The sequence below is a fragment of the Pristiophorus japonicus genome, chromosome 22, assembly GCF_044704955.1.
Source record: "Pristiophorus japonicus isolate sPriJap1 chromosome 22, sPriJap1.hap1, whole genome shotgun sequence".
Classification (NCBI taxonomy): Eukaryota; Metazoa; Chordata; class Chondrichthyes; family Pristiophoridae; genus Pristiophorus; species Pristiophorus japonicus.
Window position 1 is genome coordinate 56,877,404 of NC_091998.1, and position 144,179 is coordinate 57,021,582.

The window sequence follows — 144,179 nt, forward strand, 5'->3', positions numbered from 1 at the left end:
CGATTGCGGCGTTCCAAACCTCCAGCTGGCATAGTTCATCTGAGAGACGATGTCACTGAGCTGGGCAAGCGGGCAGTACGGTGGCAAATGGAATTCAATCCCGAGAAGTGTGAGGTAATGCATTTGGGGAGGGCCAACAAGGCAAGGGAATACTCAATAAATGGTAGGATACTGAGAAGTGTAGAGGAACAAAGGGACCTTGGAGTGCAGGTCCACGGATCCGTGAAGGTAGCCGGCCGGGTAGATAAGGTGGTTAAGAAGGCATTCGGAATGTTTGTCTTTATTAGCCGAGGCATAGAATACAAGAGCAGGGGGGGTTATGCTTGAAAAGTATAAAACACTGGTTAAGCCACAGCTAGAGTACTGCGTGCAGTTCTGATCACCGCACTACAGGAAAGGTGCGATTGCACTCATCATCATAGGCAGTCTCTCGGAACCGAGGAAGACTTGCTTCCACTCTTAGCATCAGTTCTTCGGTGGCTGAACAGTCCAATACGAGAGCCACAGTCCCTGTCACAGGTGGGACAGACAGTGGTTGAGGGAAGGGGTGGGTGGGACTGGTTTGCCGCACGCTCCTTCCGCTGCCTGCGCTTGATTTCTGCATGCTCTCGGCGACGAGACTCGAGGTGCTCAGCGCCCTCCCGGATGCACTTCCTCCACTTAGGGCGGTCTTGGGCCAGGGACTCCCAGATGTCGGTGGGGATGTCGCACTTTATCAGGGAGGCTTTGAGGGTGTGCTTTTTACGTTTCCTCTGCCCACCTTTGGCTCGTTTGCCGTGGACGAGTTCCGAGTAGAGCGCTTGCAACGAACTATGTGGCCTGCCCAGCGGAGCTGATCGAGTGTGGTCAGCGCTTCAATGCTGGGGATGTTGGTCTGGACGAGGATGCTAACGTTGGTGCGTCTGTCCCTGGAGAGGGTACAGAGGAGATTTACGAGGATGTTGCCTGAACTGGAGAATTTTAGCCATGAGGAAAGATTGGATAGGCTAGGTTGTTTTCTTTGGAACAGAGAAGGCTGAGGGGAAATTGAATTGACGCATATGAAATTATGAGGGGCCGAAATAGGTATCATAGAATCATAGAGGTTTACAGCACGGAAGGAGGCTATTTTGGCTCATCGTGTCCGTGCCGGCCAACAAGAGGCCATCCAGCCTAATCCCACTTTCCAGATCTAGGTCCGTAACCCTGTAGGTTACGACACTTCAGGTGCACATCCAAGTACTTTTTAAATATGATGAGGGTTTCTGCCTCTACCACCCTTTCAGGCAGTGAGTTCCAGACCCCCACCACCCTCTGGGTGAAAAAATTTCCCCTCAAATCCCTCTAAACCTCCTACCAATTACTAATAATCTATGGCCCCTGGTTGTTGACTCTTCTGCTAAGGGAAATAGGTTCTTCCTGAACTGGAGAGGTGATCTCATTGAAACATATTAAATTCTTACAGAGCTCGACAGGGTAGATGCAGGGAGGATGTTTCCCCCGGGCTGGGGAGTCTAGAACCAGGGGTCACAGTCTCAGAATAAGGGGTCGGCCATTTAGGACTGAGATGAGGAGAAATTTCTTCACTCAGAGGGTGGTGAATCTTTCGAATTCTCAGCCCCAGAGGGCTGTGGAGGCTGGGTCGTTGAGTAAATTCAAGGCTGAGATCGATAGATTTTTGGGAACTAAGGGAATTCCGGGAGATGGGAATCGTGCGAGAAGGTGGAGTTGAGATCGAAGATCAGCCATGATTGTATTGAATGGCGGAGCAGGCTCGAGGGGCCGTATGGCCGACTCCTGCTCCTAATTCTTATATATTTATGTTCTTAAATGAAAGTGTTTGCAGTTTGCACGAAGTTTGAGCATGGTGATATTCCACGGCCTTTTCATCACTCTGTGTGTATGTGTATCTTTCTCTTGCAACTTAGAAACATAGAAACATAGCAAATAGGTGCAGGAGTAGGCCATTTGGCCCTTCGAGCCTGCACCACCATTCAATATGATCATGGCTGATCATGCAACTTCAGTACTCCATTCCTGCTTTCTCTCCACACCCCTTGATCCTTTTAGCCATAAGGGCCACATCTAACTCCCTTTTGAATATATCTAACGTCCATTTAGTCTATTAAACGTTCCCGTCGAGAGTGTAATGTATGCACACTGTGAGCATGCTCACAGGTTTGTCGGGCTGTTGAGTTGAGAGTGGCTTAGCCAGTCATGTGATGTTCACACAACTCAATAAAACCCCAGCCAGTTGGGTTCGGGGGGATCCACGATGAGGCAGGTGGTTGTGAGTCTGGTGGATGAACCGGTAATGTGTCGTGTGATTGTTAAACCTTTTGCTAATAAACCAACTAGTTCTTAAAAACAATGTGTTGCTATGAATTCTTAAGCAAAAAAACCATGAAGCAAATACATTACAATATTCTGACCTGATTTTGCTCAGAGACACAGTGTCCACTGGGATGAATCACTCGAGAAGGATCGCAGTATTTTGAGCGATGAAGAAGGCAAATGTGAGGCAGCCCATTTATTGTGAAGCGAGGTTGGCGATTCAGCTCGTGTGATCTCGATGCAATAAACCTTTCATAATCTTCTTGGCAGCTGTTCTTTCAGTCCCGTACACCATTCGTTGCCTTGCCCACGATGCCATTTCTCATGCGGGACCAGACAGCAGATCTCCGATGTTAACCCACCCGAGCTCGGGTCCGGCCCCTGCTTCACTGCCCGCCCACTTTTAACAAACAAACTTGCATTTCTACAACACCTTTCGCCACCTCAGAACGTCCCAAAGGGATTTACAGCCAATGAAGTACTTGGTTTTCTTTCAAGTTCAACGTTTCATCCGAAAGACGGCAGCTCCGACAGTGCAGCGCTCTGGGAAAACCCGAGACCTAAAGAACAGGTGGTGGATGGAGAAAGCACAGGAGATACAGCAGCTGGCCGACAGCCATGATGTGCGAGGAGTCTTCATCGCAGTCAAGGCCACCAATGTCCAAACTCCCAAGGCCCCACCCCACTGCTGGCCAAGAACGGGGAAACACTCATCAAGGACACAGTCAGGAACCGCTGGAAGGAGCACTTCGAAGATCTCCTCAATCGAGACTCTGTCTTTGACTCGAGTGTTCTCGACTCCATCCCGCAGCATGCGACCTGCCACCACCTCAGTGAGACCCCAACACTGTACGAGGTAGAAAAAGCCGTAAGACAGCTTAAGAACAACAAGGCTATGGGGGCGGATGGAATCCCCGCTGATGCACTGAAGTATGGCGGAGGGGCACTGTTTGCGCAGATACACGACCTCATCTCTCGCATCTGGAGGGAGGAGAGCATGCTGGGGGATCTCAGAGATACAGTGATCGTGACCATCTTTAAAAAGGGGACAAGTCCGACTGCGGCAACTACAGAGGAATCTCCCTGTTATCAGCCACTGGGAAAGTTGTTGCTAGAGTCCTCCTCAACCGTCTTCTCCCTGTGGCTGAGGAGCCCCTCCCGGAGTCACAGTGCGGATTTCGTCCCCTACGGGGCACAACGGACATGATTTTTACAGTGCGACAGCTGCAGGAAAAATGTAGGGAGCAGCGCCAGCCCTTATACATGGCCTTCTTCGACCTTACAAAGGCCTTTGACACTGTCAACCGCGAGGGTCTATGGAGCGTCCTCCTCCATTTCGGATGACCCCAAAAGTTCGTCACCATCCTCCGCCTGTTCCACGCTGACATGCAGGCCGTGATCCTTACTAACGGATCCATCACAGACCCAATCCACGTCTGGACCGGGGTCAAACAGGGCTGCGTCATCGCCCCAACCCTCTTCTCAGTCTTCCTCGCTGTCATGCTCCACCTCACAGTCAACAAGCTCCCCGCTGGAGTGGAACTAAACTACAGAACCCGTGGGAACCTGTTTAACCTTCGCCATCTCCAAGCCAGGTCCAAGACCACCCCAACGTCTGTCGTCGAGCTACAGTACGCGGACAACACCTGCGTCTGCGCACATACAGAGGCTGAACTCTGAAAGCATGGGTCTTATGCTAAACATCCGTAAGATAAAGGTCCTCCACCAGCCTGTCCTCGCCGCACAGCACTGCCCCCCAGTCATCAAAGTCCACGGCGCAGCCCTGGACAACGTGGACCATTTCCCATACCTCGGGAGCCTCTTATCAACAAGAGCAGACATTGACGATGAGATTCAACACCGCCTCCAGTGTACCAGTGCAGCCTTTGGCCGCCTGAGGAAAAGAGTGTTTGAAGACCAGGCCCTCAAATCTACCACCAAGCTCATGGTCTACAGGGCTGTAGTAATACCTGTCCTCCTGTATGGCCCAGAGACATGGACCATGTACAGTAGACAGCTCAAGTCGCTGGAGAAATACCACCAACAATGTCTCCGCAAGATCCTACAAAAATCCCCTGGGAGGACAGACACACCAACATTAGCGTCCTCAACCAGGCCAACATCCCCAGCATTGAAGCACTGACCACACTCGATCAGCTCCGCTGGGCAGGCCACATCGTTCACATGCCAGATACAAGACTCCCAAAGCAAGCGGTCTACTCGAAACTCCTTCACGACAAACGAGCCAAAGGTGGGCAGAGGAAACATTGCAAGGACACCCTCAAAGCATCCCTGATAAAGTGCAACATCCCCACCGACACCTGGGAGTCTCTGGCCAAAGACTGCCCTAAGTGGAGGAAGTGCATCTGGGAGGGCGCTGAGCACCTCAAGTCTCGTCGCGAAAGCATGCAGAAATCAAGCACAGGCAGCAGAAGGAGCGTGCGGCAAACCTGTCCCACCCACCCCTTCCCTCAACGACTATCTGTCCCACCTGTGACAGGGACTGTGGTTCTCATATTGGACTGTTCAGCCACCTAAGGACTCATTTTAAGAGGGAAGCAAGTCTTCCTCGATTCTGAGGGACTGCCTATGATGATGATGATTGTTATGTATGTAAACATTACCAATGTGTAAGACTTGCCACCAGCGGGCGCACCTGTGGGAGACCCAAGGGTCACCTGCACACCCTGGGCAAGCAAGTATAAAAGGCAGTCTACCACGCTACTTCCTCACTCTGGTGCTACATTAAAGAGACCAAGGTCACAACAGTTTGAGCTTACAATATACAGTCTTGTGGAGTTATTCTGAACATAACAATTGGCGACGAGTAACAGATCACGAACTTTCACGCGGTTATGGCTGCCATTGGTATTCTTGAGAGATTTGTTGAGGGTGTTGATTGGGAAGCCTTCGTTGAATGTTTTGACCAGTACTCCATGACCAACGAGCTGGATAAGGAAGAAACCGCAGTCAAGCGCAGGGCGATTCTCCTCACTGTTTGTGGGCCCACGATATATGGCCTCATCAAAAATCTGCTAGCACCGACGAAACCAATGGAGAAGACATATGCAGAGTTGTGCACGCTGATTCGGGAACACCTCAAGCCGAAGGAGAGCATCTTAATGGCCAGATATCGCTTCTATACGCACCATCGCTCCGACGGCCAGGACATGGCGAGCTATGTCGCTGATCTAAGACATCTTGCAGGACCGTGTGTATTTGCTGGATTTTGGGGGGAAATGTTGCGGGACTTTTTCGTGCTTGGAATTGGCCACGAGATCATTCTTTGCAAACTGCTGTCTGTCGAATCCCTAGATCTGAGCAAGGCCATCACGATAGCCCAGGCTTTCATGTCTACGAACGATAACACTAAACCGATATCATTGCAGCATCGAAGCTCACCGGCAAGTACTGTGCATAAAATAATGCTTTCAGCAGGCAGAACTGTACATGGCAGGGCCTGCACGCCTGCAGAGGCCAGACCTAGGTTGACTCAGAGTCCGCCGTGGGGCGTGAATGCGAATCCATTAACACCATGTTAGCGCTGTAGGGGTAATCATAGAGCCCATCAATGTCAATTCAAGCATTACATGTGCAAAGGCTGTGGAATAATGGGGCACCTCCAGCGAATGTGCAAACGTGCTGTGACTCACCACGTGGCAGTCGGCAGAAGATGACCGACCCGGCGCGGATCACGCTGAACGAGCAGGAGAGGCAACTCAACCCGAGGCTGAAGAGAAGTGTATGGGGTATACACCTTCACCACCAAATGCCCTCCGATAATGTTAAAAGTCAAATTAAACGGCATTCCAGTTTCCATTGAATTGCACACGGGGGCGAGTCAATCAATAATGAGCCAGATGGCTTTTGAGAAACTGTGGGGCAACAAGGCACAAAGGCCAAAACTAAGCCCGACCCACACAAAGCTGCGCACTTACACCAAAGAGCTCATACCAGTCATTGGCAGTGCGGCAGTGAAGGTATCGTACATGGGAGTTGTGCATGATTTATCACTGTGGATTGTACCAGGCAATGGCCCAATGCTGTTCGGCAGAAGCTGGCTAGGAAAGATCCGATGGAACTGGGACGACATCAAAGCACTGTCTTCGGTGGATGACTCCTCGTGCGCCCAAGTGCTAAACAAATTTCCGTCGTTATTCAAGCCAGGCATCGGCAACTTCACAGGTGCCAAAGTGCAGATCCATCTAGTCCCTGATGCACGACCCATTCAGCACCAGGCCCGTGCGGTTCCATACATGATGCGAGAGAAAGTCGAGATCGAGCTCGACAGACTTCAACGCGAGAGGATCATATCGCCAGTCGAGTTCAATGAGTGGGCCAGTCCAATTGTTGAAAAGCAATGGCACATTCATAATCTGCGGGGACTACAAGATAACGATCAACCGAGTCTCGTTACAGGACCAATACCCACTACCCAAAGCGGATGATCTGTTCGCAATGCTAGCAGGGGGAAGTCAGTCAAGCTGGATCTAACCTCTGCTTACATGATACAGGAGCTGGCTGAACCTACGAAAAAATTGCCGTGCATCAACACACACAAAGGACTGTTCAAATACTCACAGATGCCCCTTTGGGATTCGCTCGGCTGCTGCCATCTTCCAGAGAACATGGAGAGTCTGCTGAAATCAGTTCCGCACACCGTGGTGTTTCAAGACGACATGTTGATCACTGGCTGCAACATTTACTATGTGATTTCTGTAACACTGTTCTGCCACTCTGAATGTACCCTTACACTGTACACACCTTGCCTGCACATCAGAGGGTGCTGCTGCTGGAGACCTAAGGGTTACCTGCACACTGCAGGTAACCCAGTATAAAAAGGAACACACAGCTTGTTGTCTGCACTCAGGAGCTGCAAATAAAGGACGACAGGTCTACTCAATTTAAGTATCATACCCTGCCTCGTGGAGTCATTATTAAAGGTGCCTACATACACTACAACTGGTGACGGGAATACGAGGTCACGAACCACACGCTCAGCATGTCGAATCTCAGCAACTTTCAGCAATTTACCGATGGGGAAGATTGGGACACTTAAGGAGACTGGCTGCACCGTGCGACTTTGGCGACCACCTAAGTGAAGCACTAAGGGACTCTAAACCGACGAGAGCAGTGCACCGCATTGATACTTCTAAAGGCAGAAACGCTGCCCCGAGTCCCGCAACCCTGAGTCCGCCACATGGGGCAAACCGGCTAGCCCCGCGCTGGCGCTGTGGAGGAAACCACAGGGCCCACCAGTGCCGCTACAAAGACTATGCATGCAAAGAGAAAAGGCACCTTCAAAGGATGTGCAGAAAAAGCTTTACTCACCACGTCTCTGATGAGTTGGCTGATCACCGGGGCTCCGACACAGAGGAAGGTGAAGTTGCTCAACCCCTGGAAGAAGAGTATGGAACTCATACCTGCTCCACCGAAAGTTCTCTGTGGGCGATGAAAGCAGACATCGACGGGGTCCCAGTTTCTATGGAGAGCGACACAGGGACGAGTCAATCTGTGATGAGCCAAGCGACCTTTGAAGAACTTTGGATGAATCCCGCCAATCGACCACACCGGCAGCCTGTCCAAGCGAAGCTGCTCCCAGGCCTCTGGGCTCCGGCAATTGACCTCAAACATGGATCCATCGCAGCATCCGGAGGTTCCACTGTCCAGCTCGACTGCCCACAGCACCCCGGCAAAATCTACGGGACCGAGGATCCAAACTCCACTTTCCGGGCTGGGGCAGCATTCCAAGAGGTGAACATCGACGAAGGAAATGGATTCCCAACATCCAGGATTGAACCTGTGGAAGAAAAGAGCACCACAGCCTACCTGCAGCAAGACCAGAGAATGGCTGCAGCACCACAAGCAGCAGAACCTGTAATCAAAATGGCCTCCGCCATGCCACGAGTGAGCATGGAGGAGCATCACGTAACACCGCGCAGCCAATCGGATTTGAAGGCTCCCTTAAAGGAGACCGGTAACCAAAAAAATTTAAAGGGGAAGTTTCAACTATTTGAGTACACAGACTTTAAAGCTAAAGATGCAATTAAAGGATGCAAATATGAAAATGTATGCAATGTAACCATGAATTGTGATGCTGGTTTAACTAATGTGACTAATGAGATGAAAGCGGGTGTCAGTAAGGTTAAGAACTAGTTTATTATGCTTAACAATAATGATAAAGAATGTGAAATGCCTAATGTAACCATGTCTGTTGAAACCAGGACACCCAAAAGTGGTGCAAATGCTAGAATGTATAATGCAGGCTCAACTAAGTGTGATCAGAGCCAAGGTGTCCCTATAGGACATTGGGTCCTATAGAGACCATGCTAATGCCAATGGAATCCCCCTGTGGGAGACCCCCAGGTCCAGCAGGCCATGTAGCCTGGACCTTTGGAATGAATGTGATGCCCCTTGCAGGACACACACACAGGCAGTGGGAGCAGACCCACTACAGGGACAGTGGTCAATGGGCAGCCCATCCACCGCCAATGGCAACCTGCACCAGACCAGCCCAACACCAGGAGCATGAGGCCAATACCCTCCAGCTTCCCTGGCAAACCCTGGGGTGACCTGATCCTCATCCCACTTGGTGGACAAGGAGCCCACCCAGTCTTATGGCCCTGCCTACAACTACCCACATCACAGTGTATACACACCACCCACTGCTGCCATGGCTACACCGCCCCCCCCCCCTGAGGGATTCCACAACAGTGACACCCACATGGTCTGTGTGTGAGGGGGTGAGGGAGGGGAAACGTACGAGGCCAGCCTCAAGCACAGGGCTCACACCTGGCAACCACACAACCCTCACCACAACCTCCCATAGCCCACCACTGATCACCTCCCCTGGGCATGACAATAAGGATATGAAAAATGCTTAGGGGGGGAGTATTGTTGTGTATGCATGCCTGTTTACTGTGTGATGTCTGGAACACTGTTATGCCACTCTGAATGTACCCTTAGACTGTACACACCTTGCCTGTAAACCAGAGGGTGCTGCTGCTGGGGACCTAAGGGTTACCTCCACACAGCAGGTAACCCAGTATAAAAAGGAGCTCACAGCTTGTTGTCCTCACTAAGGAGCTGCAAATAAAGGACTGCAGGTCTGCACAGTTTAAGTATCATACCCTGCCTCGTGGAGTCATTACTAAAGGTGCCTACATATACCACAACTTGCACAACCTGGAAGAGGTTCTAAAGCGACTGGACAGAGTGGGACTCAGGCTGAAACGCTCCAAGTGTGTTTTCCTGGCGCCAGAGGTCGAATTTCTGGGGAGAAAGATTGCGGCGGACGGCATCAGACCCGCGGACTCCAAGCCAGAGGCCATGCCATCAAGAGTGCACCCAGACCACAGAATGTGACGGAGCTGTGTTCGTTCCTGGGACTCCTCAACTATTTTGGCAACTTTCTACCGGGTTTGAGCACTTTGCTGGAACCTTTACATTTATTGCTACGCAAAGGTGACGATTGGGTTTGGGGTAAATCTCAATAGACAGCCTTTAACAAGGCCAGAAACCTGCTATGTTCTAACAAGTTACTTGTATTGTATGACCCGTGTAAACATTTAGTGCGAGCTTGTGATGCATCTTCGTACCGGGTTGATTGTGTGTTACAGCAAGCCCATGTGTCAAGCAAACTGCAACCGGTTGCATATGCGTCTAGAAGCTTATCTAAGGCTGAAAGAGCCGACAATATGGTTGAGAAAGAAGCATTAGCATGCGTATACGGGGTTAAGAAAATGCACCAATACCTATTTGGACTCCGGTTCGAGCTCGAAACTGACCACAAGCCGCTCATTTCGCTGTTCTCAAAAAGCAAATGTATTAACACCAATGTTTCGTCTCGCATCCAAAGATGGGCACTAACGTTATCTGCGTATGACTATGTTATCCGCCACAGACCAGGCACTGAGAACTGTGCTGATGCCCTCAGTCGGCTACCATTGCCCACCACCGGGGTGGAAATGGCGCAACCCGCAGACTTGCTTCTTGTAATGGATGTTTTTGTGAGCAAGGGGTCACCCGTCACGGCTCGCCAGATCAGGACCTGGACTAGCCAGGACCCTGTGCTAGCACTAGTAAAAAGCTGCGTCCGCAATGGGAGCTGGTCGGCGGTTCCCAGGGAAATGCAAGATGAAATTAAGCCATTCCACCGACACAAGGATGAAATGTCCATCCATTCGGACTGTCTCCTATGGGGGAATCGTGTAGTTTTGCCAAAAAAAGGCAGGGAAACGTTTATACGCGACCTTCACAGTACCCACCCAGGCATAGTCATGATGAAGGCACATTTGGTGGCCCGGCATTGACTCGGAATTGAAGTCATGCGTACACCAATGTAACACTTGCTCACAGTTGAGCAATACACCAAGGGAGGCCCTACTGAGTCTGTGGTCATGGCCCTCCAAACCGTGGTCCAGGGTCCACGTAGATTTCGCTGGCCCCTTTCTAGGAAAGATGTTCCTAGTAGCAGTGGACGCGTACTCTAAATGGATTGAATGTATAATAATGTCGTCATGTACATCCATTGCCACCATTGAAAGCCTCCAGGCCATGTTCGCTACCCATGGCTTGCCCGACATCCTTGTTAGTGATAATGGACCATGTTTCATCAGCTTGGAATTCAACGAGTTCATGATCCATAATGGCATCAAGCGTGTCAGGTCTGAGCCATTTAAGCCTGCATCCAATGGTCAAGAGGAACGGCTAGTCCAAACCATCAAACAGAGCATGAAACATGTGACAGACGGTTCCCTGCAGACCCGGTTATCTCGGATTCTGCTCAGCTACCGTACGCGACCCCACTCGCTTACCGCGGTTCCCCCGGCAGAATTGCTAATGAAGAGAGCACTCAAAAGCAGGCTCTCCTCAGTCCACCCGGATCTCAATGATCACGTAGAAACCTGGCGTCATCTTCATAACGTGTACCACGACCGCGCGGCTGTATCGCGTGACATTGAGGTTAATGACCCTGTGTTTGTGTTTAATTACGGTCATGGTCCCAAATGGGTTGCTGGCACTGTATTAGCCAAGGAGTGGAATAGAGTGTTTGTTGTCAAACTTTTGAATGGACAAACGTGCGGAAAGCATTTGGATCAGACCAAACTGCGGTTCACTGACAACCAAGAACAGTTTGAAGGGGACATTACTATCAATGATCCACCCACATACACCCAAACAGCAATCGACCTCGCGGTCAACCACGAGGATGAACCCACCATGCCCGACAGTCCGATCAGACCAGCCACACCGCAGTGCAGCAATGATCTGACCAACTCACCCATGCCAGGACTTCAACTCAGGCGATCAACCCGGGAACGCAGAGCCCTGGATCGCCTCAACTTGTAAATGACTTGTATCTAAGATTTTGGGGGGTAAGTGATGTTATGTATGTAAACATTACCAATGTGTAGGACTTGCCACCAGGGGGCGCACCTGTGGGAGACCCAAGGGTGACCTGCACACCCTGGGCAAGCAGGTATAAAAGGCAGTCTACCATGCTGCTTCCTCACTCTGAAGTTACAATAAAAAGACCAAGGTCACAACAATTTGAGCTTAAGATATACAGTCTTGTGGAGTTATTCTGAACATAACAATAATGATGATGATGCTCCCTCAGTACTGCCCCTCCGACAGTGCAGCGCTCCCTCAGTACTGCCCCTCCGACAGTGCGGCACTCCCTCAGTACTGCCCCTCCGACAGTGCGGCACTCCCTCAGTACTGCCCCTCCGACAGTGCGGCACTCCCTCAGTACTGCCCCTCCGACAGTACGGCACTCCCTCAGTACTGCCCCTCCGACAGTGCGGCACTCCCTCAGTACTGCCCCTCCGACAGTGCGGCACTCCCTCAGTACTGCCCCTCCGACAGTGCAGCAGTCCCTCAGTACTGCCCCTCCGACAGTGCGGCGCTCCCTCAGTACTGCCCCTCCGACATTGCAGCGCTCCCTCAGTACTGCCCCTCCGACAGTGCGGCACTCCCTCAGTACCGCATTGGGAGTGTCAGCCTGGATTTATTTGCTCAGTGCTGTGAAGTGGGACTTGAACCCACAACCTTCGGACCCAGAAGCGATGGTCCTGCCGCTGAAACAGGTTATCTGCTCATTATCACATGTACGTGGGAGCTTGCTGTGTGCAAATATGCTGCCCCGTTTCCTACATTAAAATGGTGACTGCACTCCGAACAGTACTTCATTGTGTGTTCCTTGTTTTTATGTGTGCGATGTTCATTGCAAAACTGCAGTAATGTGTATTGTTTCAAAGTGAGTTAAGGTGCAGTGACAAAGATGGCAGTCTTTGTTAGCAAGTAGAATCTAGTGTAGAAATAGCAATTTGACAGAGCTATCACATTTATATTTAAAGGACATTTATATCCTTTCTGCTGACACGCCATTTATTTACGATCGGCCTATGGTCCTCACGAGCCGCGCTATATAATCGACGCAGCCCCAAATCACTTTCAAATGACAAGAACAGTGAGCCTGTCAGCACGGGCCTTCACTTGTCCCCAGTTATCACAATCTAAATTCTTTAAAGCCGTGCAGAGGATGTGGAATTCATTTCCTTACATATTGTCTTCATTGACTGCCTCGCCCACTTGCCTATGACAGTGAGGGTTATCTCCATGGTTACTGCATTACAGTTAACCATTCCATCCAGACAAATTCCCACCTGCGCGCCAATCTCCGTGACCAAAAACCATCGCGTACAAGTCACAGGGCGGCGTGTTCTAACCGTGCGGCCTCTGATCCCACCCCACTTTGAGTACCGAAGAGGGGGAAAAAGAGGAAGTGCTCTCTCCATCCTCCCCCCCCCCCCACCCCTCTTGCCCCCGCCCCCCCACCGCCCCACCCCACACATCAGTGGCCGTGCCTTCAGCTGCCTGGGCCCCAAGCTCTGGAACTCCCTCCCTAAACCTCTCCTTCCCTCTCCCTCTCCCTCTCTCCTCGGAGATGAGGGGGTTACCTTATGATGATCGATTGAGCAGACTGGGTCTTTACTCGTTGGAGTTCAGAAGGATGAGGGGTGATCTTATAGAAACATTTAAAATAATGAAAGGGATAGACAAGATAGAGGCAGAGAGGTTGTTTCCATTGGTGGGGGAGACTAGAACTAGGGGGCACAGCCTCAAAATACGGGGGAGCCAATTTAAAACTGAGTTGAGAAGGAATTTCTTCTCCCAGAGGGTTGTGAATCTGTGGAATTCTCTACCCAAGGAAGCAGTTGAGGCTAGCTCATTGAATGTATTCAAGTCACAGATAGATAGATTTTTAACCAATAAGGGAATTAAGGGTTACGGGGAGAGGGCGGGTAAGTGGAGCTGAGTCCACGGCCAGATCAGCCATGATCTTGTTGAATGGCGGAGCAGGCTCGAGGGGCTAGATGGCCTGCTCCTGTTCCTAATTCTTATGTTCTCATGTTCTCCTTTAAGACGCTCCTTAAAACTGACCTCTTTGAACGAGCTTTTAGTCACCTGTCCTAATATCTCCTTATACGGCTCATTGTCGATTCGTATCTGATAACACTCCAGTGAGGCACCTTGCGATGTTTTTTTTTTGCATTACATTGAGTGTACAGCACAGAAACAGGCCATTCGGCCCATCGGCTCCGTGCCAGTGTTTATGCTCCACACCAGCCCCCTCCCACCCCTCTCCATTTCACCCCCCCCCTCCCCACCCCCCCCCCCATCACCACAGCCTTCCATTCCTCTCTCCCTCAGGTTTATCCAGCCTCCACTTTCACCTCAGCCACTCCTTGTGGTAGCAAGTTCCCCTACAAGTGAAAACATCTCTCCGTCTACTTTATCGAGCCCCTTCATCATTTTAAAGACCTCCATCAGGTTACCTCTCAGCCTCCTCTTCTCGACTGAAACGAGTCCCAGCCAGTTCAATCCTCCATGATAGTTAACCTGCTCAGTTCTGGCATCCTTGTGAATCTTTTTTGAACCTTTTCCAGTGCCTCTATATCCTTCTTTTTAACTTCCCTTGTATTAATAATACATTTTCACTAAAGGTGCTATATAAGTGTTGTGATTTGTGCAATTATATAGCACCTTTCACATCCTCAGGACCTCCCAACGCACTTCACAGCCAATGAGCGGGTTTGGGGCATGGAGTCACTCTTGTAATGTCGGGAAACCAAGAGCTGGAAAGTGGGATTAGGCTGGATTGCTCGTTGTCGGCCCTCGCGGACACGATGGGCCGAATGGCCTCCTTCTGTGTGGTAAACTTTGATGATTCTATGAAAAACGGCAGTCAATTTGCTCAACTGTGTCCAGTTCCAGTCACCAAGAAACCAGGGAGAGATTGAGACCCTGGAGGGAGAGCAGCGAGGAGCCATGAGTCTAACTCCCAGTATGAGTGGGGGGTGTTCAGAGTTACGGAGAAAGACTGGGGAGACTCGGCCTGTTCGATGTGGTGGTACAGCAGTGTCGGAGATAGCTGCAGAATGCTAACAGTAAATCTGGAATATCGCTGCAAATTACACTCTGCGAGGATGACATGGAGCACAGGTTCAAACCAATAAGTAATAAATTTAAGACTGCAATCAGGAAATTATTCTGCAAACTGCGAGACCGACGCATGGAACGGCTCCCACATCGAGTAGTGGAGGCAAGGAGCCGAAAATCAGTTGAGAACATAACAACAACTTGTATTTGGATAGCGCCTTTAATGTGGTGAAACATCCCAAGGTGCTTCACAGGAGTATTATGAGACAAAAAATTTGACACCGAGCCACATAAGGAGACATTAGCGCAGGTGACCAAAAGCTTGGTCAAAGAGGTCGGTTTTAAGGAGCATCTTGAAAGAGAGGTAGAGAGGTGGAGAGGTTTAGGCAGGGAGTTCCAGAGCTTGGGGCCCAGGCAACAGAAGGCACGGCCACCAATGGTGGAGTGATTATAATCAGGGATGCTCAGGAGGGCAGAATTAGAGGAGCGCAGACATCTTGGGGGGATTGTGGGGCTGGAGGAGATTACAGAGATAGGGAGGGGCGAGGCCACGGAGGAACTTGTAAACAAGGATGGGAATTTTGAAATCGAGGTGTTGCTTAACCAGGAGCCAATGTAGGTCAGCGAGCACAGTGGGTGATGGGTGAGCGGGACTGGGTGCGAGTTAGGACACGGGCAGCCGAATTTTGATCCTAGTTTTCGTAGGGTAGAATGTGAGAGGCTGGCCAGGAGTGCGTTGGAATAGTCAAGTCTTGCGGTAACCTTAAAGCCAGAGCCAGGCCATTCAGGAGAGTGAAAGAAAAAAGAAAGACTAGTATTTCTACAGCGCCTTTCATGATCACCGGGTGCCCCAATGCGCTTTACAGCCAATGAAGTATTTTTGGAGTGCAGTCACTGTTGTACTGTGGGAAACTCAGCAGCCAATTTCGCGCACAGCAAGCTCCCACAAACAGTGACCAGATAATCTGATTTTGTGATGTTGATAGGAAACACAAAGGATGGTAGAAGTGGGGAACTTGCACTCCCCCAAAAAGCAGTAGCGGCTAGCTGAATTCATCATCAAATCTGAGACCGATGGATTTTTGCTAGCCAAAAGGGGTATAAAGGGATATGGAGCCTAGGCAGGTGGATGGGGGTTAGGATACAGAACCTCGCTCTCATCGAATGGGAGGAGGAGCGAACAGACTTGAGGGGCTGAATGGCCTCCTATGGGGGAATAGACTCGAGGGGCTGAATGGGCCTCCTATGGGGGAATAGACTCGAGGGACTGAATGGCCTCCTCCTGTGGGGGGATGGGAAAAGACTCGAGGGGCTGAATGGCCTTCTCCTGTGGGGGGATGGGAACAGACTCGAGGGGCTGAATGGTCTCCTATGGGGGAATAGACTCGAAGGGCTGAATGGTCTCCTCCTGCGGGGGGATGGGATCAGACTCGAGGGGCTGAATGGTCTCCTCCTGCGGGGGGGTGGGATCAGACTCGAGGGGCTGAATGGTCTCCTCCTATGAGGGAGGAACAGACCCGAGGGGCTGAATGGCCTCCTCCGGTGGGGGGGATGGGAACAGACTCGAGGGGCTGAATGGCCTCCTATGGGGGAACAGACTCGAGGGGCTGAATGGTCTCCTCCTATGAGGGGGGAGTGTAGGATTGTTCTGGAGGGATGAGTTAAGTTGGGCAGAATGGCCTTCCTCGTGTGTAATTATCTGCTGAGTTTGCAATCTTAATGCACTCACTTGTTTCAACCCAGGTTGCAGCTGCTTTGTGAGACCGGAACGCAATGTGGATGTGATAACCAGTGCACCATAAAAGCCCCCGAGCACTTTCGTCTCCTTCCTCTGTTGTTCAATCCCTACCTGCTCTAATTTGAGTACACAGGTTTGGGTTAACCAGGAAGCTAAAAATAGAGCGGAGAGGAAGTTAAAACCAAAGTCAGCTGTTTGGTCTTTCAGTTTTCATTTCCCACCGCCCTTTGCTCAAGTCCTCTCTTGCTGGCCTGGGTTTTACAGTCTAACTCAGCAAACGGCGCTCACATTTCACTCGACAACAGCCTGCCTCTAAATGACTTGCAAGTTGCACGTTATGACAGTGCTGGCCCATGCTGAGTCACTTCTGCATCGTTAGAATTACCCCGTCCACCACCTTCAACACTCACTCCCTCCACCACCGGCGCACCGTGGCTGCAGTGTGCACCATCTACAAGATGCACTGCAGCAACTCGCCAAGGCTTCTTCGGCAGCACCTCCCAAACCCGTGACCTCTACCGCCTAGAGGGACAAGGGCAGCAGGTGCATGGGAACACCACCACCTCCACGTTCCCCTCCCGGTCACACACCATCCCGACTTGGAAATATATCGGCCGTTCCTTCATCGTCACAATCCTGGAACTCCCTCCCTAACAGCACTGTGGGAGCACCTTCACCACACGGACTGCAGCGGTTCAAGAAGGCGGCTCACCACCACCTTCTCAAGGGGCAATTAGGGACGGGCAATAAATGCCGGCCTTGCCAGCGACACCCACATCCCAGGAATGAATTCAAAATATATGTTTGAAGTATGCATGTGGTGGAGGGAGTGAGTGTTGAAGGTGGTGGATGGGGTGCCGATCAAATGGGCTGCTTTGTCCTGGATGGCGTCGAGCTTCTTGAGTGTTGTTGGAGCCGCACTCATCCAGGCAAGTGGAGAGTATTCCATCGCACTCCTGACTTGTGCCTTGTAGATGGTGGAAAGGCTTTGGGGAGTCAGGGGGTGAGACACCTGCCGCAGAATACCCAGCCTCTGATCTGCTCTTATAGCCACAGTATTTATATGGTTGGTCCGGTTAAGTTTCTGGTCAATGGTGGCCTACAAGATGTTGATGGTGATGCCGTTGAATGTCAAGGGGTGGTGATTAGACTCTCGCTTGTTGGAGATGGTCATTGCCTGACACTTGTGTGGCGCGAATGTTACTTGCCACTTATCAGCCCAAGTCTGAATGTCGTCCAGGTCTTGCTGCATGCGGGCATAGACTGCTCCATTATCTGAGGAGTTGCGAATGGAATTGAACACTGTGCAGTCATCAGCGAACATCACCACCTCTGACCTTATGACGGAGGGAAGGCCATTGATGAAGCAGCTGAAGATGGTTGGGCCAAGGTCACTGCCCTGAGGAACCCCTGCAGCGATGTCCTGGGGCTGTGATGATCGGCCTCCAACCACCACAACCATCTTCCTTTGTGCTAGGTATGACTCCAGCCAGTGAAGAGCTTTCCCCCTGATTCCCTTTGACCTCAGTTTTTACTAGGGCTTCTTGACACTACGCTCGGTCAAATGTTGCCTTAATGTCAAGGGCAGTCATTCTCACCTCTGGAATTCAGCTCTTTTGTCCATGTTTGGACCAAGGCTGTAATGAGGTCGAGAGCCAAATGATCTTGTCAGAACCTGTAATGTATGTATGTCTGGATTTACCTGCCACCAGGGGGAGCCACCGTCGGAGGTCATTGGGCCACAGACACACACATACAGCCTTTGTATATAAAGAAAGCCTCCATGTTTAATGCTCACTTTGAGAGCTAATAGAGTCAGGTCACACCTGATTGAGTTCACGGTACCAAGGCTATTGAGTTATTGCATACGCAACATTTGGCAACGAGGCACAACACGAACTTTCACACACAAAACGAAAAAATGAGCACCATTGGAATCCTGGAGCGATTCATGGAAGGAGAAGACTGGGAGGATTTTGCAGATCGCCTCGACCAGTACTTCGTGGCCAACAAGATGGATGAAGATGCTGACGCAGTCGGACGCAGGGCGGTTTTCCTCACGGTTTGTGGTCCAAAAATCTATGGCCTCATAAAAAATGTGCTCTCACCTGCACGCCCAACGGAAAAGACCTATGAGGAATTGCAGATCCACCTGGACTCGGATACAAGGCCCGTCCATCACAAAGCCCGGGCAATCCCGTACATGATGAGGGAGAAGGTCGAAATCGAAATGGACAGATTCCAACGTGAAGGGGTCATTTCACCGGTTGAATTTAACGAATGGGCTAGTCCCATTGTTCCTGTGCTAAAGAGTGATGGCACTGTCAGGATTTGTGGAGACTATAAGGTTACAATCAACCGAGTTTCGAAACAGGATCAGTGCCCGTTACCAAAGGCTGATGACCTGTTTGCAACGCTAGCCGGGGGAAAGTCGTTCACCAAATTGGATCTGACGTTGGCCTATATGACACAGGAGCTTGTCGAATTGTCGAAGAAACTTACGTGCATCAATACGCATAAAGGGCTGTTCATTTACAACAGGTGTCCTTTCGGAATTCGCTCGGCTGCAGCCATATTTCAGAGAAACATAGAAGTCCATCCCTAGAACCGTGGTGTTCCAAGATGACGTTCTGGTCACAGGTTGTGACACTGCCGAACACCTGCACAACCTGGAAGAGATTCTACGTCGTCTGGACAAAGTGGGACTCAGGCTGAAACGTTCGAAGTGCGTCTTTATAGCATTGGAAGTCGAATTCCTGGGAAGGAAGATTGCTGCAGACAGCATCAGGCCTACGGACTCGAAAACAGAGTCCATCAAAAATGCAACCAATCCCCAGAATGTGACGGAGCTGCTTTCGTTCCTTGGTCTTCTCAACTACTTCGGTAACTTCTTACCTAAATTGAGCACATTATTAGAGCCACTGCACATGCTGCTCTGAAAAGGTGACAACTGGGTATCTCAAGACAGGGCCTTCGAGAAGGCTAGAAACCTGCTTTGTTCCAACAAATTGCTGGTACATTATGACCCGTGCAAGCGTTTAGTATTGTCCTGTGACTCTTCATCACATGGGGTTGGTTGCGTGCTCCAACAATCCAATGAGTCGGGCAAACTACAACCCATTGCGTATGCGGAAAGAGCCTATGGCATGGTAGAGAAAGATGCTTTAGCCTGCATATAAAAAGATGCACTAATATCTATTTGGGCTTCGTTTCGAGCTTGAAACCAATCACAAGCCGCTCATATCTTTGTTTTCAGAGCATAGAGGTATCAATACCAATGCATCGTCCCGCATCCAGAGATGGGCGCTGACATTATCTGCCTATGATTATGTCATTCACCATAGAGAATTGTGCCGATGCATTGAGTCGTTTACCGTTGCCCACTCCGGAGATGGAAACGCCATTGCCCGCAGACCTACTGTTGGTCATGGATGCCTTTGAGAGTGAAGGGTCGCCTGTCACTGCTCAACAAGTTAGGACCTAGACCAGCCAGGATCCGATCTTATCGGTTGTAAAATGTTGTGTCCTAAGTGGTGATTGGTCGGCCATTCCCAGCGAAGTGTGTGATGAGACCAAACCTTACAACCATTGCAAAGACGAACTATCCATTCAATCTGATTGTGTGATATGGAGTAATCGTGTTGTTATGCCCAAGAAAGGCAGTGTCGAAATCTCGACCTCCGATAAACGACTCAGACACCTTCAGCTCCGGCAGAAGTTTCTTTATTTTACTTGCTAGCAAGAGAAAGGTCACACTCAGTCAATGGCTAAGTGAACACCTCTGAAATGGTACAATTTCACGAGATATTTATACAGTAAAACCCAAGTTATGGCCTCTCCCTGTGTATTGGCTCTGTCTCGCAGTCAGTGAATACAGATAAAGAGTTAATTACTACATCCTTGTCCTGACAGGGTTTCCAGATATTTCCTTTTGTCAGGGTTATTAGTTGGCCAGCCGGCCATTACTCGATGAGAGTGTGGTAATGAGCTATTACCTGTCTTGCATTGTGTCAGGATTGTCCAGTTTCCTGGTCAGTTATCTTTTTGCATCAAATGGATGAGGTCTCTACAAGAGATAATGGCTGGTGGTTTGAGTACTTCGAAAAGGGTGGGTTGGAGTGGAACTGGTGTCGTATCGACAATAGGAGAGCACCATGGGGGGGTACTTGTCTCAGCAGGACTTGCCTCCCAGCTGTCTGGTGGCTATCAGCCATTTCAAGCCAGGTTTAGCTGTTTATGCAAACCGACTGCTTGTTGCAGAAATTTCTGGAAGGACCAGGATTTTGTTATATATTGCAAAGGGCACAAAAATACCGTGTGGTATCAGCTCAGATAAAAATACATTTCCACAGCAGGGAGAGATTTGTACGGGATTTACACAGTACCCATCCCGGTATTGTGATGATGAAGGCCATTGCCAGGTCTCGCGTTTGGTGGCCTGGCATTGTCTCTGATTTGGAGTCATGTGTGCATCAGTGCAACACTTGCATGCAATTAAGCAATGCACCAGTGGAATCTCCACTAAGTCTGTGGTCGAAGCCATTCAAACCATGGTCGAGGATCCAGATCGACTATGCAGGTCCTTTCCTGGGCAAAATGTTTCTGGTGGTGGGTGCGTATTCTAAATGGATAGAATGTGTAATCGTGTCATCCAGCACATCCACAGCCACCATTGAGAGCCTTTGTGCCATGTTCGCCACTCATGGTCTGCCCGACATCATTGTGAGCGACAACGGATCGTGCTTCACGAGTTTGGAGTTTCAAGAGTTTATGAGACTCAGTGGTATCAAACACGCAAGGTCAGCACCATTGAAACCCGCATCCAATGGTCAAGCGGAGCGGCCCATCCAAACCATCAAGCAGAGCCTGAAACGCATAACTCACGGTTCTTTGCAGAGTCGCTTGTCACGCATACTGCTTAGTTACAGGACGAGACCCCACACATTTACTGGGGTCCCCTCTGCTGAACTGTCGATGAACAGAGGTCTCAAGACCAGGCTCTCGCTTGTCCACCTGATCTTAACGGTCACGTAGAAAACAGACGTCAACATCAGTAGTGCTGCCGTGTCATGCGACATCTCTATTAATGATCCTGTGTATGTGCTAACTTATGGTCAAGGCCCCAAGTGGGTCACTGGCACTGTTACGGCCAAGGAGGGTAACAGGGTGCTTATTGTCAGGCTCACTATTGGGCAAACATGCAGGAGGCACATTGATCAGACAAGTAGATTGGTGAGTACAAGGTCAAGTAGGTTTTTCCCTCGTGTTGGTTCTCTCACCACCTGCCACAGGCCCAGTCTGGCAGATGTGCCGTTCAGGACTCGGCCAGCTCGGTCAGTAGTGGTGCTACCGAGCCACTCGTGGTGATGGACATTGAAGTCCCCCACCCAGAGAACATTCTGTGCGCTTGCTACCCTCAGTGCTTCTTCCAAGTGGTGTTCAACATGGAGGAGTACTGATTCACCAGCTGAGGGAGGGCGGTACGTGGTCATCAGTAGGAGGTTTCCTTGTCCATGCTTGACCTGAAGCCATGAGACTTCATGGAGTCCGGAGTCAGTGTTGAGGACTCCCAGGGCCACTCCTTCCCGACTGTATACCACTGTGCCACAACCCCTGGTGGGTCTGTCCTGCCGGTGGGACAGGACATATCCAGGGATGGTGATGGAGGAGTCTGGGACATTGGCTGAAAGGTATGACTGTGTGAGTGTGACTATGTCAGTCTGTTGCTTGACTAGTCTGTGGCATAGCTCTCCCAACTCTGGCACAAGTTCCCAGATGCTATTGAGGAGGACTTTGCTGGGTCGACTGGGCTGGGTGTGTCATTGGCGTGTCCGGAGCCGGTACCGAGGTCGATGACGGGTGGTCCGTCCAGTTTTATTCTGATTATTGTTTCTTGTAGCGGTTTGTCACAACTGAGTGTCTCGCTGGGCCATTTCAGAGGGCAGTTAAGAGCCAACCACATTGCTGTGGGTCTGGAGTCACATATAGGCCAGACCGGGTAAGGACGGCAGATTTCCTTCCTGAAAGGACATCAGTGAACCAGATGGGTTGTTACGACAATCCAGTAGTTTCATGCTCACCATTACTGATACCAGCTTTCTATTCCAGATTTATTTAATTAACTGAATTTAAATTTCCCGGCTGCCGTGGTGGGATTTGAACTCGGGTCTGTGGATCATTAGTCCAAGCCCCTGGATTACTGGTCCAGTAACATACATTCAAAAGCAGGGAGGTCCTGCTGCAACTGTACAGGGTATTGGTGAGGCCGCACCTGGAGTACTGCGTGCAGTTTTGGTCACCTTACTTAAGGAAGGATATACTAGCTTTGGAGGGGGTACAGAGACGATTCACTAGGCTGATTCCGGAGATGAGGGGGTTACCTTATGATGATAGATTGAGTAGACTGGGTCTTTACTCCTTGGAGTTCAGAAGGATGAGGGGTGATCTTATAGAAACATTTAAAATAATGAAAGGGATAGACAAGATAGAGGCAGAGAGGTTGTTTCCACTGGTCGGGGAGACTAGAACTAGGGGGCACAGCCTCAAAATACGGGGGAGCCAATTTAAAACCGAGTTGAGAAGGAATTTCTTCTCCCAGAGGGTTGTGAATCTGTGGAATTCTCTACCCAAGGAAGCAGTTGAGGCTAGCTCATTGAATGTATTCAAGTCAAGATAAATAGATTTTTAACTAATAAGGGAATTAAGGGTTATGGGGAGCGGGCGGGTAAGTGGAGCTGAGTCCACGGCCAGATCAGCCATAATCTTGTTGAATGGCGGAGCAGGCTCGAGGGGCTAGATGGCCTACTCCTGTTCCTAATTCTTATGTTCTTATACATAAATACTTTACACACACAAATGTAGATTAGTGAGCATAGGGGTGACGGGTGAGCAGGACTTGGTTTCGGATGGGATACCATCAGAGTTTGGATGAGATGAAGTTTATGGAGGGTGGAGGATGAGAGGTTGGTCAGTAACATCTGAGTAATTAAGTATGGAAGTGACAAAGGCAGCAATGTGGGTTTTGGTCCCAGATGGGCTGAGGCAGGGGTAAAATGAACAATGTGACAGAAGTTAAAGTGAAGTGTCCTGTGATGGACAGGATATGGTGTTGGAAGCTCAGCTTAGGGTCAAATAGAATGCTGAAGTTGCGAACAATCTGGTTTAATTTGAGACGGTGGCTGGGAAGGGAGATGGAATTGGTGGCAGGAGCTGAAGACAGCAAGTTCAGTATTTCCCATGTTTGACAGGAGGACCTGCTCTCTCCCTGATGAAAGATTCTTTTTTCTTTCTTTTGAGTTTGTCATAGTAAGGGAAGCCACTGTTGAGGGATGGAACAAATTCTATTTCAGTCACCCAACATCGGCCATCAGTCTGATTATTATAGTACAGGCAAATGCCGAGCACAAGTCCCTCCACTCCAGCCGAACAATGAGCCGCAGCCCCTTTCTCTACTGGTATTGCATTTGTTCGGTCTCCCACAACAAACATCCTTAGGCCTGTAAATGAGTGCTGAACTAGGAGCAGTTTTGTGCTCTTGGTCTATGCCAAATAAAAACTGGACTGAGACTGTGCAATCTCACTTCACACGATACCATTACAGCCAGCCAGCAGTGGACAGTTTGACTTTGGGCTGGAATTAAACCTGGGGCCCAGAAGCAAAAGGCTAATGTCGAACTCACTATACATCCAGCTCCCCCTGCAGATTACTGGACTCTTGCCTGCATTTGCAGTGCTTCTACCCCCTTTGGTGAGTAAAGGCGCATTAAAAATAAATGTCATTGTTGCTGCTTTCCATCCTCTGAAATTGTTCCTGAACCCACTGAGTTTGGAAGATTATAACTTATCCCCAATTTCTTCAACGATTCTAACTAATGCATTCCCAATTAGTGCCTATTTTTCATGACCTTGATTTTAAAAACCATGTGGCCTCAGGATTAGTTAGACGTCAGGGCCATTGTTTTCACTATTCCAATTTTTCTGTTTTTACTGATTCCGGTAAATTAATGCTTAAGATTAATATCTAGTCGTCCCTGGATCTCTGCTATTATACCATCCTTCTCCATTGCAGGGAGGAAAACAAAATATTAATTTCGCATTTTCACTACATCCATCCCCTCTTGGTCATATAAATAATTCTAAATGACCCACCGCTTTCTTCCGTTTTTTAAGATGTTTCAGTATTGATGTTGCTTACGTGATCTCCCCTTCCGAGACTCTAAAAATTAATCTGGGATAACCAGTCAGTTATTTTACTGCTGTTCCCACTGGCCTATTTTATGTTTCCGATGTTTCATCGTGGGCCGCCGCGACCTGCGAGAGGACACCATCGCAGGTCGGGAGGATAAAGGAGCATACCACTGCAGCTTCCAGCGCGAGCTGCTACAATTGTGCGACGGCTTCAAGGAGGGCGACTGGATGGCCTCACTTCCAGGAACGGTGCAGTGGCTCTAGGCCTTTTGGCTAAGAGCATTGGCGCAGAGTGATCCTTGGCGTGTGCAAGGTGACCTCTGGCGTTTGTGATTTGACAAAGAATTGGAACGATTGGCTACGAATTTCAAAGAAAAAAAAAAAAAAAAAACTGGATGGCCTCATCCAAACCCAGGTCGCCGTTTGAAGCGTGGGCAGGATCATCGGCGGGGCCCAGGTACAGCGGAGGAGCAGGAAGGTCGGGGCGGACGAGCGGCGAGAGATCGTGGCGGAGGTGCATCAAGTGATTGAGGCGGAGGAGCAATAAGGGATCATGGCTGAGATTCGGCAATTGTGGCGGAGGTTCGGCGAATGTTTGGTGAGGAGGTGCGGTGGGAGATCGTGACGGAGGTTCGGCGAGTGTTTGTAGGGGAGGTACGGCAAATGAGGGTACGGGGCCCAGAAGAGCCCAGGGGCAGCACGGGGCCAGCCCACACTGCGATATGTGCGCGCACTAGGCCCGTGCAGCAGAGCAGGTCTCCAGTCGTCCTGGTTAACCCTTGCCACTGGACCAAGACCTCGCTCTGTCAAGCCCGTGTGGTGGCTGGTGTGCAACGGTCACCCCACGTTAAAAAAATCCACCCACAGGCACCTTCTACCCCTGGAGTTCAGGACTGGAATATCGGGTCCTTCATTGAAACATCTGTTAACTCATCCCTTTTGGTGTGGAAGCAAGTCATCCTCATTCGACGGACTGCCTATGATGATGACAGACACAATTCAAACATAGCTAAAAGGTCAGTTACTCCAACGGATATTTGAATTTTACCAACTTGGCATTAAGTTCTGAAAATATAACTTAGAGACAGACACAAGTGACCAAGAGAGGGAGCTGTCACATTTGAGGGACGATAGGCTTGGTCAGCATGCGATGGGACGGGAAAGGCCTTGGGTTTTAATAACCAGGAGTTTATTTTCGGAAAGGAGACTCTCCTTTCGGCCCATTCAGAATCCCAGACTTCACACACGACCCACACACACACACACTGACACGTACACACACTGACACACACGACCCACACACACACACTGACACACACACACACACACACACACACGACCCACACAGGCACACACTGACACACACACACACACACACACACACACACACGACCCACACAGGCACACACTGACACACACACACACACAACTCACACAGGCACACACACACACACTGACACACACAACCCACACAGGCACACACTGGCACACACACACACACACAGGCACACACACACACACACACACTGACACACACGACCCACACAGGCACACACAACCCACACAGGCACACACTGACACACACACACACACACACACGACCCACAGAGGCACACACTGACACACACACACGCACACACGACCCACACAGGCACACACGACCCACACATACACACAGACACGACCCACACGCACACACACTGACACACACGACCCACACACACACACTGACACACACACATATACACGACCCACACAGGCACACACTGACACACACACACACACACACACACAACTCACACAGGCACACACACACACACACACTGACACACACGACCCACACAGGCACACACAACCCACACAGGCACACACTGACACACACACACACACGACCCACACACACACACACACACACACATGACCCACACAGGCACACACTGACACACACACACACACACACACACACTAACACACACATCACATCACATCAAACATTGTAATTCAAACACTGCTTCTCAGACATCGCACTTTGTTACTGAAGCGGATGCAGAATTAGCTTTTATTTAATGAAAGCTGGTCCATAGCGTGCTGAATTTTCTGATTGGGGTAGAATTTAGAAATCGTCTCTGGTCCCGAGAAGGTGCCCAGGAAGGATTGGCCTGTGATTGACCTCTAGTTATTGATTATTTATTGCAATTAAAAGGGCACACTTGCCCAGCTTCAGTGGAATATTATGTTGAGCGTTCTATGGTGTATGGCTGTAAATGTACTTATGCCCGAGCTGACCACCTGTGGCATTGCTCACAGATAGCCTGGGGTCCGAGCACTGATGTGATGTTGAACCTGGCCTGTCCCCCCATACACAGCTCAAGAACCTTCTGTGGCCAAGTGCCCTAAGCAGACTTGTCCTGAGATAGTTAGAGGCCAGATGCTGTTTGCGGGCTCGGCACTTTGAGGAAAGCCTGCTGTAATGTATTTGCTTCATGGATTCTTTGCTGAAGAAATCATAGCAACACATTGCTATTAAGAACTAGTTGGTTTATTAGCAAAAGGTTTAACAATCACACGACACATTACCAGTTCATCCACCAGGCTCACAACCAGCTGCCCCATCGTGGATCCTCCGGACCCAACGGGCTGGGGTTTTATTGAGTCTTGTGAACATCACGTGACTGGCTGAGCCTCTCATAACGCAACAGCTCTACAAACCTGTGAGCATCCTCGCAGGGGTATACATTACACCTTGTTTCACACAAGGTCAGAAAATAACTGTGCTCCTTTTCTATTTCGGGCTCCCAGGAGACATTTTCCCTACATTCCACGTGGAAACTTTCACTTATTATTCAATAATTGTGTTGGAAGAAGTTTACGCAGGAGCCAATCAGCTGCAAGAAGTTTGCAGAGAATCATGAAGTGTGACACAGGATGTGTGACATAACGGAGGGCCCGTCGCCACACTGATAGTTGTGTTTCTCGCTCAACCCTCAACTCCCCTTTGGCCCAGGCTACTCTCAGCCGTGGCGCAGTGGGCAGTTCACTCGCCTCTCAGTCAGATGGTCGTGGAATTGAGCCACATTCCAGCGACTTGAGCACATAATCTAAGCCGACGCTCCAGTGCAGTACTGAGGGAGCGCCACACTGTCGGAGGGGCAGTACTGAGAGAGCTCTGCACTGTCGGAGGGGCAGTACTGAGAGAGTTCTGCACTGTCGGAGGGGCAGTACTGAGAGAGCTCTGCACTGTCGGAGGGGCAGTACTGAGTGAGCGCCGCACTGTCGGAGGAGCAGTACCGAGGGAGCACCGCACTGTCGGAGGAGCAGTACAGAGGGAGTGCTGCACTGTCGGAGGGGCAGTACTGAGAGAGCTCTGCACTGTCGGAAGGGCAGTACTGAGGGAGTGCCGCACTGTCGGAGGGGCAGTACTGAGTGAGCGCCGCACTGTCGGAGGAGCAGTACCGAGGGAGCACCGCACTGTTGGAGGAGCAGTACAGAGGGAGTGCTGCACTGTCGGAGGGGCAGTACTGAGGGAGCACCGCACTGTCGGAGGAGCAGTACAGAGGGAGTGCTGCACTGTCGGAGGGGCAGTACTGAGGGAGCGCTGCAATGTCGGAGGGGCAGTACTGAGGGAGCGCCGCATTGTCGGAGAGGCAGTACTGAGGGAGCGCCGCATTGTCGGAGAGGCAGTACTGAGGGAGCACCGAACTGTCGGAGGACCAGTACAGAGGGAGTGCTGCACTGTTGGAGGGGCAATACTGAGGGAGCGCTGCACTGTCGGTGGAGCAGTACTGAGGGAGCGGCGCACTGTCGGAGGGGCAGTACTGAGGGAGTGCTGCACTGTCGGAGGGGCAGTACTGAGGGAGTGCCGCACTGTCGGAGGGGCAGTACTGAGGGAGTGCTGCACTGTCGGAGGGGCAGTACTGAGGGAGTGCCGCACTGTAGGAGGGGCAGTACTGAGGGAGCGCTGCACTGTCGGAGGGGCAATACTGAGGGAGCACCGTACTGTCGGAGGGGCAGTACTGAGGGAGCGCCGCACTGTCGGAGGGGCAGTACTGAGGGAGCGCCGCACTGTCAGAGGGGCAGTACTGAGGGAGCGCCACACTGTCGGAGGGGCAGTACTGAGGGAGCGCCGCACTGTCGGAGGGGCAGTACTGAGGGAGCGCCACACTGTCGGTGGAGCAGTACTGAGGGAGTGCCGCACTGTCGGAGGGGCAGTACTGAGGGAGCGCCGCACTGTCGGTGGAGCAGTACTGAGGGAGTGCTGTATTGTCGGAGGCGGCCTTGCTTGGATGAGATGTTAACCCGAGGCTGTGTCTGCCATTACAGTGCCCTTACAACTTCAGTGAGAGAATGTAATGGGGGCGTTATTAGTTCACCAGCATATCATGCTCCATGCTATTGCCAGGCAGCGTCAAGCCAGTAGAAGGTCTCTTGGCCATGTCGGCCCACAGAGGAGGAGAGACAGAAGACATCCGGGGAGGCGGGCTTACCCTCCACAGGTTTACAGGCACCAACGCTCAGTCCTCCAGCGAGGCCCCCATTGGATAGCCCCCCAGCATGGGGGCAGCATGGAGATGCTGGCGGGCAAAGAGTCGCACATTGCCAGCTCGTAATGGCCCGGCTCCTAAATGGAGAAACTGAGGGGTGGAGCTAATATTGGACACGCCCCCATAAAGGCACATCTCCGGTGAACGCTGGAATGATGCACAAGACACCAATGGCAAATGATGAATCATAAATTTTACTGCAACAAAGTCACCAAAATAAAACCGTACAATATACAACATTATGTTGCAGGGCACTGGAGAACAACGAAGTTCCTTAAATCAATGAAACATTTTTAACGCCACGAATTTCAGCTCGGGCGCAGAACCTCACTCTTTGCCGAATTTTGCAGATGAGGGCGCTAACTTTTTCTAGGTGATATGAAGTCCGCACTGCCGCCATTACCGCCCCGAGATCTCAAAAGCCGAAAATCCAGAAGTTTGTGGGTTCAGGTGCCACTCCTGGAACCTGAGCATATATATCCTGACCGACGCTCCCAGTGCAGTGCTGAGGGAGCGCCGCACTGTCGGAGGGGCAGTCTTTCGGGTGAGACGTTAAACCGAGGCCCCGTCTGGGCTCTCAGGCGGACGCAAAAGATCCCGTGGCACCTTTTCGAAGAAGAGCAGGGGAATTGTCCCCGGTGTCCTGGGGCCAATATTTATCAATCAACGCAACAAGAACAGTTATCTGGGTCATTATCGCATTGCTGTTTGCGGGAGCTTGCTGTGCGCACGCTGGCTGCCGCGTTTCCCACACTGCAACAGTGACCACACTTTAAAAGTACTTCACTGGCTGTAAAGCGCTTTGCGACGTCTGGTCGCCGTGAAAGGCGCTATAGAAATGCAGGTCTTTCTTTTCTCTCCAATCGGGGTTCAGCACCGGCTCAGCCCCTTCCCTCGAGTTATTTGGGGGTCTTTTTCTCCAGAATCTTTACCAGCACATTGTCGTACTCGCTCTCAGCCGTGACGCTGTCCTTCTGCCTCAGCCTCTCCCGCGACTTCTTCTTCCCCAGGCCCTGCTTCGTCGCTTTGGGCACCGCGTAGTCGTCCATGTTGGGGTTGTAGGGGTACTCGTGACCCTGGGGGTCGCAGTCCAAGCCCTGAAGCTTCCAGGCGTGACCTTTGACCTCCTCGGGGTTGTCGTAGACGGACGGAGTTGCCACCCCCTCGGGCTCGTCGTAGATGTGGTCCCTGGGGAAGCAGGCGGGCTCGGCGGCCTTGACCTTGCTGCGGAAGTTGGACTCGTCGATGGTGTCGTAGAGGGGGTCCGCAGCTTGTTCGTCCCTCGGGGGCAGGAAGGTGGAAAATGCCATCTCGGGGCCCTTGTTGTCCGGCCAGCCCAGAGACGGAAGGCACAACGTCTTTGCGATCGCGTCGAACGGGGTGGCGTACTCCGACTCTGCCGCACACTGGCTCTCTTGCGGTTTCTTCCCCGCCTGGCCTTTGCGGGAGCTGGGCTTCGCGACGGCGTCCCGTACCTCGGCGTAAGTGGACTGGGGCTCGGGGAGTTGCAGCAAGTTCCCCTTGGCCCCGGCGCCCAGCGGCACTTTGGCACCGCCCGTCGCTGCCGCCAGGGGGTAGCCGTGGTGGCTCTTGCCTGGCATCCTCCAGGGCATGGTGGCGGCCAGCTTGGTGTCGCAGGCCGGCTCCAGCGACAGACACCTCAGGGAGGGCAGAGTGGCATTTGACATTTCACCTTTGACCCAGGCCGGCTGCGGCCCCTCGTCGAGGTTGCCTGCAGGCGCCTCCTCCTCCGCCTCGTGAGCAGGGATGGGCAGAGGTCGCGAGCTCAGGTGGGTCTCGTTCTCCAAACTACTCGACAGCTGTTTGTCCTCCTCGTAGCTTTGCCTCTGCATTTTGATGGCAGATTCAATGAGTTTGAAAATCCCATTCCCTTGCCTGGTGTCAAACTCAAAGTTGCCTTCACCAGATGCACATCGCCGCCCAGCCTCAAAGGAAAATGTCACCTAGAAACAGAACAGACCGAACATGTTTTACAATGCTGGGCCATCACGGTGCACCTTCAGTTCGAAGTAGACAGCAATGATTATTTTACCAGTGTCAGCTGTGGCTCAGTGGGCAGCACACTCGCCTCTGGGTCAAAAGGTTAGGGTTCAAATCCCACGCCAGGGACGTGAGCACAAAAATTTAAGCTGACGCTCCCGAGGGGTAGTACTGTCGGAGGGGTAGTACTGAGGGAGTGCTGCACTGTCGGAGGGGCAGTACTGAGGGCGCGCTGCACTGTCGGAGGGGCAATACTGAGGGAGTGCTGCACTGTCGGAGGGGCAGTACTGAGGGCGCGCTGCACTGTCGGAGGGGCAATACTGAGGGAGTGCTGCACTGTCGGAGGGGTAGTACTGAGGGAGCGCCGCACTGTCGGAGGGGTAGTACTGAGGGAGCGCCGCACTGTCGGAGGGGTAGTGCTGCATCATTGGAGGGGCAGTCCTGAGGGAGTGCTGCACTGTCAGAGGGGCAGTACTGAGGGAGTGCTGCACTGTCGGAGGGGCAGTACTGAGGGAGCGCCGCACTGTCGGAGGGGCAATACTGAGGGAGTGCTGCACTGTCAGAGGGGTAGTACTGAGGGAGTGCCGCACTGTTGGAGGGGCAGTACTGAGGGAGTGCTGCACTGTCGGAGGGGCAGTACTGAGGGAGTGCTGCACTGTTGGAGGGGCAGTACTGAGGGAGTGCCGCACTGTCGGAGGGGTAGTACTGAGGGAGCGCCGCACTGTCGGAGGGGCAGTATTGAGGGAGTGCTGCTCTGTCGGAGGGGCAGTACTGAGGGAGCGCTGCACTGTCGGAGGTGCCGTCTTTCGGATGAGACATTAAACCGAGGCCCCATCTGCCCTCTCAGGTGGATGTAAAAGATCCCCTGGCACTATTTTGAAGAGGAGTAGGGGAGTTCTCCCCGGTGTCCTGGGGCCAATATTTATCCCTCAGTCAACATAACAAAAACAGATTATCTGGTCATTATCACATTGCTGTTTGTGGGAGCTTGCTGTGCGCAAACTGGCTGCCGCGTTTCCCACATTACAACAGTGACTACACTCCAAAAGTACTTCATTGGCTATAAAGTGCTTTGGGAAGTCCGGTGGTCGTGAAAGGCGCTATATAAAGGCAAGTCTTTCTTTCTATAAAAAGAAACGACATCAAACTGAAGATAAAAAGACTACTTATCTTTCGCTAGTGACAGCGCTCAATGCACTTCTATTTTCCTCATTACAACAGTGAGTACTTAGGGACAACCTGAAGTGGTTTTTGGCTCTATTTTAACTCTAAACTTAGAGATGTTGCTAAAATCGTCAACCATTAATGTTCAGGCATCCCGCCCATCCTCAGCCGCCCCCGGTAACGTCACGCTGGTTGTTCCCACATGCTCACCGAGCAATGGCCGGCCGGTCTGGCACTGACGCTGCAGAAAGCTGCTTTACCATGCATTCTATGCTGGTGTGTCAGTCCCATTGCCAAGCCCAGGATATTCTCACATGGAGAAACCCGGGGTGAAGGAACACAGAGCAGGGCTGCGAAGAGTGAAAGAGGCGAGATAGACCAGGAGTGGTGGTCAGCTGGAGATAGACCAGGAGCAATGATCAGCTGGAGATAGACCAGGAGCGGTCAGTTGGCGATAGACCAGGAGCGATAATCAGCTGGAGATAGATCAGAAGCGATAATCAGCTGGAGATAGACCAGGAGCGATAATCAGCTGGAGATAGACCAGGAGCGATAATCAGCTGGAGATAGACCAGGAGCGATAATCAGCTGGAGATAGACCAGGAGCGATAATCAGCTGGAGATAGACCAGGAGCGATAATCAGCTGGAGATAGACCACGAGCGATAATCAGCTGGAGATAGACCACGAGCGATAATCAGCTGGAGATAGATCAGGAGCGGTCAGCTGGAGATAGACCAGGAGCGGTCAGCTGGAGATAGACCAGGAGCGGGGGTCAGCTGGAGATAGACCAGGAGCAATGATCAGCTGGAGATAGACCAGGAGCGGTCAGTTGGCGATAGACCAGGAGCGATAATCAGCTGGAGATAGATCAGGAGCGATAATCAGCTGGAGATAGACCACGAGCGATAATCAGCTGGAGATAGACCAGGAGCGATGATCAGCTGGCGATAGACCAGGAGCGATCAGCTGGAGATAGACCAGGAGCGGGGGTCAGCTGGAGATAGACCAGGAGCGATCAGCTGGAGATAGACCAGGAGTGATCAGCTGGAGATAGACCAGGAGCGATCAGCTGGAGATAGACCAGGAGCGATGGTCAGCTGGAGATAGACCAGGAGCGATCAGCTGGAGATAGACCAGGAGCGATGGTCAGCTGGAGATAGACCAGGAGCGATCAGCTGGAGATAGACCAGGAGCGATCAGCTGGAGATAGACCAGGAGCGATGATCAGCTGGAGATAGATCAGGTGCGATGATCAGCTGGAGATAGACCAGGAGCGGTCAGCTGGAGATAGACCAGGAGCGATCAGCTGGAGATAGACCAGGAGCGATCAGCTGGAGATAGACCAGGAGCGATGATCAGCTGGAGATAGATCAGGTGCGATGATCAGCTGGAGATAGACCAGGAGCGGTCAGCTGGAGATAGACCAGGAGCGGTCAGCTGGAGATAGACCAGGAGTGATGATCAGCTGGAGATAGACCAGGAGTGATGATCAGCTGGAGATAGACCAGGAGTGATGATCAGCTGGAGATAGACCAGGAGCGATGATCAGCTGGAGATAGACCAGGAGCGATGATCAGCTGGAGATAGACCAGGAGCGATCAGCTGGAGATAGACCAGGAGCGGTCAGCTGGCGATAGACCAGGAGCGATCAGCTGGAGATAGACCAGGAGCGATCAGCTGGCGATAGATCAGGAGCGGGAGTCAGCTGACACTGTGGCTGGGGTTCGAGAGCCTGTCGATTGTCGGGGGAGAGAAGATCGAGGGAGGTGAGGAGGTCCACAGTCAGGGCGCCCTGGGTAACAATGAGTTGAATACTGTAAGGAGCAGGACTGTCTTGGACAGGCCATTTGGAGGTTAGATAAAATGAGCACTGGTTATAGTAATATTGAGATACAGAGAGGTAGGGAACGTTGTCATGGAGTGAGAGGGGTTGGTGGCACAATGTAAGAGAGGGATTCCTACCAGATGACAAGCATGTTCTTGCATCACAATAGAGGGTCGTGAATCTTTGGAATTAATCTGCCCCAGACAGCTGTGGATGTTGGGTCATTGAGTATATTTAAGGCGGAAATAGACAGATTTTTGAACTATAAGGTTATGGGGAGCGGGCAGGGAAGTGGAGTTGAGGCCAAGATCAGATCAGCCATGATCTTATTGAATGGCGGAGCAGGCTCGAGGGGCCAAATGGCCGACTCCTGCTCCTATTCTCTTATGTTCTTATCTGGCGTGTGACAGAGGTGCTAAAAAACCATGCCCAGATAGGGGGCTGATTTTACAAGTCTTGGGATTTACAGAGCTCTCTCTGGTTGGGAGGGAGGGTGAAACAAGACTTTGGCACAAAGGAGGCGACTGAAGCAACAGAGAAGGTCAGGGAGCTTCGGAGAATGAGGGAATCAGAGAAGACTATGAGGAAGAGCTAACGATCGGACACCATGGACAAGCTGTAGTAGCCGTTAGTTGAATCTGCAAGAGACGTGAAGGTGCCAAGCTCTCCTTAGAGCAGAGAATGTTGAGAGGAGATTTGATCGAGGTGTTCAAAATCACAAGGGGTCTGGACAGAGTAGGTAGAGAGAAACTGTTCCCATTGGTGGAAGGGTCGAGAACCAGAGGACACAGATTTAAGGCGATTGGCAGAAGAACCAAAGGCAATGTGAGGAAAAACTTTTTCATGCAGCGAGTGGTTAGGATCTGGAATGTGCTGCCTGAGAGGGTGGGGGAGGCAGACTCAATCGTGGCTTTCAAAAGAGAGTTGGGTAAGAACCTGAAGGAAAAATAAATTGCAGGGCTACGAGGAAAGAGCGGGGGAGTGGGACTGGCTGAGGTGCTCTTGCAGAGAGCCGGCACGGGCTCGATGGGCCGAATGGCCTCCTTCCGTGCTGTAACCGTTCTCTGATTGTATGTCTTTGAAGATTTTCACTGCTGCACCAAGAGGCTTGGAGGAGCTGAGGATACCTCACCGTCCCTTCAAATCATACCTTACAGAAGGAATCTCTGAACACTGGCTTTGTGAGGGGCACAAGTCACTTAAAGCAACAACACTCGGAACAGCCTGTACACAAGCATTCTACACTCCACCCCAACTCTACACTTACCGAACCTTCAGGCCCACAGAGTTCCAACGGGACAATCCAGGGAGTAAGAAACACAAGGAGAACCAGGAACTGAGTTGTCCCAATTTGAGACCACAGGAAGTCCTTGTGCCACTTCCCAGTGTGACAGTCTGTGAGGATAGTTAAATCAACACTGGGTCTGGAGGGGCTGCTGGGATTCTGCCCTTCGTGAACTTCAGGTGATCCATACCTCGACTGACCCATGTCCTAACCCGCATCCAGTCCTGCTCACCCATCACCCCCTGTGCTCACTGACCCGTGTCCTAACTCGCACCGAGTCTGCTCACCCATCACCCCCTATGCTCGCTGACCCGTGTCCTAACTCGCACCGAGTCCCACTCACCCATCATCCCCTGTGCTCACTGCCCCATGTCCTAACTCACACCGAGTCCTGCTCACACATCACCCCCTGTGCTGGCTGACCCGTGTCCTAACTCGCACCCAGTCCCGCTCACCCATCACCCCCTGTGCTCACTGCCCGTGTCCTAACTCGCACCCAGTCCCGCTCACCCATCACCCCCTGTGCTCACTGCCCCATGTCCTAACTCACACCGAGTCCTGCTCACACATCACCCCCTGTGCTGGCTGACCCGTGTCCTAACTCGCACCCAGTCCCGCTCACCCATCACCCCCTGTGCTCGCTGACCCGTGTCCTAACTCGCACCGAGTCTGCTCACCCATCACCCCCTATGCTCGCTGACCCGTGTCCTAACTCGCACCGAGTCCCACTCACCCATCATCCCCTGTGCTCACTGCCCCATGTCCTAACTCACACCGAGTCCTGCTCACACATCACCCCCTGTGCTGGCTGACCCGTGTCCTAACTCGCACCGAGTCTGCTCACCCATCACCCCCTATGCTCGCTGACCCGTGTCCTAACTCGCACCGAGTCCCACTCACCCATCATCCCCTGTGCTCACTGCCCCATGTCCTAACTCACACCGAGTCCTGCTCACACATCACCCCCTGTGCTGGCTGACCCGTGTCCTAACTCGCACCCAGTCCCGCTCACCCATCACCCCCTGTGCTCACTGCCCGTGTCCTAACTCGCACCCAGTCCCGCTCACCCATCACCCCCTGTGCTCGCTGACCCGTGTCCTAACTCGCACCCAGTCCTGCTCACCCATCACCCTCTGTGCGCACTGACCCGTGTCCTAACTCGCACCCAGTCCCGCTCACCCATCACCCCCTGTGCTCACTGCCCCATGACCTAACTCGCACCGAGTCCCACTCACCCATCACCCCCTGTGCTGGCTGACCCGTGTCCTAACTCGCACCAAGTCCCGCTCACCCATCACCCCCTGTGTTCACTGCCCTATGTCCTAACTCGCACCCAGTCCCACTCACCCATCACCCCCTGTGCTCACTGCCCGTGTCCTAACTCGCACCGAGTCCCGCTCACCCATCACCCTCTGTGCTCGCTGACCCATGCCCTAACTCGCACCCAGTCCCACTCACCCATCAACCCCTGTGCTCGCTGACCCATGCCCTAACTCGCATCGAGTCCCGCTCACCCATCACCCCCTGTGCTGGCTGACCCGTGTCCTAACTCACACCGTGTCCCACTCACCCATCAACCCCTGTGCTCGCTGACCCATGTCCTAACTCGCACCCAGTCCCACTCACCCATCACCCCCTGTGCTCGCTGACCCGTGTCCTAACTCGCACCCAGTCCTGCTCACCCATCACCCTCTGTGCTCGCTGACTCGTGTCCTAACTCGCACCGAGTCCCACTCACCCATCACCCCCTGTGCTCGCTGACCCGTGTCCTAACGCGCACCCAGTCCTGCTCACCCATCACCCTCTGTGCTCGCTGACCCGTGTCCTAACTCGCACCGAGTCCCACTCACACATCACCACCCGTGCTGACTGACCTACATTGGCTCCCAGTTAAGCAACACCTCAATTTTAAAATTTTCATCCTTATTTTCAAATCCCTCCATGGCCTCGTCCCTCCCTATCTCTGTAATCTCCTCCAGCCCCACAACCCCGAGATCTCTGCACTCCTCCAATTCTGCCCTCTTGCGCACCGCTGATTTGCAGCTTTCCACCATCGGTGGCCGTGCCTTCAGCTGCCTGGGCCCCGAGCTCTGGAACTCCCTCCCAAAACCTCTCCGCCTCTCTACCTCTCTCTCCTCCTTTAAGACGCTCCTTAAAACCTACCTCTCATCTGCCCTAATATCTCCTTGTGTGGCTCGGGGTCAAATCTTGTTTGCTAGCTCTCCTGTCAAGCGCCTTGGGATGTTTCACTACGTTAAAGGCGCTATATAAATGCAAGTTGTTGTTGTTGTTGGAACGACAGGGTACGGCCGTGTGATGCGTCGCACAATAAGCGACGGGAACACTGTCCTGGGTCACAAGGCTACACGCACCAGACTGACATGGTTGAAATGTCGAGCAAACGCAGGAATGTTTCCGAATAATGACTTTGCCCAGTGCTGGCTGGGAGCGAGTTAAAACGTGTAATTCAATCCGCAGTTCAGATGGCGTTTATAAAAGCCTCAAGCCCCTAATGTAATTAAAACTCCTCAATTGAATCACAACCTCGGAATTCAACCCAGCAGATCTGTTATTCTGAAGACCAGGACACCGTTAACACAGGCGCTGTGTTCCGGGACCGAGCGGCCGGTTCAGGTCTGGCACTGCGCTGACCGAGACGTTCACGGGGGGAGAAATTGCGCGGCGCCCCGCTTGGGGCCACAGCTTTTCAGGGTCGCCGGGCGGTAAAGATTGACAGGTGCCGGGAACTTGCCCTTTAGCGCTCCAAGAGGGGAGTGGAGCTAAATCAAGAGCGACCACTTCCCTCAGAGCGCTGAAGGGAGTGAGAGGGCCGGTATGGGCGGAGCGCTGTGCAATGTTCCGCCTGCACAGGCTCCATCCCTCGCTTAAAGGGGAGGGCCAATTGCTGGGGCGACTGCGTTTTCCTGCTGTCTGTGTAGGGCCACGGGACCCGCGCTCCGCACGTAGCAGCCCCGAGCGCTGAGAGAGAGAGAGAGAGAGTGCGGGGCTGAGCAATCGTTGTGGGGTGGGGTGGGGGGCAGAAAGCAGGAGGCACCAGACTGGGGAGATAACTAAATGTTGCCCCTACCTGACCACCACTGGCTTTGATTACCGCACCCCGTGCGGAGGCTGGCCGAGTTGACCAGGCCTCCTGCAGCCGCCGCTGTTGACGTCCGGCGATGCTGCAGGGGGCGGAGGCGAATATCGCATCCGGGACGGTAACGGGGCGGTAAATGCCATGACCTCCGGGGCCCGTGAGAGCGAGGCGGTAAGTTTTACTGTCAGCGCTGACCCGGCAGGGAGGTACGCGTGCGTCGCTGAATTCGCTGCATCCGGTCGCTAGCCCCTTACCGCCCCATTACCGTCCCTCCCCCCGCAGGCGCTAACCGGAGGCACAAACCCGGCCAGTTTCTCCCCCCCCCCCCCCCAAGTGGTATACCTTGTCTCGTCCAAAGCGTCTCAGAAACCTGTATGGCCAGGTGTAGAGGACCTCTCCGCTTATCAGGTCCTTCAGCTCCAAGCCGTCTTTCTCCGCCTTGAGAAGGAAGATCCCGCGCAGTTGGCATCTCTCCGCGGCTTCTGTCTTCCTCACCGACACCCGGAATTCATTCACTGCCACTGAAACAAAGGCACACAAGGGACGGTTAGACCCGCGAGGAGAACCTGGACAATTTGTCCTGGCTGCCGTGGCTCCGGGTTGAGAGCTGGAACTCCCTGCAGTTCAGCCTGTCTGTAACTGCAGCAGTGCGGGAGTCCCGCTCAGTCCTGTCCGAAGCACCAGTCCTTGACATCCGACGTTCGACCCAAAGTCCCGCCTCTCTGTTCTGATGCTGCAGCTCTCCTTGGAACTGTTCAAAGACCGTAACCTGGCCAATATCGCCTTCCCTCAGCCAACACCACTGAAAGCAGACTCATTGCTCATTCATCTCACTGTTTGTTAGTGGGAGCTTGCTGTGCGCAAATTGGCTGCTGCGCTTCCTACCTTACAACAGTGACTGTACTTCAAAACAGCACTTCATTGGCTGTAAAACGCTTTGAGACATCCAAGTCCTGAGGTTGTGAAAGGCGCTATAGAAACATAGAAACATAGAAAATAGGTGCAGGAGTAGGCCATTTGAGCCTGCACCGCCATTCAATGAGTTCATGGCTGATCATGCAACTTCAGTACCCCATTCCTGCTTTCTCGCCATACTCCTTGATCCCCCTAGTCGTAAGGACTTCATCTAACTCCTTTTTGAATATATTTAATGAATTGGCCTCAACAACTTTCTGTGGTAGAGAATTCCACAGGTTCACAACTCTCTGAGTGAAGAAGTTTCTCCTCATCTCGGTCCTAAATGGCTTACCCCTTATCCTTAGACTGTGACCCCTGGTTCTGGACTTCCCCAACATAGAAATGCAAGTCTTTTTTTGTTAATTTCAAGCGATGTACAAGGAGATATATAAATGCGTGCATTTCCACATAATGAGATTGCTCATAACTTAAAACCTTTAATCGCAAAGTTATTACCGTGTAGCATCTTTCTCTTGCTCTTATACCAGGCGGGAAACCCTTACAATGATGACGTTAGTTAAGGTGAAATATCACCAGTTAAAGACCAACTGAAACGACAGTAAACTTTTGACGTGTGTTCACAGCATGTTTGCAGTTGCAGTGAGTGAAATGCATGTTACACGGTAAGTTCCTGCAGAGCCTCAGGACTCAGCTGGGTGCAGCAGAGGGATGGTGCAGGCGGCAAGGGAAGAATGGAACATTGAGGACCGCCATGACATGGAGAATCGCACGGAAGTGTGCTGGTTCCCACACGCCCAGGCCGAACAGGAATGCGGGTCAGTGTTGTGGACACTGGTCGCTATGGTCACACATCTCGCGGGGAATGCGGGATTGCTGAATCCCAAGTAAAGTATGGCACAGTCGTAATGCATGCATCTGTGCATAAGCTCACGGGCCTGTGGAGCTGTTGCATTGTGAGTGGCTTAGCCAGTCACGTGATGTTCACAAGACTCAATAAAACCCCAGCCCGTTGGGTCGAGGCCATCCACGATGAGGCAGGTGGTTGTGAGCCTGGTAATGTGGCGTGTGATTGTTAAATCTTTGCGAATAAACCAACCCTTTCTTACACATTACACATTTTGCCCCTTACAACAGTGATTCCACTTCAAAAAAGTACGTCATTGGCTGTAAAGCGCTTTGGGACGTCCGGTGGTCGTGAAAGGCGCTACATAAATGCAATCCTTCCTTCCTTCAATAGCAATGTGTTGCTATGAATTCTTAAGCAAAGAATCCATGAAGCAAATACGTTACAAAAATGGCCATTCACAGCTACAGGCAGTGTGTGCGCTGTGCGTTGTCGGGTATGATGGTACCTGGCCCCGAGCCCGTACCTCGCACTGCCGATCTGTCAGTCGGCACAGTGGTTGTAGGTGGCTCCTGGTCGACTGTTTAACAATAAAACGTGAGAAAAGTACAGGTCACCCAGCTGAGGAAATAATGAAGTGGGCTAACAACTTCAGAACGCTTCAAATGAAGAAATTAGGCGCCTTTTTGTCTGGGTGTGACCAGACCGTGCGCGATAACTGTACCAAAGCGGTTGGCTTGTAATTGTCTATTTTCCATCCACATGGGCAAGGTGTCGTAATCTCGACTTAGCTCCACAGTGAGAACGAGCGTGGCTTCGGGTGTACACAGCTCTGTCCTCGCCATCAGTTGATAAGGAGGCGAACAAACTTAGAATCAGAGAGCGGTTACAGCACAGAAGGAGGCCATTCGGCCCGTCGAGCCCGTGCCGGCTCTCTGCCAGAGCACCTCAGCCAGTCCCACTCCCCCCGCCCTTTCCCCGTAGCCCTGCAATTATTTTTCCTTCAGCTACTTAAGCTCATGGTGGAGCAGAAAATGGCCGCCTTTTAGCTTACCCACTTCAAAATGGCAGGTATCAGGTGGTTACAAGAATTTTATGAGTTCCCGGGATGTGGGCGTCGCTGGCAAGGCCGGCATTTATTGCCCGTCCCTAATTGCCCCTTGAGAAGGTGGTGGTGAGCCGCCTTCTTGAACCGCTGCAGTCCGTGTGGTGACGGTGCTCCCACAGTGCTGTTAGAAACATAGAAACATAGAAACATAGAAAATAGGTGCAGGAGTAGGCCATTCGGCCCTTCTAGCCTGCACCGCCATTCAATGAGTTCATGGCTGAACATTCAACTTCAGTACCCCATTCCTGCTTTCTCGCCATACCCCTTGATCCCCCTAGTAGTAAGGACCTCATCTAACTCCTTTTTGAATATATTAGGGAGGGAGTTCCAGGATTGTGACCCAGCGACGATGAAGGAACGGCCGATATATTTCCAAGTCGCGATGGTGTGTGACTGGGAGGGGAACGTGGAGGTGGTGGTGTTCCCATGGGCCTGCTGCCCTTGTCCTTCTAGGCGGTAGAGGTGGCGGGTTTGGGAGGTGCTGCCGAAGAAGCCTTGGCGAGTTGCTGCAGTGCATCTTGTAGACGGTGCACACTGCAGCCACGGTGCGCCGGTGGTGGAGGGAGTGAGTGTTGAAGGTGGTATCACTCCCTTTGAAGCTGGGATGTCCAAACTGAAGCCCAGGGCCTGCGTTGCCATCGGCAACCCAGCTCTCGAAGCCTCACCATTTCATTCAAGCAGCCCTTATATTTTGTGCAGTCGGTTTGAACTGTTTGAGCCAGGTCGTGCCTGGAGGTGAGGAGAGGGCAGTTCTGAGCGCCATCAGTGACTTGAGATATCGGCAAATTAACGGTGGCTTTAACCTTGAGTGACCCCTTGATACTCTGGGCTAGGCATCGGTACAAAAAGCAAGGACGCACCCACGTTCAGCATTGTGGGCTGGACTGGAAGCTGAATCCTTACCCTGCTGGATGTGGAGGATTCCTGCGCTGTACGAGCCCATGACCACTACTGGCCATTTGGTGTGTATAGGTGCAGTTCACGGGGTCGAAGTTCAGCCTCGCCGAAATGCCTCTTACTGACCGGAAACGCCGGCGGCTCAGCGGAGTCAATTGGCCGTCGCTGGCAGAATTCTCCTCGGTCGCTATTTCCGGAGGTCCCCACTTCTGCCCGCTGCTGCCGACCCCTCGCAACTGTGTCAACAAAGCGCGCGTCACCGATCTCCTACACCGCCAGCTAAACTGAGGGGAACAAATCTTGGGGCGGCCGAGCGGTGCCCCCGACAGTTCTTGCTGGGGGTACACTGTGTTCGCTGCTTGCGCGACACGGCGGTGCGGCGGCCATTCAGTGGGAGGGCGCACTGCCACGCCCGCCATTTTGGGGGGTGGGGGGGGGGGGGTTTGTCGGCCGACTGCCAGGTCGGGCCGACAATTCTGCCCCCACCCCGGGTTCGGCCAACAGGCAGACTGACACCACCCCTCGCTGGCCAGGCCAAACCCTCCCTGGCGACCCGTTGGATCAAACTGAACCAATCGCAGAGCTCGCAGCAGCACTCCCCTTTAAGGAAAGGGGCGAGACATGGTGACGCACGAGCATCATGACCTCATCAGTGTACGATCCACTCCCCCCCCCCCCCCCCCGGCCCCCGCCAACCTAACGATAAAAATTGGACTATTAAGTATAAAAATCCAGAACTGCATCATGGCCTGCAGAAAGAGCTGGGCAGCAACAGGTTAATTCAAACATCGCAGCGAAAATATGACTCATTGAGAGATTGGACATCATCAGAGCACCAGAAGAGAGACATTCACTCCTTCATGGTCAAAGAAGTACGAGGGACATTCACAAATGCCTCAATTGTAGAGACATAGAAACATAGAAAATAGGTGCAGGAGTAGGCCATTCGGCCCTTCGAGCCTGCACCACCATTCAATATGATCATGGCTGATCATGTAACTTCAGTACCCCATTCCTGCTTTCTCTCCATACCCCTTGATCCCGTTAGCCGTAAGGGCCACATCTAACTCTCTTTTGAATATATCCAACAAACTGGCCTCAACAACTTTCTGTGGTAGAGAATTCCACAGGTTCACCACTCTCTGGGCGAAAAAGTTTCTCCTCATCTCGGTCCTAAATGGCTTACCCCTTATCCTTAGACTGTGACCCCTGGTTCTGGACTTTCCCAATATCTGGAACATTCTTCCTGCATCTAACCTGTCCAATCCCGTCAGAATTTTATATGCTTCTATGAAATCCCCTCTCATTCTTCTAAATTCCAGTGAATATAAGCCTTGTCGATCCAGTCTTTCTTCATATGTCAGTCCTGCCATCCCGGGAATCAGTCTGGTGAATCTTCGCTGCACTCCCTCAATAGCAAGAATGTCCTTCCTCAGATTAGGAGTCCCAAACTGTACACATTACTCAAGGTGTGGCCTCACCAAGGCCAAGGGAGGTTCCGCATGGTGCATCACAGCGAGAGAGCTGATTTCACAGGAGGGAACACGAAATCGATTTCGAGATCACAAGCTGGTTTTTGGAACAAAGAAGATCCATTTTCGAAGGCACAGGAACAGAACCGAAACAGCAACAGAAACCAGCGGTGCATCTTCGGGACACAAGAAGCAACCAAGAAAAAGAGCAAGTTATTATTTAAATGGAGAAAGATTGCAAAGTGCCGCAGTACAGCAAGACCTGGGGGCTACTTGTGCATGAAACACAAAAGGATAGAATGCAAGTACAGCAAGTGATCAGGAAGGCCAATGGTATCTTGGCTTTATTGCAAGGGGGATGGAGTATAAAAGCAGGGAAGTCTTGCTACAGCTATACAGGGTATTGGTGAGGCCACACCTGGAATAATGCATGCAGTTTTGGTTTCCATATCTACGAAAGGATATACTTGCTTTGGAAGCAGTTCAGAGAAGGTTCACTCGGTTGATTCCGGAGATGAGGGGGTTGACTTATGAGGAAAGGTTGAGTAGGTTGAGCTTCTACTCATTGGAATTCAGAAGAATGAGGTGATCTTATCGAAACGTGTAAGATTATGAGGGGGCTTGACAAGGTGGATGCAGAGAGGATGTTTCCACTGATGGGGGAGACTAGAACTAGAGGGCATGATCTTAGAATAAGGGGCCGCCCATTTAAAACTGAGATTAGGAGGAATTTCTTCTCGCAGAGGGTTGTAAATCTGTGGAATTCGCTGCCTCAGAGAGCTGTGGCGTCTGGGACATTGAATAAATTTAAGACAGAGATAGACAGTTTCTTAATCGATAAGGGGTTATGGGAAGCGGGCAGGGAAGTGAATCTGAGTCCATGATCAGATCAACCGTATCGTATTAAATGGCGGAGCAGGCTCGAGGGGCATATGGCCTACTCCTGCTCCTATTTCTTATGTTCTTATGTTAAGGAGCGTCTTGAAGTGGGAAAGAGAGATCTAGAGGCGGAGAGGTTTAGGCAGGGAGTTCCAGAGCTTGGGGCCCAGGCAACAGAAGGCACGGTCACCCTTCTCCACATTAAATCTCATGTGACAGCTATCTGCCCATTCTATTAACCCCTTCACGTCTTCCGGAAATGAACTTTCTGAAAGAATGAAGAAAGACTTGCATTTATATAGCACCTTTCACAACCACCGGACGTCTCAAAGCGCTTTACAGCCAACGAAGTACTTTTGGAGAGTTGTCACTGTTGTAATGTGGGAAACGCAGCAGCCAATTTGCGCACAGCAAGCTCCCACGAGGAGCAAGTGATAATAACCAGATGATCAGTTTTTTAGTGATATTCATTGAAGGATAAATATTGGCCAGAACACCAGAAATAACTCCCCTGCTCTTAGAACATAAGAACATAAGAAATAGGAGCAGGAGTAGGCCATACGGCCCCTCGAGCCTGCTCCGCCATTCAATAAGATCATGGCTGATCTGATCATGGACTCAGCTCCACTTCCCTGCCTGCTCCCCATAACCCCTTATCCCTTTATCGTTTAAGAAACTGCCTATTTCTATCTTAAATTTATTCAATGTCGCAGCTTCCACAGCTCTCTGAGGCAGTGAATTCCACGGATTTACAACCCTCTGAGAGAAGAAATTTCTCCTCATCTCTGTTTTAAATGGGAGGCCCCTTACTCTAAGATCATGCCCTCTAGTTTTAGTCTCCCCCATCAATGGAAACATCCTCTCTGCATCCACCTTGTCAAGCCCCCTCATAATCTTAAACGTTTCGCTAAGATCACCTTTCATTCTTCTGAATTCTAATGAGTAGAGGCCCAACCTCCTCAATCTTTCCTCATAAGTCAACCCCCTCATCCCCGGAATCAACCTTGTGAACCTTCTCTGAGCTGCCTCCAAAGCAAGTGTATCCTTTCGGAAATATGGAAACCAAAACTGCACGCAGTATTCCAGGTGTGGCCTCACCAATACCTTATATAACTGTAGCAAGACTTCCCTGCTTTTGTACTCCATCCCCTTTGCAATAAAGGCCAAGATACCATTGGCTTTCCTGATCACTTGCTGTACCTGCATACTATCCTTTTGTGTTTCATGCACAAGTAACCCCAGGTCCCGCTGTACTGCGGCACTTTGCAATCTTTCTCCATTCAAATAATTACTTGCTCTTTGATTTTTTTTCTGCCAAAATGCATGACCTCACACTTTCCAACATTATACTCCATCTGCCAAATTTTTGCCCACTCACTTAGACTGTCGATGTCCCTTTGCAGATCTTTCCATCCAATGAAGTACTGTTGCAGTACTGTGGTTAGATCAGAAAGACTAGCCCATCTGTCTGTTTGTGGTCCCACAAAACAGCAATGAGATGACAGGCAGATCATCTGTTTTAGTGATGTTGGTTGAGGGATAAATATTGGCCCCAGGACACCGGGGATAACTCCCCTGCTCTTCTTCGAAGTAGTGGCCCATCAGGCCAATTCCCTTGTTAAGTTCAGAATAACTCCACGAGACTGTGTTGCAAGCTCAAACCATTGTGACCTTGGTCTCTTTAATATAACTCCAAAAAATGAGGCAGCAGTGTGGTGGACTGCCTTTTATACCTGCTTGCTCCAGGGTACACGGGTGACTCATAGGTCTCCCAGGGGTGTGCCCCCTAGTGGCAAGTCTTACACACAGGTGAAGTTCACATACATAACATCCCTCAACACAAATAAAACAATATCGCTTTCCTCCTCAGACGTGTGCTGGTTAAAAACCTGCGATTGCTGCCACACCTGCCAGATCTGGCATCGTTCTGAGCAGGGCTTAGCTTGTCGTCAGCTCAATGTTGCCATGTCTTATTGTGTTGGTGAAAAGATCTTGGGTGCTTCTTTTTTTTTCAAACAAAACACACGCACCATATCCTGCCTGTGTCCTCCGGCTTCAGGCCCAGCACTTCAAACGCCGAGAGTAGAAAGAAGCACTTCCGTCTGAGGTTTACGTTTCTGCCAGTGTGTTGGTGCCCCAGTACAAACAACAAAGAGCAGAACAATACCAGCCGTGCACACGGGCCCGCCTGCTCACGTATTGGTAACTTGTCAGCCGTGGCTCAGTGCGCAGCACGCTCACCTTTCAATCAGAAGGTTGTGGGTTCCGGTCCCACTCCCGGGGCTTGAGCACAAAAATCCAGGCAGGCACTCCCAGTGCAGTACTGAGGGAGCGCCGCGCTGTCGGAGGGGCAGTGCTGAGGGAGCGCCGCACTGTCGGAGGGGCAGTGCTGAGGGAGCGCCGCACTGTCGGAGGGGCAGTGCTGAGGGAGCGCCGCACTGTCGGAGGGGCAGTACTGAGGGAGTGCTGCACTTTCAGAGGACAGTACTGAGGGAGCGCCGCACTGTCGGAGGGGCAGTACTGAGGGAGCGCCACACTATCGGAGGTGCCGTCTTTCGGATGTGACATTAAACTGAGGCCACATCTGCCCTTTCAAGTATTTGTAAAAGACCCCTTTCACGATCTGAAGGCTTCCCAAAGTACTGTTGAAATGTGGGAAACGCAGCAACCAAATTGTGCAGAGCAAGATCCCACAATCACAGTGGCTATAATCAATCATTTTCATGATGTTGGCAGAGGGATAACTATTGTCCAGGACACCGGGGAGAATTCTCCTGTTCTTCTTCAAAATATTGCCATGGGATCTTTTAAGTTCACCTGCGAGTGCAGACGGGGCCTTGTTTTAATGTCTCCTCCAAAAGATGGCACCTCCGACAGTGCGGCGCTCCCTCAGTACTGCCCCTCCGACAGTGCGGCGCTCCCTCAGTACTGCCCCTCCGACAGTGCGGCGCTGCCTCAGTACTGCCCCTCCGACAGTGCGGCACTCCCTCAGTACTGCCCCTCCAACAGTGCGGTGCTCCCTCAGTACTGCCCCTCCGACAGTGCAGCGCTCCCTCAGTACTGTCCCTCAGTACTGCCCCTCCAACAGTGCGGTGCTCCCTCAGTACTGCCCCTCCGACAGTGCAGCGCTCCCTCAGTACTGTCCCTCAGCACTGCCCCTCCGACAGTGCGGCACTCCCTCAGCACTGCCCCTCCGACAGTGCGGTGTCCCTCAGTAGTGCCCCTCCGACAGTGCAGCGCTCCCTCAGTACTGTCCCTCAGCACTGCCCCTCCGACAGTGCGGCACTCCCTCAGCACTGCCCCTCCGACAGTGCGGTGTCCCTCAGTACTACACTGGGTGTATCAGCCTGGATTTTGTGCTCAAGTCTGTGGAGTGGGACTTGAACCCATGACCTGACTCCGAGGCGAGAGTGCTACCCACTGAGCCACGCCTGACACCTCAAAGCCATGTGACATTGCAGAAATAGTCGCACATGGACTGATCACCACTTCCTCAGGGCAACGCGCGATTGCCACCAAATGGCCACAAGCTACTAAAATAAAATGGCCCACATTTTCCGTCTTTAACTTTCATTCCCCAATCCACAGATGATGTAAATATATCGAAAACGTATCTATTTAGGACAAGCTGAAAGAAAGGTGGCCACAGAGACCATGCGAGCTCTTTAGTCAAGTGCAACTCCTCTCGGACTTGAGGTCAGTTTGTATCCTGCCCGATAAACCCCGAGCCTGGGTTCCTGTCTCACTGCTCAGTGTGAAAAAGGTATCGTGCATCTCGGTGAGGCAACAGACAGGAAATCAAGAAAGCCACTTCGCCAAAACCCTTTCCATGACGTGAGCGACTCTCACTCCTGTGCACAAAAACTCGCTGATCTCCGAACTCGGAGTGCAGGTTAACCCCGTCAGTACTGGCCCGAATTCTCCGCAGCTCACTGGCCTCGTGAACACCCCTTCCCCCGTTCACAGCGCGGTCACGTCTGCCTGAGTGGAAAGTCAAAGTCCTGAATCCGCGCTGAGGCGAGAGTTCAGGGGTCTTTTCCCCAAGGTGTTTCCGTGAGCGTGTCCCCCCATCTCAGCTCCCCGCATTCAGCGGCCAATTTGCCCACAGCGAACTCCCACACACAGTCGCAGGGGTAGTGCTGAGGGAGCGTTGCACTGTCGGAGGGGCAGTACTGAGGGAGCGCTGCACTGTTGGAGGGGCAGTACTGAGGGAGCGCTGCACTGTTGGAGGGGCAGTACTGAGGGAGTGCTGCACTGTTGGAGGGGCAGTATGAGGGAGTGCTGCACTGTTGGAGGGGCAGTACTGAGGGAGTGCTGCACTGTTGGAGGGGTAGTACTGAGGAAGCACTGCACTGTCGGAGGGGCTGTACTGTTGGAGTGCTGCACTGTCGGAGGTGCCGTTTTTCGGATGAGACGTTAAACCAAGGCCCCGTCTTCTCTCTTGGGTGGATGTAAAAGATCCCAGGGCACTATTCGAAGAAAAGCAGGGGAGTTCTCCCCAGTATCCTGGGGCCAATAGTTATCCCTCAACCAAGATCACTAAAACAGCGTATCTGGCCACTCAGGCCCCAAAACAGGCGCGCCGTGTTGGAAAACACTTTCACATTCCCTGATTCTGCTCTCGGCATAAGCGAGCCAGTCTCGATCGGTTCAGCCCTGACCCGGGAGGAGGGCCATGCCAGTATTGTATGTTCTCTTCAAAGGGAATTGAAAGATGCTATGTGTAGGTCTTGCACTGTTTGCCAAAACTGGATACCATCTTCCAGCAACTGGCATTTAGATGGCGCCTTTAATATAGTAAATGTCATGTATTCAACCAGCATTGTAACCCATGTATAATCTGACCGAAGTTGTACACTGTGAGAACACTGACCACTAGGTGGTGAACTTGTGGGAGACACTCCTAACCTGGACCTTCAGAGATAAAAGGGGAAGCTCCACCCACTTCCGTCATTATCGGTGGTGTCCTGGTGTATGAACTGTATACGTGCTCCACATGAACTCGCTGAACTTCAGCTTCCAGTGATTTCCCTCAGCGTTCATTTCTGCAATTTCTGCAGGTATTTTGCTCATCTCTGCAAACTCCGGCTGAGTGTGTGCCTCCACGCCTCCAGCATGAGCTGCTGTTTGAAACAAAAGGTCCGTTGCCAGTCGATCGTTCCTGACTGCCCCTGTGACTGTCCTTGAGTGCGCTATTAACAGGTGTTGATGGCCCCATTACTGACCGCATTGTCCCTTGCAATGGTGTGAATCGCCGTTCAGCTTGCCATTGTCTCTGTCGAACTCCCCCTCTGGGTTCGACTACATGTTGAGGCATGCCTGACTGCCCTTGTCTGCCTGGAGAACTGTGTGCTGCTTTAACAATGTTGAATCTCTGTCCCAACCATTCCTTAACACAGTACCTCTCGTCTGTTCTGCTAGTGGCCATGCTCGCGTGGTTTAAATCCCAGTTTCTCGTCGCTATTGATACGTCCTTGCTGTACAGTATAAATGCACACGAGGCCCATGCTTGAGAGAAGGTCAGTCTGTGACCTGTCCTTTATTCCTTAGCACTCAAGTGATGGAAGTGGGTGGAGCTTCCCCTTTTATACCTGAAGGTCCAGGTTAGGAGTGTCTCCCACAAGTTCACCACCTAGTGGTCATTGTTCTCACAGTGTACAACTTAGGTCAGATTATATATGGGTTACAATGCTGGTTGAATACATGACAGTAAAACATCCCAAGGTGCTTCGTAGTAGTGTTATAACACAAAACAAATAATTTTGACCCTGAGCCACATAAGAAGACATTAGGGAAGCTTGGTCAAAGAGGTAGGTTTTCAGGAGCGTCTTGAAGGAGAAAAGAGAGGCAGAGAGGTGGAGAGGTTTAGGGAGGGAGTTCCAGAGCTTGGGACCCAGGCAACGAATGGCCACCAATGGTGGAGCGATTATAATCAGGGATGCTCAGGAGGGCAGAATTAGAGGAGCGCAGACATCTCGAAATTGTGGGGCTGGAGGAGATTACAGAGATAGGGAGGGGCGAGGGCCATGGAGGGATTTGAAAACAAGGGTAACTGCTGTATCTGATCACCTGCCAGTGTGTGAAACGATCTTGGGGATGTTTCTGAGAGGGACAGTATCAGGCTCTCCATATATTGAAGCTTTGTTAAACGCGGGTCCCGAGATGTTCAGTGAGAGGACTCTTGGTCACAGTTTGCGTCAGCTGTCGATTGACAGCCAATGGAATCTGCGAGGGTTGTGGTCGATGTGAGGATGTATCGCGGTTGGCTTGCTGCGGATCTCCTCATCAAACAGCTGAACCATCCATTTATCCGCCGTTGCTGCAGGGAATCGAGTGCGGCCAGGGTGATCTCCTGGACTAGTGTCCATCGCCTGGATGGGTCGGAGAGGAATTTTCCCAGATTTTTTTCTCCCTAAATTGGCCTGGGTTTTTATCTGGTTTTTGCCTCTCCCAGGAGATCACATGGCTCTGGTTGGGGTGGAGTGTAGATGTATTCAGTGTAAGGGGGTTGCAGTGGTGTGAGGCGGACTGGTTGGCTGGTTGCTCTTTGCCTTTCCGTTATTGTTCATGGGTTTGTATGTAACCTTTCGGGCTGCGGACCGCTTTGTCGGCCGGCGCGGACACGATGGGCCAAAATGGCCTCCTTCAGCGCTGTAGATTTTTACGTTTCTATGTTCCTATCTCGCGGTTTTAGAAATGTGATAGACGCAAGAACTTTGACCGATGGTCCGTTAATAGACCTAACGCTGATATGTTTCTATTGAACCTCCTCCATTGGCTGTGCAGCGCTTTGGAACGTCCTGAGATGGTGAAAGGCAAAATACAATTCCTTTCTTTCACTTAGGAGCAGGAGGCTTCAAAGAAAGAAAGACAGACTTGCATTTATATAGCACCTTTCACAACCTCATGACGTCCCAAGGCGCTTTACAGCCAATGAAGTGCTTTTTTGAAATGTAGACACTGTTTTACCGCGGCATAACCAAGACCGCCTATTTCCCCCTCCGTAACATCGCCCGTCTCTGCCCCCGCCTCAGCTCAAACGCCGCTGAAACCCTCATCCATGCCTGGGCTGGAGGAGATTACAGAGATAGGGAGTGGCGTGGCCATGGAGGGATTTGAAAATTAGGATTTTGAAATCGAGGCGATGCTTAAAGGTGCTATATAAATGCAGGTTTATGTTGTTGTTGCTGGAGAAATACCACCAACGATGTCTCCGCAAGATCCTGCAAATCCCCTGGGAGGCTAGACACACCAATGTTAGCGTCCTCGACCAGGCCAACATCCCCAGCATCGAAGCACTGACCACACTCGACCAGCTCCGCTGGGCAGGGCCACATTGTCCGCATGCCGGACACGAGACTCCCGAAGCAAGCGCTCTACTCGGAACTCCGACGCGGCAAACGAGCCCCAGGTGGGCAGAGGAAACGTTACAAGGGACACCCTCAAAGCCTCCCTGATAAAGTGCAACATCCCCGCCGACACCTGGGGGTCCCTGGCCAAAGACCGCCCAAAGTGGAGGAAGTGCATCCGGGAGGGCGCTGAGCACCTCGAGTCTCGTCGACGAGAGCATGCAGAAACCAAGCGCAGGCAGCGGAAGGAGCGTGCGGCAAACCAGTCCCACTCACCCCTTCCCTCAACCACTGTCTGTCCCACCTGTGACAGGGACTGTAATTCCCGAATTGGACTGTTCAGTCACCTGAGAACTCACTTTTAGAGTGGAAGCAAATCTTCCTCGACTCCGAGGGACTGCCTATGATGATGACGATGTTGTTGTTGTAATGTTGGAAATGCGGCAGCCAATTTGCGCACAGCAAGGGCCCACAAAGGAAACTGAAATGGAGCAAACTGCCAGGGAGATAAGTGTCTTACAATATAAAGAAACCCTTCCTACAGGCTAGACAGGAACAGCAAAGGTGCAGTGTTTTTTTTCAAGCAATGAGTTACGAATGTTACGAATGCAGTGGATGCAATTGCCTTGCCCCTCGAGCAGACCGTGGGCGTCAGAGCACGATGTGTGCCTGGGAGGGCTGAGAGTCGGCCCTCTGGTATCAATCCCCAATCCCAGTGTTTGTGGAGCACCAGAAATCGCAGCTCACTCAGGCAGGGCAGCTCGCGAAAACTGTTCCACCCACCCCCCACCCTTGATGGGAATGCAGGTCGGAGCTGGAACTAAGGTGCCAATCCCCCCACCCATGTTCCCATTGGAGTGCAACCCCCACCACCCTAGGGAGAGGGATCACTGCTCCCCCCCTCCCCCCAACCCCCCAGGGAGAGGGATCACTGCTCCTCCCCCTGCTCCCAACCCCCCAGGGAGAGGGATCACTGCTCCCACCCTCCCACCCCCACCCCCCCCCCAGGGAAAATGATCACTGCTCCTCCCCTCCCCCCCTACCCCCCAGGGAGAGGGATCACTGCTCCTCCCCTCTCCCCCCCACCCCCCAGGGAGAGGAATCACTGCTCCCCCCCCACCCCCCAGGGAGAGGGATCACTGCTCCCCCCTCTCCCCCCCCCCCCACCCCAGGGAGAGGGATCACTGCTCCACCCCCCCACCCACCCCCCAGGGAGAGGGATCACTGCTCCCCCCCTCCCCCCCCCCCACCCCCCCAGGGAAAATGATCACTGCTCCTCCCCTCCCCCCCTACCCCCCAGGGCGAGGGATCACTGCTCCCCCTCTCTCCCCCCCCCACCCCCCAGGGAGAGGGATCACTGCTCCCCCCCCCCAACCCCCAGGGAGAGGGATCACTGCTCTCCCCCACCCCCCTCCTCCCCCACCCCCCAGGGAGAGGGATCACTGCTCACCCCCCCTCCTCCCCCACCCCCCAGGGAGAGGGATCACTGCTCCCCCCCCCACCCCCCCCCACCCCCAGGGAGAGGGATCACTGCTTCCCCCCCACCCCCCAGGGAGAGGGATCACTGCTCCCCCCCCCACCCCCCCCAGCCCCCAGGGAGAGGGATCACTGCTCTCCCCCCCCCGCCCCTCCTCCCCCACCCCCCAGGGAGAGGGATCACTGCTTCCCCCCCCCTCCCCCCCCACCCCCCAGGGAGAGGGATCACTGCTCCCCCCCTCTCCCCTCCTACCCCCCAGGGAGAGGGATCACTGCTCCCCCCCCCTCCTCCCCCACCCCCCAAGGAGAGGGATCACTGCTCCCCCCCCCACCCCCCAGGGAGAGGGATCACTGCTCTCCCCCTCTTCCCCCCCCACCCCCCAGGGAGAGGGATCACTGCTCCCCCCCCCTCCTCCCCCACCCCCCAGGGAGAGGGATTACTGCTCCCCACCGTCTCCCCACCCCCCAGGGAGAGGGATCACTGCTCCCCCCCCCCACCCCCCAGGGCGAGGGATCACTGCTCCCCCCCCCACCCCCCCCCACCCCCCAGGGAGAGGGATCACTGCTCCCCCCCCCTCCCCCCCCCCACCCCCCCAGGGAGAGGGATCACTGCTCCCCAGGGAAAATGATCACTGCTCCTCCCCTCCCCCCCCTACCCCCCAGGGAGAGGGATCACTGCTCCCCCCCTCTCCCCCCCACCCCCCAGGGAGAGGGATCACTGCTCCCCCCCTCCCCCCCTCCGCCCACCCCCCAGGGAGAGGGATCACTGCTCCCCCCCCCCTCCTCCCCCACCCCCCAGGGAGAGGGATCACTGCTCCCCAAGGAAAATGATCACTGCTCCCCCCCCTCTTCCCCCCCCCACCCCACAGGGAGAGGGATCACTGCTCCCCAAGGAAAATGATCACTGCTCCCCCCCTCTCCCCCCCCCCACCCCCCAGGGAGAGGGATCACTGCTCCCCCCCTCCCCCCCCTCCGCCCACCTCCCAGGGAGAGGGATCACTGCTCCCCCCCCTCCTCCCCCACCCCCCAGGGAGAGGGATCACTGCTCCCCCCCCACCCCCTAGGGAGAGGGATCACTGCTCCCCCCCCTCTCCCCCCCCCACCCCCCAGGGAGAGGGATCACTGCTCCCCCCCTCTCCCCCCCCACCCCCCAGGGAGAGGGATCACTGCTCCCCCCCCCCCACCCCCCAGGGAGAGGGATCACTGCTCCCCCCCCTCTCCCCCCCCACCCCCCAGGGAGAGGGATCACTGCTCCCCCTCCCCTCCCCCCCTATCCCCCAGGGAGAGGGATCACTGCTCCCCCCCCCCCACCCCCCAGGGAGAGGGATCACTGCTCTCCCCCCTCCCCCCCCCACCCCCCAGGGAGAGGGATCACTGCTCCCCCCTCCACCCCCCAGGGAGAGGGATCACTGCTCTCCCCCCTCCCCCCCCCACCCCCCAGGGAGAGGGATCACTGCTCCCCCCTCCACCCCCCAGGGAGAGGGATCACTGCTCTACCCCCCCCCCACCACTTGCCAAGTTCGGTGAAACCAGTGAATAAACAAGTCCAATTCTCTCAAGTGGGGAGCTAGACAACTTGAGGGGGAAGGGGATGGTTTAATGTGGAGATGTGGCATTAATTGCCTCCTTCTAGATCACATTTTTCTCAGCCGTGGCTCAGTGGGCAGCACCCTCGCCTCCGGTTCAGAAGGTCGTGGGTTCAAGGCCCACTCCAGGGACTTGAGCACAGAAATCCAGGCTGACACTCCCAGTGCAGTGCTGAGGGAGCGCCGCACTGTCGGAGGGGCTGTCTTTCAGATGGAACATTAAACGGAGGCCCCGTCTGCCTCCTCAGGTGGACATAAAAGATCCCACGGCACTATTTCGAAGAAGAGCAGGGCCATTCTCCCCGGTGCAAAAAAAAAACAGATTATCTGGTCATTATCACTTTGCTGTTTGTGGGAGCTTGCTGTGCACAAATTGGCTGCCGCGTTACCCACATTACAAGAGTGACTACACTCCAGAAGTACTTCAGTGGCTGTAAAGCGCTTTGAGACGTCCAATGGTCGTGAAAGGTGCTATCTAAATGCAAATCTGTCTTTCTTCCTCCACCTCCCCAGTTGTCTTCACCGCCGCCCCCCCTGCCCCGCCCTTTCTATTGGAGGCGGTGGGTCAAGGGTCATGGGTCAGAATCCTGGGTTGACACCATCTGTCCCCAACAGTCCTGGCACTGCTGGAGTTTGCAGGGTCAGTGGGAAAGACCTATGGGATGGAGCGGGGGCGGTGGGGGAGGGGGGGAGGGATTGAGTAGGCCCCCTCTACAGCCCTGCTCCAACCACAGCCATGGCCCCATCGTGAGGGGGTTGACCTGTAAAATGGGTGGCCTTGCTCACCCCTTAACCTCGCTCTCTCCAATGGGGAAGGGGTGGGGAGGCGGGGGTGGGGGGGGTGGGGTTAACCGGACTGTGGGCCGAGGCAGGAGTGTTGGTATTATTTTTCCATTCCCAATGGTGCAACATCGCCGACCCAGGACTCGGAGCTGGGTCTGAACGCTCGGCGCATTTGTTCTTAACCGCTTTGCCGAGCCAACTTGCGGTATTCTGAGCGAACCCGTCGGCGGCAGAAACAACAACAGCCGCCTGCGCGGTCACTGAAAGCTCGGGCTCTGATTCTCGGATCCAGCGAGATTTCCCGTAAAAGGCCCAAGAAGGTTTCTTGCATCGCACACTCTGCCCTTTGCACGCCCAGCATTGTCACTCTTTCCATGTAGGAAGCACTGCACAGGAAGACGAGAGACGCGTCTCTAGACTGTCAGACAGAGAGCAAAACTGATGCATATCTCGGTTCGATTCATCTCTGAACACCATCGCTCAGGTTGGAGCCAAAATATTTATATTTTTTGCTGGCAGAAAAATCCGAGATGGGTTCTCTGGGATCTGTGCTTGGGGTTTGGCTTGGACAGGTTGGGTGTTTGGCTGGGCCTTCTGTGAGTTGGAGGAAGAGAAGATTGACAACAGCGTGTGTGGGTTCATTCATTCTCGGGATGTGGGCGTCGCTGGCAAGTCGCATTGCCCGTCCTGAGTTGAGAAAGTGATTCTGGACCTCCTGCTGTAACTGCTCAGAGAATACAACTGAGGGTGCAGCAAGGACACTTCAGAGGACAATGCCACGGAATTGGAGTCACATACTGGCCAGACCGGGTAAGGATGGCAGCTCTCTTCCCCCACTGTCAGCTGTGGCTCAGTGGGCAGCACACCTGCCCTGGAGTCAGAAGGTTGTGGGTTCAAGTCCCACTCCAGGAACTTGAGCACAAAAATCTAAGCTGACAGTAAATCCAGTGGAGCACTGAGGGAGCGCCGCACTGTCGGAGGGGAAGTACTGAGGGAATGCCACACTCTCGGAGGGGCAGTGCTGAGGGAGTGTCAGAGGGGAAGTACTGAGGGAATGCCACACTCTCGGAGGGGCAGTGCTGAGGGAGTGCCGCACTGTCGGAGGGGAAGTACTGAGGGAATGCCACACTGTCGGAGGGGCAGTACTGAGGGAGTGCCACAGTGTCGGAGGGGCAGTACTGAGGGAGTGCCGCATTGTCGGAGAGGCAGCCCTGAGGGAGTGCTACACTGTCGGAGGGGCTGTCTTTTGGATGAGACGTTAAACCGAGGCCCCGTCTCTTCTCTCAGGTGGACGTAAAAGATCCCATGGCGCTATTTCGAAGAAGAGCGGGGGAGTTCTCCCCGGTTTCCGGGGGCCAATATTTATCCCTCAAAAAACAGATGATCTGGTCATTATCACATTGCTGTTTGTGGGAGCTTGCTGTGTGCAAATTGGCTGCCGCGTTTCCCACAATATAACAGTGAGTGCACTTCACTGGCTGTGAAGCGCTTTGAGACGTTCGGTGGTCGTGAAAGGCGCTATAGAAATGCAAGTCTTTCTTTCAAGGACAGTTGAGTTTTTAACGACAATCCGACAGCTTCACGGTCAGTATTTCTAGATTCTTGAGCTGAATTCAAGTTCTCAAACTGAAGGCCGTGGTCACGTGCTTCAGATTATTTGTCCTGGGGCCCCGGAAATCATCGTCTAGTCAAGTTACTGCTGCACCACCTCATCCAGCCAGTTGACAGACCACACCCAGATTGTCGCGGAGATTACACCGGTGGAGCGCACAGGGTCGTGGGCACCGTTCCCCGAGGGGAGGACGCAGTACAGGGGACCGGCAAATAGCCGACACCTGCCTGTCGCAAAGCTTGCAACTTCAAAGGCCAAACCCCAGACAATGTTCAGAGGCCGGACGGAACAGAATGTGGTTGGGCTCTCTGTGTGAAGAGGCAGACTGGAGCATTGTTACCCTGTGCCTCTGTGCGGAGGGCAATGGCTATCACAGCTCCGCGATGCCCGCCTTTAACCATTGGCAGCAGTTTGATTTTGTAGATTTAAAATGGCGCCTGCGTCAGAGCATCCCGTACCAAACACTCACCATTTTACATTTTTATTGAGGTGAGAGTGAAGAGAAACATTTTCCACTGCACGATGAGTCAGTTGTTTTGTGAGTTCTGAAAGCTGTGGGACCGGCGCCAAGTCCTGTGGAGATTGTGGGAGCCTCTGGTTCCCTCGCACTTCAATAAGCAACTTTACGGAAAATGAATTTAATAAAAAATAACGACTTGAATGACTTGCATTTATATAGCGCCTTTTACCACCGCAGAACGTCCCAAAGAGCTTTACGATGAAGTGCTTTTTGGAGTGCAGTCACTGTTGTAATGTGGGAAACGCGGCAGCCAATATGCGCACAGCAAGCTCCCACACACAGCAATGTGATAATGACCAGATAGTCTGTTTTAGTGATGTTGGTTGAGGGATAAATATTGGTCCCTGGACACCGGGGATAACTCCTCTTCACCTGAGAGGGCAGACGGGGCCTCGGTTTAACGTATCATCTGAAAAAGACAGCACCTCCGACAGTGCAGCACTCCCTCAGTACTGCCCCTCTGACAGTGCGGCGCTCCCTCAGCACTGCCCCTCCCACAGTGCGGCACTCCCTCAGTACTGCCCCTCCGACAGTGCAGCGCTCCCTCAGTACTGCCCCTCCGACAGTGCAGCACTCCCTCAGCACTGCCCCTCCGACACTGCACTGGAGTGTCAGCCTGGATTTTTGTGCTCCAGTCACTGGCATGGGACTTGAACCCACAACCTTCTGACTCAGAGGCGAGAGTGGGCACTGAGCCACGGCTCACCCTCTCCACAGCCCCGCGAGAGGAAGCACACTGTGAGTGACACTCAAACTGAGGCCAAACAGCTCACTGTGGGAGGTGGAAACTTCTAAACTCAGGTGAACTCTTGACTGCAGAACAGAGGACCAATAAATAGCAACTGTGATAAAGCACTTCCATGCCTCGTCTGTGCCTGAACTCCATCTGCCCGCCTTGGAACCAAATCTCTTAACACCCTTACCGAACCAACTTCTCAATTCACCCCCAGTCTCACCAGCTTTTTGGGGGAGAGAGTTCCAGATTCCCAATGCCCTTTGTGTGAAGAAGTGTTTCCTGACATCACCCCTGAACGGCCTGGCTCTAAGTTTAAGGTTCTGTCCGGATGGCTATCAGCTGTCTCGCCTTTCCCTGTGGTGTTTCTGTTCAATGGTTGACCACAAGCCCTCAACTGAAGAGAGTCAAAACTACGACTTTCTATCGAGAACAAAGCCGCTTTGGTTGCTGCATTACTCAATCACTTTATGGCCCGATGTCTTCTAAATTTAACTTTTCTTCTCTTCCTCCCCCACCTTCAGGCTCCCACTTTGCGGCGGAGATGAGCACGAGTCACCCTGGGTGCTGCGCCATTAGCCGCCAGGCCTGGTACAAGAGGTTGATTGTTTGATAGCCATCAGGACACGCCTGCTATTGGACGCCTGTTGTAGCATCTGACGCTTGGCAAGGTATGAACATCAACCCCGATCGTCCCACCCCCTGTACCGGCAGCAAACCGCACCCGCACAGACCCCCAAATATCCGCCCTAGCACTGGGTTCCACTTGAGCCACAGTGTCAGCACCCTCACCTCTGAGTCACAAGGTCGTGGGTTCAAGTCCCACTCCGGGAACTTGAGTACATAAATCTAGGTTGACACTCCCAGTGCAGTGCTGAGGGAGTGCTGCACTGTCGGAGGGACAGTACTGAGGGAGCGCCGCACTGTCGGAGGGACAGTACTGAGGGAGCATCGCACTGTCAGAGGGGCAGTGCTGAGGGAGCGCCGCACTGTCGGAGGGGTAGTACTGAGGGAGCGCTGCACTGTCGGCGGGGCAGTACTGAGGGAGCACTGCACTGTCGGAGGGGCAGTACTGAGGGAGCACCGCACTGTCAGAGGGACAGTACTGAGGGAGCACCGCACTGTCGGAGGGGCAGTACTGAGGGAGTGCCGCACTGTCGAGGGGCAGTACTGAGGGAGCGTTGAAAATGCCGTCTTTCAGATATGACACTAAACTGAGGACCCATCTGCCCTCTCATGTGGACTTAAAAGATCTAATTCGAAGACGGTAGCATCGTAGTTATGTTACTGGACCAATAATCCAGAGCCCTGGACTAATGACCCAGAGACATTGCCTCAAATCCCACCATGGCAGCTGGGGAATTTAAATTCAGTTAATTAAAAAAATTTGGAATTCAAATCTAGGATTAGTAATGGTGACCATGAAATTATCCGATTGTTGTAAAAACCCATCTGGTTCACTAATGTCCCTCAGAGAAGGAAATCTGCTGCCCTTACCCGGTCTGGTCTATATGTGGCTCCAGCTATGTGGTTGACTCTTAACTGCCCTCTGAAATGGCCCAGCGACACACCCTGTTATATTCAAGAAGGCGGCTCACCACCACCTTCTCAAGGGACGGGTAATAAATGCCGGCCTTGCCAGCGATGCCCACATCCCAGGAACAAATTTTTTTAAATGGCACAATTGGAAGAAGAGCAGGGGAGTTCTCCCCGGTGTCCTGTGGCCAATATTTATCCCTCAATCAACATCACTAAACATAGAAACATAGAAAATAGGTGCAGGAGTAGGCCATTCGGCCATTCGAGCCTGCACCACCATTCAATAAGATCATGGATGATCATGCAGCCTCAGTACCCCATTCCTGCTTTCTCTCCATACCCCTTGATCCCTTGAGCCGTAAGGCTCCCTTTTGAATATATCTAACGAACTGGCCTCAACAACTTTCTGTGGTAGAGAATTCCACAGGTTCACAATTCTCTAAGTGAAGAAGTTCCTCCGCATCTCGGTCCTAAATGGCTTACCCCTTATCCTTAGACTGTGTCCCCTGGTTCTGGACTTCCCCAACATCGGGAACATTCTTCCTGCATCTAACCTGTCCAGTCCCATCAGAATTTTATATGTTTCTATGAGGTCCCCTCTCATTCTTCTAAATTCCAGTGAATATAAGCCTAGTCGATCCAGTCTTTCTTCATATGTCAGTCCTGCCATTCCGAGATTATACAGATTATCCGGCCAATTTCATATTGCAGTTACATTTTATCTTGTATTTATGACCCCCCCACTCTAGTTTTGGAATCCCCCGCAATTGGAAACATCTTCTCTACGTCTACCTAATTGAACCCTTGCGTGAGAATGAGCATGAACACAAATGAAGGGGGACCTCGGGAAGGCTGTTCCCTTACCCGCCACTCGAGTGCTGTACAGTGTGTTCTCCTCCATGGTAACCAAATTGGTCTTCACCTTCTTGGACCACTGCATGCTGTCATTCTTACTGAGCATTGGCCATTCACTCCAATTCATCTGGAAAAAAAACATCAAAATATATCAGCCAGGTAAGCCGATGCCCCACCCCCTCATTCTTCCTGATTCGCTGAGAGGACTCAGAGAGGCTGCAGAAAAGATTTACGAGAATAATTCCAGGGATGTAGGACTTCAAGGGGTCGGCTGTTTAGGACTGAGATGAGGAGGAATTTCTTCACTCAGAGGGTGGTGAATCTTTGGAATTGTCTGCCCCAGAGGGCTGTGGAGTCTCAGTCATTGATCATATTTAAGACAGAGATCAATCGATTTTTGGATATTAAGGGAATCAAGGGATATGGGGATAGTGCAGGAAAGTGTCGAGGTAGAAGATCAGCCAGGATCTCATTGAGTAGCGGAGCAGGCTCGAGGGGCTGAATGGTCTACTCCTGTTCCTAAATCTTATGTTCTGATCTTTAGTTACGTTGATAGACTGGAGAAGCTGGGGTTGTTCTCCTTGGAGCAGAGAAGGTTGAGGGGAGATTTGATCGAGGTGTTCAAAATCATGAGGGGTCAAGACAGAGTAGATAGAGAGAAACTGTTCCCATTGGCGGAAGGGTCGGGAACCAGAGGACACGGATGGCAAAAGAACCAAAAGTGACATGAGGAAAAACTTTTTCACGCAGCGATTGGTTAGGATCTGGAATGCGTTATCTGAGAGGGTGGTGGAGGAAGACTCAATCGTGGCTTTCAAAAGGGAGTTGGATAAGTATCTGAAGGGAAAAAAATTGCCGGGCTACGGGGAAAGGGCGGGGGAGTGGGACTGGGTGAGGTGCTCTTGCACAGAGTCGGCATGGGCTCAATGGGCCGAATGGCCTCCTTCTGTGCTGTAACCGTTCTATGGTTCTATGATACGCTCTGTGGCTTTCTGTTCTATTCCTGCCTGTACTGCACTCTCATTGCCTCGATCCTCGGTCTCTCTCGCTTTCCACCTCCCTTCCTCGTCTGGCGCAGGAAAGATGGGCTTGATTGGCCTCTTTCTGTGCCATAAATTGTAGAGTACGTTCATCGATCCCACACTCCTGGCGGGAAACCACACTCAAAGGGAGCGCAGGGCGGAAAATGACCACTACAGTCCCGTAGCCCAATCCTCACTCCATCCCGCGAGACATTGGTTCAAAGGTCGCACTCCTTTATGATTTGACGAGATTCTATCCACGCGCATATTTCCAACGTGACTAGCTCTTCAATACTGCTGCTTTCGTTTTGTATCCAAACTATTTTTAGATGTAATTAGCCGATAGCCCCTGGCATTGCTCGCGAATGGTTGTGACGTTTAGCTGGTGGCATGTCCCTTTGAGGACACGGCACAATGGCTCCCTGAGGGAAGGTGATGGAAATAGGCAGATTCGACGAACTGTCAACACCCTGAGGTCAGTCAGAGGGCAATTGTAAGTGCTCGCCTGGCCACAGCGGCCATTAACCGGTCCAGGCTGCGGGCGGTCGAGGGGGTCATTCAGCCCGACTGCCTGCCTCTCTTCCGCGGCTACGTTTCGCGCATGCAGGTGGAGCACGAGGTGTCCACCGGTACGCTCGGGGCCTTCCGAAAGAGGTGGGCGCCGGAGGGACTGGAGTGCATCATCACCTCCTCGGCAACCAAATTTTAATTTTTGAATTGTTATAAAGTTTTATTTGTTAATTTGTCAGTTCCAGTGCCCCTTTAACAAGGGGGTGGGGCACTTGATTTAAAAGTTTTACAAAAATAGTTGTAACTGCTCATGAACTTCTCGCTCGAGGTCAGAAGATTAGTGGCCTGAGATTATTGTTTTACTTTATCATGGTTGTGAAATACTTATCTGCAACTGAAATAAGTGTTGACACCTGGAGCCTGATGTCACAGGAAGATGCCGTACACGGATCTTTTTACAACAGAGCGCACAGATAGTTTGAATTTTGCTCCTCTGGTGTCAGACCCATTTTCCACTAAAAGTTCACACTTCAGTGCAACCGAGAACGGAAACACTGATTGTCACAAGATTACCCTTCACACAGACTCAGTGATGGAAACTTCACCCAGAGGCCTGGGGGCTGTAAGCTCAGCCTGCAGGGTCGGGGGAAGCATTTTATATTGGGCAGTATGCTTTCTTGCCTAGAAAGAGCTTTATTTACCGTTTACATTTTTCACCGATGTGGTTGTGGTGACAGAAGCAAAATGCTGCAGGCTTACCATGCTGCCGATCGCCTCCTCTGAGAGAGCCCTGCAAAGCCTCGATGTTAAAATTCTCATCCTTGTTTTCAAATCCCTCCGCGGCCTCGCCCCTCCCTATCTCTGTCCCCATCCTCCAGCCCCACAACCCCCCGTTCCGCCCCCCGCCCCCAAGATCTCTGCGCTCCTCCAATTCTGGCCTCTTGAGCATCCCCCGATTTTCATGGCCCCACCATTGGTGGCCGTTCCTTCAGTTGCCTGGGTCCCAAGCTCTGGAATTCACTCATTCGATAGTTGTCAGCTGGTGGCTCAGTGGGCAGCACTCTCGCCTCTGAGTCAGAAGGTTGTGGGTTCAAGTCCCACTCCAGGGACTTGAGTGCATAAATCCAGGCTGACACTCCCGGTGCAATACCGAGGGAGCGCTGCAGTGTCGGAGGTGCCATCTTTCGGATGAGATGTTAAACCGAGGCCCTGTCTGCCCTCTCCATAAAAGATCCCTTGGCACTATTTTGAATAAAAGCAGGGAAGTTATCCCGGTGCCCAGGCCAATATTTATCCCTCAATTAACATAACAAAGAAACAGTTGATCTGGTCATTATCACATTGCTGTTTGTGGGAGCTTGCAAATTGGCTGCAGCATTTCCTACAACAGTGACTTCGCTCAAAAAGTACTTCATTGGCTGTAAAGCGCTTTGAGGCATCCAAGGCATGGTCGTGAAAGGCGCTATATAAATGCAAGTATTTATTTCTGAACTTCTCTGCCTTGCTCTCCTCCTTAAAATCCACCCCTTTGATACAGCTTTTGGTTATCTGTCCTAATATCTTTTTATTTGGCTCGGTGTGAAATTTTGTTCGATATTCGCTCCTGTGAGGCGCCTTGGGACGTTTTACTACATTAAGGGCGCTATATAAATGCTGCTTCTTCTCCTTAGGCGGTCCCACGTATCGAGGATGACTTGCTTCTACGCCAAAAAGGGATGAGTTCACAGGTGTTTCAATGAAGGACCTAATATTCCATGTCCCGAACTACATCCTGAAGGGTGGGAGATACCTGTGCGTGGATTTTTTTACCGTGGGGTGGCCGTTGCACACCAGCCACCACACGGGCTTGACAGAGAGAGGTCTTGGTCCAGTGGCAAGGGTTAACCAGGACGACTGGAGACCAGCTCTGCTGCCGGACCGAGCGCGCACATATCGCACAGTGTGGGCTGGCCCTGGGCCCTCGCCTCTTCAGGGCCCCGATCACGTCCCTCTACAATCTCTCGCCGCTTATATAAGTGCAAGTTTTTGTTGAATCACTGGGAGCCTGGGTTGAAGCGTCTGTTTGACCCCGAGGCCTCCAGAAATGAAGATGTTCAGGTGGTGATCTGATTCTAGTGTTCAAAATAATGAAGAGAATTGACAAGGGAGTGAGGAAAAGATTCTTCCCCCTCACACACAACGTGACAGGGCCTCGGGATTAGAACCAGACCAGCTGTGCGCATCTGAAGAATTAGCGCCTTCACACCTCAGGGTGTGGGATGTGGAACGCATTGCTTCGGAAGGGTATGGATACAGAATCAGTTGAGGTGTTTGAAAGGGATAGATTTCTGCCTGGAGAGTGAGCGAGAGTTAGGGATTGAAGAACTGGAGCGATCACAGCACACCCAATGCCCGGTGAGCTGAATGGCCGACTCCTGCTCTTATTAATGTCACAGAGCCCAAATTACCAGACACGCAAACTGTCTACACCAGACACCAATGTACCCCAGCGAGATGGTTTTTGCATGTTGCTCGACGGCACAAGGCAGGTAATAATGCACACTTTGCATTTATATAGCGACTTTGATGTAGTAAAATATCCCGCGGTGCGATCTGTCGACCGATTATAGCTACCGACCCCTTCTAGCACATCTGTCACTTACGGCCTTAGAGAGGGTGCAGAGGAGATTTACCAGAATGGTTCCAGGCATGAGGGACTTCAGTTACGGGGATAGACTGGAGAAGCTGGTGTTGTTCTCCATGGAGCAGAGAAGGTTGAGAGATTTGATTGAGGTGTTCAAAATCATGAGGGGTCTGGACAGAGTAGATCGAGAGAAACTGTTCCCATTGGTGGAAGGGTCGAGAACCAGAGGACACGGATTTAAGGCGATTGGCAGAAGAACCAACAGTAAGATGAGGAAAAACCTTTTTTACGCAGCGAGTGGTTAGGATCTGGAATGCGCTGCCTGAGAGGGTGGTGGAGGCAGACTCAATCGTGGCTTTCAAAAGGGAGTTGGATAAATACCTGAAGGAAAATTAATTTGCACGGTTCCGGGGAAAGGGTGTGAAGTGGGACTGGCTGAGGTGCTCTTGCAGAGAGCCGGCACAGGCTGGTTGGGCCGAATGGCCTCCTTCCGTGCTGCAACCGTTCTATGATTCTATGATTCTGTCACACTTCCAGGTGTCACACGCTGGCCGTCACACTTTCTTACAGATGTGAAACAACCTCACACAAAATTCGACGCCAGTCCTCAAGGCGCAGCGTGATATTTCCGAGCAGTTGCAATTGCTCTCTGAGTGACCGCTTCAGTTTACAGCCTGCTACAATTAACCAGGATTGCCCTAAAGGGACAGCACACCTGCTAAATACCAGGACTGAGCTGCCGACCCCAGACTAGCCTCGGCTGAAGAGAACATAAGAACATAAGAAATAGGAGCAGGAGTCGGCCATTCGGCCCCTCGAGCCTGCTCCACCATTCAATAAGATCATGGCTGATCTAATCTTGGCCTCAACTCCACTTCTCTGCCCGCTCCCCATAACCCTTCACTCCCTTATCATTCAAAAATCTGTCTATCTCCGCCTTAAATATATTCAATGACCCAGCCTGCACAGCTCTCTGGGGTAGAGAATTCCAAATATTCATGACCCTCTGAGAGAAGAAATTCCTCCTCATCTCCGTTTTAAATGGATGGCCCTTTATTCTGAAACTATGCCCCCTAGTTCTAGATTCCCTCACGAGGGGAAACATCCTCTCTGCATCTACCCTGCCAAGCCCCCTCAGAATCTTACACGTTTCAATAAAATCCTCTCTCATTCTTCTAAATGCCAACGTGTATAGACCCAACCTGCTCAACCTTTCTTCATAAGACAACCCCCTCACCTCCGGAATCAACCTAGTGGACCTTGTCCGAACAGCCTCCAATGCGAGTATATCCTTCCTTAAATACGGAGACCGAAACTGTACGCAGTACTCCAGGTGTGGTCTCACCAATACCCTGTACAGTTGTAGCAGGACTTCTCTGCATTTTTACTCCAGCCCCCTTGCAATAAAGGCCAATATTCCATTTTTTACAAGAGACCCCACTAGCACTCTTTCCCCCCCCCCCCCGCCTCCGCAAACTTAGCGCGCTGGTCTTACCGGAAAGGCCATCTCACACAGGCTCCTACTCCAGGCCTCGTACTCCGCCGACTCAACAGCAAAAGCGAACAGTTTCTCGATCGTTTCCAAATGAAAGGTCCGGCAATCGCTGGGGCAGCTCTCGGCCGGGGCCTCTGTGATCCGGATGCAGTCGCTCAGCTTGATGACCTTCTTGTTCTCCATCTTCCTGGTCCCTTGCCTGTCCACCACGCTCACTCCCTCCTTGAACTCGAAGTACTCCAGGCGAGCGACAGAGCACGTGCTCTCGCCATAAAGCAAAGCCCAAACTTTCCTCCATTTCTGCAAAAGGAGAGAGAGAGAAGATTTCATTCCTGCCAGGCCAATTTCAGAGAATCGCAGACTGATACAGTGCAGAAGTAGGCCATTCGGCCCATCGTGCCTGTGTCGGTTCTTTGAACGAGTAATCCAATTGGTCCTACTGACCCCCGCTCTTTCCCCACGGCCCTGCAAATTTTTCCTCTTCAAGTATTTATCCAATCCCCCCTTTTGAAAGTTACTATTGGATCTGCTCCCACCGCCCTTTCAGGCAGCGCGTTCCTGATCACAACAACTCGCTGCGTAAAACAAAAAGATTTCCCTCATTCAATGCTCCCCGAGGGTGTAACGTTGCAAAATTCGTGGGAAAACCCCCCCCAGTGTTTGGTCTCATTGAAAAGGAAACTCGATTTGGAACTATCAGCCAGAAAGTTTGGGATCCTAAAACACACATGGAAGAAACTACGAGTTTTAACCAAGTTTGGAATTTTAAAAGGCATATTGGGTCCGTGTGAAGAGGGGCTGCAAAACTAAAAGGACAACTAGCCTTTAAAGAAGCCAGTCTTTGGGTATTGAAGCTGTCTGGGTTATTGAAGCTAACCAAATTGTCTGGAGAATTGTGTCAACTCGAAAACCTTTCTCCCCAGGAAACATTAGCATAGCAACAATCGACCCAGAGATAGCCAGCCATCGCTCTAAGCAGAAAATCCATCCAGCGCATACATAATGTTAATGGATCCATCCAGCCCACATGGAGAACCCAGGCCTAGGCAGACAACGCACATACCAAAACTAATTTTCCCGATCAAGAAATGAATTCGACAGATCGACACATCTGAAACGGGTTATCATTAACAAGCCTGCCAAAATATGACCAAGAGATATCGAGCCTGCCAAAATTAAGACAAAGAATCGGGGCTGATTTGGCGCGGAGATTAGAGCGACTCCCAAAGTATAACTGAGGCCCTGTTTTACAGGTTAGGGAGAAGCAGCCTTAATGAGCCTTTCCAGAGAGCTTGCTACACAGCCTTCTACACAGCTGTTCTGAGCATCGATGTCTTTAGCCTCAACGACACTCCTGGGTTACACTGCTCTGCTACCAAAGAAGAAGGAAGAACACCATCATGGCAGAGAAAGCAGTTCCCAGTAACTTCGGACATCGCCATCGTGGCAGCTACGGACCACAGCCAACGTGGTAACATCGAAACCACCTCGATCGACAAATTCTTAGAACAAAACTCCTCAAGAAGAAACAGAAGATTGGAAAGTTTCCACTCTACGATCTGTTCCTAGCTACCGACAAGTGAAACTTTACCGAAAAGAACTTTAAAACCTACTGCTGACGGAAGAAAGTGGGTACTCACCCCATAAGTCCAATACGCGCCCTACCGCATCAGCGGACACCACCCAACTGAAGACTACGCAGTGAGAAGTCTATGGCGACGTTCGGGGTATGGCAAGCAGAACCTACAGAGTCCAGCGAATCCTGAAATCGCGAACCACCGCCAACTTACAATAAGAGGATTGGTGAGCATAATCTCTGTTTGCCCTCGAGTTCAACCCAGTCAGAGTTAGGCATGAGGAGGTGGGAGGTGCATTATTTTCTGTAACCCCTTTTGAGCATGTGATAAAGTGTTCTTTATTCTAGTGATTACAAGTTTTGACATTGTGCTTTCTTGTCCTCAATAAAATCAAAGTTCTTCGCAACAAAACCAGTTGTCTCTTGCACTTTGTTACATCCCCAAATAAATCCAAAGTCTCGAACCCAGGGAGTGGAAGCGATTCGAACCACTCAGAAGGTCAGCCGTGAACCTGACCCCCAAGACCATCCCTTCAAGGGCCAGACACCAATTGCAAGGTCCCGCGGAAAAAGCAAGAAAGAAAGATGTGCATTTGTATCGCGCCTTTCACGACCACCAGCGTTTACAGCCAATGAAGTACTGTTGAAGTGCAGTCAATGTTGTAATGTGGGAAACGCAACAGCCAATTTGCACACAGCAAGATCCCAGAACAGCAATGTGATAATGACCAGATAATCTGTTTTTGTTATGTTGATTGAGGGATAAATATTGGCCAGGACACTGGGGAGAACTCCCCTGCTCTTCTTCAAGACAGTGCCATGGGATCTTTTACATCCACCTGAGGGGGCAGACGGGGCCTCGGTTTAATGTCCCATCTGAAAGATGGCATCTCCGACAGTAAAGCGCTCCCTCAGTACTGCCCCACCAACACTGCGGCGTTCCCTCAGTACTGCCCCTCCGACAGTGCAGCGCTCCCTCAGTACTGCCCCTCCGACAGTGCGGCCCTCAGTACTGCCCCTCCGACAGTGCAGCACTCCCTCAGTACTGCCCCTCCGACAGTGCGGCACTCCCTCAGTACTGCCCCTCCGACAGTGCAGCACTCCCTCAGTACTGCCCCTCCGACAGTACGGCACTCCCTCAGTACTGCCCCTCCGACAGTGCGGCCCTCAGTACTGCCCCTCCGACAGTGCGGCACTTCCTCAGTACTGCCCCTCCGATAGCGCAGCACTCCCGACAGTGCAGCACTCCCTCAGTACTGCATTGCAGTGTCAGCCTGGATGTATGTGCTCAGGTCCCTGGAGCGGGGCTTGAACCCACGACCTTCTGACTCGGAGGCGAGAGTGCTGACCACTGAACCAAGTTGACAGGGCTGACGGAGGTCGCTCATTAGCGCTGCCGCTGAAAGAGCTACCTCGCAAGGTTAAAGACCCCGGACATGGGGAAAAATGAGAGAGAACATTGCCTGGATTGTCCCTTGAAGGCCAATGCCCACCCTCCCTCCCCCCCCCCGGCCCATCCTACTCCCTTTGTTCAAATTCAGGTCATTTAGGGTCAATTAGAGGACAGAAAATGAAGTGTAAATGTATTCCACCGGGGTGAGGACCCAGCCTGAACCGTTTGACCTCCCTGATCTCTTTCTGTGACTGTAACAGAAATCGGGGCGTGCTGGAAGCTTCCCAAACACAGACCGTGTATATTTTAAATAGATACACAGACGTGCGCCCGAGCTCAAACTGCTGCATCTTTGATGTTATCGTGAGCCGTGCAGTCAGGAACTGGGGAGCAGGTGCAGAGTATCTGCCCGACCACCATCACCAACCGTGTCACACACCTGACCCTGAGCACGTCAGACACTGAGCACGCAGCCCGGGGGAGGAAGATCGCTGGGGGGCGCCCGCCCATTGTGTTGTACCCCAGGGCAGGACCCAGCTCAGGGCTTGCCCCTCACATTCTTCAGGCTGATTATTGGGGAGAGAAGCTGAGGTCGTTCCCCAGGGCTTTAATCTTTGGAGGACCTTCTCGCGAGGCGTGCAGCCAAGGCTGAGCATTGTACGTTTAGGTGTTGGCCGTGGCTCAGTGAGCAGCACTCCCACCTCGCCCTCAGAAGGTTGCAGCTTTGAGTCCCACTCCAGAGATTTGAGCACAGAATCCAAGCCGGCACTCCAGTGCAGTGCTGAGGGAGTGCCGCATTGTCGGAGGGGCAGTACTGAGGAAGTGCCGTACTGTCGGAGGGGCAGTACTGAGGGAGTGCCGCATTGTCGGAGGGGCAGTACTGAGGAAGTGCCGCACTGTCGGAGGGGCAGTACTGAGGGAGCGGCGCATTGTCGGAGGGGCAGTACTGAGGGAGTGCTGCACTGTCGGAGGGGCAGTACTGAGAGAGTGCTGCACTGTCGGAGGGGCAGTACTGAGGGAGTGCTGCACTGTCGGAGGGGCAGTACTGAGGGAATGCCGCACTGTCGGAGCGGCAGTACTGAGGGAATGCCGCACTGTCGGAGCGGCAGTACTGAGGGAGTGCAGCACTACCGGAGGTGCCACCTTTTCCAGAATCCTGAGACACGTGGAGGGACGTAAAATAATCTGCGACATTATCACAGGAAAAATGCCATCAGGGAAGACCTGCCCAGACCAGAAGAGCGGGGCTAAGTGAGATCATGCTCGCCTTTTAAACGATTACAGAAGAACATGAAGATAGGTGGATGAAGGAATTCCACAGGTTTGAAGAGGAGACATCCAGATCTGTCTCAATAGCAACACAGTGATGCAGGGGGCCGGGCAGGGGGGGAATTGGGAGTAAGAATGAAGGAGGTGAAATAATCGAGCTCGCCACGAGGTCAATGGAGAGTAAAGTCAGGCGGGGATGTAAAACAGGCAACTGACTCGATCCTGCCTCAAGTTAAAGTTAGTCCTCAGATACCCATAATCCAATAGTGTGTGTGCAGCAGAGAACTGTCCAGCACACAGTGACCGTCCTCTTGTACACGAGACGGGGCGGTTAAATGGAGGTAACAGAGCGTTTGGTTACACAATCCGAGCCCATGTGAGCAAATCCCTCAATATGATCACTCTACCCCATTTGAAGACCAGACATCAACTGCAAGTGAACTAAAGCACCCTGAGAACATATCGGCAGATTTCAGAATCATAGAATGATACAGCACAGAATGAGGCCATTCGGCCCATCGTCACCCTGTGCCGGCTCTGTGACAGAGCGATCCAATCAGTCCCACTCCCCCTGCTCTTTCCCCACAGTCCTGCAAATATTTCCTTTTTAAGTATTTATCCAGTTCCCGTTTGAAAGTTACTATTGAATCTGCTCCCAACGCCCTTTCAGGCAGCGCGTTCCCGATCACAACAACTCGCTGCGTAAAGAAATGTTTCCTAAAAATATCGACAGGGCACGAGCCACAGAGTAAAGCCTCTCCGACAGTGTGAGTGACAATGCTGTCAGAATAAACAGCAAGACAAACATGTGTACGTAGGCGTGAATATCGATTGTACTGAAGGCAAGATCTGAAGATAAGCAAGTGATCCCTATCAGATCAAAAGTCAACCCGGTTCTGCTGAAGAAAGAAGTGTTGGTTGGCGGAATATTGAAGGACAGGAAGAGTCAGCAGCTGGTCACTGCAGCTTAACCGTGTTGGGTCAGGCGAAGATTTGACTGGAGTTTGGTGCCAACACGAAACTAGATCCAAAACCTGCAAAGATTCTCCAACCATCGCACATAATCACCAGCCCAACCAGGGCACCGTACATTGGGAGTTGTCGGACCATACATACCATTCCCAGTGTCAGCCCTGGCGCGGTGGGTAACTCTCTCGCTTCTCAGTCCACCAGTGCCAAGTGAAGTTAAGAACGCTCTGGCCCTCCCGGCATGTGACACTGCAGTTGCCATGGGCACGGTCGGCCCTCCAGTTCCACGCCCAAGTGCCCATTCGCCGTGAGTGAGCCCGGACACCCAGACTCGGCAGCCTAGCACCCGGCCAAACTTTCCCATTCAGTGACAATTCCTCAACTTATTCCTCCCCTGCAAAGTGCATCACCTCAACCTTCTCCACATTAAATCTCACGTGACAGCTATCTGCCCATTCTATTAACACCATCCACGTCTTCCTGAAATGAAAAAAATAAAGAAAGGAAGACTTGCATTTCTATAGCGCCTTTCATGACCACCGTACATCTCAAAGCGCTTTACAGCCAACAGAGTACTTTTGGAATGTAGCCACTGTTGTAATGTGGGAAACGCGGCAGACAATTTGCGCACAGCAAGCTGCCACAAAGAGTAATGTGATAATGATTGAATAATTTGATTTTTAGTGATGTTGATTGAGGGATAAATATTGGCCCAGGACACCGGGGAGAAGTCCCCTGCTCTTCTTCGAAATAGTGCCGTGGGATCTTTTCCATCCACCTGAGAGAGCAGACAGTTTAGCGTCTCATCCGAAAGATGGCACCTCCGACAGTGCAGCGCTTCCTCAGTACTGCCCCTCCGACAGTGCAGCGCTCCTTCAGTATTGCCCCTCCGACAGTGCAGCGCTTCCTCAGTATTGCCCCTCCGACAGTGCAGCGCTCCCTCAGTACTGCTCCTCCGACAGTGCGGCGCTCCCTCAGTACTGCTCCTCCGACAGTGCGGCGCTCCCTCAGTACTGCTCCTCCGACAGTGCGGCGCTCCCTCAGTACTGCCCCTCCGACAGTGCAGCGCTCCTTCAGTATTGCCCCTCCGACAGTGCAGCGCTCCCTCAGTACTGCCCCTCCGACAGTGCAACACTCCCTCAGTACTGCTGCTCCAACAGTGCAGCACTCCCTCAGTACTGCCCCTCCGACAGTGCGGCGCTCCCTCGGTGTTGTCCCTCCGACAGTGCGGCGCTCCCTCGGTGTTGTCCCTCCGACAGTGCAGCGCTCCCTCAGTACCTCACTGAAGTGTCAGCCTAAGAAATTTGTGCTCAAGTCTTATCGACATCACATTTAGTATTTTTGCAAATCTTCACATCTGTCGATCTGAGTCATAGATCACCTATTTATATTGCGAAGGTCAAGGTTTCCGAGTCTCCCCACAGTTGTTATGTAGGCCAAAGGTTAAGCCAAGTTGCACACAGCAGGGTCCCATAAACAGCTATGAAATGTCTGATCAGTTGACTGTGTTTTGGGTGGTGTTGGTTTTGGAAGTTACGGTGTGGAAGGAACATTGGCCAGGACACTGGGAGAACTCCCCTGCTCATCTTCCAATGATGCCATGGGGGTTTTTTTTAACCTGAGCAGGCAGATTTGGTTTAACATCCACTCTGAACGACGGCACTCCTCCGTCAATGTCACTCTCCCCGCGGTGTCAGCCTGGACCGTGTGCCCAGGTCTCTGGAGTGGGGCTTGTTTCCGTGACCTTCTGACGCTGAGGCAAGTGTCCAGCTGACTGAGCCAAGCCAACACTGAGCCAGTGTCCCCTCTGAGACGTCTGCTGTTCATAGTTCCCATTTTGTTTTATTCATGCACTGACAGCGACAAATAAAATGTGTACAACTTCCTGGTGGCTGTTCCCACTCAAAGGGAGAGGTTTTGCAAAAGCCCATTCATTCCCACTGCAGTTCTGCTCAGTGTATATTGGGACTGGATTTTGGGGTCAGTACATATCAAGTTGAGCTGACAAATACCTGTTATATCTCCACTGGACCTGTGATTTAAATTTGAAACAGTGCACTGACCACACTCGATCAGCTCCGCTGGGCGGGCCACATCGTCCCCATGCCAGACACGAGACTCCCAAAGCAAGCGCTCTACTCGGAACTCCTTCACGGCAAACGAGCCAAAGGTGGGCAGAGGAAACGTTACAAGGGACACCCTCAAAGCCTCCCTGATAAAGTGCAACATCCCCACCGACACCTGGGAGTCCCTGGCCAAAGTCCGCCCAAAGTGGAGGAAGTGCATCCGGGAGGGCGCTGAGCACCTCGAGTCTCGTCGCCGAGAGCATGCAGAAATCAAGCGCAGGCAGTGGAAGGAGCGTGCGGCAAACCAGCCCCACCCTCCCTTTCCCTCAACGACTATCTGTCTCACCTGTGACAGGGACTGTAGTTCTCGTATTGGGCTGTTCAGCCACCTAAGGACTCATTTTTAAGAGTGGAAGCAAGTCTTCCTCAATGCCGAGGTACTGCCTATGATTGATTGACTCAGTCTTGTGTTCAAATCCCTCCATGGCCCCTCGCCCCCTCCCAATCTCTGTAACCTCCTCCAGCCCCACAACCCCCCGAGACCTTTGCGTTCCTCTAATTCTGCCCTCTTGCGCATCCCCCGATTTTAATCGCTCAACCATCGGTGGCCGTGCCTTCAGCTGCCTGGGCCCCAAAACCTCTCCGCCTCTCTAACCCTCTCTATGCCTTTAAGACGCTCCTTAAAACCCAGCTCTTTCACCAGGCTTTTGGTCGCCTGTCCAAACGTCTCCTTCTTTGGCTCAGTGTTGATGTTTTGCCTGATTGTGTGAAGCTTGGGATGTGCACTGTTAAAGTTGCAATATAAATGCAAGTTGTTGTTGTGGTAGAGGTGGGTATTTTATCTCACGATATTGTGGGAACAATACAGCTCCTTGGAGTATGTTTACTGCCATGAATGGAACTCATTGACCTGTTAAAATTACTCATATATCACACAGAGTGTACAGCCCAGAAACAGGCCGCCCGGCCCCACTGCTCCGTGCCGGTGTTTATGCTCCACACGAGCCTCCTCCCACCCCTCTCCATCTCACCCTCTAACCCCATCAACATATCCTTCTACTCCGTTCTCCCTCGTGTAATCCCCTTCTGTGAAGTGCTCTGTGACACTCCTGCGAGGTGTGATAAAAGAAAGAAAGACTTGCATTTCTATAGCGCCTTTCACGACCATCGGACGTCTCAAAGCACTTTACAGTCAATGAATTACTTTTAGAGTATAGTCACTGTTGTAACATAGGAAACGCAGCGGCCAATTTGCGCACAGCAAGCTCCCACAGGCAGCAATGTGATAATGACCCAGATAATCTGTTTTTCTTATGCTAATTGAGGACACCGGGGAGAACTCCCCTGCTCTTCTTCGAAATAGTGCTATGGGATCTTTTACATCTACCTGGGAGGGCAGTCGGAGCCTCGGTTTAACGTCTCATCCGAAAGACTGCCCCTCCGACAGTGCAGCACTCCCTCAGTACTGCCTCTCCGACAGTGCAGCACTCCCTCAGTACTGCCCCTCCGACAGTGCGGCGCTCCCTCAGTACTGCCCCTCCGACAGTGCAGCACTCCCTCAGTACTGCCTCTCCGACAGTGCAGCACTCCCTCAGTACTGCCCCTCCGACAGTGCAGCACTCCCTCAGTACTGCCCCTCCGACAGTGCAACGCTCCCTCAGTACTGCCCCTCCGACAGCGCAACACTCCCTCAGTGCTGCCTCTCCGACAGTGCAGCACTCCCTCAGTACTGCCCCTCCGACAGTGCAGCACTCCCTCAGTACTGCCCCTCCGACAGTGCGGGGCTCCCTCAGTACTGCCCCTCCGACAGTGCAGCACTCCCTCAGTACTGCCTCTCCGACAGTGCAGCACTCCCTCAGTACTGCCCCTCCGACAGTGCAGCACTCCCTCAGTACTGCCCCTCCGACAGTGCAACGCTCCCTCAGTACTGCCCCTCCGACAGCGCAACGCTCCCTCAGTGCTGCCCCTCCGACCGTGCAGCCCTCAGTGCTACCCCTCCGACAGCACAACACTCCCTCAGTAGTGCCCCTCCAACAGTGCAGCACTCCCTCAGCACTGCACTGGGAGTGTCAGCCTAGATTTTAGTGCTCTAGTCCCTGCAGTGGGACTTGAACCCACAACCTTCTGACTCAGAGGCAAGAGTGCTGCCCACTGAGCCACGGCTGACACTAAAGTGCTGTAGCAATGCAATGATGACCCTGCGGGGGGGGGGGGGGGGGGCAGTGCTGTGCGGCGGGGGGAAGGTAGGTGGAGGACCTTTTCTTACGGATGTTTAGTATAAGGTCCATGCTCACGTACGCCTCGGTGAAGGTGTTGATGAAAGCTTGGAGTTCAGCCTCTGAATGTGCGCAGACGCAAGTCTGGTTCATGTACTGTAGTTCGATGACAGCGGATGAGACGACCTTGGATCTAGCCTGGAGGCGACGAAGGTTGAACCGGTTCCCTTTGGTTCTATAGTTTAGTTCCACTCCAGCAGGGCGCTTGTGGAGCATTGCAGCGAGGAAGATCGAGATGAGGGTTGGCGAAATGACACAGCCTTGCTTGACTCCGGTCCGGACATGGATTTAGGTGTGTGGTGGATCCGTTGGTCAGGATCGCGTCTTGCATGTCATCGTGGAGCAGGTGGAGGCTGGTGACAAACTTTTGGAGGCATCCGAAACGGAGGAGGATGCTCCGTAATCCCTCTCGGTTGACAGTGTCAAAGACCTTTGTGAGGTCAAAGAAGGCCATGTACAAGGGTTGGTGCTGTTCCCTGCATCTCTCTTGTAGTTGTCGCGCAGTGAAGATCATGTCCGTTGTTCGCCGTAGTGGATGGAATTGTGACACTGGGAGGAGCTCCTCAGCCACAGGGAGAAGATGGTTGAGGAGGATTCTTGTGAGGACTTTCCCAGTGGCCGACAGCAGGGAGATTCCTCTGTAGTTACCGCAGTCAGACTTGTCCCCTTTTTTGAAGATGGCCACGATTACGGCAATCTCTGAGATCTCCCGGCATTCTCTCCTCCTTCCAGATAAGAAAGATGAGGTCATCAAAATCCACAGTGTGGCCTTGGACATTTTCCATACCTTGGGAGCCTATCAGCAAGGGCAGACATCAACGACGAGGTCCAACACCGCCTCCAGTGCGCCAGCGCAGCCTTCGGTCACCAGAGGAAGAGAGTGTTTGAAGACCAGGACCTCAAACCAAGCTCATGGTCTGCAGGGCAGTAGTGATACCCGCCCTCCTATATGGCTCAGAGACGTGGACTATATACAGCAGACACCTCAAAGTCGCTGGAGAAATACCACCAACGCTGCAAATCCACTGGGAGGATAGACGCACCAACGTCAGTGTCCTCGCTCAAGCCAATAACCCAAGCATTGAAGCACTGACCACACTTGACCAGCTCCATTGAGCGGGCCACATTGGCCGCATGCCCGACACGAGACTCCTTAAGCAAGCGCTCTATTCGGAACTCCTACGTGGCAAGCGAGCCCCAGGTGGGCAGAGGAAACGTTTCAAGGACACCTCAAAGCCTCCCTGATAAAGTGCAACATCCCCACCGACACCTGGGAGTCCCTGGCCAAAGACTGCCCTAAGTGGAGGAAGAGCATCCGGGAGGGCGCTGAGCACTTCGAGTCTCGTCGCCGAGAGCATGCAGAAATCAAGCGCAGGCAGCAGAAGGAGCGTGCGGCAAACCTGTCACACCCTCCCCTTTCCTCCAACCACTGTCTGTCCCACCTGTGACAGAGACTGTAATTCCCGTATTGGACTGTACAGTCACCTGAGAACTCACTTTTAGAGTGGATGAAAGTCTTCCTCGATTTCGAGGGATTGTCTAATACGATGTAGCAATGCAACTGGTGTATTTGGAGTTCCAGAAGGTATTTGACAAGGTGCCATATAAAAGGTTACTGCACAAGATAAAAGTTCGCGGGGTTGGGGGTAATATATTAGCATGGATAGAGGATTGGCTAACTAACAGAGAACAGAGAGTCGGGATAAATGGTTCATTCTCTGGTTGGCAACCAGTAACTAGTGGGGTGCCACAGGGATCAGTGCTGGGACCCCAACTATTTACAATCTATACTAACGAATTGGAAGAAGGGACTGAGTGTAACGTAGCCAAGTTTGCTGACAATACAAAGAGGGAGGAAAAGCAATGTGTGAGGAGGACACACAGAATCTGCAAAAGGACAAAGACAGGCTAAGAGAGTGGGCAAAAATTTGGCAGATGGAGTATAATGTTGGAAAGTGTGAGGTCATGCACTTTGGCAGAAAAAAAATCAAAGATCAAGTTATTATTTAAATGGAGAAAGATTGCAAAGGCTGCAGTATAGAGGGACCTGGGGGTATTTGTGCATGAAACACAAAAGGATAGTATGCAGGTACAGCAAGTGATCAGGAAGGCCAATGGAATCTTGACCTTTATTGCAAAGGGGATGGAGTACAAAAGCAGGGAAGTCTTGCGACAGCTGTACAGGGTATTGGTGAGGCCACACCTGGAATACTGCGTGCAGTTTTGCTTTCCATATTTACGAAATGATATACTTGCTTTGGAGGCAGTTCAGAGAAGGTTCACTAGGTTGATTCCAGAGATGAGGGGGTTGACTTATGAGGAAAGGTTGAGTAGGTTAGGTCTCTACTCATTGGAATTCAGAAGAATGAGAGGTGATCTTATCGAAACGTCTAAGATTATGAGGGGGCTCGACAAGGTGGATGCAGAGAGGATGTTTCCGCTGATAAGGGAGACTAGAATTAGAGGGCATAATCTTAGAATAAGGGGCTGCCCATTTAAAACAGAGATGAGGAGAAAATTCTTCTCTCAGAACATAAGAACATAAGAATTAGGAACAGGAGTAGGCCATCTAGCCCCTCGAGCCTGCCCCGCCATTCAATAAGATCATGGCTGATCTGGTCGTGGACTCAGCTCCACTTACCCGCCCTCTCCCCATAACCCTTAATTCCCTTATTGGTTAAAAATCTATCTATCTTTGACTTGAAAACATTCAATGAGCTAGCCTCAACTGCTTCCTTGGGCAGAGAATTCCACAGATTCACAACCCTTTGGGAGAAGAAATTTTTTCTCAACTCAGTTTTAAATTGGCTCCTCCGTATTTTGAGGCTGTGCCCCCTAGTTCTAGTCTCCCCCACCAATGGAAACAACCTCTCTGCCTCTATCTTGTCTATCCCTTTCATGATTTTAAATGTTTCTATAAGATCACCCCTCATCCTTCTGAACTCCAAGGAGTAAAGACCCAGTCTGCTCAATCTATCATCATACGGTAACCCCCTCATTTCTCGAATCAGCCTAGTGAATCGTCTCTGTACCCCTTCCAAAGCTAGTATATCCTTCCTTAAGTAAGGTGACCAAAACTGCACGCAGTATTCCAGGTGCGGCCTTACCAATACCTTATACAGTTGCAGCAAGACCTCCCTGCTTTTGTACTCCATCCCTTTCGCAATGAAGACCAATATTCCATTTGCCTTCCTGATTACTGGCTGTACCTGCAAACTAACCTTTTGGGATTCATGCACAAGGATCCCCAGATCCATTTGCACCACAGCATGTTGTAATTTCTCCCCATTCAAATAATATTCCCTTTTACTGTTTTTTTTCCCAAGGTGGATGACCTCACACTTTCCGACATTGTATTCCATCTGCCAAACCTTAGCCCATTCGCTTAACCTATCCAAATCTCCTTGTAGTCTCTCTGAGTCCTCTACACAACCCGCTTTCCCACTAATCTTAGTGTCATCTGCAAATTTTGTTGCACTACACTCTGTCCCCTCTTCTAGGTCATCTATGTATATTGTAAACAGTTGTGGTCCCAACACTGATCCCTGTGGCACACCACTAACCACTGATTTCCAACCGGAAAAGGACCCATTTATCCCGACTCTCTGCTTTCTGTTCGCCAGCCAATTCTCTATCCATGCTAATACATTTCCTCTGACTCCGCGTACCTTTATCTTCTGCAGTAACCTTTTGTGTGGCACCTTATCGAATGTCTTTTGGAAATCTAAATACACCACATCCATCGGTACACCTCTATCCACCATACTTGTTATATCCTCAAAGAGTTCCAGTAAGTTAGTTAAACATGATTTCCCTTTCATGAATCCATGCTGCGTCTGCTTGATTGCACTATTCCTATCCAGATGTCCCGCTATTTCTTCCTTAATGATAGTTTCAAGCATTTTCCCCACTACAGATGTTAAACTAACCGGCCTATAGTTACCTGCCTTTTGCCTGCCCCCTTTTTTAAACAGAGGCGTTACATTAGCTGCTCTCCAATCCGCTGGTACCTCCCCAGAGTCCAGAGAATTTTGGTAAATTATAACGAATGCATCTGCTATAACTTCTGCCATCTCTTTTAATACTCTGGGATGCATTTCATCAGGACCAGGGGACTTGTCTACCTTCAGTCCCATTAGCCTGTCCAGCACTACTCCCCTAGTGATAGTGATTGTCTCAAGGTCCTCCCTTCCCACATTCCTGTGGCCTGCAAATTTTGGCATTGTTTTTGTGTCTTCCACTGTGAAGACGGAAGCAAAATAATTGTTTAAGGTCTCAGCCATTTCCACATTTCCCATTATTAAATCTCCCTTCTCATCTTCTAAGGGACCAACATTTACTTTAGTCACTCTCTTCCGTTTTATATATCGGTAAAAGCTTTTACTATCTGTTTTTATGTTTTGCGGCAGTTTACTTTCGTAATCTATCTTCCCTTTCTTTATTGCTTTCTTAGTCATTCTTTGCTGTCGTTTAAAATTTTCCCAATCTTCTAGTTTCCCACTAACCTTGGCCACCTTATACACATTGGTTTTTAATTTGATACTCTCCTTTATTTCCTTGGTTATCCACAGCTGGTTATCACTTCTCTTGCCGCCCTTCTTTTTCACTGGAATATATTTTGGAGGATTGTAAATCTGTGGAATTCGCTGCCTCAGAGAGCTGTGGAAGCCGGGACATTGAATAAACTTAAGACAGAAACAGACAGTTTCTTAAACGATGAGGGGTTATGGGGAGCGGGCGGGGAAGTGGAGCTGAGTCCATGATCAGATCAGCCATGATCTTATTGAATGGCGGAGCAGGCTCGAGGGGCCCTATGGCCTACTCCTGCTCCTATTTCTTATGTTCTTTTTAAGTCCTTTCGCTCCTCTTCAGAAATGCAAAGTTGTTAAATGTTCCTGGAGAAGCAGATCAGTTTCAGTGCCACATTACTCAAGAAGCCGCACCTCTGCTCCTTTCATGAGCCTGGGAGCAGTGCGGAGGCCCCGACCGGCGTGAGAACACCAGCGGCAGGTCGGGGCCATAAAAGGAGCGGCGAGGGGCGGCCATGGGCAGCGTGGCGGTGTACCACGGCAAGGCACGGCGCGAGCTGGTGCAGGAGGGCGACGGCAGCGAAGAGTGACATCATCACGGTCCAGGTCGGTGATTGGAGCGTGGGCAGGTACAGCAGGAGCGGCGAGGTCGGGGCGAAGGAGCGGCGAGAGATTGTAGAGGGATGTGATCGGGGCCCAGGGGAGGCGTGATTTTGGGCCCAGGGGCAGCACGGGCCCAGCCCACACTGCGATATGTGCGCGCGCGCACTAGGCCCGTGCAGCAGAGCAGGTCTCCAGTCGTCCTGGTTAACCCTTGCCACTGGACCAAGTCCTAACTCTGTCAAGCCCATGTGGTGGCTGGTGTGCAACGGTCACCCCACGTTAAAAAAATCCACGCACAGGCATCTTCCACCCTTCAGGATGTAATTTGGGACCTGGAATATTAGGTCCTTCATTGAAACACCTGTGTACTCATCCTTTTTGGCGTGGAAGCAAGTTATCCTCGTTTTGAGGGACCAACTATGATGGTGATGATTCGAGAACCAAATTGAATCCAGTTCAGTGCTGTGCCTCGGTGCTATTCATTCCACATTGCCAGCAGCGAGAAAGACTTCCTCAAGCCTTGTTTACTTTGATTCAGAATCAGATGTCCTTTAACTGGGTTGTTTGGATTATTACAAACCTGCTTATGTTGCACTTTTCACTTCAAATATTTCAGAGTGCTTCACACATTGAATTATTCGAAAAGTGCAATGATTGTCAGACAAATATCCTGGAGCTGCACAAACAGCAGTGAAATAAGTGATTCGTTCATCTATTTCTGGCTGGGAGGCTTGAGAAAGAAAGACTTGCATTTATATAGCGCCTTTCACCACAGCCAGATGTCCCCAAGGCGCTTCACAGCCAATTAAGTACTTTTTGAAGTGTGGCCACTGTTGTAATGTAGGAAACGCGGCAGCCAATTTGCACGCAGCAAGCTCCCATAAACAGCAATGGGATCTTTAATATCCACCTGAACCACTGCATCAGGCAGATAGCATCTCGGTTCAACCTCTCATGCTAAGCACGGCATCTCCGACACACCAAGTTTGTATTTGCAAACAGAAATCCAACTGTATTAGAAATTTAAACCATTCATGTGTGATCTGTGAGTCTATATCTGTGCCTGTGCCTGTGCATTTGAGTGTGTGTGTTTGTGTGTGTGTGTGTGTGAGTGTGTCTATGTGTGTGTGTGTCTATGTGTGTGTGTGTGTGTCTATGTGTCTGTGTGTGAGTGTATGTGTGTGTGTGTGTGTGTGTGTGTGTCTATGTGTGTGTGTCTATGTGTGTGTGTGTGTCTATGTGTGTGTGTGTGTGTGTGTGTGTCTATGTGTGTGTGTGTGTGTCTATGTGTGTGTGTGTGTCTATGTGTCTGTGTGTGAGTGTATGTGTGTGTGTGTGTGTGTGTCTATGTGTGTGTGTGTGTCTATGTGTCTGTGTGTGAGTGTGTGTGTGCGTGTGTGTGTGAGTGTGTCTATGTGTGTGTGTGTGTGTGTGAGTGTGTCTATGTGTCTGTGTGTGTCTATGTGTGAGTGTATGTGTGTGTGTGTGTGTGTGTGTGTGTGTGAGTGTGTCTATGTGTCTGTGTGTGTCTATGTGTCTGTGTGTGAGTGTATGTGTGTGTGTGTGTGTGTGTGTGTGTCTATGTCTGTGTGAGAGTATGTATGTGTGAGTGTGAGTGTGTGTGTGTGTGTATGTGTGTGTGTCTATATGTTTGTGTGTGTGTGTGTGTGAGTGTTTGTGTGAGTGTGTGTGTGTGTGTATGTGTGTTTGTGTGTGTGTGTGTGTGTGTATGTCTGTTTGTGAGAATATGTGTGTGTGAGTGTGAGTGTGTGTGTGTATGTGTGTGTGTCTATGTGTTTGTGTGTGTGTGAGTGTTTGTGTGAGTGTGTGTGTGTGTGTGTATGTGTGTTTGTGTGTGTGTGTGTGTGTGTGTATGTGTGTTTGTGTGAGTGCGTGTGTGTGTGTGTGTGCATGTGTGTGTCCTGGATCCAGCATACGTGCCCATCACACTCTTGAGCTCACACACTCAGGGTCACACTTTGTTACAGATTCAAAGCAATTTGATAAAAAGGAAGGAAAGCCAGTCATTAACCCGGGACAGTCGCAATTTGCGCTGTGATTGACCTCATCAATTTGGACCCAGCAACAGTGAGCCGGGATTTACCCAGTCGGAGCTACAGAAAGGGCGTGAGTGTAACTTTGCTCCCGTGGTCCGGAACCCAGAGGATCAGGGAGCAATGCCAGGGGAGAACGGCTTGTTCCACCCAAATTAAATTCATCGTAATTTCAGTTTCAATCCTCCAAATAAAGGCGGCAACTAACGCAAGAGTGGAAAGATTGGTCAGTGAGTTACACCCCTGTCAATACACGCTGTAAAGGAACGGTTGGTGCTGATTCCTCAGCAACTTTCATTCAATTTGCACCAGCTGCCGGGAACGATGAAAACGACCAGCGATCTCGAGCTGGGGGGCAAGGGGGAGAGTGTGTATCACCATATCCGCAACACTCTGCTTCACACTCACTGAAAGACAGACTTGCATTTCTATAGCGCCTTTCAAGGCCATCGGATGTCCCAAAGCGCTTTACTGTAGCTGTTTGGAATGTAGTCACTGTTGTAATGGAGGAAACGCGGCAGCCAATTTGCGCACAGCAAGCTCCCACAAACAGCAATGTAATAATGACCGGATAATCTGTTTGAGTGATGTTTATTGAGGGGTAAATTTTGGCCAGGACCCCGGGGAGTGCTCCCCTGCTCTTCTTCCAATAGTGCAACAGGATCTTTTATATCTACCCTAGAGGGCAGACGGGGCCTCGGTTTAAAGTCTCATCCGAAAGATGTCACCTCCAACAGTGCAGCACTCTCTCAGTACTGCCCCTCCGACAGTGCGGCGCTCCCTCAGTACTGCCCCTCCGACAGTGTGGTGCTCCCTCAGTACTGCCCCTCCGACAGTGCAGCGCTCCCTCAGTACTGCCCCTCCGACAGTGCAGCACTCCCTCAGTACTGCCCCTCCGACATTGCAGCACTGCCTCAGTACTGCCTCTCTGACAGTGCAGCACTCCCTCAGTACTGCCCCTCCGACAGTGCAGCACTGCCTCAGTACTGCCCCTCCGACAGTGTGGTGCTCCCTCAGTACTGCCCCTCCGACAGTGCAGCACTCCCTCAGTACTGCCCCTCCGACAGTGCGGCACTCCCTCAGTACTGCCCCTCCGACAGTGCGGCACTCCCTCAGTACTGCCCCTCCAACAGTGCGGCACTCTCTCAGTGCTGCCCCTCCGACAGTGCAGCACTCCCTCAGTACTGCCCCTCCGACAGTGCAGCGCTCCCTCAGCACTGCCCCTCCGACAGTGCAGCACTGCCTCAGCACTGCACTGGAGTGTCAGCCTGGATCTTTGTGCTTTAGTCCCTGGAGTGGGACTTGAACCCACAACCGTCTGACTCAGAGGCGAGGGTGCTGCCCACTGAGCCACGGCTGACACTATTTAACGAGGGAGTTCCAGCTTGGGGGCCCAGGCTGCAGAAGGCATGGCCACCGATGGTGGGGCGATGAAAATCGGAGGATGCTCAAGCGGCCAGAATTAAAACAAGATGGTGGCCGCGGCAGTGCCCCCCCTCCCCCCACCCCTGCACTTTAAGGCCAGACGCCATCCAGCCACTGGCAGCTACCCGCCGGGGGTCGCTCCCGTGGGGGTGTTTTCTCTCGCAGGGCAGAAAGGAGTCGCCGCTGGGCAGTGACGGGGCGGCTCATGCCCGACGGAGAGGCAATACAGGTGGGACGGGAACCCATTTTCACCGCCCCCAACTCGGGGGCAATTTCTGATGTGTCGGCCCATCAGCCTGCGCCCGGTCGCAAAGGCCTCACCCTCCCCCCACCCCAGTAATGGACCTTAGGGAGGGGGGCAATTTTGGCTCCGTAGAATCAGAGAACGGTTCCAGCTCAGAAGGAGGCCATTCGGCCCGTCGAGCCCGTGCCGGCTCTCTGCAAGAGCCCCTCAGCCAGTCCCACTCCCCCCGCCCTTTCCCCGTAGCCCTGCACATACTTTTCCTTCTGGTACTTATCCAACTCCCTTTTGAAAGCCGCGATTGAGTCTGCCTCCACCACCCTCTCAGGCAGCGCATTCCAGATCCTAACCACTCGCTGGGTAAAAACGTTTTTCCTCATGTCGCCTTTGGTTCTTCTGCCAATCGCCTTAAATCTGTGTCCTCTGGTTCTCGACCCTTCCACCAATGGGAACAGTTTCTCTCTCTCTCTACTCTGTCCAGACCCCTCGTGATTGTGAACACCTCGATCAAATCTCCTCTCAACCTTCTCTGCTCCAAGGAGAACAACCCCAGCTTCTCCAGTCTTTCCCCGTCACTGAAGTCCCTCACCCCTGGAACCATTCTCGTAAATCTTTTCTGCGCCCTCTCTCAGGCCTTCACATCCTTCCTAAAGTGTGGTGCCCAGAATTAGACACAGTTGAAGCTGAACCAGTGTTTTATACAGGTTCATCATAACTACCTTGTTTTTGTACTCTATGCCTCTGTTTATGAAGCCCAGGATCCCGTAAGCATTATTAACCACTTTCTCAACCTGCCCTGCCACCTTCACCGATTTGTGCCCATATACCCCCGGGTCTCTGTGTTCATGCACCCACTTCAGGAATGTACCTTTTAGTTGTATAGCCTCTCCTCGTTCTTCCTACTAAAATGAATCACTTAAGGCAGACATTAAGAGTAGTCGCTGTGGTAAAACTCTCACACACAAACACACAGTGCTTTACACCGCCAAGCAGAGATATCTTCTCAAAACTAACTCCTCAGTCTCAGAGCGACCGATGGCATAAACAGCACATTTGTCGAACTGCTCCATTCGGGTCCCAGTCCCACTCCAGAGATTCGAGCCCACAATCCAGGCCCACCCTCCCAGCGCCGTGCTGTCGGAGCGCACACTGTCGGAAGGGCAGTGCTGAGGGAGTGCCGCACTGTCGGAGGGGCAGTGCTGAGGGAGTGCCGCACTGTCGGAGGGGCAGTGCTGAGGGAGTGCCGCACTGTCGGAGGGGCAGTACTGAGGGAGCGCCGCACTGTCGGAGGGGCAGTACTGAGGGAGTGCCGCACTGTCGGAGGGGCAGTGCTGAGGGAGTGCCGCACTGTCAGAGGGGCAGTACTGAGGGACTGCCGCACTGTCGGAAGGGCAGTGCTGAGGGAGTGCCGCACTGTCGGAGGGGCAGTACTGAGGGACTGCCGCACTGTCGGAAGGGCAGTGCTGAGGGAGTGCCGCACTGTCGGAGGGGCAGTGCTGAGGGAGTGCCGCACTGTCGGAGGGGCAGTACTGAGGGAGCGCCGCACTGTCGGAGGGGCAGTGCTGAGGGAATGCCGCACTGTCGGAGGGGCAGTGCTGAGGGAGTGCTGCACTGTCGGAGGAGCAGTGCTGAGGGAGCGCCGCACTGTCAGAGGGGCAGTGCTGAGGGAGTGCTGCACTGTCGGAGGGGCAGTGCTGAAGGAGCGCTGCACTGTCGGAGGGGCAGTACTGAGGGAGCGCCGCACTGTCGGAGGGTCAGTACTGAGGGAGCACAGCACTGTCGGAGGGGCAGTACGGAGGGAGCGCCGCACTGTCGGAGGGGCAGTACTGAGGGAGTGCCGCACTGTCGGGGGGCAATACTGAGGGAGAGCCGCACTGTCGGAGGGGCAGTACTGAGGGAGCACAGCACTGTCGGAGGGGCAGTACTGAGGGAGTGCCGCACTGTCGGAGGGGCAGTACTGAGGGAGTGCCGCACTGTCTGGGGGCAATACTGAGGGAGAGCCGCACTGTCGGAGGGGCAGTACTGAGGGAGAGCCGCACTGTCGGAGGGGCAGTACTGAGGGAGTGCCGCACTGTCGGAGGGGCAGTACTGAGGGAGTGCCGCACTGTCGGAGGGGCAGTACTGAGTGAGCGCCGCACTGTCGGAGAGGCAGTGCTGAGGGAGTGCTGCACTGTCGGAGGGGCAGTACTGAGGTAGCGCTGCACTGTGGGAGGGACAGTACTGAGGGAGCGCTGCACTGTCGGAGGGGCAGTACTGAGGGAGCGCTGCACTGTCGGAGGGGCAGTACTGAGGGAGCTCCGCACTGTCGGAGGGGCAGTACTGAGGGAGCTCCGCACTGTCGGAGGGGCAGTACTGAGGGAGCGCCGCACTGTCGGAGGGGCAGTACTGAGGGAGCGCCGCACTGTCGGAGGGCAGTACTGAGTGAGCGCCGCACTGTGGGAGGGACAGTACTGAGGGAGCACCGCACTGTCGGAGGGGCAGTACTGAGGGAGCGCCGCACTGTCGGAGGGGCAGTACTGAGGGAGCGCCGCACTGTCGGAGGGGCAGTACTGAGGGAGTTCTGCACTGTCGGAGGGCAGTACTGAGTGAGTGCCGCACTGTCGGAGGGGCAGTACTGAGGGAGTGCCGCACTGTCGGGTGGGCAGTACTGAGGCAGCTCTGCACTGTCGGAGGGCAGTACTGAGTGAGCGCCGCACTGTCGGAGGGGCAGTACTGAGGGAGTGCCGCACTGTCGGGTGGGCAGTACTGAGGCAGCTCTGCACTGTCGGAGGGCAGTACTGAGTGAGCGCCGCACTGTCGGAGGTGCCGTCTTTCGATGAGACAATAAGCCAAGGGCCCCGTCTGCCCTCTGAGATGGATGTAAAAGATCCCACGGAATTATTTTATCGATGAGCAGGGGAGCTCTCCCCGGTGTCGTGGGGCCAATACTTATCCCTCAATCAACATCACTAAAAACAGATTATCATTGCTGTTTGTGGAAGGCGCTGTGGGCAAACTGGCTGCTGTGTTTCTGTACAGTACAACCTCAAAAAACTACTGGAGTATCTGTGAAGCTTCGGGACATCCTGAGATGGTGTAAAGCATTGTAGAAATACAAGTTCTTTCTCTCTTCAACACAGAAGCTAAACTGTGCCGTTTATGTAAATGTGCCTAGTTTAGATTAAATGATCCCACAAGAATTTTATCGTGACGATTTGCAGTAAACTCCAGGTGAAAATGTTAAGAGGAAGCTTGAAACAGTAACTCACGGTTGCTGCTTCAAGCTGCCAAAAAACAACAACTCGAGCCTCCCCGCAATCACACCCCAGAAAATACAAGACATGTGTTTTAAAAAGCATCTTGTACCTTTCCAAATGTCTGCTGCAGCTGCACGTGAAGAGCTCCTTGCTTTAAGACCTCTTCCATTTTGTCAGGTTCATTCTCCTGTGCCAGATTGCGATCAGCTCTCGGGCGTGAGCTAGTCCCAGCTCAGGAACTGTGGTTTCAGATTGCTCGCGAGCGTATCTGCCAGTCTCGGGCTGGAGGCAGGCGTTACACAGCGAGCCTCCCCTCCCCTCACTCCCAGCTCACGCCCCTCCCGAACCGACAGTTTGTACACGGTGATACCCAGAGAGCAGTGAGAATGTGGAACTTGTCGCCGCAGGGAGAGGTCGAGGCGAATAGTATCGATGCAGTTAAGGGGAAAGTTGGATGGACACATAAGAGAGAAAGGAATAGAAGGAGAGTGTGATGGAGTGAGGATGGAGAGGGGTGGGAAGGGACTGGTGTGGAGCATAAACACCGGCACGGAGCTGATGGGCCGAATGGCCTGTGTCCGTGCCGTACATTCTGTGTCATTACTTTGTCTTCCTCTCGGTAACGTTCACTGGGCAAAATGTGTCCTTATGAGAGTCCTGAGTTTCAGTGGAGGTTAGAATAGAGCCATTTAAAATAAACTGCTTACTGCCTGACTCCACAACCAGAACGCAGAGGAACGTAAGCCTCAGGGTAGATGCAGGGAGGATGTTTCCCCCCGGGCTGGGGAGTCTAGAACCAGGGGTCACAGTCTCAGGATAAGGGGGTCGGCCATTTAGGACTGAGATGAGGAGAAACCTCTTCACTCAGAGGGTGGTGAATCTTTGGAATTCTCTGCCCCAGAGGGCTGTGGAGGCTCAGTCGTTGAGTATATTCAAGACATGGATCAATAGATTTTTGGATATTAAGGTAATCAAGGGATATGGGGATAGTGCAGGAAAGTGTTGAGGTCGAATATCAGCTGTAATGTCTGTAAGCTTGAAATGCTTGTAGCGCCACACTGTGGATGTGGACGTATTGTGTACTGCAGCTGCATAGTTAATCATTAAACAACAATCAGCTTTCCGGAGAGTTCTGAGAGAGCAGCCTGCATGTTAGGAAGCTGTGTGTGCTGTGCTCTGTGAAGATATCACATCAGCCATGATCATATTGAATGGTGGAGCAGGCTCGAGGGGCCGAATGGCCTACTCCTGCTCCTAATTCTTATGTTGTGATGTAACAAACAGAACCAACACAAAGTGCGTCAGGCACGATTGGAGCAGGGATTTATTATTTATGAAACTGCGGTCCGTGAGGGAGACCATTTGATTTCTTCATTTATCTCCTTTCAGTTGCTGAACAGACGGATATTGAATCAGCTCAACTTTAATCGCAATCCTTGAGCAGCTCAGCATGAGACACCCTGCAGTACTTCTTCAGAGAACGCTTCGCAACTGCAGTTAGAAATCACCTGTTAAAAGTCTTCATTTCCTGGTGACTTTGCGAGGGAGCCAGAGGGATGGTAGAGGCAGGGAGGAATCCCTCATCACTGGCCCAACCAATGCCCTGCCAAACCCTGGCTCCTCAACTCGCTGCTTCACTACCTGCACTGTGCTGCCACCCGCAGAACTCACGCTGTCATTACACCCCAGACTTTCGGTGCTTCAGAAATTGCAATTCTACAGCGCCGTTCACAAACTCAGGACGTCCCAAAGTGTTTCACCTCAATGAAGCACTTTGTTTTGAAGTGCGGTCACTGTTGTAATGTGGGAAACGCGGCAGCCAATTTGCGCACAGCAAGCTCCCACAAACAGCGACGCGATAATGACCCAGATCATTTGTTCTAGAGAGGTTGATCGTAGAATCATAGATATTTACAGCACGGAAGGAGGCCATTTTGGCCCATCGTGTCCACGCTGGTTGACAAAGAGCTATCCAGCCTAATCCCACTTTTCAGCTCTTGGTCCATAACCCTGTAGGTTACGGCACTTCAGGTGCACATCCAAGTACTTTTTAAATGTGGTGAGGGTTTCTGCCTCTACCACCCTTTCAGGCAGTGAGTTCCAGACCCCCACCACCCTCTGGGTGAAAACATTTCCCTTTAAATCCCCTCTAAACCTTCTACCAATTACTTTAAATCTCTGCCCTCTGGTTGTTCATTGAGGGATAAATATTGGCCCCAGGACACCCGGGAGAATTCCCTGCTCTTCTTCGAAACAGTGCCATGGGATCTTTTACGTCCACCTGAGAGAGCAGATGTGGCCTCGGTTTAACGTCTCATGCAAAAGACGGCACCTCCGACAGTGCAGCGCTCCCTCAGCACTGCCCCTCTGACAGTGCTGCACTCCCTCAGTACTTCACTGGAAGTGTCAGCCTGGATTATGTGCTCAAGCCCTTGGAGTGGGTCTTGAACACGAGGATGAGAATTTTAAAATTGAGGCATTGCCGGAACGGGAGCCAATGTCGGTTAGCGAGCACAGAGGGTGATGGGTGAGCGGGACTGGGTGCGAGTTAGGACACAGGGCAGTGAGCACAGGGGGTGATGGGTGAGCGGGACTGGGTGCGAGTTAGGACACGGGGCAGTGAGCACAGGGGGTGATGGGTGAGCGGAACTGGGTGCGAGTTAGGACACGAGGCAGTGAGCACAGGGAGTGATGGGTGAACGGGACTGGGTGTGAGTTAGGACATGGGTTCAGTGAGCACAGGGGGTGGTGGATGAGCGGGACTGGGTGTGAGTTAGGAACATGGATCAGCAGAGTTTTGGATGAACTGGGATCGGGAGCTTAGCTCAGGGTCAGATAGGACACCGTGGTTGCGAACAGTCTAGTTCAGCCTCAGACAACGCAAACACCAATTCCTCCCTCAGGCTCAACTTTAAAACCCAGATCCTTGTTGTAATGTATTTGCTTCACGGGTTCTTTGCTGAAGAATTCATAGCAACACATTGCTATTGAGAACTAGTTGGTTTCTTAACAAAAGTTTAACAATTACACTACACATTACCAGTTCATCCACCGGGCATACCTCATCGTGGGTGACCTAGACCCAACTGGCTGGGGTTTTATTGAGTCTTGTGAACATCACGTGACTGGCTAAGCCACTCACAACTCAACCGCTCTACAAACAATACTCCCAGGGGCATACATTATACTAGTTTTAACCCAGAAGTGGTTTTTGAAGTGTGGGTGAGCAGGCGCTCCTAAAAAGCAACGTTATTGAACGATTTTCCAGGATAAAGTATTTGTCATGTGTCCTACATGGCCACTGTTGGTACTATCTTAAGGTGTGCCACCAGAGGGCGCTGCAGTGGGAGACTTGTAGGTTACCTGTACAGGTGTGCCTGGCCTAGTATAAAAGGCAGGCCACCATGTGTGGTCCTCACTATGGAGTTACATGAAATGGACTAAGGTCACTACAGTTCAAGTACAACACATTGCCTCGTGGAGTCATTATTAGAGCATCCAAGGACACAATAATATTAGAGCCTTCTCTGAACCATGGGAAGCAGTTTAGGAGATGGTCTTTCTGTAGCTGAAATCCTTGCTGCATGTTGGGCTTCGATCCAACCTCTGAATTGCAGAGGGTGAATTCTCTCATGGCTTTCCCACAACTTGGCGGACGCCCTGTTACTTAAACCGAAAAGGTTCCCAAAAATCTACGGCTGGGAGAAGATTCCAACATCAAAATGTTGCGTCTAGTTGGCGTTTTCCAATCTGGCGCGCTGTGCTTGCCGTTTCACAAGTTCAAAAATGCCAAAGGAACGTTTTTGGGGGATCAGAAACAAACACAGGAACCAGAAGGGTCGATTTATCTCCAACAAGAGGGAGCCACTGTCCCTATTTTCCCTCACCTCGACCAGGGCAGCTCCAGGCTTAGGCCCTGCTCCCTCCGGCTGGGCTGCGTGCCTCAGAGAATCGGGAGGGAAAGCAACCGAGCTGCAGGCTGAGGGGCCTGTTCACCCCTTCCCCCCCCCCCCCCCCCCCCCCACCTCCCCACCTGGCGACTGAGCTTTGGGGCACTGCAGACTGTGACTGGGAGTCTCTGAAATCTTCTGACCACCTGGTTGCTTGTCCCTTCCCCCACCCCCACAGGCCCTCCCGTCCACAGGGGTCAGGGGGCAACCAGGCTCCTGAAAGCCCAGGAAAATAAGTCGGCTGCAGTTTATTTGCTTCAGGAGTTCTTTGCTTAAGAATCCACAGCTAAACATTTGCTGTAAGGACTCAGCAAAGGTTTATTCGCAAAGATTCAACAATCAAACTCAATCCGACCAGTTCATCCACCAGGCTCACAACTGCCTCATCGTGGAGAACATGAACCCAACGGGCTGGGGTTTTATTGAGTCTTGTGACCATCACGTGACTGGCTCAGCCACTCACAGTGCACCAGCTCCACAACTATTTCAAACTAATCTTTAAATCAAGTGTCCCCTTTTGGCAAGGGCACTCGAACCCATAAATCTAGAAATGAACTGGCAACTTTGCCAATCAAATCAAAATTCTGTACACGGGGGTGATACAGGCGAACATAGGAACAATGACGGACAGGTAACGACCCTCTGGTCCATCGCGCCTGTCCCACACACTAGCGACACCTTGTGTATCACAACACATACACTGCACCCCACCCGAAACCATGTGATCTCCTGGGAGAGGCAAAAAAAACAGATTAAAAAAACCCAGGCCAATTTAGGAAAAAAATCTGGGAAATTCCTCTCCGACCCATCGAGGCCATCGAAACTAGCCCAGATATCACTCTGGCCATTAAATACCCTGCAGTACCGACCGTCTGTAAGAGTTAATTACTGCCACAGCCAGAAACAAGTCCAGCTTTCGCTTGAAGGAATTCAACGAGTCTACATGCACCACATGGAACGGCAGCTTGTTCTCTGTGAAAATATCCACCTCCTGACATCTAACCGAGATCTAGCCCTATTCAACTTAAATTTGTACCCCCTGGTCCTGCCTAACCTATTTAATTAAAATTAACCGTCAGCTGTCTATTCCCTTCATTATTTTATAAACCTCAATCAGATCCCCGCTAAGTCTACGCTCTAAGGTAAAGAGTCCCAACTCTTTTAACCTACCTTGATAACCATGATGCTTTTGGAATTTAGAAGAATGAGCGGGGATCTCATAGAAACATATAAAATTCTGACGGGATTGGACAGGTTAGATGCAGGAAGAATGTTCCCGATGTTGGGGAAGTCCAGAACCAGGGGTCACAGTCTAAGGATAAGGAGTAAGCCATTTAGGACCGAGATGAGGAGAAACTTCTTCACTCAGAGAATTGTGAACCTGTGGCATTCTCTACCACAGAAAGTTGTTGAGGCCAGTTCGTTAGATATATTCAAAAGGGAGTTAGATGTGGCTCTTACGGCTAAAGGGATCAAGGGGTATGGAGAGAAAGCAGGAATGGGGTACTGAAGTTGCATGATCGGCCATGATCATATTGAATAGTGGTGCAGGCTTGAAGGGCCGAATGGCCTACTCCTGCACCTATTTGCTATGTTTCTATGTTTAGACTTGGGATTAGTCTAATGGCCCTCTTCTGCACCCTTTCCAGAGCTTCAATATCAGTCACCATGTGAGGAGACCAAAACTGGACACAATATTCCAAGTGCAGCCTGACTAAGGTCATGTACAAGGACAAGGACAATAATGATGCACGCCAGTCCCTCCGGTGCTCCAGCTCCAGGGACACCCTGGCTCGGATGTAACCGCGGAAGAAAGGCAGGCAGTCAGGCTGAACGACCCCCTCGACCGCCCGCTGCCTGGACCGGCTGATGGCCCCCTTGGCCAGGCCCAGGAGCAGTCTTACGAGGAGGCCCTCAGACCTGCCCGCTCCCCTCCGCACCAGGTGCCCAAAGATCAGGAGCGTGGGACTGAAGTGCAACCAGATATCGAGGAGCAGCCCCATCAAATAATGGAACAGGGGCTGCAACCTCACACAGTCCACATACACGTGGAACACGGACTCCTCCAGACCGCAGAAAATGCAGGCGGCCTGGGAGCCCCTGAACCGACTTATAAACTTATTGCACGGGACTGCTCCGTGCACCACCCTCCAGGCCAAGTCCCCAATAAATAAAGGAAGGGCTCCCGCGTAGAGAGCACTCCATTGGGGACCCCCGCCTCCTCCGGACGGCACGATGGTGCGCCGTGGTGTGTCTGGACGGCAGATGAGGATGGCAAGGTGGAGAGTGTGCAGGAGCAGCCCGTACAGGAATCCCCTCCGCGTAGGCAAGAGCTCCATCAGCCTGTGGGCACGCTCACAGGTGCATACATTACACAGGGAGGCTGGGATACCAGCATTCCTCAGGCCCAGGTAGGGTACTTGCCAAACCTCCAGTACTGGCCTGGAGTTCCCAGGAATTAACCATGAATTTCCCGGGATACTGCTGCGCATGAGGCCCTGGAGCAAAATCCACCGCAGCCTTTAGAAAAATTGTGTTTTTCTTCATTTTCTTTGAACGCTTTTGTTTCTTAGTTGGAAAAATATTACAGCTCAAGAATCAAGAATCGTCCAATCGGCTGGCGAAGAGTCTGTTGGCTTCCCCGATTGGCCGGGGGTCGGCAAGGCGCTGTGAGGGTGGGCGTGTCGCGCAACCAATGGCGGGAGAGTGGGGGCAGGGCCATGGGAGGCGTGAAGGTGGGGGGGGGGGGGGGGAGGGGAGTCATGTGGTGAGACCTCCAGGAATGCGTCCGACCAGAGTTGGCAACTCAAGGCCCACCTTGAGGCCCAAAATGAAGGATGAGAAGGTCCCGGGAACCAGACTCAAAGAGTGGCAGAGACGGAGCCGAGGCTGCTTCTGGTAGACTTAAGTTGAATGAAGTCATGTGCCTGTTTGAGGAGTTTAATTCCATGTGTTTAATCCAGTGGAAAAGCGCAGGCTGTGTTTGGAATCCAGGCGAAGACAGGGAGCCTTCCGAGACATGAGTGAAAAGGAAAGGATTTCATTTATATAGCGCCTTTCACCACCTCAGGACGTCCCAAAGCGCTTTACAGCCAATAAAGTATTTTTTTGAAGTGTAGTCACTGTTGTAATGTAGGAAACGCGGCAGCCAATTTGCGCACAGCAAGCTCCCACAAACAATAATGAGATAATGACTAGATAACCTGTTTCAGTGATGTTTATTGAGGGATAAATATTGGACCCAAGACACTGGGGATAACTCCCCTGCTAGTCTTCAAAATAATGCTGTAGGATCTTTTATATTCACCTGAGAGTGCAGACAGGGCCTCGTTTTAACGTCTCATCCAAAAGACTGCACCTCCGACAGTGCAGCGCTCCCTCAGTACTGCCCCTCCGACAGTGCACTGCTCCCTCAGTACTGCCCCTCCGACAGTGCACTGCTCCCTCAGTACTGCCCCTCCGACAGTGCACTGCTCCCTCAGTACTGCCCCTCCAACAGTGCACTGCTCCCTCAGTGCTTCCCCTCCAACAGTGTAGCGCTCCCTCAGTACTGCCCCTCCGACAGTGTAGCGCTCCCTCAGTACTGCCCCTCCGACAGTGTAGCGCTCCCTCAGTACTTCCCCTCCAACAGTGTAGCGCTCCCTCAGTACTGCCCCTCCGACAGTGCGGCGCTCCCTCAGTACTGCCCCTCCGACAGTGTAGCGCTCCCTCAGTACTTCCCCTCCAACAGTGTAGCGCTCCCTCAGTACTGCCCCTCCGACAGTGTAGCGCTCCCTCAGCACTGCCCCTCCGACAGTGTAGCGCTCCCTCAGTACTGCCCCTCCGACAGTGTGGCGCTCCCTCAGTACTGCTCTGGAGTATCAGCCTGATTTTTGTGCTGAAGTCTCTGGAGTGGGACTTGAACCCATGACCTTCTGACTCAGAGGCCAGAGTGCTACCCACTGGGCCACAATTATCGCAGCAGAAGGTGTGAATAGAGTTAAGTACAACGATATCTGTGAGAAGGCAGAAGTAATGGTGATTGACGCTGTGTCCTTAGAAGACTGCAACTGTGCTCAAATTGTGTCATGTTTAGTAATTATATGGCTGCCTCCCCCACCCCGGTTTCCTTAGCAATCTTTCATTGGGCACAAGGACATCTGGGGGGGGGGGGGGGGCGGGTGGTGTGGCGGGGGGTTTATTTTCAACTTCACTGAGCAGTAACATGATTGCCTATATGTTGAACACTTTCACGGTATTAGGTACAAGAGGAGGCCATTCAGCCCCTCGAGCCTGTTACACAGGAACAGGAGGAGGCCCATTCAGCCCCTCGAGCCTGTTACACAGGAACAGGAGGAGGCCATTCAGCCCCTCGAGCCTGTTACACAGCAACAGGAGGAAGCCCATTCAGCCCCTTGAGCCTGTTACGCAGGAACAGGAGGAGGCCATTCAGTCCCTCGAGCCTGTTACACAGAAACAGGAGGAGGCCCATTCAACCCCTCGAGCCTGTTACACAGGAACAGGAGGAGGCCCATTCAGCCCCTCGAGCTTGTTACACAGGAACAGGAGGAGGCCCATTCAGCCCCTCGAGCCTGTTACACAGGAACAGGAGGAGGCCATTCAGTCCCTCGAGCCTGTTACGCAGGAACAGGAGGAGGCCATTCAGTCCCTCGAGCCTGTTACACAGGAACAGGAGGAGGCCCATTCAGCCCTTCGAGCTTGTTACACAGGAACAGGAGGAGGCCCATTCAGCCCCTCGAGCCTGTTACACAGGAACAGGAGGAGGCCATTCAGTCCCTCGAGCCTGTTACACAGAAACAGGAGGAGGCCCATTCAGCCCCTCGAGCCTGTTACACAGGAACAGGAGGAGGCCATTCAGCCCCTCGAGCCTGTTACACAGGAACAGGAGGCCGTTCAGCCTCTCGAGCCTGTTACACAGGAACAGGAGGAGGCCATTCAGCCCCTCGAGCCTGTTACACAGCAACAGGAGGAAGCCCATTCAGCCCCTCGAGCCTGTTGCACAGGAACAGGAGGAGGCCCATTCAGCCCCTTGAGCCTGTTACACAGGAACAGGAGGAGGCCCATTAAGCCCCTCGAGCCTGTTACACAGAAACAGGAGGAGGCCCATTAAGCCCCTCGAGCCTGTTACACAGGAACAGGAGGCCACTCAGCCCCTCGAGCCTACTCCGCCATTCAATCAGATCATGGCTGATCTGCACCTCAACTCCATTTACGCACCTTTGCTCCAGTTCCCTCGATACACTTACCCAATAACAATCTCAGTGTTGAAAGCGTCAATTAACCCCCAGCCTTTTGTAGGAGGGGTGAGTTTCAACTTTCCGCCACCCACTGTGTGCAAAAAGTGCCTCCTGATTTAACTCTTGAACGGCCTAGCTCCAATTTTAAGATTATATCCTTGATTCTGTCAACAGAGAAATATCTTGCCTGTATCTACCTTAGCCAATCCTTGCAACATTGTAAGCACCTCGATCAGATCAGTCCTCGATCCTCTGTACTCAAGTCGAGCCTATACAACCTGTCCTCATATTTCATAATATATTGAGATCAATGGGATATAAACCGGGCAGGTCCGACAATCAACAAACAGATCCATTCCCATCCAGGCAGTGATGGGGACAATTACCCCCCGCCCCTCCCGCCCACCTCACCCCCTCACCCCCTCATCACCCCCCAACCCCAACCCCCCCAGACCTAGGACAATGCACTAAACCGACACAAGATGGAACAACGGCAACGCTCCTCGCATTTCCTTCTTGCACCGCGAGAAACATCCTTCCCTCATTCTGCATCCAAATACAATTTGAAATCAGTAATTAGTGGGGTGCCGCAGGGATCAGTGCTGGGACCCCAACTATTTACAATCTACATTAACGACTTGGAAGAAGGGACTGAGTGTAACGTAGCCAAGTTTGCTGACGATACAAAGATGGGAGGAAAAGCAATGTGTGAGGAGGACACAAAAAATCTGCAAAAGGACACAGACAGGCTAGGTGAGTGGGTAAAAATTTGGCAGATAGAGTATAATTTTGAAAAGTGTGAGGTCATGCACTTTGGCAGAAAAAATGAAAGAGCAAGTTATTATTTAAATGGTGAAAGATTGCAAAGTGCTGCGGGACCTGGGAGTACTTGTGCATGAAACACAAAAGGATAGTATGCAGTTACAGCAAGTGATCAGGAAGGCCAATGGAATCTTGACCTTTATTGCAAAGGGAATGGAGTATAAAAGCAGGGAAGTCTTGCTACAGCTATACAGGGTATTGGTGAGGCCACACCTGGAGTACTGCGTGCAGTTTTGGTTTCCATATTTACGAAAGGATATACTTGCTTCGGAAGCAGTTCAGAGAAGGTTCACTCGGTTGATTCCGGTGATGAGGGGGTTGACTTATGAGGAAAGGTTGAGTAGGTTAGGCCTCTACTCATTGGAATTCAGAAGAATGAGAGGTGATCTTATCGAAACGTATAAGATTATGAGGGGACTTGACAAAGTGGATGCAGAGAGGATGTTTCCACTGATGGGGGAGACTAGAACCAGAGGGCATGATCTTAGAATAAGGGCCTCCCATTTAAAACTGAGATGAGGAGGAATTTCTTCTCTCAGAGGGTTGTAAATCTGTGGAATTCGCTGCCTCAGAGAGCTGTGGACGCTGGGACATTGAATAAAATTAAGTCAGAGATAGACAGTTTCTTAAACAATAATGGGTTATGGGGAGCGGGCAGGGAAGCGAACCTGAGTCCATGATCGGATCAGCCATGATCGTAATACATGGCGGAGAAGGCTCAAGGGGCCCAATGGCCTACTCCTGTTCCTATTTCTTATGTTCTTATGAAAGATCGGAATCGTGCCTGTTCGAAACGGAGCAGATTACGGAGTGATTTGATGGAGGTAAAAGTACCAGGCAATGACTGTCTCCAACAAGCGAGAGTCTAACCACCTCCCCATGACATTCAACAGCATTACCATCACCGAATGCCCCACCATCAACACCCTGGGGGTCACCATTGAGCAGAAACTTAACTGGACCAGCCACATAAATATCGTGGCTACAAGAGTGGGTCAGAGGCTGGGTATTCTGTGGCGAGTGTCTCACCTCCTGACTCCCCAAAGTCTTTGCACCATCTACAAGACATAAATCAGGAGTGTGATGGAATACTCTCCACTTGCCTGGATGAGTGCAGCTCCAACAACACTCAAGAAGCTTGGCACCATCCAGGACAAAGCAGCTCGCTTGATCGGCTCCCCATCCACCACCTCACACACTCACTCCCTCCACCACCGGCGCACCGTGGCTGCAGTGTGTACCATCTACAAGATGCACTGCAGCAACTCGCCAAGGCTTCTTCGGCAGCACCTCCCAAACCCGTGACCTCTCCCACCTAGAAGGACAAGGGCAGCAGGTGCATGGGAACACCATCACCTCCACGTTCCCCTCCCAGTCATACACCATCCTGACTTGGAAATATATCGGCCGTTCCTTCATCGTCGCTGGGTCACAATCCTGGAACTCCCTCCCTAACAGCACTGTGGGAGCACCTTCACCACACGGACTGCAGCGGTTCAAGAAGGCGGCTCACCACCACCTTCTCAAGGGGCAATTAGGAAATGGCCATATCCGCACATCCTGAGAATTAATTTTAAAAATACACACTGCCTGTACATTAAATGCACTCTACCGCAGGCACATGGAGGGGTGCAGATAGGGAGGGAGAATAGGGGGGTTAGTGCGCAGTGTCAGCCGGGGCTCAGTGGGCAGCACTCTTGCCACTGAGTCAGAAGGTTGAGGTTTCAAGTCCCACTCCAGGGACTGGAGCACATAATCGAGGCTGACACTCCCAGTGCAGTACTGAGGGAGTGCCGCACTGTCGGAGGGGCAGTACTGAGGGAGTGCTGCACTGTCGGAGGGGCAGTACTGAGGGAGCGCCGCACTGTCGGAGGGGCAGTACTGAGGGAGTGCTGCACTGTCAGAGGGGCAGTACTGAGGGAGTGCTGCACTGTCAGAGGGGCAGTACTGAGGGAGTGCTGCACTGTCGGAGTGGCAGTTCTGAGGGAGCGCCGCACTGTCGGAGGGGCAGTACTGAAGGAGCGCCGCACTGTCGGAGGGGCAGTACTGAGGGAGCGCCGCACTGTCGGAGGGGCAGTACTGAGGGAGCGCCGCACTGTCGGAGGGGCAGTACTGAGGGAGCGCCGCACTGTCGGAGGGGCAGTACTGAGGGAGCGCCGCACTGTCGGAGGGGCAGTACTGAGGGAGCGCCGCACTGTCGGAGGGGCAGTACTGAGGGAGCGCCGCACTGTCGGAGGGGCAGTACTGAGGGAGCGCCGCACTGTCGGAGGGGCAGTACTGAGGGAGTGCCGCACTGTCGGAGGGGCAGTACTGAGGGAGTGCCGCACTGTCGGAGGGGCAGTACTGAGGGAGTGCTGCACTGTCAGAGGGGCAGTACTGAGGGAGTGCTGCACTGTCAGAGGGGCAGTACTGAGGGAGTGCTGCACTGTCGGAGTGGCAGTTCTGAGGGAGCGCTGCACTGTCGGAGGGGCAGTACTGAAGGAGCGCCGCACTGTCAGAGGGGCAGTACTGAGGGAGCGCCGCACTGTCGGAGGGGCAGTACTGAGGGAGCGCCGCACTGTCGGAGGGGCAGTACTGAGGGAGCGCCGCACTGTCGGAGGGGCAGTACTGAGGGAGCGCCGCACTGTCGGAGGGGCAGTACTGAGGGAGCGCCGCGCTGTCGGAGGGCAGTACTGAGGGAGCGCCGCGCTGTCGGAGGGGCAGTACTGAGGGAGCGCCGCACTGTCGGAGGAGCAGTACTGAGGGAGCGCCGCACTGTCGGAGGGGCAGTACTGAGGGAGCGCCGCATGAGAGAGCGCCACACTGTCGGAGGGGCAGTACTGAGAGAGCGCCGCACTGTCGGAGGTGCCGTCTTTCGGATGAGACGTTAAAACGAGGCCCCGTCTGCCCTCTCAGGTGGACATAAAAGATCCCACGGCACTATTTCAAAAAAGATCAGTGGAGTTATCCCCGGTATCCTGGCAAATATTTATTCCTCAATCAACATAACAAAACAGATTATCTGGTCAGTGTCACATTGCTGTGTGCGGGAGCATTCTGTGCACAAATGGGCTGCCGCATTTCCCATATTACAACAGTGACTACACTTGAAAAGTCCAACACCGCCTTCAGTGTGCCAACGCAGCCTTCAGTCGCTTGAAGAAGAGTGTTTGAAGACCATGATCTCAAACCCGACACCAAGCTCATGGTCTACAGAACAGTAGGGATACCCGCCCTGCTATATGGCTCAGAGACCTGGACTATGTACAGCAGGCACCTCAATACACTGGAGAAGTACCACCAGTGCTGCCTCCGCAAGATCCTGCAAATTCACTGGGAGGATAGGCGCTCCAACGTCAGTGTTCTCGCTCAGGCCAATATCCCCAGTATCGAAGCACTGACCACACTCGATCAGCTCCACTGGACGGGCCACATCGTCTGCATGCCCGACACGAGACTCCCAAGACAAGCGTTCTACTCGGAGCTCCGACACGGCGAGTGAGCCCACACCCTCAAAGCCTCCTTGAAAAAATGCAACATCCCCATCGACACCTGGGAACCCCTGGCTCAAGACCGCTCAAAGTGGAGGAGAAGCATCCGGGAAGGCCCCGAACACCTTGAGTTTCTTTGCCGGCAGCACGCGGAAGCCAAGTACAAACAGCGGAAGGAGCGCACGACAACCCAAGCACCCCACCCACCCGTCCCTCCAACCACCGTCTGTCCCACCTGTGACAGAGACTGTAGGTCCTGCATCGGACTCATCAGTCACCTGAGAACTTAATTTAATGTGGAAGCAAGTCATCCTCGACTCCGAGGGACTGCCGAAGAAGAAGACACTTCAAAAGTACTTCCAACAAAAGCAAAATACCGCGGATGCTGGAATCTGAAATAAAAACAGAAAATGCTGCAAATCTCAGCGGGTCAGGCAGCATCTGTGGAGAGAGAAAGAGAGCTAACGTTTTGGATCGGTGACGCTTCGTGAAAGGCGCTATATAAATGCAAGTCTTTCTTTCTGAATGTTAGATGCAGTGTCGGTACATTAAATACACTATGTGTATGTTAAATAAATGTATTAAACGCATTCCCTGTGCATTAAATGCACTGCCTGTCTGTGAATGCCTTGCATTGTGCCCTCTCTCTGGGCTCAGAGCATCTTTGCGCTGCCCTGGGATTTCCTCATTGCGAACCCGGGACTGGAGCACGTGATGAGGGCGTCAGTGCCCCATAGCGGCTTCAACCACGTGACAGGGGGACGGCAGGAACGGTGCGCGGAATAGTGCGCTGGCGCGTCTGAGTGAGGGGGGGGTCGAGAGAAACGGCTGGTGCGCAAGCGCGCGGAGCGGTGCGGACCGGAGAGGGCGAACACGGTGGGGGGAAAGGGGGTGGTGTGCAGTGCGCAGGCGCGCGGAGCGGTGCGGACCGGAGAAGGCGAACACGGGGGAGAGGAAGAGAGGTGGTGTGCAGTGCGCAGGCGCGCATGGCGGTGCGGACCGGAGAGGGCGAACACGGCGGGGAGAGAAAGGGCGATCGTGTGCAGTGCGCAGGCGCGCGGACTGGGGAGGGCGAGCACGGGCTGTGGTGTTGGCGCCAGTGCGCAGGCGCGTCGCCCCAGTGCGAGCATGAATGGAGGAAAATGGCGGATCATGTGCAGGTAAGAGTGATGGAGCCCGGAGCCGGGGCGGCGGGCGGCGAGGGAGGAGGTGGGGGAAAGGGAGGCCCGAGAGTGGGGGAAGGAGGCGGGCGGAGCGCGGTGACCCGGTCCCCCCTCTCCCTAGCCCGGCAGTCGGCACGGTGCGAGCCCCCGCGGGGTCGGGGGGAGAGGGAGGGAGTGAAGCGCGGTGCAGGCCCGGGAGGGGGGCTGTTGCTAGGGGTAACCGGGCAGAGCTGGGGACAGGGCTCCTGGGGAGCTGCTGTCAGTAAACACAGCCTGCTGCATTCGGCCTGTGCCCCCACTCCCCAATCCTTGGCCTGCAGCCTCCCCACAACACAAGGGGGGAGGTGCATTTTTAGAGTTTGCATCATTTAATAATAAAACCTCCAGGGTGGCTGCAGGGGCTGGCTTGTCTGTGGCTGCTTTTTTAAAAAAATTATTGCACACTATTCCTGCCCCCCCCCCCTCCCCATTTCCTGCTTATGCATTTTAAAACCAGCAGCCAGCTTCAATCCTGAAATGCAAAAATGAATTTGTTTGACATGCAACAGGATCACTCCATTCTCTTTTCATAATCATGTGCAAACTAACTTGATCAGTGTTGCTGCATAAACAGTGGGGAATGGGATTATTTTTTCTTCCCATTGCACAGACAATATTGCTGCATTTGACACACCAGAGCTTTAGATATTTTGTCAGTTGGTGACTAGTGTTTTTTTTTAAATGCATACTGCTTAGATTTTATTCGATGCTTCTGAATTTGCTTTTATATCTTAGAAAACAGTCGTAAATATGTAATCTATTTCATCTGTACTTACTACTCTTTGGGTCTTTTTATGGTGTGCAGAATTGCCTCCTGTGTTCCTCCAATTCCTCTCTGGCATTTGCAGCACTCTGTTCCCAATGTTTGCTCCAGTTGAGGCTAGTGTTTTTTCTCTCTCTCTCTCTTTCTCTGCATCCCGGATATCTTCTATCCTCTTGCACTTCCACCTTTCCCTGTCTCTCACCTGCTTCCTTGACTCCCTTGAGGTACGATGTAAATGTTTGTACAGAAGTAAACAAATAGTCAGATCAGGCTGCTGAGTCTCATTTGCAGCCACATGGTCTCTTCTCCAGCCTCGCTTGTTCTCGTGTCTGCTCGGATGTAAGAAATTCCAGTCCAATTTTGATCATTTTACAGATCGTTCTTGTGTGTATGATCATTTTCCGCACTCCTTTTGCCTTATAAGCTGATTGTCTGTAACATCTTCCAGTTCTGGCGAACGGTTATAAGATCTGAAACGCTAACTTTTATACGTCCTTCCATAGATGCTGGGTTTCTTCAGCACTTTCTGCCTTTATTTTGATTTTGTAACCCTTAGTGAACAGGCTTATTTATCTGTAATGAGTACAACAAGTGAAAACAATTCTGATCTCTCCTTTGAGTATTGAAAATATTTACCAATCACGCTGTTAACTTACATAGAAACATAGAAAATAGGTGCAGGACTAGTTTGGGCTTTCAAGTTGTTTTGTGCAATTAGCTAACGTGAATTCAAATATTAATGTTTTGTCGAACGTTATTTAATCACAAAATCCGCAATTCAGTATAATCTATTAACTTATTAAAATTGTAACCGTTTGCATCAGAAATCGTCTGCCACACCGCTTGAATGGTTTGCTTGTGTGGAAGTCTGTTTGCAAAATTGTGCAGTACAGAGTAGTTAAGCTGGCATTGCAGTAGCTACGATGTCGTATATTTTGAAGTGTGATGCAGGATTTCGGGTCAAAGAAATTACCTGTAATTGTAACTTGTACATTTTTAAAAAGCACTTTTTTCTCGGGGTGCTGGTGATACTGGCACGGCTGGCACTAACTGCCCATAGTTACCCTGAGAAGGTGGTGGTGGATCTTTTTGATCCACTGGAGTCCTTGTTGTAATGGTGATCTCGCAATGTGTTAGGTGGGGACTTCCAGGATATTGAACCAGCAACAGTGAAAGAATGGTAGTGTAACAACAACTTGAATTTATATAGTGCCTTTAACGTAGTGAAACATCCCAAGGTGCTTCACAAGAGTATTACGAGACAAAAAATTTGACATCGAGCCACATAAGGAGAAATTAGCGCAGGTGACCAAAAGCTTGGTCAAGGCAGGTAGGTTTTTACGGAGCGTCTTGAAGGAGGAAAGAGAGGCGGAGAGGCTTAGGCAGGGAATTCCAGAGCTCGGGGCCTAGGCAACAGAAGGTACGGCCACCAATGGTTGAGCAATTAGAATCAGGGATGCTCAAGATGTCAGAATTAGAGGAGCGCAGACATCTCCGCGGGTGGGGGTGTGGGAGGGGGATGGGGTTGCGGTTGTGAGGCTGGAGGAGATTACAGAGATAGGGAGGGATGAGGACATGGGGGGGGATTTGAAAACAAGGATGAGAATTTTGAAAGCGAAACGTTGCATAACTGGGAGCCAATATAAGTCAGCGAGCACAGAAGTGATGGGTGAGTGGGACTTGGTGCGAGTTAGAACATGGGCAGCTGAGTTTTCGATCAGCAAGTCAGCAGGACCTCACAATATTACTGCTCTTGTCCTTCTCCTTATTACTGGGCTGGGAACTGAATATCAGATGCATCAGGGTGACTAGAATTTGGCATTCTCTGCCACAAAGCGTTTTGAAGCAGAGTCAAAACCCCTTTTAAAGAGGAATTAAATACCACTGTAAAAAAGAGGAATATTAAAGGGCACAGGAAGTGGGCAGGAGACTGGGATTAGACAAGGTGTGATATTAAAGGATAGAGGAATCGGGCAAGAGAGGGGAGATTAGACGAGCTGGGATATTAAAAAGCAGACAGGAGAGTAGGATTAGACGAGGTGACTCGTGTGGAGAAAAACGCCAGTGTATTGACGGCTGGAATGTGCTTTTTCTGTGCTTGAGCATCACGGTTCTGTGACTCATTAGCCTTTTCCGTAACAAGCTGATGTGCTGCTTCCAGGGAAGATTTTTTATCCTCCGTTGCAAACCTTGCAGTAGCCATGATGTCCGTGATGAACATTGAGCATTGAAATACTTTCCTTGTGAGGCGACGTTTCTCTGCGAGATAGAGAAGTTGCTTCGCATCCTCGACCTGGATCCGTCTTGTCGGTACTCAGATGTTCAGTTGTGGAAGTAAGCATTTGTTCCTGCAACATTGGTTGGAGGCAAAAGCAGGTGCGTGTGTTTGGATTTGCCGAGGGGAAGCGGAAAGAGATTTCTGTTGACTCGTCGCTCACTGTGTCCGGACAGTGTGATGCAAGATGCTGCACTAAATTGCCAATTTAGTTGTGTAGAAATCGCCCCAGACCTCATGCTGAAACGGCTCTGGTCGGGCCTTCAGGAGGACTGGTTTCCGTGAAATACTGCGCGCCTCCAAGCCCTGGGGTGATGAAGAACAACTTGCATTCACATCGTGCCTTCTGTGACCTCAGGGTGTCCCAGAGTGCTTTACAGCCGCTTGGCGTACTGGCACTTTGTAGTAATGTTGGGAAATTCATTTTTGCATTGCATAGTCCCACAAACAGCAGAATGATAAATTACCAAATAATACTTTCCATGCAAAAGAGAACTGTCGAATTTGAAATGAGACACCCGAGAAGAGAGCAGCAATCGAAAAAAAGAACTTGCGTGTATATCGTAACTTTCCTGACAGCTCAAAGGGCTTCGCAGCCAATGAACTACTTCTGAAATGTCGTCATTGTAACGTAGGGAAATGCGGCAGCCAACCTGTGCACAGCAAGCTCCCACAAAAAAACCATGAGATAAATGGCCAGATAATTGACTTTGGTGATGTTGGTTGAGGGATAAAATTGGACAGTGCTCTGGGAGAACTGCACAGCTCTTCTTCAAATTGTACTGCGGAATATCACATGAAAGACTAGACAGAGCCTCGGATTAACGTCTCATCCACAGGTCGGCACCTGCAACAATGCCGCACTCCCTCAGTACTGCCTGAAATGTCGGCCTAACTTACGTGCTCAATTCTTTTGACTCGGAGGCGCGAGAGAGTCCAATCACTGATCCAAGGCTGACCCCGAACAACACCAGCGATCCTCTAAGTCGGAGGAAAGAGCTGTAAGGAGTGATTGAGCAAGCCTCAAAAAGACACCGCTCAAAGGAGACCTTGCAGAGTTACACAAGTTACTTGATGAGATAGAATTCGTAAATGCAGAACAAGGGATTCGGATATGCCAGGATTGGAGGATAGAGCTATGAAGTCCAACTCTCGGAATGATGCAGGGAAGTATTTCTTGACACGGAGGGTGATCAACAGCTGGAGGTCACGGACGAATGAGCTGGGTGCTGTGAGAGGGAGATGGTCGGGTTGGTGTTGTGGAAGGGGACGATCAGATGGGCGGAAGGGACCCCCATATCCAAACCGATGGCTGCGAAGCACTTGTGGAACGTGAGCCACAACCTTGTCATTAATATTCAGACTGTCCACATTCTGAACGTCCGTGTTTACAAAAGATAATCGGGGTCTATTGAAATGAAGAAGGGTAGAAGTAAGAGAACAGTTCGCCACCTACTTTTATGAACTTGAAGGCAAAGTCGCTGACTCGTAGGACGCTCAGTGGATGGAAATGTGGCTATTGTTTTACCTTGTCTGAATGAGTTGCATTCTGTGGGATTGTTGGATTTTTGCCAGTGTTTCGAGATGGCATTCTTCCTGTTTAGAAGAACATAAGAAACAGGTTGATCTGATCTTGACCTCAACTTCACTTCCCTGCCTGCTCCCCATAACCCTTCACTTCCTTATCATTCAAAAATGTCTATCTGCACCTTAAATATATTCAATGACCCAGCCTCCACAGCTCTCTGGGGCAGAGAATTCCAAAGATTCACGACCCTCAGAGAAGAAATTCCTCCTCATCTCTGTCTTAAATGGGCGACCCCTTATTCTGAAACAATGCCCCCTAGTTCTAGATTCCCCCACGAGGGGAAACATCCTCTCTGCATCCACCCTGTCAAGCCCCCTCAGAATCTTATACGTTTGAATAAGATTACCTCTCATTCTTCTAAACTCCAATGTATAGGCCCATATAGTTAGACCCACTGCTTTACAATGACTGGTTATGTCAGATTCCCCATTTTTGTTATATGGGATTGTTGGATTTTTACTGGGGTTTGAGGGAAAAGTATTCCACCATCACGTTCGTTTTCCCATGGAAACTGTAGAGCAGCGGTAAGCCCCGGCCCCCAGTTCAAAGTGCGCCTGTGTTAGCTCGCCTTGTTCCTGGTCCTTCAGCACGGCACAATTAACCGCTGGTGAGGGAGGATTTCGTGGCCTGTCAAAGTAGCACATGTGCAGAGTAAGTAGTTCTCTCAAAGTGCTTACGTGTAATGTCCTTCAGCTTATTAGATGATTAGCAGCCAAGTATAAGCGTCTGAAGGGAGCGAGCGAGCGAGAGGGGAATAGCTTGCAGCTGGCTAGCACAGGATGGCAACACGTGAATGGAACCCGGAACCTCCGTCCCTGTGACTTATTTCCTTGGTGGGAGATCCTTCGGTGAGCAGTACATTGTGCACGGGATGCTGATGAGCAAGGTGACAGATTAAGGCAATGCAGAGTCAGTCTGAATACAGTGGATTAACCATCATCATCATCATCATAGGCAGTCCCTTGAAACGAGGATGACTTGCTTCCATGCCAAAAAAGGATGAGTTCACATGTGTTTCAATGATGGACCTAATATTCCAGGTCCTGACCAGCCACCACACGGGCTTGACAGAGCCAGGTCTTGGTCCAGTGGCAAGGGTTATACAAGACGACTAGAGACCTGCTCTGCTGCACGGACCGAGTGCACGCACATATCACAGTGTGGGCTGGCCCGTGCTGCCCCAGGGCCCCGAGCTCACGCCTCTCCTGGGCCCCGATCACATCCCTCCAGTCTCTCGCCGCTCCTGCTGTTCCTGCCCACGCTCCAATCACCGACCGGGACCTTGATGTCGTCACTCTTCGCTGCTATCGCCCTCCTGCACCTGCTCACTGAAGTGGCCTCCGCTCTGCTCCTGGGCCGCCGCTCACCGCTCCTTTTATGCCAGAGATCCAGGAGCAACATTACAAGCTGCAGTGTCCAGACCACCCACAGAAAAGCACATAGGGCTGGATTTTCGGCTTTGATGATTTCTGGGTGGTAATGGCGGCGAGACGGTAAAGTTTGCGCCCAGGAACAGTTTGCGCCGCAGTAAAGTAACATTGGGCAGCTAGGCCCTGAGTTGGGGGCGCTACGCTAAGGGAAGTGTTGCATACCTCTCTTGGGCGCTAGAATGGGAAAATCCCGAGCTAAAGAGCCGGACGGAGAAAAAAATACTTTAAAAACCCCCCCCACAAAAATCATTCCCCAAACATTGTCCATGCCACCACATCATAAATCGCAAAAAAGAATTAAAAGAAAAAATAATCACATTTACCTGAGGAGTTCATTACTTACCTCCCTGCAATCATTATCGTTGGACAGCCTGATTTCCGAGGTGTTTACAGGTCAGGCTGATGTCAAAACTCGCGGCGGCGTTGCGACCAGGGGCGTTGCACGACTCTTCCAGGCAGTACTGCTCCGCGCCGCCGCTAAACCGGACCCGAGGATCGCTGTGGAGCACTGGAGGCTGACCATCCGCCCAGAAAACCTCACTGCCGCCACTCTGGGGCGAAAAACGAAGCACAGAAGACCTGCAAATCCACCCCATAGAATTTACAGTACAGGAACAGGCCATTCAGCCCACTCTGGGCCAGTACTGATGCTCCACACAAGCTCCTCCCACTCTACCATCACATCTTTCTATTCCATTCAACCTCGTGTGTTTGTCCAGCCTCCCCTTGAACACATCAATACCATTCACCTCAACCACTCCCTGTGGCAGCAAGTTCCACATTCTCACCACTCTCTGGGTCAATACGTTTCTCCTGAATTTCCTATTGGATTTATTCGTGACTATCTCGAAGAAACACATTTAAATGAAACATTTGCGCCAGAGTAAATTGATGTTTCAAATATTATTGTTCTCAACGTGAGTTTTTTCTTCATTTATTGTTTGGTGGTCGAGGGGTTAAACAACTTGGAGGTTGTGAGTTCAGATCCCACTGTGGCAGGTTGTGGCCCCGAATTCAATAAGTCTGGTCATTTGTGGGTTGGGTACCAGAAGAGAAATGGTCATGAGAGCTGCTGGATTGGCGTAAAAATCCCATGGGAACTGCCCTCCCTGGGTCCAGTTACACGTGACTCTTGTCCACACCACGTCATAGATTCTAAATGCTGGCTTTAGTGGCCCAGCAGATGCTCCGTTGTCGGGGCAATAGATGCAGCCTTGCCAGCGTCATACGGATCGCTAGAACCGAGCAACAGGAGGAGGCCACTCAGTCCCTCGAGCCTGTTCTGCCATTCAGTGAGTTCTGTACCTTGACTCCAGCCATCTGCCTTGACTAGTAAACTATCGATCTCCGATTTAAAATGATTAATTGAGGTCGCATCTCATGTGAGGGAGAATTCCACACTTCCACCACCCTTTGCATGAAGAATTGTTTCCTAACTTCTCTCCTGTATGGCCTTGGCTCTGATTTCAAGGTTCTGTCCCCTTGTTCTAGGCTTCCCCATCCACCAATGGAAAAAGTTTCTCTCCCAGTACCCTATCAATTCATTTCAAAATCCTAAAAACGTTAATCAAATCACCCCTTAACCTTCTATATTCCAAGGAATACAAGCCTAGCTTATGTAACTCTCCTCATAATCTAACCCTTGGAGCCCTGGTAACATTCTGGTGAATCTGTGCTACATAACATAAGACATCGGAGCAGGAGTGGGCCATTTGGCCCCTTGAGCCTGCTCCGCCACTCAATGAGATCATGGCTGATCTGATCTTGGCCTCAACTCCACTTCCCTGCCCGCTCCCCATAACCCTTGACTCCCCTGTAGTTCAAAAATCTGTCTATTTCCGCCTTGAATATATTCAATGACCGGGCCTCCACAGCTCTCTGGGGTAGAGCATTCCAAAGATTCACGACTCTCTGAGAAGAAATTCCTCCTCATCTCAGTCTTAAATTGTCCCCCCCCCTCCCCCCCATTGGTACACTCCTTCCGAGGCTTGTATATCCTTCTTGAGGTGAAATTCCCAATTTCTTTTTTTTTTAAATGGACATAGGAGCTATCGTTTACATAGTGTTTTTAACTCCTCAAAATGTCACGAGGCACCTCCTAGTTCAGGCTCGGGCCTTAGTAGGAGGGAAATGGGGGGGAAAATAGCCGAAGATGAGGAGTGGATGTTAAGGAGGCCTTTGAAAGTGGGGAGAAGGGGAGCAAAGTGGAAAGGTTTGGGGAGGGAGCTCCAGTGAGGGGCGTAAGATGGTCAGGTACAGCGCCACCGATGGCGACAAGCAGGGCAGCGACAGTAGACCGAAGAATGGAGAGTGTGAGCAGGATGTTGGGCTGGAGGAGGATTCAGAGGAAGGGGGGGGCTGGAAAACCTACAATAAAGGCACTGTGTAAATGCAAGTTGTTGGTTAAAATTTCATTTTTCAGTTTGTTTAGAAAATAATCCCCCAAAAAGTGAATGCTTTCTTCTATTAGCAAAACGAATTGATTCCTTTCTGACATCACCTTTTAATTTTGGCGCAGATTCAATGGGCTGAATGGCCTCCTTCTGTTCTGTACTATACTATGATTCTGTGTAGTGAGTGAACACTATGGTCAGTGTGATGATCCAGCACAGTAACTTGCACCATTTCTGCCTTCGTTGACCAGGGAGTTGTATACTGCAGCTGATGACTGTGTTCAAAAGGGGCTATGCAGCAAAATTGAACATTATAATGTCAAATGAGGAGTAAATATGTGAACCCATTGTACATATTTGTTTCTGGCACTGGTTTTCTTGCCATAGCAACCAATATTCTGTGTAAGAGAGCAATGTCTTTTTCATGAACCTTGACCATTAAACTAACCTATGGAATTGATGCTGCTTCTTCTGCAAGGGTACAAAGGGCCCAAATTTCCCTCTGAGTTCCGTTTTTTTTTGGAGCAACTTGATTTTTCTGGCGTATCATTTTAGTTGCAATTCTGGCCATTTAACTTGCGCCAATGTTAGTTAGGTTTTTTTTAGTTTAGTGGGTTTTTTTTAAAATGGGGGGTTACCAGCCACTTATTTCTGTTTTGGCCATTTAAGCAAGTTTAGTCAACTAAAAGTTACTCCAGCGTAAGTGGGCACTCTTGTACGTTCAGAAAAACCTTGCGGTGACTTAAGAAATCAGCGCAGGCAGTCAGGTGGGGGGGTGGGGAAGGGGGGAAGGTGACCTTGCAAAGCACTAAACACCTTCACAACAACATTAAAGAAGCATAAATACATTTAAAGCATCAAGCACTAAACACAGCAGTACATTTGCACCAAGCACAAAAAGTAATAAGCCATTAATTAACAAATCAAAAATAGAAGGAACCCTGCACCGAAAGCACCAAGACCAAAGTAATCATAGGCAGTCCCTCGGGATGCAATCAATCAATCAGTAAATAACACATAAAAAATAGAAGTCCTACCTTAGGGAACGCAGCGGGCCACCGATGAGGGAGCCCATTCGGCCAGGGCTCGGGACGGCGTACTTCGAGCCCATCGCACACAGCCTGCAGCACGCACTCTCAGATTCAGCCTGCCAGGAGCTGCTGCACATGCGCGCAGACTCTAGCGAGTATGTGCAGAGGTCCCGGCACTGTTTTCAACGCCGGGACATGGCTCCGCCCCCAATCCACTAGGCCACGCTACGCCACCACCGAGGAGAGACTGGGGAGCAGCCAGAATCGGGAGGAAGATTTTCAGCGCGCTTGGAGGCGGACAAAAGTGCCGCACCTCGGGTGAGGGCGCCAGAAAAACGGGTTTGGGAAATTTTGAGCCCAAAGTTTGGAAGCTTTAAGTGAGTGGATTTCCTCCCAAATTTTTCGAGGCAAGGCTTCGCGATCCCCACAAGCTTTGGCTATCTTGCCATCGGGTCTAGCGAGTTTACAGGCACAGTTCAGGGTCCTCCCCAGTTCTCAGTCCCTGAGCTCACCAATAGCATCTGCTGTCCTCGGGCAAGTGCTGTTGCTTGTGCACTGAGATGTGGTGTCACTTGACTATTCCAATGCATTTCTGGCCGGCCTTGCACATTCTACCCTACGTAAACTTGAGGTCATCCAAAACTCAGCTGCGCGAGTCTTAACTTGCACCAAGTCCCGCTCACCCATCACTCCTGTGCTCACTGGCCTACTTTGGCTCCCGGTTAAGCAACGCCTCAATTTCAAAATTCTCATCCTTGTTTACAAATCCCTCCATGGCCTTGCTCCTCCCTATCTCTGTAATCTCCTCCAGCTCCACAACCGCTGCGCTCCTCTAATTCTGCCCTCTTAAGCATCCCTGATTTCAATCGCTCCACCATTGGTGGCTGTGCCTTCTGTTACTTGGGCCCCATGCTCTGGAACTCCCTGCCGAAACCTCTCTGCCTCTGGACACCTCTTTCCTCCTTTAAGACGCTCCTTAAAACCTACCTCTTTGACCAAACGTTTGGTCACCTGTGCTAATTTCTTATGTAAGGGGAATAAATAGGCGTTTCTGCGGCCGCAACCAAGACTCCAGGATGGTATGTTGCCTCCCTGGTGCAAGGGTCAAGGATGTCTCTGAGCGGGTGCAGGACATTCTGAAAAGGGAGGATGAACAGCCAGTTGTCGTGGTGCACATTGGTACCAACGATATAGGTAAAAAACGGGATGAGGTCCTACGAGATGAGTTTAAGGAGCTAGGAGCTAAATTTAAAAAGTAGGACCTCAAAAGTAGTCATCTCGGGATTGCTACCAGTGCCACATGCTAGTCAGAGTAGGAATCGCAGGATAGCTCAGATGAATACGTGGCTTGAGCAGTGGTGCAGCAGGGAGGGATTCAAATTCCTGGGGCATTGGAACTGGTTCTGGGGGAGGTGGGACCAGTACAAACCGGACAGTCTGCACCTAGGCAGGACTGGAACCAATATACTCGGAGGAGTGTTTGCTAGTGCTGTTGGGGAGGAGTTAAACTAATATGGCAGGGGGATAGGAACCAATGCAGGGAGACAGAGGGAAACAAAATGGAGACAGAAGCAAAAGACAGAAAACAGATGAGTAAAAGTGGAGGGCAGAGAAACCCAAGGCAAAAAACAAAAAGGACCACATTGCAGCAAAATTCTAAAGGATCTAAATGTGTTAAAAAGGCAAGCCTGAAGGCTCTGTGCCTCAATGCGAGGAGTATTCAGAATAAGGTGGATGAATTAACTGTGCAGATAGCAGTTAATGGATACGATGTGGTTGGCATCACGGAGACATGGCTCCAGGGTGACCAAGGCTGGGAACTCAACATCCAAGGGTATTCAACATTTAGGAAGGATAGACAGAAAGGAAAAGGAGGCGGGGTGGAGCAAGCTGGTTAAAGAGGAAATTAATGCAATTGTAAGGAAAGACATTAGCTTGGATGATGTGGAATCGGTATGGGTGGAGCTACAGAATACCAAGGGGCAGAAAACGCTAATGGGAGTTGTGTACAGACCTCCAAACAGTTGTAGTGATGTTGGGGAGGGCATCAAACAGGAAATTAGGGGTGCATGCAATAAAGGTGCATCAGTTATCATGGGTGACTTTAATATGCATATATATTGGGCTAAACAAACCGGAAACAATACGGTGGAGGAGGATTTCCTGGAGTGCATAAGGGATGATTTTCTAGACCAATATGTCGAGGAACCAACGAGGGGGGAGGCCATCTTAGACTGGTGTTGTGCAATGAGAGAGGATTAATTAGCACTCTCGTTGTGCGAGGCCCCTTGGGGAAGAGTGACCATAATATGGTGGAATTCTACATTAGGATGGAGAATGAAACAGTTAATTCAGAGACCATGGTCCAGAACTTAAAGAAGGGTAACTTTGAAGGTATGAGGCGTGAATTGGCTAGGATAGATTGGCGAATGATACTTAAGGGGTTGACAGTGGATGGGCAATGGCAGACATTTAGAGACCGCATGGATGAACTACAACAATTGTACATCCCTGTCTGGCGTAAAAATAAAAAAGGGAAGGTGGCTCAACCGTGGCTATCAAGGGAAATCAAGGATAGTATTAAAGCCAAGGAAGTGGCATACAAATTGGCCAGAAATAGCGGCGAACCCGGGGACTGAGAGAAATTTAGAACTCAGCAAAGGAGGACAAAGGGTTTGATTAGGGCAGGGAAAATAGAGTACGAGAGAAAGCTTGTAGGGAACATTAAAATGGACTGCAAAACCTTCCATAGATATGTAAAGAGAAAAAGTTTAGTAAAGACAAACGTAGGTCCACTGCAGTCAGAATCAGGGGAAGTCATAACTGGGAACAAAGAAATGGCAGACCAATTGAACAAGTACTTTGGTTCGGTATTCACTAAGGAGGACACAAACAACCTTCCGGATATAAAAGGGGTCAGAGGGTCTAGTAAGAAGGAGGAACTGAGGGAAATCCTTATTAGTCGGGAAATTGTGTTGGGGAAATTGATGGGTTTGAAGGCCGATAAATCCCCAGGGCCTGATGGTCTGCATCCCAGAGTACTTAAGGAGGTGGCCTTGGAAGTAGCGGATGCATTGACAGTCATTTTCCAACATTCCATAGACTCTGGATCAGTTCCTATGGAGTGGAGGGTAGCCATTGTAACCCCATTTTTTAAAAAAGGAGGGAGAGAGAAAACAGGGAATTATAGACTGGTCAGCCTGACATCGGTAGTGGGTAAAATGATGGAATCAATTATTAAGGATGTCATAGCAGCGCATTTGGAAAGAGGTGACATGATAGGTCCAAGTCAGCATGGATTTGTGAAAGGGAAATCATGCTTGACAAATCTTCTGGAATTTTTTGAGGATGTTTCCAGTAGAGTGGACAAGGGAGAACCAGTTGATGTGGTGTATTTGGACTTTCAGAAGGCTTTCGACAAGGTCCCACACAAGAGATTAGTGTGCAAAGTTAGAGCACATGGGATTGGGGGTAGTGTGCTGTCGTGGATTGAGAACTGGTTGTCAGACAGGAAGCAAAGAGTAGGAGTAAATGGGTACTTTTCAGAATGACAGGCAGTGACTAGTGGGGTACTGCAAGGTTCTGTGCTGGGGCCCCAGCTGTTTACATTGTACATTAATGATTTAGACGAGGGGATTAAATGTAGTATCTCCAAATTTGCGGATGACATTAAGTTAGGTGGCAGTGTGAGCTGCGAAGAGGATGCTATGAGGCTGCAGAGTGACTTGGATAGGTTAGGTGAGTGGGCAAATGCATGGCAGATGAAGTATAATGTGGATAAATGTGAGGTTATCCACTTTGGTGGTAAAAACAGAGAGACATACTATTATCTGAATGGTGACAGATTAGGAAAAGGGGAGGTGCAACGAGACCTGGGAGTCATGGTACATCAGTCATTGAAGGTTGGCATGCAGGTACAGCAGGCGGTTAAGAAAGCAAATGGCATGCTGGCCTTCATAGCGAGGGGATTTGAGTACAGGGGCAGGGAGGTGTTACTACAGTTGTACAGGGCCTTGGTGAGGCCACACCTGGAGTAGTGTGTACAGTTTTGGTCTCCTAACTTGAGGAAGGACGTTCTTGCTATTGAGGGAGTGCAGCGAAGGTTCACCAGACTGATTCCTGGGATGGTGGGACTGACATATCAAGAAAGACTGGATCAACTGGGCTTGTATTCACTGGAGTTCAGAAGAATGAGAGGGGACCTCATAGAAACGTTTAAAATTCTGACGGGTTTAGACAGGTTCGATGCAGGAAGAATGTTCCCAATGTTGGGGAAGTCCAGAACCAGGGGTCACAGTCTAAGGATAAGGGGTAAGCCATTTAGGACCGAGATGAGGAGAAACTTCTTCACCCAGAGAGTGGTGAACCTGTGGAATTCTCTACCACAGAAAGTTGTTGAGGCCAATTCACTAAATATATTCAAAAAGGAGTTAGATGTAGTCCTTACTACTAAGGGGGATCAAGGGGTATGGCGAGAAAGCAGGAATGGGGTACTGAAGTTGCATGTTCAGCCATGAACCCATTGAATGGCGGTGCAGGCTAGAAGGGCCGAATGGCGTACTCCTGCACCTATTTTCTATGTTTTTATGTGGCTCAGTGTCAAATTTTTGTCTTGTAACACTCCTGTGAAGCACCTTGGGACGTTTTACTACGTTAAAGGTGCTATATAAATTGAAGTTGTTGTCAAACGTTGAATATTTAGGATAGTGTGCCACGGGGAGAGCAGTCCGCCCGTATACCGTGGGGGCAGGTACCTCGAATGGCACCGGTTGCCCACCCTCGCCTCCCGATCTCTCCAGTTGGTGGATAAATACTGCGCTAAGCTCAGGCTAAAACTAATAATCCTGTTGCAAGAAAGAAATATACACAGAAGCAACAACAACCTGTATTTATATAGCGCCTTTTAAGGTAGTAAAAGGTCCCAATGCGCTTCACAAGAGTGTGAACAGACAAACATTAACACCAAGCCACATGACAGGTGACCAAAAGCTTGATAAAGGAGGTAAGTTTTGTGGAGCATCTTAAAGGGCTAGTTGAAAATAACAAATTTCATCAGACATTAACATTCTTTTTGAATCCCACATTATTTGATTTTAGGTTCTTTGTCCCCTTTTCAGAGTTCCTCAGACATTGTGACTGGTCCACAACTACCATTGCAAATGTGGTGTGTCAGGCATCATGCTGCAATAGTAACCCACCTCTCCTGAAAGCATTAGTTAGATTATTCCCATTGGGAGTCAAATCAAAGGCAACAGTGCACAAACTCGAGATAAGCGGTAGATACATAAAAGGGGCGGGGGGGTGGGGGGGGGGGGGGGAAGTGATAAGAAATACTATCGCACAAATGTCTGCTGTGGCTCAGTGGGTAGTACATTATCATCTGAGTCAGAAGGTTGTGGGTTCAAGTCCCACTCCAGAGACTGGAGCACAACATTTGGCTTACACTCCCAGTGCCAGTACTGAGGGAGAGCCGCACTGTCGGAGGGGCAGTACTGAGGGAGCGCTGCTCTGTCGGAGGGGCAGTACTGAGGGAGCGCTGCTCTGTCGGAGGGGCAGTCCTGAGGGAGCGCTACTCTGTCGGAGGGGCAGTACTGAGGGAGCGCTGCTCTGTCGGAGGGGCAGTACTAAGGGAGCGCTGCTCTGTCGGAGGGGCAGTATTGAGGGAGCGCTGCTCTGTCGGAGGGGCAGTACTGAGGGAGCGCTGCTCTGTCGGAGGGGCAGTACTGAGGGAGCGCTGCACTGTCGGAGGGGCAGTACTGAGGGAGCGCTGCACTGTCGGAGGGGCAGTACTGAGTGAGCGCTGCACTGTCGGAGGGGCAGTACTGAGGGAGCGCTGCACTGTCGGTGGTGCCATCTTTCTGATGAAACGTTAAACCGAGGCCCCATCTGCCCCCTCGGGTGGATGTAAAAGATCTCACAACACTATTTTTGAAGACGAGCAGTGGAGTTCTCCCTGATGTCCTGACCAATATTCATCTCTCAATCAACATCACAAAAACAGATGATCTGGTTATTATCACATTGCTGTTTGTGGGAGCTTAGTGTATGCCAATTGGCTGATGTTTCCTACATTACAACAGTGACTACACTTCAAAAGTACTTAATTGGCTAAATTGATTGGCTTTCAAACCTATTTCAAATATTAAAAATCTTATCTGCATGCATGTCCTATTAACCGTTACCCGAAAAATTCCGGTGTCCATGTTAACAGCCTATGTAAACTCGTCACACTGTAATTACACTTTCCCACCAGTGGAGGCACCAGCATGAAAAGTTTCCATCGGCATCTTCCAAATGTGGACGTAGGAATTTATTATGGAATTACAAAAGGAAAGAATGATTGCTTTAAAGTGGGAACTTTAACTTTGCTTCATTCGAAGACTATACGTGGTCTTGATGCTCTGTGTGGCAGTGCCTTGGGAAATCGACTTGGTATTGAGAGACAGCAGGGACATGGGACAGTGTGAAAGGCCGAGATTCAATGCAGGACTGAATGGTCTCATAACCTAAGAATTAGGAGCAGGAGTCGGCCACGTGGCCCTTCGAGTCTGCCATTCAATAAGATCATGGCTAATCTTCGACCTCAACTCCACTTACCCACCCTATCCCCATATCCCTTGATTTCTTTAGTATCCAAAAATCTATCGATCTCTGTCTTGAATATGCTCAAAGACTGAGCATCCATAGCTCTCTGGGTAGAGAATACCAAAGATTCCCCAACCTTCTGAGTGAAGAGATTTCTCCTCAACTCTGTCCTAAAATGGCCGAGCCCTGATCCTGAGACTATGCCTCCTATTTCTAGACTCTCCAGGGAAAACAGCCTCTCGGCATCCAGCCTGTCGAGCCCTCTTAAGAATTTTATACGTTTCTATGGAATCACCTTTCGGTCTTCTAAACTCCAGAGAATGTAAGCCCATTCTATTTAATCTCTCCTCACAAGACAACCCTCTCATCCCAGGAATCAATCGAGTGAACCTTAGTTGCACAGCCTCTAAGCCAAGTATTTCCTTCCTTAGATAAGGTGACCAAAACTGTTCACAGTACTCCAGGTGTGCTCAAACCAAAGCTCTCCTGTGCTAAAATATGTTTGGGTCTCTGTCTTTTAGTTTTCTGTTATACTGTGGCGGTAATGGCCATCTTTTGCTTATTTTGCTAAAAATGTAATGCTTGTATATTATTATTAGAGTTTTTTAAAAAAAGAATTGAGTGCTTAAACACAAAAAACAGAATATTAAAGGACCATGAGTCCCAGCTGTTTGTGACTCATGTATGGTTTCTGAACTTGTTCAGTATGTGGTTAAGTAGACAGCCCAGACTTCCTGAAGGTGGATATTTTGGTCTACTTTACTTGTAAAGTACAACTAACTGTGTGCATCCAGCATCAGCTGATGCAACCTCAGGATATTACTGAAAGGTATAAAAGCCTTGTCTGTGAGTCTTTGAGACACTGGTGAAATCGACCTGCTGAAGTACTACTTCTTCGCCGACCACCCTTGTCTCAGAGAACAACTGCTTATCTGTAAGTATCTCTTATTATGATACTATTTAATATGTAGTTGTTATAAGAAACTGAGGAGAGTTAACTGTATTCTTGTGTATGCTTATTGCCTTGTGATCTTATAATTATTAATAAACTTAATATTAATTAATAAGACGATTACAGAGATTTTATTGTTACAAATAAATAGAATGCAGGTGATTAAATAGTGAATCCGCCTATGTTCGGTAACCATAGGTTACAGACCCTAGTACCTGAGGATCAAGAGCCGACAGAAAGCAACCGTTCCTAACTTTAACCGACAACCGGTAAAAGTTACCAACCCTATAGTAATAATCTATTCTTCCTTCCCATACCAAACCGCTAGAGAGAGGTGTGTCTGATAAAACTTGTCCCCAGTCGAACCTTAAGAATTTATGAGTAAGAGAGTGGATAAGGAGACAATTCTCTGTTATTCTGGGGATAATTGAATAGTGCTTGGGGGCTCTACCCGGTTAAAACCGTCGCAATACAGAGTTTCTCCAAGTGATGTTGCATCTTTATAAGCCAGCTTCTTAAAGGTGAAGCTTCTTGCCTTTGAGAGCCAGGGTTCAACTGATATACTCAGATGTTATACTTAGGCAAAGTGTTATTTCCTGACCCGGAGCCAGGAATTTTCGAGCATCTTCCAACTTGCAGATGAGCCTCGCCAGAAATTATTAAACACTTAGACCTCAGGTTATATGTACTTGAAACAATTGGACTTTGTGAATTAAGCATAGCCTCACCTCTCCCTATCTCAATAACCTCCAGCCCTACAACTCTCTGCGCTCCTCCAATTCTAAGCTCTTCACCATCCCCAATTTCTATTGCTCCACCATTGGTGCTCGTGCCTTCGCTCCGGGGACCTGAGTTCTGGAATTCCCCCCCCCCCTTAAAATTCTCCGCTTCTCCTATCCTCTCTCACCTCCTTTTAAGATACTCCTTAAAACTTAGCTCTTAGATCAAGCTTTTGGTCACCGAGCCTAATATCTCTTTAATGAAAACAGAAAATGCTGGAAATACTCAGCAGGCCGGGCAGCATTTGTGGAAAGAGAAACAGCTAACGTTTCAGGTCAATGACCCTTCATCAGAACTGGAAAAAGTTAGAGCTGTAACAGGTTTTTAAGCAAGTCTAAGGAACGGTGGGAGGGGGAGGAAAGAACAAAAGGGAAGGTCTGTGGCAGGCAGGAGAGATTAAATGACAAAAGGAATGATGGTGGAAGGCAAAAAGAAATGGTAATGGGGTAAGTTAAGAAACAAAAGATGAGTCTAGATAGAGTATAAATGGAAATGGCAGAATCATCAACAGTTGCCGTGGGAAGGAGCGAGGAAGAATAGAAAAGAAAATAGGGGCAAGTGTTGTGGTCTGAAATTATTGAACTCGATGTCGAGTCTAGAAGGCTGTAAAGTGACTAAACGAAAGATGAGGTACCATTCCTCGAGCTTACGTTGAGCTTCATTGGAACAGTGTAAGAGGCCGAGGGCAGAGAGATCGGAGTGGAGCGGAGAATTAAAGTGACAGGCAACCAGAAGCTCGGGGTCACGCTTACGGACTGAACGTAGGTGTTCTGCAAAGCGTTCTTTCAGATCCAACACCAACATTGTCATTAAACCTTCTGACAAGGGTGGTGCTGTTGTTGTCTGACGAACCGACCTCTACCTTGCGGAGACTGAACGCCAACTCTCTGACACCTCCTCCTACCTCCCCCTGGACCATGACCCCGCTACCGAACATCACGCCATAATTTCCCAGACCGTCACTGACCTCATCTCCTCTGGAGATCTTCCCTCCATGACCGCCAACCTCATAGTTCCCCAACCCCACACAGCCCGCTTCTACCTCCTTCCCAAGATCCACAAACAGGACTGGCCCGGTAGACCCATCGTTTCAGCCTGTTCTTGCTCTGCAGAACTGCTTTCTTCCTATCTTGACTCTTTTCTCCCCTTGTCCAGTCTCTTCCCGCCTACATCCTCGACTCTTTCGATGCCTAATATCTCTTTATGTGGCTCAGTGTCAAAGTTTGTCTGATAATGCTTCTGTGAAGCACCTTGGGATATAGTACTTACGTTGAAGGTGCTATATAAATGCAAGTTGTTAAAGGGGTCAGTCAGTTTAGGCAAAGCTTCACCATAGCAACAGAATAATACATTATATTACAAGAAATATAAAAACAGAAAATAAGAACTTCTACAGGTATATAAAAAGGAAGAGCATAGCTAAAGTAAACATTGGTCCCTTAGAGGATGAGAGTGGGGAATTAATAATGGGGAAATGGCAGAGACTTTGTACAAATATTTTGTATTGGTCTTCACGCTAGAAGACAGTAAAAACATCCCAATAATAGATAATCAAGGGGCCATAGGGAGGGGGGAACTTAAAACTATCAATAAAGAAGTAGTACTTGGTAAAATAATGGGACTAAAGGTGGACAAGTCCCCTCGACCTGATGGCCTACATCCAGGGTCTTAAAAGAAGAGATAGTAGATGCATTGGTTGCAATCTACTAAAATTCCCTGGAATCTGGAGAGCTCCCAGCGGATTGGAAAGCTGCAAATAAAACGCCCCTATTTAAAAAAAGGAGGGAGACAGAAAGCAAGAAACTATAAACCAGTTAGCCTGACATTTGTCATTGGGAAAATGCTGGAGTCCATTGTTGAAGCAATAGCAGGACATTTGGAAAATCATAATACAGTCAAGCAGAGTCAGCATGGTTTTATGAAAGGGAAATCATGTTTGACAAATTTGCTGGAATTCTTTTAGGATACAATGAGCAGGGTGGATAAGGGGGAACCAGTGGATGTGGTGTATTTGGATTTCCAGAAAGCATTTGATAAGGTGCCACATAAAAGGTTACTGCACAAGATGAGAGCTCATGGGGGTAATATATTAGCATGGATGGAGGATTGACTAACTAGCAGAGAGTCGGGATAAATGGGTTATTTTCCGGTTGTCAAACAGTAACTGGTGAGGTGCCACAGGGATCGGTGCTGGGGCCTCAACTATTTACAATCTATATTCATGACTTGGATGAAGGGACCGAGTGTAATGTAGCCAAGTTTGCTGATGATACAAAGATGGGTGGGAAAGCAAATTGTGAGGAGGACGCAAAGAATCTGCAAAGTGATATAGACAGGCTAAGTGAGTGGGCAAACATTTGGCAGATGGAGTATAATGTGGGAAAGTGTGAGATTATCCACTTTGGCAGGAAAAATAAAAAAGCAAATTATATAAATGGAGAGAGATTACAAAATGTTGCTGTACAGAGTGATCTGGGGGTCCTTGTGCATGAAACACAAAAAGTTAGTATGCAGGTACAACAAGTAATCAGGAAGGCAAATGGAATGTTGGCCTTTATTGCAAGGGGAATAGAATATAAAAGCAGGGAAGTCCTGCTGCAACTGTGCAGGGTATTGGTGAGGCCACACCTAGAGTATTGCATACAGTTTTGGTCTCCTTATTTAAGGAGGGATCATCATAGGCGGTCCCTCGAACGAGGATGATTTGCTTCCACACCAAAAGGGTTGAGTTCGCAGATGTTTCAATAAAGGACCCAATGTTCCAGTCGTGAACTCCAGGGGTGGAAGATGCCAGTGCGTGGATTTTTTTTTTAACACGTGGTGACTGTTGCACATCAGCCATCACGCAGGCTTGACAGAGCTATGCCCTTATCGAGCGGCAAGGGTTAACCAGGACGACTGGAGACCAGCTCTGCTGCACAGACCTAGTGCGCACGCATATCGCAGTGTGGGCTGGCCCGTGCTGCCCCCGGGCCCTCTGCTCTTCTGGGCCCTGTACTCTCATTTGCCGCACCTCTGCCACAATCTCTCGCCGCTCCTCCACCACAAAACATTAGTCGCATCTCCACCACGATTTCCCACTGCACCTCCGTAACAAACATTCGCCGCACCTCCGCCGCGATCAGTCGCCGAATCTCAGCCACGGTCTCTCTCCGCCCCGATCATTTGCCGCATTTCTGCCTCGATCTCTCGACGCTTCTCTGCCTCAAACATTCGCCGCTCATCCGCCCCGACCTTCCCGCTCCTCTGTACCTGGGCCCTGCCAATGTTCCTGCCCACACTCCCAAACAGCGACTTGGGTTTTGAAGATATCACCCAGTCACCCACCTCGACGTCATCGCACATTTGGAGCAATTCGCGCTAGAAGTTGTAGTGGCTCTTTTATCCTCCTGACCTTTGGTGGTGTCACCTTGCAGGTCAGGGTGGCCCACAATGTTTTGGCACTGTATTGTACCTGAAACAGCAAATGGGAAATCGCTGGGCCCGAAGCGCTGCGCAGTCGGCTTCTGCACAATGTTGTCAGCAGTGTAAAGCAACAACACGAGATTTTAGAGTGGTGTTTTCCCACACTTCACACCACACTTCCTGGCTGTGTGGGGGGGGCGGGGGGGTCATGGTTTCCAGTTCTCAGTGCTCTGATTTACCCCAGAGACCATCAAGCAGTGTTGGAAGAAATTGAACGTGAGCAGATCAGTATGAGCCTTGTCTGAGTTTTACAATGTTGGTTCGTTAACAGGGTATGACATTAAGAAGCAAAAGGATAAGATCTTAAGGAGGGATATACCTGCATTGGAGGCAGTTCAGAGAAGGTTCACTCGGTTGACTCCTGCTCCTGTTATGTTCTTATGTTATTGTTACGAGATATAATCCTCCTGTCGTCATAAAATGGCACATTATCTTACTGTGATTAATGCTACAGGAGACCCGCCAGTAGTTTAAAAGAAGAAACAGAATCATTAATGATTTCAAAGCCCTTCACCAAATGTTCCAGTCACCTCTCTTGAAGATGCTGTGTATTATGAGCCGTGTCCACCCAGCGTGTTGGATTAGTGATGGGATTGGCGGCAGGTTTGATTATTCCTGCTGTGCTGAGTCTGTGATGTCAGCTGTATCACTGCTTGCCTTTATGTCTGAGGAGTACTGTCGATGGCTCTCGCAACGCTGTCAGCTTTCCACTTCGCTGTTAATGGGGCAGGTTTTTGTGTCGGGAATCGCAGCACCAACATGAACAGCAGGGAGCAGTGTACAGAGTCCAGAGGCACCCGTTCGAACGCCTCCCTCTCGGGACTGCATTTGTTTGATATAAAACTCCCCCCTGTTTGGAAGTAGAAAATCGAGACTAGGCTTGTGCACATAGAGAGGGACGAGCTGTGCACTCGCAGTCAGGACAGCAGCGGAGGATTCTCCATTTAGCCCCAGCTTTCTCGAGGTAGAGGGAGGGGGCGCGATGGGGGGGGGGGGCACTCGGCCAAGGCCCCTGTTCTCTGTGACCCCTGCTGCAAGTGAGGATTTGGGGCAAGGACTGCTTCAGACTGTGATGCCATGTTGATAGTCAAAGCTCGCACACAAATCATGCTCGCTGCCTGGGCCCCAAGCCCTGGAATTCACTCCCTAAACCTCTCCGCCTCTCTAGCTCTCTCACCACCTAACTACCATAGGACCCCCAGCGCACCTCCCCCCCCCCCCAAGGAAGAGTCAGTGTCTCGATTTTCAAATTCTGTATTTTCAAATCCCTCCACTGCCTCGCCCCCTCCCTATCTCTGTAACCTTTTCCAGCCCTCCGAGATCTCTGCGCTGCTCCAATTTTGTCCGCTTGCACATTCCCGAATTCCTTCACCATTGGTGGCTGTGTCTTCAGCTGCCTGGGCCTTAAGCTCTGGAATTCTCTCCCTAAACCTGTCCACCTCTCTCCTTTTTTGACCCTCCCCAAAACCTACCTGTTTGACCAAGCTTTTGTTCACCTATCTAGTATCGTTTTATGTGGCGCGGTCTCAAATTTTGTCTGATAATGCTAACGTGAAGCGCCTTGAGGCGTTTTACTACGTTAAGGTTGCTATATAAATGCAAGTTGTTGTCCTCTTGTGGGGGGGGGGGGGGGGGAAGAACTGATGTGCAGATGAACTGAGTAGACCAATCTAACGATGTCCAGTCTGTGGATACCTCTGAGTCCTCAAACCCAAGCACCCAATTGTTTATATTTCTTACCAACTGGTTTGAATATTGTGGGCCTGGAGTATCGGAAAGGGATTGTAGTGCTGGATTCCATAGCAATCAGAGCTGAGTTGCCCGTTTGGTGGATATGTCCTTGCTTCATCGATTCTTTGCTTAAGAATTCATAGCAATATATTGCTATTAAGAACTAGTTGGTTTATTAGCAAAAGGTTTAACAATCACACGACACATTACCAGTTCATCCACCAGGCTCACAACCACCTGCCTCATCGTGGATTCCCTGAACGCAACTGGCTGGGGTTTTATTGAGTCTTGTGAACATCATGTGACTGACTAAGCCACTCCCAACTCAACAGCTCTACAAACCTGAGCATACACACAGGGGCATACATTACAGTCCTAAATCAGAATACCAAGATCTATTTGCATCAGCAACTGCAGATATCTGGGAATTAACAGGAGCAGAGATTCCAACTTTCTGACTGCCTCCCGAAGCTCCATGATTCCCAGGATAGCAGGACTGACATATGAAGAAAGACTAGATCGACTAGGCTTATATTCAATGGAATTTAGAAGAATGAGAGGGGATCTCATAGAAACCTATAAAATTCTGACGGGATTGGACAGGTGCGATGCAGGAAGAATGTTCCCCATGTTGGGGACGTCCAGAACCAGAGGTCACAGTCTAAGGATAAGGGGTAAGCCATTTAGGACCGAGATGAGGAGAAACTTCTTCACTCAGAGAATTGTGAGCCTGTGGAATTCTCTACCACAGAAAGTTGTTGAGGCCAGTTCGTTAGATATATTCAAAAGGGAGTTAGATATGGCTCTTATGGCTAAAGGGATCAAGGGGTATGGAGAGAATGCAGGAATGGGGTACTGAAGTTGCATGATCAGCCATGATCATATTGATAGGTGCAGGCCCGAAGGGCGGAATGGCCTACTCCTGCACCTATTTTCTATGTTTCTGTGCAGCCCACAAAGGCAAATGATATAGACATCTAAAAGCAAAGCTGGGTCTGTCAAAGCAGCGACCCGTTTCCTTCAGCTCTGACTGCACGACCCGGACTGAGAGAGCAGGGCTGTCTCGCACTCCTGACACACCTCGCTCACTCTTCATGGATAAAAGTCAGTGTGAAAGCTGCGACTATGGGAGTGTCTCTGATGGGTGCTTCATTTTAAATATAATTTCAGGCCATTTTTAATTTTAAATATATGTCGTGGGAACTGGCGTTGCCAGCTGCAGTTTTTGTAGATTGTCCTGGGTGATGTGTGGGCTGAGCCCTTATTTCATCGACCGTCTCACTTGAACATAGTATCACTGATATTTATTTCAGTGGCTCATATAAAGAACTGAGGAGTTGCCTTTTCAGAATGCTTGCCTGTATTTCATTAGGATGTATACTGCTGGCTCCAGTCTCTTTGGCTGGCACCTTGCATCATTGTTTATACCCACCCTTTCCCTCAATGACTGTCTGTCCCACCTGTGACAGGGACTGTGGCTCTCGTATTGGACTGTTAACCACCTAAGGACTCATTTTTAAGAGTGGAAGCAAGTCTTCCTCGATTCTGAGGGACTGCCTATGATGATGATTATATATCGGAATAAAAGATAGTTCTTTTTTCATGACTGCTTTAAAAAAAAATCTCATCCTTGTCTTGAAATCCCTCCATGGCCATACCCTTCCCAGCTCTGTCACCTCCTCCAGCCCTGGAAACTCCCCCAGCAGAATCTCCACTCCTCCGACATGGTCTCTCTATGAATCCCTGTACCCTTTGCCCCGCGGTTCTGGCCAATGTTTAGCCCTGTAGGTTACGGCACTTTAAGTGTACATCCAAGTATCTTTTAAATGTTTGTGGGAGCTTGCTATGCGCATATTGGCTGCTGCGTTTCCTACTTACAACAATGACTGAACTTCAAAAAGTACTTCATTGGCTGTAAAGCCCTTTGGGACGTCCTGAGGTCATGAAAGGCGCTATATAAATGCCAGTCTTTTAAATCTGAGGCACTGCACCTGACCATTGGCGGCTTTGATCTGGAATGGACAGACCGGTCAAAATAGATCATCTGGGCGCCCGCTTTGATGCAGTGTTGCACTTAAAGGGATTTTTCAGTGTACAGTTTGGGAGGACGGAGGTGGTGGGGAGGGGTTGGAGAGAGCGAGCGTCATTTAAGCCCATGAATGCAGCCAGGGTTCGTCCAGGATGTTTCAGTTCAAGGACAGGAGTATTCTCGCCCAACGATGTCACTGTGGTGAAAACGAGCATGATTCTACCCAGTGCTTGCCTTTATACTCTTGACTCACTTTATCTCACCTGTGCCACCTGTCAACCTGCGTAACTTACTTGCTCACCAGCACCAGACACTATTGTTCGTGAATTGACGGCGTTGGATTTTGCCATGTTTTTATATTGTTGCATATTCGCTTGGTTCACTTGACAAATTGTGCTTGGTTTGATCATGCCCCTTTGAAATGAAGCGACCCTCGCCCCCACACAGTTTCAGCATCAAGTGCTCCATGGTTGCAATTGTCTTCCTCACTGAGCGTGTTAATCACAGATGAAAATCCACATCCTGTCACTCTGGGTTGTAGAGTGCTGACAACACTGTTGGTTTTCAAACTGAAGTCCCCACAGAGCCCAGGGGGAAGGAGGCTCCCTGGCAACAGATTCCTGGATTTTACAACTTGTTGACTGACTAACATGTGGTTGGCATTGCTGCATACTAATAAAAACCCGCTTGCTCAAATTATAGCTGGAAAGTAAGGTAATTGATGCCGTCTTTCAGTAGTGAGAGTAATATGGGACCCTGGACTGTAACACAAGACTGCGTCACTATTTGCACGGGCTCCATGAGATTGTCCATTTTTAAAAATTTATTAATTCACGTTTTGTGTGCATCGCTGGCAAGGCCAGCATTTATTGCCCATCCCTAGATGCCCATGGGAAAGTGACAGTGAGTTGCCATTTTAGAGGTTAAGATTGTTGTGCATCTGTAGTCACATATAGGCCAGAGCAGGTAAGGATGGCAGATTTCCTTTCCTGAAGGACATTAGTGAATCAGATAGGTTTCTACGACAATCTGGTAGTTTCATTATTGATACTAGCTTTTGTATTCCAGATTTACTTAATTAACTAAATTTAAATTCCCCAGCTGCCGTGGTGGAATTTGAACTCACGTCTCCAGATAATTAGTCCAGGCCTCTGGGTTACTGGTCAAGTAACATAACTACTATGTTACCGTTCCTCAGTATTTGCAGGTAATCCCGGAGCGTGTCACTGTGTTACAGGGTCTCCCCGGGAGTGTCACTGTGTTACAGGGTCTCCCCGGGAGTGTCACTGTTTACAGGGTCTCCCCGGGAGTGTCACTGTTTACAGGGTCCCCCCCGGGAGTGTCACTGTGTTACAGGGTCTCCCCGGGAGTGTCACTGTGTTACAGGGTCTCCCCGGGAGTGTCACTGTGTTACAGGGTCTCCCCGGGAGTGTCACTGTGTTACAGGGTCTCCCCGGGATTGTCACTGTGTTACAGGGTCTCCCCGGGAGTGTCACTGTGTTACAGGGTCTCCCCGGGAGTGCCACTGTGTTACAGGGTCTCCCCGGGAGTGTCACTGTGTTACAGGGTCTCCCCGGGAGTGTCACTGTGTTACGGGGTCTCCCCGGGAGTGTCACTGTGTTACAGGGTCTACCCGGGAGTGTCACTGTGTTACAGGGTCCCCCCGAGATCTCCCCGGGAGTGTCACTGTTTACAAGGTCTCCTGGGTGGCAGTGTGAACTGCGAGGAGGATGCTATGAGGCTGCAGAGTGACTTGGATAGGTTAGGTGAGTGGCAAATGCATGGCAGATGAAGTATAATGTGGATAAATGTGAGGTTATCCACTTTAGTGGTAAAAACAGAGAGACAGACTATTATCTGAATGGTGACAGATTAGGAAAAGGGGAGGTGCAACGAGTCCTGGGTGTCATGGTACATCAGTCATTGAAGCTTGGCATGCAGGTACAGCAGGCAGTTAAGAAAGCAAATGGCATGTTGGCCTTCATAGCGAGGGGATTTGAGTACAGGCGCAGGGAGGTGTTATTACAGTTGTACAGGGCCTTGGTGAGGCCACACCTGGAGTATTGTGTACAGTTTTGGTCTCCTAACTTGAGGAAGGACATTCTTGCTATTGAGGGAGTGCAGCGAAGGTTCAGCAGACTGATTCCCAGGATGGCGGGACTGACAGATCAAGAAAGACTGGATCAACTGGGCTTGTATTCACTGGAGTTCAGAAGAATGAGAGGGGATCTCATAGAAACGTTTAAAATTCTGACGGGATTGGACAGGTTAGATGCAGGAAGAATGTTCCCAATGTTGGGGAAGTCCAGAACCAGGGGTCACAGTCTAAGGATAAGGGGTAAGCCATTTAGGACCGAGATGAGGAGAAACTTCTTCACCCAGAGAGTGGTGAACCTGTGGAATTCTCTACCACAGAAAGTTGTTGAGGCCAATTCACTAAATATATTCAAAAAGGAGTTAGATGTAGTCCTTACTACTAGGGGGATCAAGAGGTATGGCGAGAAAGCAGGAATGGGGTACTGAAGTTGCATGTTCAGCCATGAACTCATTGAATGGCGGTGCAGGCTCGAATGGCCTACTCCTGCACCTATTTTCTATGTTTCTATGTTTCTCCCCGAGAGTGTCACTGTTTACAGGGTCTCCCCGAGAGTGTCACTGTTTACAGGGTCTCCCCGAGAGTGTCACTGTTTACAGGGTCTCCCCGAGAGTGTCACTATTTACAGGGTCTCCCCGAGCGTGTCACTGTTTACAGGGTCTCCCGAGAGTGTCACTGTTTACAGGGTCTCTCCGAGAGTGTCATTGCAGGGTGTCCCCGTGAACGTGTGAATAATCTCGGGGTCACTCGTGCAGAAAACTTTGAAAGCTATTGCGACACATCACCATGCTGCCTCACTAGATTGCCGTAGTTCTCTGTATTTTAGTAATTTTCTTGTTGCTGGCTTGATTTAGAACCATTGCCAGGATAAAGTGGTTGCTTATTGGCCTCACTGTTTTGACTAGTGCTGTAAATGGATTTGAGCATAAAGGTGAATCCCACTAATTAGAATGAGTATCGTCAATGCAATGAATACTGCAGACTGATCTTATTCAGGCTTTTCTGCCTATACTGGTATAGATCGCGAAGATTACAGTGAGAACAGTCAATTTATTTTGATTAGCAACGTGGACAGTCTAATCCTATCCCAACAAATTGGAAGCATCATCTTCGCTCATTTGATGAGACTCTCGCTCCAGAGTCTGAAGTTTGTGGACTTTAAGCCCCACTCCAGGACGTGTATATCAGATAAGCGAGTGCTTCACTGCCGCACCGAGGGAGCGCCACGCCGAGGGAGTGCCACGGTGAGGGAGCGCCGCGCCGAGGGAACCCCACGCCAAGGGAGCGCTGCCCTGCGCTGAGGGAGCGCCACGCCAAGGGAACCCCGCGCCGAGGAAGCGCCACACCAGGATGTTCACAGAGCAGCTCCTGTGCACGCCACCAAATACCGATTCTCTGGCCATTTACTGTTTATCGGGCGAAACATGCCAAGTCTCCCAACATCAATGACTGCACTTCAAAAGTAATTCAGTGGTCTCGATCTGCTTTGGAACATCCCAGGGCACGATGGAGGTCTCTATAAATGCATGGACATCCCTGCTGTTGATTTATACAAAACTGTATGCAGGCGGTTATTTGTGCATGAACGTTCTGCGAATAATGACTGCGTCGTAAACTGTACGATTCCGCGATCCGCCATTGTGTCCTGGAACATCACAACATGTTCCATCAGGCTGCAGATACTTCTATTGCTTACGAATCAAGTTACCTTTTGTTTATAGAGGTTGAACCTCCCTTATCCAGAACGACCCCTCGTCCAGAACCATTCCCGGCCACCGAGTGGCGCATGCGCAGAACTCCGCCATGAACAAATTGAAGTCCTTCCTCGCTGTCGACTCCCGCAATCGCTGGCTTGACCCCGCCATCCAGCGCCCCCCCCCCCATGATCTCTCTGCCGCAAGCCAGCCAGCTCCAATATCCCCTTGCTCAGCACCTGTACCATCCAGTTTAACGGGACCACCCCTCGTCCGGAAAAATCCCTTATCCAGAACAGGCCAGGTCCCGAGGGTTCCGGATAAGGGAGCTTCAACCTGGACAACAAGATCAGGACTTGTGCATGCATGGACTCTTTCTTGTTGCATTATTCTCTGACTTCAGTTGAAACTGGGCCACTAAGTGCTTCTGAGGGGAGACGAAGGGTGGGGGCGTAGAGGATTTTGGGCAGCTTTTTCCACAGGCAGTGTCCCTTTATTGACTTAATGAACTGAAGAGAATGTCTAACCAGTTATCCGAAGATGCATGCTGTTTATAGACTTGGTCCTTAACGGCCTGGCAGATCATCAATATGTTTTATAGTTTATGATCAAGGGCAATATAAGTGGTGATCTTAAGCAATTGAAACTGAGGAGGGCAGGGGCGAGTACAGATAGTGAAAGGTTTTCCTTGCTGCTGAAGGCATCTGAGAAAATGGTGTAAAACCTACTGCCTCCTGAAGCATCAACGAGAGGATGCCACTGTGTTAACTTGCTGCTTTCATTACAGTGTCACCTTATTTACTGCAATGCAGTATCTTTCCCAGTAATCTCCTCGTGAATCTCTAGTCAGTGTAACACTGGCCACGTGATGTTATTTACCTTGAGGTCCAACCACACCATCATCGTTATAGACCTTTAACCTGTGTTACACCATTCCTACTCCAGCTCCTTGTGCCCACTGCACAACACAGCAGCTCTGACTGTTAAAAACTGTAGAGTGCAGCTCCCAGTCCAGTCACGCCTCGATTTTAAAATTCTCACCCTTGTTTTCAAATCCCACCATGGTCTCGCACCCCCTCCCTATTTCTGGAACCACCTCCAGCCCTATAACCCTCCGCGATCCCTGCGCTCCTCCAATTCTGGATCCTTGTGCATCTCCGCTTTTCCTCGCTCCACCATTGGTGGCCGTACCTTCAGCTGCCTGGGTCCTCAGCTCTGGAACTCCCTCCCTAAACCTCTCTGCCTCTCTCTCTCCTTAAAACCTAACTCTTTGACCAAGCTTTTGATAATCAGCCCAAATTTGGCTTGGTGTCAAATTCTGTTTGATAATGCTCCTGTGAAGCGTTTTGAGACAACTGATATTCTTTGTGACTGTGCCAAAGGTAAACTGTCCCTCCTCGCCCTTCTCGACCTGTCTGCAGCCTTTGACATAGTTAATCCCTCCATCCTCCTCCAACGCCTCTCCACCATCATCCAGCTCGGTGGGACTGCACTCGCCTGGTCCCATTCCAATCTATCTGATCGGAGCCAGAGAATCACCTGCAATAGCTTCTCTTCCCATTCCCACATCGTTACCTCTGGTGTCCCCCAAGGATCTATCCTTGGCCCCCTCCTATTTCTCATCTGTATGCTGCCCCTTGGCGACATCATCCAAAAACACGGCATCAGTTTCCACATGTGCGCTGACAACACCCAGCTCTACCTCACCACCACTTCTCTTGACCCCTCCACGGTCTCTAAATTGTCAGACTGCTTGTCCGACATCCAGTACTGGGAATATTGGGAAGACCGAAGCCACAAACTGCGTTCCCTAGCCAACGATTCCATCCCTCTCCCTAGCATCTGTCTGAGGCTGATCCAGACTGTTGGCAACCTAGGTGTCATATTTGACCCTGAAATTAGCTTCCGGCTACATATCCACGGCATAACTAAGACCGCCTATTTCTACCTCTGTAACATTGCCCGTCTCCGTCCCTGCTTCAGCTCATCCACTGCTGAAGCCCTCAGCCATGCCTTTGTACCTCTAGAGTTGACTATTTCAACGCACTCCTGGCTGGCCTCCCACACTCTACCCTACGTAAACTTCAGGCCATCCAAAACTCGGCAGCCCTTGTCCTAACTCGCACCATGTCCCGCTCACCTATCAACCTTGTGCTCGCTGATCTAGATTGGCTCCCAGTTAAGTAACGCCTCAATTTAAAAATTCTCATCCTGTTTACAAAACCCTCCACGGCCTCGCCCCTCCCTACCTCTGTAATCTCCTTCAGCCTCACAACCCCTCCCGAGATGTCTGCGCTCCTCAAATTCTGCCCACTTGAGCATCCCTGATTATAACTGCTCAATCATTGGTGGCCGTGCCTTCAGCTGTCTGGACCCCAAACTCTGGAACTCCCTCCCTAAACCTCTCTACCTCTCTTTCTTCAAGATGTTCCTTAAAACCTACCTCTTTGACCAAGCTTTTGGTCATCTGTCGTAATTTCTTCATATGTAGCTCGGTGTCAAATTTATTTGTTTTATCTTAAAACACTCCTGTGAAGCGCCTTGGGCCATTTTACTATATCAAAGGCGCTATATAAATACAAGTTGTTGCAGACAGAAGGAGGCCATTTGGCCCATTGTACCTGTGCCAGCTCTTTGGTAAAGCTGTCCAATTAGTCCCACTCCTCTACCCTTTCCCCATAGCCCTGAAAACGTTTTCCCTTCAAGTATTTATCCAATTCTGTTTTGAAGTTGAACTTACAAACTAGGTTTGTCTCTGTGGAGTGTATTTTAGTCTGTCTAACACTAGGGTGGTATATGTGTGGTTACAGGTCTGTCATTGGGGTGCCAGTGCTGGAAGCAATTTCAGGTGCTGAGCTCAGTAGCATATTGGTACCAGTACATTGAGGAAACTGCATGGTTCAAACATTGCCTGGTTACATGCGGACAGTCGCCTATCAGTCTCGGCCATGGCTCAGTGGGTAGCACCTTCACCTCTGAGTCAGAAGGTTGTGCATTCAAGTCCCACTCCAGAGATTTGACACTCCAGCTGCACTGTCGACCACGTCTGCCCTCTCAGGTGGATGTAAAAGATCCCATGGCACTATTTCAAAGAAGAGCAGATGAATTCTCCCCAGTGTCCTGGGGTCAATATCCTTCAACCAACATCACTAAACCAGGTTATCCGGTCATTAACACATTGCTATTTGTGGGAGCTTGCTATGCGCATGATCAGCTGCCACGTTTCCCACGTTACAACAGTGACTGCACTTCAACAAGTACTTTATTGGCTGTAAAGTACTTTGGGATGTCTCGTGAAAGGCACTATATAAATCCAAGTCTTTTATCATTGAATCTAAACCTGGCCAGATGTAACGTGCAAATCTCTTCAGCAATTTGAGTGGTTTTCCTGTGTACTGGGCAGGCGAGAGAGACAAGCAGCAAACACAGCACTCCCTGGCCAAAGAGGATCGGGTAGGCTGCTTGCAATCTGTTTATAATGTTCACATAACTTCCCAGTGGTAATAGTTCTGGGCCATTGGAAGAAGCAACACTTGCATTTATATAGCACCTTTTGCGATCTCAGGACATCCCAAAGAGCTTTCCAACCAATGAAGTACTTTTTGAAGTGTAGTCACTGATGTAGGAAATGCTGCAGCCAATTTGCGCACAGCAAGGTCCCACAAACAGCAATGTAACAATTTGTTTTAGTGATGTTGGTTGAGAGATAAGTATTGGCCAGAACTCTGAAAAACTCCCCTGTTTTCAATGGGATCTTTTACGCCCACCTAAAAGACAGTGCAGCACACCCTTAGTACTGCACTAAAGTGTCTGCCGAGATTTTGTGCTCAAGTCTCTGGATTGGGGTTTAAACCCACAACCTTCTGGCTCCGAGGCGAGAGTGCTACCCACTGAGACACGTTAGACATCTCACACTTACACACCAACCTTCGAAACACAGCGCAGAGATTTCCCTTTTACGGTGTGACAAGAGACAGTATGAGCTCCACCAGAGATGGAAGCATGTGTTCCGTGGTACCCACTATGGCGAATCCCAGGATCCGTGAAATTCTTTTTATTATTTGTTCTTGGGTAGTGAACGATGCCTGCACGGACATAATGGGCTGAATGGTCTCCTGTGCCGTACATTTCTCTGATGCTGGCTCAGCCATGCCTATTGGCCGTTCCTTGTTACCCCGACAACTGAATGGCTGGCTAGGCCACTTCGCGGGGCATTCAGAGTTAAGCATATCATGTGGAACTGGAGTCCCGTGCAAAGGTGAAGGTGGCGGATTTCCTCCCTCTGGTACGTTCATGAACCAGTTGGATTTTTGCATTCTTTCTGGTGCCAATCCACCAATTTCCAGTGCCATGGTGGGATTTTAACTTGCAAGCTTTGATTGACCAGTCCAGCCCCATAACTATGAGGTCGCCCTGTTAGGGGCACAGAGTTCACTTCTGCTGGCAGCAGAAATACTGCAGAGCTGTGTAAAACTGCTGTTAGACAGCAACGAATGAGAGCTTGCGATGGTCAGAGTCAAAACACGTTGACTTTGGACAAACCCTATGGTCCACAGAGTCTTTTGATGGGTCCAACTGTAGTAATCAGCACATTGTACGCAGTGCCCTGTCCATAAAGAAGCAGTTGCTGGAAAAGATATTTTGCGAGCACATTGACACGATGTTGTGCTGATCAGACAGTTCTAATGTACATCAATCAGCTGAGTCCTAATTACTTTTGTGGTGTGGTAAATTCAGGGCTGAAAGCACTGATCCGAGACTGTGTTTAAAGGGTGACAGCTTGGTCCATTGCAAGGTCTATGTAAACACTTTACAAACATGTTCGCTCTGTAATAAACTGGCTGTTTGAGCAGCGGCTTGACCAGAATACGTTGAATTTAATTTGCCAGCCGTGCTGTAATAGTTCTTGGCACAATACAAATCGAGCTGATGGTAATAACTGCGTCCTGAGTGTTGGCTCGTTGGCAGTGAGTGACATGGGAATGAATTGGAGGCCCCATTGCATGTCGTTCTGTAACATATCAGGGACTTTCAGTGCCCAGAAATGACTGGTCTTGTGTTCTCTGCCTCTTGGGTGGAGTTATCTCGCAAAGGGCCAGAACTCGTGGGCGTAATACATGCACGGTTTCTGGAAAACTAAGGTGTGTCTGCTTATTTTGGGTTATTTTTTATTATAATTTGAGCAGCCAGATCTTGGATAAAATACATCAGAGTAGGCTGCTTGCTGTTTGCAAACTTGAATCTTGAAGCAGAGGATAGATGACTATTGGGGTTAACTGGACCCACTGTCTGAGCTCTCTGTGTACCAGATAGGAGCCTAGGGTTAAGTTGCTTTCTCACGCTCTGCTTGGCAATAGGTTGCAGCATATCCAAGGAAATGGACGAAAGCGACTTGCCAAAGAGGCAAGTAGAAAATTATATTCCGTGTCGCCATTCCCAGTTCCCAGTGTCTTTTCAATTAAAAACTACTCTGGGTTAATAATGGTTGGCTTCCCAAATGTACTGTTCTATACAGTATCGAGATGGGGCGACCACTCTCCAGAGATTATCACCTTACAGTTAGAAATATGATCTGGGAAATTTTTCAGCAAATTCTGCAGACACGCCCTTATCTGCAGAATGCAACACGGCTGGGCCAGTGCGGTTTAATTTACGAATATTAAGGATCTGCCAAAGCACCAGTCACAGGATCGCTGCCCCACCCCCACACCCTCTATGTTTTGAGTCATTTGGAGAAAGTTAAATGACAAATTTACTTTTAAAACAAGTCAAGCTTTTCGTTCAACTAGAGTCTAAAGTATAACTTTATGTAGCAGTCCTTCCAAGCTGGGCTCCAGCTCCCGAGAGGTGTACAAGGTTTCCCCTTTGCCATTGGATAAATATATACAGCTCATTTTAAAACTGTATTTAGTAGGGGGAGCTTGCAGTGAAATGGTTCAGCTCTGTCGTCCTTTTGGGCTTGACTGGGAGCTAGAAGATGATTTCTCAATTAGCATAATATTGATCACATCATCAAATTGTTAGTCCCCATGTGTAAACATTAGCATTCCCACTATCATTGGCCAGTTAATGTAGAGTAACAGCGGCACCTTGATTCAGCATGGATCAATGTTGAGATCGACCCTGAAAGTGTCAGTCCCAGAGTGCATTCTGAAATGGAAATCACATTGCCCCCATGCAGCACACAACAGAAATCGCATTGCCCCCATGCAGCACAGCGGAAATCGCATTGCCCCTCCCATGCAGCACACAGCGTAAATCACATTGCCCCCATGCAGCACCACGGAAATCGCATTGCCCCCATGCAGCACACAGCGGAAATCACATTGCCCCCATTCAGCACACAACGTAAATCACATTGCCCTCATGCAGCACAGCGGAAATCGCATTGCCCCCCCCCCATGCAGCACACAGCGGAAATCACATTGCCCCCATGCAGCACACAGTGGAAATCACATTGCTCCCATGCAGCACACAATGGAAATCGCATTCCCTCATGCGGTACACACAGCAGAACACATATTGCCCCCATGCAACACACAGCGGAAATCGCATTGCTCCCATGCAGCACACAATGGAAATCACATTGCTCCCATGCAGCACACGGCAAAAATCGCATTGCTCCCATGCAGCACACAATGGAATTCACATTCTCTCATGCAGCACACAATGGAAATCACATTGCCCCCATGCAGCACACAGTGGAAATCACATTGCTCCAATGCAGCACACAATAGAAATCGCATTACCCCCACGCAGCACACACCGCGGAACACGTATTGCCCCCATGCAACACACAGTGGAAATCGCATTGCTCCCATGCAGCACACAATGGAAAGCGCATTGCTCCCATGCAGCACACAATGGAAAGCGCATTGCTCCCATGCAGCACACAATGGAAATAGCATTGTTCCCATGCAGCACACAGCGGAAATCATTGTGAAGTACGGTAGGATAGTGGTTATGTTACAGGACTAGTAATCCAGAGATCTAATGATCCAGAGACATGAGTACAAATCCCTCCACGGCACCTGGGGAATTTAACTTCAATTAAATAAATGTGGAATAAAAAGCTAGTACAGTATACAGTAATGGTGACCATGAAAATACCGGTTTATCGTAAAAACCCATTGGGTTCAGTAATGTCCTTTAGGGAACTAAATCTGCCGCCCTTACCCGATATGTGACTCCAGACCCACAGCAATATGGTTGACTCTTAACTACCCCTGAAATGGCCCAGCAAATCTCTTATTCAAGATGGCGGCTTACCACCACCTTCTCAAAGGCAATTAGGGACGAGCCAATAAATGCTGGTCTTGAATTAATAAAAAATAAATTACCCCCATGCAGCGCACAACTGAAATCTCATTACTGCCACAGCATCTCAGGAGGTCCCAAAACACTTCACAGCCAATGAATTGCTTTTCCATATTGTTACACAGGCAAATGCAGCAACCAATTTGCACACAGCAAGATCTAGGGAATGGCAAGCAAGATAATTCATCAATTAATCTGTTTTGGCCAGTGTTGGTTGAGGGAGGCATGTTGGCCAGAACATCGGAAGAACTCCCCTTCTGCTCTTCAGACAGTGCTACCAGATCTTGTGTTTCCACCTAAACAGGCAGAGGGGGCCTCGGTTTAATATCTCATCTGAAAGAAGGCACCTCGAACACTGCAGCACTCCCTTCAATACTGCACGAGAGTTTCTGCCCAGATTATGTGCTCAAGTACGTGAGTAGTGGGGCCTCAATCCATGACCACCTTACTCTCAACCAACATCGCTAAAAACACTGGCCACTATCACACTGCTGTTTGTGGGTGCTTGCTGTGCGCAAATTGGCTGCCACATTTCCTACGTTACAACACTTCAAGAGTACTTCATTTCTTGTAAAGCGTTTTGGGGCGTCCTGAGGTCATGGACGACGCTGTAAAAATACTAAGTCTTTGTGTAACAGGATGATTCCTGAGTTAAGGGGGTTTTATGAAGAAAGATTGAGCATGTTGGGCCTATACTCATTGGAGCTTAGAAGAATGAGAGGTGATCTTATTGAAACGTATAATCTGAGGGGGCTCAACAAGGTATATAGGGCCCAAGTTTCCACATGATTTGCGCCTGATTTTTAGGAGCAACTGGTGGAGAACGGACTATCTTAGAAATCGCAATTCTCCACATTTTTTTTTCTGCAGTTCTAGTCAGGTAGAACAGTTCTACTTTGGAACAGAATTTTTTCTTCAAAAGGGGGCGTGTCCGGCCACTGACGCCTGATTTCAAAGTTTCCACAGTGAGAATGTACTCCAAACTAACTTAGAATGGAGCAAGTGAAGATTTTTGTAGAACTGAAAAAACCTGTTCTACACATTAAAAAATCAGGCGCAGGTTACAAATTAGGCGTCCAGAACGAGGTGGGGGGAGGGGGGGTGGAAGGGAACTCATTAAATTCTACAATAAATCCTTATTATACTTCTACAAATATTATACAAATAAATCCAACCTGAATAAACATTTATAAGCAAAGAAAAGATTAAATAAACCATCTTCCTACCTGTGTGAAAGTGCTTCAGGCACAGAGAATGCTGCAGTCAGCCTGAGGCGCCCGTTCTTCCCGCGGGGGGGGGGGGGAGGGGGAGGTGCCCGTTCTTCCCGCGGGGGGTGGGGGAGGCGCCCATTCTTTCCCGCGGGGGGGGGGGGGAGGCGCCCGTTCTTCCCGCGGGGGGGGGGAGGGAGGCGCCCGTTCTTCCCGCGGGGTGGGGGGGGGAGAGAGGAGGCACCCGTTCTTTCCCGCGGGGGGGGGGGGGAGGCGCCCGTTCTTCCCGCGGGGGGGGGGAGGGAGGCGCCCGTTCTTCCCGCGGGGTGGGGGGGGGGGGAGAGGAGGCACCCGTTCTTTCCCGCGGGGGGGGGGGGGGGGGCGCCCGTTCTTTCCCGCGGGGGGGGAAGGCGCCCGTTCTTCCTGCGGGGGGTTTGGGGGGGGGGGGGCGGGTAGGAGGCGCCCGTTCTTCCTGCAGGCGGGGGGGGGGAGAAGGCGCCCGTTCTTCCCGCGGGGGGGTGGGGGGAAGGAGACAGTGAGAAGGCTGCAAGTGCTGATGGCAATGTGCTTTTTATTTAAAAAAATGTTCAAAAATTAAACAGCTACAAAGAACTACAAAAATGGCCGAGTGACAATGTTTTTTTCACACTGAGCATGCTCGAACGCTCCAACGCGCACGTGCAGCGTTGCCGGCAGGAAAAAAACTAATTTAAATAGTACCCGCCCCCTCCCACTTACAAAATCGGCGCGAGTGTAGGCTCCGCCCCCCTGGGCGCCGCGCCAGGCAGACAAGGAGCTGCAGGGCGCTCCAGAATCGCACGATTTTTTTTAGGCGCTGTTTTAGGCGTGAAAAACGGGCGCCCAGCTCGGAGGGGCACCCGTTTTTTTATCGTGTGGAAACTTGGGCCCAAAGAGAGGGTGTTTCCCCTCATGGGGGAATCTAGAATTAGGGGACATAGTTTCAGAATAAGGGGTCGCCCATTTATAATGGAGATGAGGAGGAATTTTTGGAATTCTCTACCCCAGAGAGCTGTGGAGGCTGGGTCATTGAATGTATTTAAGGTGGAGACAGATTTTTAAACGATAAGGGAGTCAAGGGTTATGGGGAGCGGGCGGGGAAGTGGAGCTGAGGCCAAGATCAGCCGTGATCATAATGAATGGCGGAGCAGGCTCGAGGGACCAAATGACCTACCCCTGTTCCTATTTCTTATGTTCTATGTAACAGTCCTATGAATCTACCACTCGCCATGCAACTTCTGTAGTTGAGAGTAATGTAAAGCTAGTCGCAGTTTTCTGTGTGCTTCACTAACCAACACCTTATTTATCATTGTAGAGCTTAGCCCAGCTAGAGATACTGTGTAAACAGCTCTACGAGACCACTGACACATCCACTCGGCTGCAGGCGGAAAAGGCCCTGGTTGAATTCACCAATAGCCCGGACTGTCTGAGCAAATGCCAGCTGCTCTTGGAGAGAGGAAGTGTAAGTACCAGCGGCTGTTAACTACTTTTTCTGGCAGTATTTTGTAGGCATTTCAAATGGTATGGAATTACAAAATGGCATAAGAAAACTTGGATTGTGAAATGGGCTATTCGTCCCACCTTGTTCATTCATGACTACCTCAGGCAAGGTGTCTTCTCTATCCTTGCTTCCCCCCCCCACCCCAGTAATGGCGTGTTACCGCAGCCATTTAATGCCTTGTACCCATTCAACATCATGCAATTCTCTTTTGTAAGAAGTTCATGTATGAAAGACGATTGCAATGTTTAGTGTTCTGATTCATTAAAATGCAAATAATTGCAGAATATTGCCTCATCGGCTGCCAATCATATTGTTTCTACCTGGATTCATAGGATTACATGGGATATACGGCACAGAAACAGGCCATTCGGCCCAACTAGTCCATGCCGGCGTTTATGTTCCACTCGAACCTCCTCCCTTCTTTCCTCATCTAAATCTATCAGCATAACCCTCTATTCCCTTCTCCCTCATATGCTTGTCTAGCCTCCCCTTAAATGCATCGATACTATTCGCCTCAACCCCTCCCTGTGACAGCGAGTTCCACATTCTCACCACTCTCTGGACAAAGAAAACTCTTCCGAATTCCCTATTGAATTTCTTGGTGACTATCTTATATTGATGGCCTCTAGTGATGCTCTTCCCCACAAGTGGAATCATTCTCTCTCTATCCACTCTATCAAAACGTTTAATCATTTTAAAGAACTGTATTAGGTCGCCCCTCAGCCTTTTTTCAACCGAAAATTGACCCAACCTGTTCAACCTTTCTTGATAGGTGTACCCTCACATTTCTGATATGCTCCTTGTAAATCTCCTCTGCGCCCTCTCCAGTGCTTCTATATCCTTTTTATAATATGGCAACCAGAACAGTACGCAGTGCTCCAAGTGTGGTCTAACCAAGGTTCGATACAGGTTTAGCATAACTTCCCTACTTTCCAATTCTATCCCTCTAGAAATAAACCCTAGTTCTTGGTTTGCTTTTTTATGGCCTTGCTAACCTGTGTCGCAACTTTGAGTGATTTGTGTATTTGTACTCCGAGATCCCTTTGCTCCTCTACCCCATCCAGACTCACACCCTCTAAGTAATAAGTGACCTCCCTATTCTTGCTGCCAACCTCACATTTATTTCATTTGCTTAATTATATGCCCATACTGCAAATTTATTAATGTCCTCCTGTAATTAGTGACATTCCTCCTCAGTATTGACTATCCCTAGCCAATTTGGTGTCATCCGCGAATTTAGAAATTATGATATTGGTGCAAGTTAGACTATGTCTCACGAACTCCACATGCAGTGGTATTAACCATACTCCTGGGAGCGTCGCCATATTGGTACATTTTGGTAGGAAGAATGAGGCCACAGACTACTTGGAAAATCCATGTCCAAATGGAGTAGAGGAACAGAAGCATCTTGGGGTACAGATTCACAAATCACTAAAAGTACTGACACAGGTTCATAAGGCCATTTAAAAAAAGCAAGCAAAACACTGGGATTCAATTCATTTCCGGAGGGATGGAATTTGACAGCAGAGAAGTTATGTTAAACCTCTACGGATCCTTGGTTAGACCATGCCGAGAGTACACTGAAGAGTTCTGGTCTCCATATTATAAAAAGGATATCGAGGCACTGAAGAGGGTCTAAAAAATATTTACTTGAATGGCACCTGAACTGAGGGGTTATAACTATCAGGAAAGATTGAACGAGCTGGGGCTCATTTCTCTAGAAAAGAGAAGACCGAGGGGTGAGCTAACAGAGGTCCTTAAGATTATGAAAGGGTTTGATAGGGTAGACGTAGAGAAGATATTTCCACTTGTGGGTGAGACCAGAACTAAGGACCATAACTATACGACAGTCACGAATAAATCCAATAGGAATTCAGGAGAAGCTTCTTTACCCAGAGAGCGGTGAGAATGTGGAACTCGCTCCCACAGGGAGTGGTTGAGGCAAATCCCTGAGATGCCTTTAAGGGGAAGCTGGATAAACACATGAGGGAGGAAGGATTGCTGATGGGGTTAGATGAAGGAGGCTTATGGGGAGTATAAATACCGACATGGATCTGTTGGGCTGAATGGCCTGTTTCTGTGTTTTAAATACTGTGTAATATACAGGTTGTTTGCATTGCTGCACTGGAATATATATTGCCCATGGATCAATACAGTCAGTAATCTAAATCAAGGGCATCCCAAG

General features: G+C 50.8%; 2 protein-coding genes and 1 long non-coding RNA gene across 4 annotated transcripts in view; 2 read left to right on the forward strand and 1 right to left on the reverse strand.

The window, feature by feature from the left end:
• Positions 1-29,440: 29,440 nt before the first annotated feature.
• On the reverse strand, positions 29,441-88,627 carry LOC139234777 (docking protein 2-like). Its single transcript, XM_070865468.1, has 5 exons — positions 88,568-88,627; positions 66,822-67,121; positions 61,181-61,298; positions 38,943-39,115; positions 29,441-31,190 (listed from the first exon to the last, which is right to left on the reverse strand). Exons 1-5 carry the CDS (start codon positions 88,625-88,627, stop codon positions 30,126-30,128), a joined length of 1,716 nt encoding a protein of 571 aa, XP_070721569.1. The 3' UTR covers positions 29,441-30,125.
• LOC139234778 (uncharacterized) lies at positions 37,847-61,153 on the forward strand. Its single transcript, XR_011588343.1, has 3 exons — positions 37,847-38,137; positions 59,302-59,448; positions 61,066-61,153. It is a non-coding gene; the product is annotated as an uncharacterized lncRNA (long non-coding RNA).
• A 14,268-nt stretch (positions 88,628-102,895) lies between the features above and the next one.
• The window catches only part of xpo7 (exportin 7), a 131,914-nt gene continuing 90,630 nt past the window's right edge, over positions 102,896-144,179 (forward strand). The window contains exons 1-2 of one of the 2 annotated variants that reach the window (XM_070866166.1): positions 102,896-103,097; positions 141,809-141,955. In XM_070866166.1, the coding sequence (XP_070722267.1) occupies positions 102,924-103,097; positions 141,809-141,955 (321 nt within the window). In that variant the 5' untranslated portion in view covers positions 102,896-102,923. The remainder of the gene's footprint in view (positions 103,098-141,808; positions 141,956-144,179) is intronic. The other variant, XM_070866165.1, reaches the window with a different exon arrangement.

What these genes read in the sequence shown, in the direction of transcription:
- LOC139234777 (XM_070865468.1), bottom strand. Translation starts at nt 88,627, where the DNA reads ATGGAAGAGGTCTTAAAGCAAGGAGCTCTTCACGTGCAGCTGCAGCAG. An exon ending in TGCAGCAGACATTTGGAAAG is followed by an intron (nt 67,122 to 88,567) that starts GTACAAGATGCT and finishes CTCCTTTTGCAG; the next exon opens with AAATGGAGGAAAGTTTGGGC. An exon ending in TGTGTGAGATGGCCTTTCCG is followed by an intron (nt 61,299 to 66,821) that starts GTAAGACCAGCG and finishes TTTTTTTTCCAG; the next exon opens with ATGAATTGGAGTGAATGGCC.